Source organism: Aquila chrysaetos, chromosome 1 (assembly GCF_900496995.4).
Source record: "Aquila chrysaetos chrysaetos chromosome 1, bAquChr1.4, whole genome shotgun sequence".
In the NCBI taxonomy this organism is placed as follows: domain Eukaryota; kingdom Metazoa; phylum Chordata; class Aves; order Accipitriformes; family Accipitridae; genus Aquila; species Aquila chrysaetos.
The window spans coordinates 75795994-75940172 of record NC_044004.1 but is presented as its reverse complement, the minus strand read 5'-3'; the positions used below and the strand labels follow the sequence as shown (position 1 = coordinate 75940172).

Genomic DNA, 144179 nt, shown 5'->3' with positions numbered 1-144179 from the left:
TGCCAAAGAAGTTGAAGTGGTTGCTGAAAGAAGTAATAGTAAATCACTTTATCAGCTCAACAAGGTCCCAGCTAGTCAGTTTACGCTATCTGGAAAGGTTGTCAAGGATAAACAGAAAAAAACTTTAACACAGAGTAAAAACAAAAAGTGTCATTTTCCAAGGACTAACTCAACTAGCATCACAGGACACCAACAAAGAAATTACATTCCCAGAACTAAACATTAAACATGTCACATCACAAAGTGAGGACTGGAAGACCTACAAAGTGAGGATTGGAAGACCTACAAACAGTTAAAATTTGCAAAACTGAAGGCAGTGGGGGAATGATATGGGACCAAGAAATACCTTTAGTATAACAACACTTGAAATTGAGATACCAAAAAAAGTGTCTTACATGAGTGTGACTTAGTGTAACAGTGATTGAGGTGAGCAAAACTCTGGACATAAGTAAAGTCATTTCAAGCACTTAGCACTTTTTTTTCTTTTTCTTTTTTTTTTTTTTTTAATAGAGCTGAAGTAAAGCAAGAACAAGCTGCATTTCATGTGTTGGCCAGATTTTTACCCTAAGTATAATCATCAAAGAGAGCATCAAATACCATTTACCACTCAGCACAAACTTCATAGATTTCCCCAGCACATGGAGAGCTTCTATCACAAACCACTATAGAACATCTTGAATTGTTATTATATTCTAACAAAAATTATTGCTGACATTACAGTGGAGCTTGCATAGTTAAACGTAGGCTTGAAAGAATGGTTAATCGTAGAGACTGATATTAAATAATTATGTATTCTCTAAGCTATCTTGTTTGGTATTGCCATTAACTTCAGTATTAGAAAATATAGACATATGATATTCCACAGCAACAATAGATTTTGAAGATCTGGACTTTGTCGGTGACATAGCTTTAAGCACTAGCTCAACAAAAGGGAAAAGACAAAAGCAGTCTAACATTACCCCCCAAAAAAGAGTTTTCTATTATGAGAAAAAACAAAATCTAATGAAAACCAAGTAAACTGCAACTCAATACCTTCATTAGAAAGACAAAGCACAACAGGAAACCAGTCAATTTCCATACCCTGGCAGTGATGAAAAAATCTATAGGATTTTCAGAAAGAAATCATTAATAAATGGGCAAGGTGGCAGATGCATTTACCAATTTAAGCAAGATTTGATCACTAAAAATCCCTAACTTCAAGACCAATCTGTGAACTTGTAACGCACATTATTTCCATCATACCAGACGGATCTGAAAGTTAGACATCAACCAGAAGTACAGACATATACACCTTATCTTTAAACTTATTAATAAAGAAAATGGAAGTATTCAGGACATGTTAAAAGGTGATCAAAATGATCAAAATGACCTTTTCATAAAAATCCTGGGGAGAAATAGTGTATGGGAACTAGGCCTCTCTTTCCATTTTAAGACATAACGGTGAAGCCCTTTTACGCCCAAACAAAACTCTGATGTCACAGAAAGAATTCAGACTTTGAATAATCTAAAAAAGGTATAAAACAGGCATATTTGAAAAATATTTGCTTGGATTACATCCTATTTATAGTTCTTGCAACAGAATCACTTTCTGAGAATTCAGCATAAGAAAATGCAGAAGTACAACATACTATATCATAAGTTATAAAAGAACAGGAGTCCATCTGGCAACGATGTAACAGATCTTAAAAGACTATTTATAAATGGAACTTTAATTTAAAGTGTTTCTCAGATTTGATCCTTAAAAATTTTTCAGTTTATTTCATTTGGGCCATGTCAGCTTTGTAACATGTATGAAAATATGTAGAACTGCTTTAGGTTATTGCTCAGACGCACTGCCAAAGCCATGCATACTGTATTTGGGATTAAACTTTCCAATCGTAGTAGGAAGCTCAGCTAACAAAAAAATCTTCACTTACAATCCTTTTCTACAGACTCTTACTCACTAACAAGCAGTGCCAGTAAGAGACACTGGAACAATCCATGTGCCTGTGGAGGGGCAACTAGTGGCATCTTGGATACCCTAGGGCATCCAGGACTTTTGCCTGGCTAGGTCTGACACATGACAAATAGAAGAGCTGGAAGAGCTGCCCTTCTATAGCAGCAGCTGGAAACCAGATGGGATACCTCAAAGCACCTAAAATAACACTACATACCTACACTTGAGGTATCTGACTCGTACTCATTGTTTTGTTATTGTCTGTTTTATTAAAGTACCAAAAAAGGAATCTCAATCTGATTAGAATATCTACACAAAAATGAGGTACAAATTATAGGCATAATTTAGTAACATAGGAGTTTAGCCCATGCACACATATCAAACAAACAAACGGATGGAGGTAGATAGCATCATTTTCATGTCGTTGCTGTTAATCAGTGTATCTGACTAATATTAGTTTATCTGCATTCATGGCACATACCATTGTTTAGATAAAAATATTTCATTTGGAGGAATATGTTTTTGAATAATTTTATCCAGATGTTGGTCAGAAGCTTCCAAAATAAAAGAGTTTACAAGTGCCAGATCTTATGCCCCTTATTTATTATCACAGCTGGGAAGCAGGATGTTGTCACCCAAATATCCAGTGTAGGACCACCTGGTTTGACACAGGGAGATGTGGAAGTAACAAGTCCTGTTATTGAAGGAGTACACTAAAATGGGATTTAAAGTACAGTTCATCTTGTAGCCAAGAGAGTATTAGGCAAAGAATTAGTATGGGCAGAGAACGACAACAAAAGCAAACCATGAGGGCAAACAATCGCATCCCTTCCTATGACTCCAACCTCTGTTAATACTTAGGAGCAACACATTCATTCTTCAAGAACCTGCTATCCATCCTAAAAAGCCCAATCTGTATTTCAGTCAACAAACAACACAAAAGACTTCACAAAACTATCACGCAACATCTGATCGCCAGTTTTGAAGCAGACTAAACAAGATGCTAGGAGAAAGCAGTGTTAATCTCTTCCCATTTCCAGTATTCTCTAAGTCAAGTTGGCACTGTACTGCAATGACTCTCACTGACAGCTTTTTATCAGTAGGGTAACCTATATTTAGCCCATGGACTTTCCTGTAACAGTTTACGCTGTCAATCAGAAAATGCTCTTGATGAATCTAAGCAATGACAGGAGTTAAGGAACATGACCTTTTATAGCCCAAGCCTTTCCTTTTCTGCCAAACCTAATAGTTTTTTATAGAACAACTGCCTTTCCAGCTTTGTGCCATTTTGCCCCACAATTTCAAAAGGCTTAGTCATGTACTGTAAAATCCTCAATACAAATTTAATTAAACAAATAATTGTAACTAATTATTAAGAATATCATAATGAACATCTGAGCAGAATCAGGTACAATGCTTATTGTTCTTTACACATACGGTTGCTGGTCTGGGCACACATAAACAGTGTTTGAGCTGCTTTCCTACTTTCAGATCAGAAAAGACTCTCTTACCGTATTATATAAGGATAAAAAAACTCTCATACGTGAGGAATATGTGCAAAGGTAAGGCAGTCCCCTAAGGCAGTATATACTATCATATCACAATGCAGTGTTAATAACAGGTATTCTTTTTATCAGTTCCACTTACACCAGCTTTGAAAATATTATATAGCAAATGCATAATCTGATACACTATCCCAAATGAACAAATGGAAGAAATGTAATTCTTCTGTACCTCTTTAATCCTATGCCTCTGTAATTCTCTAACGATAGACACTCCCTAATTTTTTGAAGTCACGAAGACAAAGGCAGACTCCATTTCTGAAGTGAATTTGCCCCTGTTCTGTCAGGTGACCGGTGATGTTTTTTCAGAGCATTCAGTAATGTAAAATCTGGGAATATTCTCAGCATCACATGTGTATTTTACTTCATATACCCAAGTCAGTGATGAGGTCATCCCAGGAATCTTAATTGAAATATTAATTTCCAGCCCCCAAATGAAAACTCTGCATCAAAATCACCTCTAGTTAGGAAATAATGCAAGTACCCCATTTCTTTCATAGTTTCACCGTAGGAATCACTAATAAAAACAAACAAAAAAAGCATTTCCTCAAAGGCTGAAATTCAAAGAAAACAGCGTTCATGAATGGAAAAACATATATAGTCCCAAATAATGGCCAACTAAAACTATGCTATTATTGTTTTGCCTGTCCAAATCTTTGGATTTTATATTTTAATTTAGTCATTTGACTTCCTTTTTCTTATGGGTACTTATGTCACAGAGCCATATTTTATTCTTACTACAAGTTTAGCTAACTCAACTTCCAATGCAAATTATAATCTTCTGATACCTGATCAGAAAGCTAAATAACTTTTTCAGTCCTTTAAGGAATGAAATGTTCAAAGATAACATGGCTGAAGTCCACCCCATCACCATATTGTGTATATAAATCATTCTTAGCAAGTTAAGTACAATTTTTATATTAAAAATATAGTTCTTCTATACAATAGTCTTCCTCCATGAGATACAAAAATAGTGATGGAATAAAATCAAGAGAGAGTACCAGTCAACAAATGAGAAATAACTGGGATGTTTATGTAAGAAGCTTGTGGATGCCTGTTTTCTCACACTGCAACTCTTTCCCTTCTGGTCTCCTTAGGGCCCAGCTTGGTTCCAGTCTGCTGGTTTACAGTGCTCCTGCCTTCACCTTTTTCTCCAGTCCATACACTATGAACATTGCATTGAAGTGCATTTCTGCTTTCAGTAAAGGCAGTTTACAGAGCTCTAAATATTGATGAGCTAGGCCATATAAAATCAGCTGTACCTTCAAGTACTCTCCATGTCTATGCCTCTCTGCTAATAGCAAGTGAAGAAAAGACGGGGGAAGTAACTATGCAGTATGGGAACACATTAGTTGGGTGATGCTTCATATTGCATCCCAGACTATCTTCAGTGCAGTATTTGAGTCCAACTTTCTCTTCCTTAGGAGGACAGTAGCAAGATAAAATCACAAATAAGCACCGCGCAAAATTTCCTTCTTATTACTTCAGTCCACTTCTTTAGTTTTTATATCTTAAATATGATGATTTGGGAAAAAAAATAGTATGTCATGTATCATCTTAAAATCTTCAATAGAAATTGTGCCACCAACTAAGACCAGTGTATGTGAAGGATCAGGAAAGAAACCTGTGAACAGCACGGCAGAAAAATCCAAAATCTACACTGGAGATAATAATTTACTGCACTCTTGTGAGTGTCTCTGAAATTAGATCTCATGTGTTTGTGCTTGTCAGACAAGATTAAATCATAAAGTATACAGTTATAATAATTAGCTGCTGCTGATAATTCTATGAAGATGTGTGTCATTTGCTCCTACAAAACAAGTTTACTTCTGAATGTCTTTTGCAATTTGATTTAAGACACTGTGTTCTCATTTCTACCATTATAAGCATCTGTGAATACTGCTTTGGCAATGGTGAAATTACAGCCCTGGGGTAAATGGCGAGTTCTCATTAAAATATACAATGATCTCTTTAGTGTTAAATGAATCGCCCTATAGCCTCACATTCATTCTTCCTGCAACTTTCTGGATGTGTTGCTGGTTATTGCACGTGTATGTGGGAACTGCGTGGACTAGACATCAGTCCCACATAGGCTGAACTATACCACCATTCCAGTATCCTCTGTGTTCTGTGAAGAGGAACTAGGATCACTTAAAGCTTTTTACAGGAGACCAGTCCAGAAAATTGAATGCTGCATGATAGCAGACACACGAAGGAGACAGTCATACACATATGCATTACAGAAAAATCCTCAGAAATATTTGTGCTCCAAGATAATTTTTCTTACTCTTTTAATGACAAAAGACCATCTTCCCCTCTCAGTTACACACATGCAGTCCCAGTGAAGTCACTGGTGTTAAAAAGGAGGGCATTTGACCCACTCTATTGAAAGAAAGAATTAGTGTGATTGTTACAAGAGCAAATGGACTAGGCTAAGGTGCTGCTGGAAAATGGGAAAGAGAAGAGATTTTGGGCCTTGGAATCAGCAGAGGGTGAGGTAGTGACTGAGGTGAGCCAGCTGTGCTGTTACACTGAAAGAGCTGCAAATGGGCTTAAAAACAACAGGTGTGCTTTGTCACATTCAGAGGCACTCCAGACATACAGCTGAGGGTGAGTTTTAAGATGTATTATTAATACATGATACAAATATGTACACTAAGAAGGCAAATTCTAAGGAAACTTGTTAAATGTGCTTTTACAAATAATTATTTTTGTAACTTCATAATGCTTTTCCTTCAAAAAAGAAAAGTGAGGGTTGCTATTCTTACATTTAATGCATTTCAAACAAAAATGGCATTGTTACTAACTTTTCTTTTCTGTGTGCTGCAAGCATGATGCAAATTGGCCTGTGTTCAAAAGAGACTCACTTCTGCTTTGTTGCCATTTTTAAAAGGAATTTCTCTAACAATGCCATTCAAAGAAAATCGTTTTTTTCCCCCTGTTGTTGCAATTCAAATAGTTATAAAACCTGGTAAAGAGAATGCTTTGGAGTCTCTCATTTCATCTCAGTCTGAAACAAGATTGCTGATTTTTAAATAGTTGCTTTTCAGCTGCTTGTTCAGAATCCCTTATAGAATTGAATACGCCAGCTTGTCTATCACTAATCTGCTTGAGGCAGATTGCTGTGTTTTTAGAACAAACAAATATTAAAATACACATAGAATTCAGCTGAATGTTAAAAACAAGGCAGTGGAGTCTGTTCACAGCTCACTGCAATGTTTTCACAACAATCGAGACATTTTATTTCATGAAATTAATTTAAAGCTCTGTTTATCAGAGAATTTCTATTGTTGTTGCCTTCTAACCAGAAGATCTGATCAAACTATCCTTAACTGATGCAACGAGGCTGTTTTAAGTCATATTTTAGCACTATCTTCTCCAGATATAATCAATCTGATGTTTCTGGACTATGAAGGGAGGTCTAGTACCAGTCCACTGTATTTGCACGAAGGCGAATTTTGAAGGACTGTTTGACAGAGCAAAGCTGTGGCTCTAGTGATTATATCTTTTGTATACAAATCTATCTAGTGAAGAAGTGTGTATCTTTGAAATGTTAGGTAATTATTTTTTTTCTGCCCTGCATTTGAGCTCTTGCATACTAACCATTCTCAAGTTTTATTTTATTTTTGAAAAGTAGTAAAAATTCCTAAAAATACATATATTAATACTATAACAATTTTTCTGCTGAGATTTGATAGGGTACTTGGTGCAGCACTGACTGTAGAGAAATTTGGAGGTCACATTAAAATTAGTAACGTATGGTGCTCTCTTCACTAGTAATTATTCACAGCTCAGTGATTCTTCCTGTGAAATAGACTATTTATCAAAAAAAATTTTGGTCATCCTGAATTTGTCTATTGCCTATTTTTGCCAGAACACCTCACCTGGAAGCTTTTTAGGGGTAGGCAAACAAAATAAAGAAGATTTTGGTCATCCCTGAAACACAAGGGACCATGACAGTGTATTTTTACCCTATCTCCCTCTTGCCAGGCTTCCTTAGGGGATTTCACTTCCTAAGGGGATATTCTGACTGCTATTTTTTAAGATGTTCTAGACCTCCCTTGCCTCCTATTGAAATAGTTAACTGTACCAAATATATTTTAAAGAACCATCAGAACAGGAACTGGTTTGCTCATAAACTAAGAGTTCTAGTCACCAGAAAATTATCCCCTCTCAGTCGTTCTGACTCAGTGCACATTTAAGTATCTTACAGAAAATTACACAGTTTCTACAGCAGTACCTTTACAGAGGTACAAGACTGCCATGCTCCAGTGTAGTGTATCGGGCACCACCTTGGGAGACTGATGATTCAGTGTCAAATACAGATAGGGATAGAAATGTTTTCCATTTCTGTTTGTATACTCCATTTGCTTCATTTTTAAGCTCCCTAGCCACTGGAGTACTACTAAATACAACAAAATTCCTTGATCTGCAATACTTATGGGTATCAAGTGACATCTGAGTTGAAGCTTATGTGACTGGGTCTTGAACAAGCAGTGACAAGTGAAGAGAGATGCTCCAAGAAGTACATCAAAAGAGAGATTATTGTTAATGATAAATTTCAACAGAAAAACTGCTATTCCCATCCCTTTCACTTCAACCCTTGATATAAACTTACTGACATGTAACCAGGTCATAGTAAGCAAACTAATGTGTTGGTGCCTGTATCATTCCCCTGAAACAGGCAGCTCTCTATAAGAGTCAGCTGAACTGACTGATTACTTCTGGAGAACAGTAAATGATCTCCGCAATGTCAAATCAGGCCAAGCTAAATTGTAGGCCTTTCCTATTGGCAACATTTAGTAACAGCATTGTCGTTCTGGACTTGTTGCTGAAGAAATATTTGAATGAGGAAAAGATGAAAACCTCTGATTTCATTTTCTCCACAAGGGCACAGTACGCTGTTACTTAACTGGTGAAAGAACAAGCCCCAAGGCTTGCAACTCTGAAGGGGATAATGAGTTACAGCACTTGACATTTTAGAGGGAGTACAATTTTAGAGGTATAGTTAAAATATTTTTTTTTAAAAAAGCCTTGTTTAATATGATCAATTAATCTCTAAACCTGTAAGGTTCATCTCAAGATTGACAGAGTTTCTTCAAAGGAATTTCTTTTGTTGTCTTGAGACATGTTTGATAGATTTTTACGCACCATTGCATAATAAAACTAAGATGTGTGCTGAAAATATTTTCCAAAGAGCACAGCTGAAAAGCACTTATTTGAATGACCACTTTCCAGGCTTATTCTGAGAGAATGCTTTGTCTTCAGTCAGTTAACCAAAAACGTCCATTGTTGCCATCACCCATCAGGAATGTAGCTTGGTATTTAAAGCCCAGCAAGTTACAGTACTTTTATTTCTGGGTACTAACACAATCTAGTGGTGGTAGTATGGAGCTTTAAACAAGCATTTAAAATTTGCTTCTCAGGAGGTCCAGTTCAGCATAGTTAGATCACTGCTAGTCTAGATTTGTTTTCTGCATATCGTAACGAAGTATGCAGATATGTTTATGAAAAACAGGAAGTTAGTAGTTTGTGTCAAAAGGGGTTCCCAACCACTTTGAAGAACTTTAAAAGTACTAATGAAAGCCTAGTTTTATTTCAAAATTTTGTCCTTTATCAACAGGTCGTCTTGCCCTGTACCTTTTTTTAAAGGAACTGCATAACTAATGTAAGCAGTTATTTACATAAATATAAACAATCAGTACATTAGAGTATAGGATGTCGCAAATACTACACTTGGTATCTAGTTACACCTATCTTACTCCTCTGATGCAGCTCAGTAAGAACTACCTCGCAGGATCCAGAACAGGTTTTATTGAAGACTTGCTGTATCTGAGGAAGGACTTCAGAATTTGTTAGCCATACCATGTGTAAACACGATAGCCTGATAGGATTTGATTGAGAAAGCTGCTGCTTCTTTGCAACAATATCAAGCTTTAGTATGTTAATTCAAGGTTCTCAAATATCTAAGACAAGTTGTTTTTTCCTTAAACTTCCTTTTTGACCTTTTCACTGGCATATCCTTTCGCCTTACACTCTTTTCCAAATAATCTCAACTTTTTCTTGACTCACATCCAAAATATTCTTTTTGAACTCTCTCAGCAACAATCCCTCCTCTGCACAATTTTGTGTTATCTGCTCAGTTTTTCTTGTTTTCTTTGACATTCAGTAATCAGCAGGCCTGGCCTGCGATCAAATAAGTGTTAGAGCTGAGTACCCCTGAACACATGGAGTGGCTGCTGACATCATAGGGTCAACTGCAGGATAGATTTTCCTGGAGTCTTTGGTATAGGGTATCAAACAGGCTGTTAATTGCTGTTGTTCTGATAAGTTACGTCCATTTTTGTCCTAGTAAATTCTCATAAGGACCTGGAAAATTTTGTGGGCTGAAATTGAGAGAGCAAAAATATTTACCAATGGAAGAAGTCGCATTACTGAAGTTTTTAATTCACTGGTTCTTCGTATTGAAGATTTTAATTCTGGCCTCTTTGTAGCAGGCCAGATTGTGACTAGTTTTTATGCAGTGCGCAATACAGGGTCTTGACCCCTTATTCTCCACACCTGTGACCACCTGTATAGGCATACTATTCACCATATAAATCTCTTGTTCACATTTCCTCTTAAGACTATCTTGTCCCCGTCCAGTTTTAAACATTCAAGAATCAGAAAGTATGATCAGTTCTAATTAGGAACAACTTGTATCTTAAAGTTATTTAAGGTCTCATTACTCTCTCTATACAAATCCAATAGCTCTCCATGGTCAGTTTAGGAATGTCCAGAAAATCATCCAAGCCAAACAGTCTGAGACCCTAAAAATTTGTGAGCTAATGTTTTTTTCTCCTTTGTTTATCAGGAAATTAGGCTTATTTATATAATTTAAATTCAGGCATGATCAGCCTTTCTGTATACATAAAGAATTAGATCCAATATCCCAGTGGAGCCAAAAGAGATCACATAAGTATATTTTGGAAAATAAATACATGGCCATTATATTTCTCTAATAGTATAATTATGACAAGATTTTTCTTTTGCATACACAATAACCATACCTCTTGGAACTGCTTTCATGACAGTTCTATCATAAAAATAGTCTGACAAACTGAGAACTAAGGATATTGCCCTACAACAAACATTACCAGGAAAGATTTTTTTTTTTTTTTTTAAAGTATTAAAAATAGTATTTATAGTTTGGACAGATGTCTTTGCACCCATATTAGACACTGTAAACATCAAGGAAGGATAGGAATAGTTTAGGTTAATACAGGACACTATAAATCAGGGCAATGGGATTATTGTTCTTTGTTTTATGTAATAGCACCTAGCTGCCTTAAACTGTAGGAAGCTGAATTGCTACACACTATCCAAACACAACAGGTCCTTGCCCTACTAAATCAGATTGGATGTGAAAGAGGAGACATAACAAGTGAGAATAGCATGTGGAGGAGGCTGGCAAAGAAAGACACGGGAAATGTTACAATAAGGCATACTGCTGTGTTGGCTGTATAGATATAGACATGCTTCTAAATCACATACAAATTTAGTGAAATACTGTCGCTTTTGTTGATAAATCTGGATAGTAGCAACCCACACTGACTCCTTCATCTTTTGAAATCAAAGAAGAGAAATGGGGATGGGATAGAGGAAATATTTTCCAACTGTGAGTTCTATCAGGAGATTAAATGCTCAAGCAACAAAGCTAAGGATATTTTTATTCCTCTGGTCATTTAAAGTGAAAAGAAACACTGTAAAATATTTAGCAGTGGACAGTTGGGAAGAACACAGACCGAAATATTTAATAGGACGTGTTAATAGCCTGGTACTCTAAAGAGTCATCTTAATGTGCAAGAAAGGAGAGCTCCAATGAAAGATAAGATGAGAAATAGGAAGAGCAAATACTGAGTAGCAGAACAACAACAAGGAATGAACATGTGTCAGTAGTACGGTACAAGAAGGGAATAGAATGGAGGGAGACAAGTTGTTAAAAACTCTGCAAGGGAAGTGAGGGAAGAAAGAGAATCAACACCAAGCCTGGAAGAAGGGTCATAAGAGAGAAAAAAGGAAGGTAGCTTATTTTTTGTAGAAAGCAAGATGTGCAAGATTTGGAGAAGAGAGAATAATCTAGAATAGAGAGCTATAAAATTATGAGTTATGGCCTGGGATTTCATCTGAGGTTTTGTGACTTGAGTTTCACTGTTAATAAATTAACTTAATAGACCCACCCACTATTCTGATAGAAAAATGGCCCCTCAGCTTATACTGAACTGTTTATTCTATATTTAATACTCCCTGTAGGTGATGGAACACTCGAGACTGCTGACTGTCAACACAGCAATCTGACATTTAGTATTAATGAGTCAATAAATATGCCCTTTTTGTTTTGTATAAAGGCCCAAGATGTTCTTCTGTCTTTGATTTTTCCTATTAATTAAAAATACAGAGCCTTTCAAAGCATTCCCTGTCAAACAGAGATAATGGAGATTTCATTGGCCATTGCCTTGCACATGGTGATATATCCTATAAACAAAAGTGTCAGAATGTTTGCACAGGAGGAATCTGGCCAGCTGGAGGGCTTTACTGAATAATAAAATATAAAATTAAAGCATTTATAACTGTTGCATTTAATATAAAAATCTGCAAAAGGTAATGACTGGATGGGTAATTTAAAACAAAAGCACCAGCAGTCAGGGAAATATAACTAAAAGTTATCAGGGAGAATTCTTGTTCCAGATCTCTGGAGAGCATAGTTGGAATACAGTGTGTATTTTTTCAATACAAAGCAATTACGGGCATCTCCAAATAATAAAAATCCATAAAATGTTCTGGTGTTCTTATTCATTTTTTTAATTAGATAATGTTGAAAAGTTACAGGATCCCATTGCATGCTGACAGCTCTCTACATCTGATAGGAACACTGGGGAGATATAAATGCTTATGTAGCCAAATGCTGTATATGTTTTTAAATGTACCCATTATGTTTAGTACAGCATCATGAAAATGAATATATGAACTTGTAAAAATTGAGAACTGTATTAGTCCCTTAAAGAATCAAATTCAGTGCCTGTGGACATGCTGAAACAACACAAAGTGTAGCCAGCACAAGATGTGAAACATCACAAAAAAAAATTTGCCCCATAATAAGCCATCTAAATTGACAATAGCCTGCCCCCGCTTCAAAACAGAACTGTATCTGTCCCTCTCTGCCTTTCATGAGTTTTATTTCAGTGTTTTAATTTTTAGTGGCTTCAGTAGGAAGTGCCAAAATACTTTCAAAGATTAGACATTACTGCCTATCTCTGATCAGAAAGATATCTAGACCAGGAGAAAGCAGAACTTTCACAATTCCTTAGAAAAAATTAGGGGAAAGGTTGAACATCTTAAAATAGCTATAAATCCTCACTGCAGGGAGGAATTAAAACACGTGGCATAATGTAAGAGTTTGTCATTCTGTCTCATTGTTGTTTTCTAAAATTTTTTTTTAATATTTTGCTGGCTAACAGTATCTCACGTGTCTTTATTACAACATTTTGATTGTAATAGCTAAAGGAATATTTTATTACAGTCATGTGATATTGAGTGAGCTGAACATAAAGGATGTCTGGGAGCAGTGAGATACCATTCCTTAAATTTACCTGCTACATAAGATGCAATCAGTTCTTCATCTTTACAATTTGCACAAGTTGTTCTGCCTCATTCAGCTAGTACCTCATTAGTTGACAGGATTCGGATATAACTCTTCCCCCTGGAAAAAGAGAGATTTCAATAATTTAGTAGTATAAAATGTAATGCTTTGTATTGCTTTTGGTGGAGAAGATACAGAAATTTTTATATACACATCTGAGAACTTCTGCAGTTAATTATTTCATAAACACTTGACAGTACCCTTGTAACTTTCCAGCTAAAAAAAAAAAAAAGTATACATATTATTCTTTGATAGAAAAAATAGAAAATAAATATGAAAAGAATTTAAATTACCTACAATGGAAACACAGATGCCAATCCCACACATAAAATGCTCAAATTAATAGGAACTGGTAGTCCACTGATAACCCAAATATATTTAACACAATTAAAAATTCATAATCTATTTATGTTCTATATATTTTCCATATATGTTTCATAGTTTTAACAGCAATAGACTCATCAATTATAAAACATACTTCAGAATACTAATGAATTTATTATTCTTAATTATATGAGGACAGGAAGGTAAAAGTATTGTGCCATTTATCTTCTTAGGAGTTCTTAAAATGCCTTTTTATAAGAGTTAGAATGCTGGCCAGCAACTAAAGGGATAGCAAATTACAAAGGAAATCTTCAGAAGTGTTTCTTTTTTCCATTATATCTACAAAGTTGTAACTACATTTGCCCAAATGAAGTCTTCTATATGTGACTCGGCAAACATGAGCAAGATTGTCATTCCTACAAAGACCTACAAGCCAAATTATTATAGGTATCGAACACTTGAAGCTCCAATACACAGTTTTGCATGCTAATTGATCACTCCTCTCTGATTAGACTACCAGGTAAATCATGTTTTCTTCATCCTTTTAGCTCCTGAGGAGTTTTCTCACTGAGTTTAATGGAAACGATACACTTTCTTATTGTCCTCAAAAAGGAATATGCTCATATTAATGCATAGTTTGCTTTCCAGAGATTCCATTTTCTCCTCCAGTGTTCACTAGAAATCTTACAAATACCCAATTTCTTCCTGAACTAAAAAAAAAGTCATATATTTTGAGCATTAATAAAATAATAACAATAATTCAAATACACTATCTTTATTGCACTAAGTTTGTATTTTTATCTCATAAGAGATTGTTTTATTGTCTTTTGTGACACAGGGTGGAGTTTTACTGTTTGGAGGCCAAAATGGAGCCAGACCTCAGAAATGCATTCAGGAAGACTCATTTATTTCTTTGGCATCTCAAGAAGTCTCGAAGACAGCCAAAAAGTTCAATTTGGGGAAAAAAAAAAAATTTTAAATTAAAAGTTAATTAAAATCCAGTTGGATATTAGGAAAAACCTTCCAAAACTGCCAGCATCAGGAAAGTCTGGAGCAGTTTACTTAGAGATGTTGTGTTTATTTTACTAAGACCTCGTTAGACCAGCTGCTCCCTAATTAGGAGCCATGACCCAAGCTGGAGTCAGAGCTTTTCTCATCCAGTATGAACAAGCCCAATGGGCAGTCAGCTGCCGGAGGGGAAGTCAAGGGAAGGCAGAAGTCACACAAGGAAGACAATTTGCAAGCACAGAGGTCTGAGAACTGCTGTGTTAGACAAATACCTGCATTTCTAAGTATCTATCTGATTGCCGAGGTACACTCTAGTCTTCTTCAATGAAGTGAGTTAGATTAGATCTGCAATATCTCCAAACAGATACTCCTTGCAACAGATGTCTTTGAGGCCTCTGCTCACCCTACGTGTCTAGGATTTTAAAAGTTCATGTGCATCAGTTATATTAAAAAGATAACAAAAGACAAGAAAGATAACTCTGCTACCCTTTACAATGATGGTAGATTATGTTTTTACATAATATGCAGAAAGAATATCTCAGCTGTAAAGTCAGTAGAAAGTACACCATGCTCTTTTCTAGTTTTACTGAGGAAGAGAGCATTGTCCTCTTGTATCAGAGTAAAGAACCTTCTATTTTATCATTGCAGCATTTATGAGCTCTGAAAATACCATTTCACCATACTCAAAAAAGTATCTGTGGTTGTAACTCACTATAGCATGTCCAAAGGAAAATCTGAATCTCCCAAAATATAATTGCAAAGCTTCCTAGCTGCTTGTCCAGTTATGTAAGCTTGTGTTTCTATTCTGCAGGCTGCCCATAGCTATTTACTAGTAGACAAAAATATCTGGAGATCTGCAAAGTGACATGTATTATTACAGAATCATAGAACAAACCAGGTTGCAAAGGACTGCAGGAGGTCAGCTGGTATGACACCTTGGGCAAAGCAAGGCTAGCTGCTCAGTCATATCCAATCAAGTTTTTAATGTCTCTAGGAATGGAGAATCCACAGCCTCTTTATCTCTCTGTTCTATTGTCTCTAAAAAGTCCCTCTTCTGGAATAATGTATCATTAAAATAAGATGGACACCGAACAATTATTAGTACACACCATTGTGTTTTAACACTTTTTTTTTTCTCTTTTGCAGGGCTTGGATATTTGGTTCATCACAAAGGTTGAAGGCACCCAGCCTTGTCTTTTACAGTTGTTCACTCCTGTGGGTTTACCCAATATACCTTTTTTGAGTAGGATAATTAACAATCAAAGGCATCTCCACAGGGCTGCTCATAATGATAACACAGGAAAACCCTCATCTCTCAACATACGTAAGGCTCTCCTTTTGTATTGTTGGGTTTAAATAAACTTTAATTCCTCAAAGGTAAGGCAGTGAGTAAGCTGCAAATTTCAGATTAAGTGCTATTCAGATATCCAAGGGAATTTTTTTAAATACCTATTTTTTAAATGATGTGCCACTAAATGCCATCAACCACATCGTTATTATTTGTGAACCATATTGACCTTAATAAAGGCATATATCAGAGTAATATAAATTGCAAATTTTGTCCAACTTGGAAGTCAAGCCACAATTGCACTAGATTTCATAAATTCAAGGTTCCTGTCCTAAAAATTTGCTAAATGCCCTATTTCTGGGGTCCTGTTTTCCTAAAGAATTATGGCACACACTGAGCTATACTGAGTCAGCAGGAATACTCACAATGTACAAAGCTAATGATGTGTATTATCATTCACCCTAGCATCTGGACCCAATTGCATTGAATTTACTACATAATGAGGAATAAGAGGGAAAGAGAAGAATCACGCATGTTGTCAGAGTTTGTAAGTGTCCACTGTTCAATAGTTCAAAAAAATAAATGTTTTTGTCTGTGACTGCAAATAATAATCTCTCACTTTTTTCTAATATATCCATTTTTGTTTGTCTAATAGGTAGGTAGCATCAGAAATGCATCTCAAGGAAGGATTTCAGAGATGATAGTATTGCTGAACAGTGAAATAGTTACAATAAGAAACTCTATGTATCAGAGTTAGCTTTAAAAAAAAAGAAAGAAAAATTGAGGAAGAAATAAGGGTGAAAAGTAGATGCAGCTTGATTAACAGAGGGTTGGACAGTGAAATACAGAGACTCAGAATAGGAAAGGCACTGTCAATGTTTTTTCATCTTGGAGAGTTTCTCAGTGAAACACAAGACAGAAGGGTATTGAACTGATATTGAAGTTTCTGCAAAATAATGCTCACAGATTTCAGCCTGGGATTTCCCTGAGAGAAAATGTGCATGTGAAACAAGCAGGTGGTCTGAGCCTGTGAAGTAGGTCTGAAACATTAGTGATGTTTTAAAAGTTACTGCATATGTGTAAATCAATAGTAGAACGTAATAAAATGCATCCATGGCCTCATAGACAAAATGTTGGAGAAACAGAAAAGATCTTCAAAAGCTGGTCAGAATTTCCAGTGGGAAAAAGTGAACATACCCAGATATGGTAGCCATAACTAATGGTGAGAACATGAGAGTGGGAATCAGATCTCCTGAATGGTTTTTCCTGGTATTTATGAGCGTAAGCAAACATTTTATTTTCCTATAACCTCGTTTATAGATCTGAAAATTATGAGATGGACCATTTAATACAACTGAGGTGCTTAACTAAATGGAGCACTATTTCACTTGCTTTCTTCTGGCAAAATTATTGTTATTAGTGTCTTATGTACCACAAATGGCTTTTGATATTTTAGGCATATTCCATTACCAAGGTCTGTGCTTGTGCTCCCAACACTTCCGCTGAAATAATAAAATACTTGCCTTTGGCTTTGACAGAGGTACATACAAGTTTGGTGTGTTTTTTCTGACAACTATATAAACAAATATTAAATAATACGGGACTAGGCTACAGCATGTAACACAAGTATTACACAGGCATTTTCACTGCTAACAAGCACACTGCTCTTCCAGGATGCTTATCATTTTTCATTCTAACCATACTGGCATGAAGAGTCTTTGGAATAAGTGGATTTAGTTTAAAAAAACCTTCTTGTTTGTAATTCACTGGTAGGCAAAAGAGTAGTATCTTCATGTTGTTTTACTAAAGTAAAATAATCTAGAGGTGAGAAGGAGGGTTAGGATATTTTAGGAGGGTTAGGGTAATTTTACATAATTATGTAAGGGAGACACATGTTTTATGTTCTTCTAGAGGATACTGTCTTAGTGCTGCTACCAGGCAGATAATGATTTCTTTTGCTCGGAAAGCACTGGTCCATGCGACAGCAGTGAAAGTTGCTGTTTCAAATCTTGCTTAATGTCCCACAGTATAGAGAAGGGGTATCAGGAACTTGTTAATGTCATTAGGGGAAGTAGTGAAAAAATACACTTTAACATATGAAGTGTAAAATAATTCCAGGCAATTCTTGTTGAATAACAATATACAAAGTGATTTGCAGTCAGTTGTTACTTGGCCTCTTTCCTGGGCTAAGTACTCACGTAAAGGTCCCATGATGTCTGAGGAAGCAACTGGCTGGGACTGTTTTCAATGGTATCTACAGATTAAGCGGAATTTACTCCATTAAATCCTGTATTTGACAAAACACTTTAATATTGAGTGCAAAGCACAAACTGGAATTTTTTTATTTTATTTCAGATAAAAACAGAAGAGCTTCCAAATACAGAAATATTACTTAAAGTTTAGCTATACTAGAAGTTGTTGTTAGGTATAAGGACTTGTAAAATTAAAAGTCATTTATTACAGTTGATTAAATAAGTACTGGTTTTAATGTTTGCTCTAATGTATTTTCAAATTGCACAATATGAATTTTTTCATTAGTCCTTTGTAAAATGGTATTGTCTACATTTTCCAGCCTTTAATCAATAACACCCTGCTGTTACTGTTGGCCTCTTTTTTGTGGAGGAGATCAAACTGGGATTCTCTCCAGAAATATAATTCCTTAACCTTTACAGAATTCCTCAACTGGCTAGAGGGCAATTCTTTGTGTTCTCCCTTCACAGAGCTGAAAGAGCTGCCTCTTGCCCTGCAGAATGATGAAAGCGATCAGGGCACAACCACGCTCAAACAGATTCTGAAAAGTAACCTGTTAGTATTTTTATGTTCTCTGGGCGGGGGGCAAAAGAACATCCTGAACTTGCTCTCTCACTCCATTCCTCGATGCTGAGAATGAAATCAGAGAAATTCTTCTGTAAGCCCTATCTTCTAGTCAGATTCTGACCTACTCTTCAAAAACTTGCACACATTCCAACATTTCACTTATTATTGAACCAAAGAAATATAAATTACAATGTTTTATTTCTTTCTTCATGGCAGACCTCAAAGCTGAGAATCCAATTCTCCAAGTTTAAGAATGTCTTTTTAATTGCACTGACCAGCTGCTGTTTTTGTAGATCTTTAGCTATTCCTCTCTCTTCTGAACATTCATGTTCAGTGAGGTAGAGAAGAAAACTGGATATTTTAACAAATAAATATCCAAAGGTATGCACAGCACCACTGTGGTACTTGTCAATATTATAAAAGGTGCCAGAGCTAGTGAGATCAGTGAGCTTTATAGTGTTTGTATATTAAATGACTTTTTTTAGAAGTATTTTTAAAAACAATGTCCATATGTAATATAAGCAGAAATATTCTAAATGTTTCAAATAATACTTCAGAAAAAAATAGGTGTACTTTGTAGTTTACTATAAGATGGAAACTAGTGCATAATCTAAACAATATGATTACACCTTACTGTTCCAGCAGTCTCCAGTAAATTCATAGTATGACTTCATCGGCTACCAATCAGAAAACATAACCCTAAGCTACAGTATGACTTTTATTGCATACCTTGTCACTGATTTATTATAATCATGAAGGCCTGTTATGCATCTTGACATAACTGGGCATTAATAAAAACAAAGCTACATTAGTTCTGCCTTTATAGATGTTTCTGGAATGCATTGGTATTATTTTGGCATGCTGTTTTAAATTGAAGATATGTGCTCTGCTGTAATGCAGCTGCATTTTTCTTCATATAAACCACTTGTGAGAGAGCTCTAGCTAAACATAAGTTGAAGTGATTTGTGCAGCAGGTACCAGATATTACGAAGTTTTAAGTTAGTCTCTTTTATGTTCCAAATTAACAAAAGAAGATTTTTCTTTTTCATTGTATAGATCATGCCAGTCTCCTTCAACACACTGTAGAGCTTTCATATTGCTTTCCTGTTTGGCAATATGCTGATGTGATTTCTCTTCTTAAAAGCTTCATGATGAATCCCGGTTTTCTTCCTCAATAAACTACTGAATGTTATCAGGCAGTCGGACAGGTATTTTGTGCCCATTAAAGATGTACAAATAATTTGCAGATTCCAGCATTAAAGGCCCTGTCTTAACATTCTCCTGAGAAGGAAATGAGGCTTTATCTTCATCATCTGAAAATGTAATTACATCTGTATTAAGTAGGCTATGACTTTAATGTTCAACTCATTATACATTTTTTCCTAGTGAAGACAAAGCTGTTATAATCAGGTTAGACAGCAGCAAGAGTCAATATAAAATGCTTTACTCTAATTCATTTTGGCTTGGTTCTGGTTATGCATTGACTCTTCAACCTGGCTACAAATACTTGTTCGATGTTTTACTTCATCTGTGCCAATAACATGCTAGAAACTCCACAACAGTGTGGCTTGGAGAGAGTAATGGTACATCTCAACTTACCACAATAGACCTTGAATGACAGTTACACTGTCTTGTTTTCCAGTGGTACAGTAGCTATTAAAATTTACGTTGTTTGGAACCTGAAAGTTGCAGATTAAGGCATGGATCTTTGTGGCAAGTCCACTACCTAAAGAACCCAAAATAATTTTCTGATTAGCCACAGCTAGAAAAAAGACTGTGTCATTCACCACTACCTGAAATGGACAACAATTAAGCACTGATAAGCTGCACAAGTTCTTAACTACAATTGATTATGAAAAGAAAAATATTTAGCTGGTAAAGAAAACAAGCTTTAAAGATAAATATAATGACACAACACAAGGTATTTCTGGTGCAGAAGATGCAGATACTGTGTTTCAGTTCCTGAAGACGTCTCATTCAGTAACTTCCTCTCATCAGTGTTGGGCTTTAGCTCATCTGCCTGCATCTAAATTCCCTATCATAACAGCTGCTAGCAAAAAGCAGTCTCTAGAGCATCTGAAACTCTGAACAGAAACATTTTCAAATCCCATGGTGTAATTGTTCTGGTGAAAACTATAGCTAGTGGTAACTCCAGCAGTTTGTCATAATGAAAAAGAAAGCTATTCACAAAAGCCTGAACTGGTGAACACAAATCTGATGCAGCTCCACTGGGAAACACTATGGGAGTTCTGGTCTTCATTTTGTAGGCTTCCACTGCAGATTTTTCTGTAATTTCAAAACATTTCTGTGTGACCTCAAGCCTTACAAATTTTCTTGACAACTTGTGAAGCATGCAATAAGATGTCTGTTATTTTTGTAAGCCCTGGGGCTTATGACAGGTAGAGAAAGTCCATTTGATGTTCTCCCTTGCTAAAAGTTGTTCTTTATTCTTGTTGTTACGAGATAAATATACAATATCATACAACCTTGCCACCAGTGTTATCAGAAGTGGCTGTATTTCACTTTCTATTTATCTTTAATTTGGTCAGATTTTTTTAAGGTGAATTTGAAACACTAATCCAGTGATGAAAAAACTTCATTTCCCTTTCTTTTCCCCTACAAAACATACTTTTTTGAAGCATCATCTGTGTTGTAGCCATAGTACATAATTCAGATCTTCAAATAATTTATTTGCTATTTGTTAAAGTACAATTTTAGTCAACTTTACTTTATGTGCAAGTCAAATACTACATTCTACAGTATGGATTTTGCACAAAAGCTTTAAAATAGTAGTAGACAATGATACCCCTTTGGAAAAGAAGTGTTGTCTGCTTGCTTTCTTATTGCAGAGCATACTTCATAGGAGTCCTATCTACTATGTGTCTTCATTCTCTAATGGGAATATGTCTTTGTTAGGACTGGTTTAAAGTCATGGGATGCAACAGCTTCATTGGAGTTGGCTTTCTATTTCTCTGCTTCACTCCAGTGATATCCCTGATAATGACATCAATGTGTGTATGTATCCTAGTTCTGTATAAAGTATGCTTCATTTCCTCTGATTTTTCCAAAAGAAAACTCAGTGTTATAAAAATGAGTAACATCTTTTTCTTGATATGGAAATCTCTAAAATCCCTAAGAACAGTTCAGTTGTGACAGATGATCTTAAATAGCTACATGGGCTGGGTAATTTAGCAATATGCAAAATGACTAAGGAAAAATATCCAAACTTAATCATTTTTGATTAAACACAGAACTACATATAAGTAAAACAGCAATAAATGCCAGTATTTTGGACCCCAGCCTGTGACGGTGCATAGGTCTGTACAGATTTGCAAAACTGACAGGAATCAGAGAAGCAGGAGCAGGCTGCCTTTCCTTGCACCACTTTGCATCACTCCCCCTGACACTGTGGCAGCATTTGCACTTTTCAAAAAAAAATCCTCTTTGAAGTCTGCCATATACAGACACATACAGACATCTAAAACAGATAAAGGGATAAGGGAGGGTAAGCAACCTTTCCCCGCAAAGGAAGATATTCCTCTGTTGTATCCCATATGCACAGTTCTGTCTCAAGAACTCTTTGCATCCTCAGAATTTCTCCTGCACTATTATTTCCAGGAAGAAAGATCACTGACATGTATTATAGGACACAGAATTTTCTGAAGAGCCAGCATTTTTTGCAGGAAACTCAAAGAACCAGCTTGCAAATTCTACTCCTATCACTGAAAAATTACTTGTAAACTATTCCTAAAATCCCCGCTTTGTGTATACTCACTCTGTCTTTACTTTCCATGCAGTTTAGATCTCACTTAAAACAGACCCTAGTGAAACTATCAGTATTTTTGTTAAATTTTTAACAGAATCTGTACAATGCATGTGGGGGAAAAAAAAAATCTATTTCTCAGACCAGAGATAGGCTGGAATATATAACTCTAGCAGCTGCCAGTCCCAAGTTACACAATTCCATTTTCAGAAATGGCTGTACCTAATATTGTTTTACTTCCATTTTCAGAGAAATCCATGTACAACTTCATATTATATTGGTTTATATTGTGTGTGCTGCATGTGCTTGCTGACCAAAGCGATCATTGTACTTGTCATTTAAGTGCCAGAAGTTTTTTTTCAGTCTGCACATGGCCTCCACAGCTTTTTCCATTATGTTAGTAATCTTTTATTTGTTAATCACATTGAGAAGACTGCTGTTAACGCAAAGCACATCCAAAACTGTGGAGTTACCAGATGTATGTGCACAGAACTTTCAATGCCCTCTAGTGTTTCTTGCTTGCAAATTAAAACTTCTTATAGTCAGTGAAAATTTGTTAGCATGGTTGGTTAGTTGGATTTTTAAGTCCCTTTGTGGATACTGAAAACAAACGCATTGTAAATCTGGCTGTATCATGAAACATAGAAAAGTAAGTAAAACTGCTTCAACTGAGATAGGCTGTGGAATGTTTTCAGTGTTTGAAATTCAAGCAGTGCATAGCAGGCCTCTCAACTTCTCTTGCAAACTGGAAGACTCCGTTTATTGGTAAACCCATGCATTCAGGATGTGCCTGCGCAAGAGATGTGATGTATCTACAGTCACACAGCGAGAAAGAAGCCATGACACTACCTATAGCTGAGGAGTGAATCTTCCAGAAGTTTGGGGCACAAGATTAGATAGCTCTGTCCCTGCAGTGCCACAGTCTCCTTTCAGCTGTGCGATCCTATGCACTGGACCAAGATGACCAAGTGCATCTGCTATATGGAAGAAATTGAAGGAGTAGGAGACTATGTCAGATCAAAGTGCCTCGACAAGATGGAAGGCAAACAAATAGCTGAGATTTCAGAGACCAGAAGAAACAAAACTTGCATGATAGTTTGATTAGAATTGTGTTATCTCAGTAAGAGAGAGCCTCCTGTCCTAAACAGCTCCATGATCGTCCTGATTTTTACATGTGTGCACAGTGAGAAATAGCATGGATGCTGGAAGACAACAGGCAATCAAGCCAAGACATGACACAATTACAAAGTTCTCTCCCAAATGACAGAAGTCATAAAGACTACATTAACAGCAGGATTTCATCGTCTAGCTAGCAACTATCTAAGAAATAACAATTATTTTTAGAGCTGTGAATGCTTTGATTTCCTGATAGGTAGCACAGCAGCAGTAATGTATCATTACAGCACTGTGCCCAAGCTAACCAGCTTTGATCACACTTTTAGGGTCAAACAACTATCTCATACAGTATCGCTCTTATTGTGTAAGTTTTTGGCTTGGTAGTTGAGAGATCTCTACTCTCCTGCTGTGCGCACTCATGAAGATATGCCCTTAGTATCTCTTTACATTAGCTTCCTGGTCAGCAATTTCTGAACACAAAGGCACTTAGTTCTGCCTCATTAATCTGAAAAAATACCATTTTTAGTTGTTTTTAATACTTCAAACACATAAAATTAAAACAAAAAAATTCCAAAACAATGTTGTGACAAACTCACAAACTGTCCCCTAATCATTTGTGACAGTTTACCTAGTTATTGGCTTGTTTATTTTATGACTGTATTGGTGATTATTGTATGAATGTATTGGTTTTACAAAAATACTTTTCTTACCTCACAAAAAATTACATGCAAGTCATCTTTAAAAAGTAACATAATCAAAACAGTGACACACAAAGTGGTGTTCATGGGACAAAGTGGTCAGAATGTTACTATCAATCACTGAGGAGGAAAAAATGGTAAACTGCAGCACAGAGAAACAAAACATCAAGCACAAATAAACCTTCTTGTTCTTCTGCCAATATATAAAGTTTTATGGCAGTTTGCTATCCGATAGCTTCAGCATTCAATAGTTTCAGCAGGAACAAAATTAGGCTCCGCGTTTTTCCCCAGTGGTTTTATTTACTGTTTAAGGGCAAGGTAGGTTAGGAGAGACGCAGCTAAGCTTTGGGTGAAAGGGTTTCTTTTCAGTTTTAATGATGAGATGATGGTTTCCTTTTACTGTTTGTGCAGTCTTCAGAATCAGAAAGCCTTAAGAGTGACGGCGCAGCTGGAGACTGAAATCTAAGCTATATTCTTGGTAGCTTCAAGATGTAGCTGGAATTTAGGGTTCCTGCTGGGATGTCACAGACAAAGGATTTTTTATACATTTCATGGGCTTCAGTTGAGGACTATATAAATATCGAGCAGGAAATAGATTACTTAAAAATGAGACGCTATCTTTATTCTTTTATTTGCAGAAATAAATATATAATGCCTTGAAATTGAATTCTTAAGGATACATCCTCAGGCACTTAACTTCCTATTGCTTTTGACAGATTTTAGGCATCTCATGTCCTTTCAGGATGTAGGTCTTAACCTCAATTATGCTTTTAATTCTGAGCACCATGAGGAATCCCAGAAATAATTAGAAACAAAGATAAAGAGTAGTGAAGCCCACTTTTAGCTGTAGTTCTTCATCATCCTCAAATCTACACCAGGTGAAGAAAAGTCTAGAAATCAGATTTTAATCAATAACTTTTTACACGTGTCCAGAATGTTTAAGCTACAAGAAGAACTTTTTTAAAAGTCCCTAAAAAACTGGTAAATAATGGATAAAGATTTAGAAAAAAAAAAAGTGCCTATAAGAAAAAAGGGCCAGGATGCATTAATAATAGATAGTGATAATGTTATGTCCCTAATCGTTGACCTGAAATCGTGATTGTGAAAGGCGGTAGTTTATCTGCAAAGCAATAATCTCAAACAAGTGATTGGAATTGATCGTAAAAACTTTGCTCAGCACCAGGTGGTGCTATTCTGCTTTTTTTAAAAATCCTGTGAGCTACTAAAATATTTACATTGTAAAAACCTCTGATTAAACGACTGAGAAAAGTATCTATTTTCTCAAGCTATAAGTCAATTGTGACTGCTCTCGGTGTTATGCATTTCTGTATTTAAGAAGCAGAGGATTCTCAGCACACCTGATAGGAAAATTTAAAAAGTCTTTAGCTTTAAAAATAATCCTACTTACCTCACAATTAAACTACTCATATAAATTGTTTAATCCATAAAAATTCTACAAATGCTTTTTTGAGAGTCTCATACAAAAAAAGAAAATTCAGCTTAATCCAAAAGTGCTGGTTGTGAGATGATACATACCAAGTATACATATTTGCTTGTAAATTTTTAAATTACAGGCAGGTTGTCTAATCAATGTTCCATAATTTTCCTTTCCTTCAGAGTTAAAAAAGATTAATACACAATCTCAACATTGCTATTACATGAATATATGACAGAACGTTTTTTGCCATGGGTTGCTGTCAATGAGTGTGACATATACTGCATTACCAGCCCCAAATATTAATTAGCATAAGTCAACTCATTAACCATTAGATTTCTTTTTAAGTATGAGATCTGAAACTAATAAAAGTATGTTTTTGCCTTCTTACTTAGTACCAATAAACTTGAATTTTCACGTTCTACTTTGAAACCACTAGGATTAGGTATAGGAACAATTTTCTTCAAAATAAAATTAAATTTTCACATGTCTCTGGAAGCTGGACATGGAAAAAAGTGCTTATTTTTGTAAAAACAAAAAAAATCAAGAACAAACATTCAAGTGAAGGTTTTTTTGCAAACAAAAGCATAATGTAACAACATCATGCTTCTTGCCTGGGATGAGACAGGCAAACAGGCCTACTTCCTGCTTGAAGGAAGAAAAAAGATGGAAGGAGTGAGCTAGCTGAACACCAAAGTCTTTGCCTCCAGAAACTCAGACAAGTCCAGAAGGTGGGGATAAGAGGGAGAGAGAGCCTTAAAATCAATTCTAAAAAATAAATCTGGGGTCAAAGTTCAAGGATTTTTTTTTTATTAAGCATGTTTGCCAGATATTCTTACACTTTGCCCAGATGTTCATATAAAGAATAGGTTGCCCTTTTTTATGATTCTCATCTATTCTCAGAAGACCTGATGGTCACAAACCATATTTATAGACAAATTTACAAGAACTTTTATCAGCTTCAGTTTAACAAAATCTAATTATGTTTTATCTGTCTTTGCAATGTATCAATAACCTAATAATTTTTAGGATAGCTTTTTCAAATAGATTTAGACGCGTCATTCATACAAAAAACTGTCTCAGAGGAAGTAATAAGAATCCAGTAAATTATTTTAAAGGCCATAAAGTAGCCACATGTTGACACCCTATTCCCACTATTCTGCAAACTGAAAAGTCTTTGCAGAAGGGAACTGATAGATTGATATGAAAGGAGTGACATCATCTTACGCTGCTCTTCAGTTTATCACGTACTCCTGGGACTAATGGTTTACTCGTGGACAATTGATTCTTATTTCCAGGGGTTCTTGTATTGCTGACTTCACCAGTTTGTCAAAAGCACTGCCTTTGTGGCCGGTTTTGAAGACATCCCAGAATTACAGGAAATTTGTTCGACAAATAAACTGGATTTTCTCTCTTGCTGCTGGAAGGCTGAACTGAAGGCAGACATGGCAACTGCACACAGTGTTTACTACCCCTGCAGTCTGCAAAGGACAGATCATTAAACTCAGCATAGCAGAGCTAAACCTTCTGCTCTCTGCAGTGCAGTGCTGATATAATACAAGTGTATTAACAGGACAACAACTTGGGGAACCTGGCTTTCTCCATACAGACAGAAAAGAAGCAGCTATTCTTTAACTGATGCAATAACACCCAAAATCTCTGTGTGTGGTTTTGGTTTTTTTTTTTAATATGCGTCTAGCCTTAGTTAGAATAAATAACAAATCCAGAGGTGGATGTCCATATTTGATCCTGTCAGAAGTGAAAAGTATAGTATTGCCTCTGCCTCCTATAACCTTGATAGCTGGTTCTGGAAAGGAGGCAGAGCCTGGAAACATCTCCTTGGCAAAAATACCCTACCAACCCCACCCCTCAATCTTTCAAACACTGCAACAGACAGGCAGTAGCAGCCTGAGTATGCATCTTCTGGTGAGAGGCTATCCTGTTATCTGAGAACAAACATCCACTCCACAAAATTGCCATCACTATCCACTATTAATCAGCAGAAGATCAAGTAATACTAGAAATAAACCATTATAGGCTTGAAGAATGTTTCCACACAGAATGGCAGAATTTACGCATTTTCCTTCTTTATGGGTCATGATTCTGAAGAACTGTATTCAGTAATGCAAATCACTGCTTTTTACTAATCTTTGAAGTTATTCTTAAGTTTTTAAAACAGTAAAAGCATCTTTGTTAATGAACTCACTTACCAGAAAAGGCAATATAACACAACACAGAACAATCCAATGCTAACTGATCAGTTTCCTTTATGGGTTTTCATCCCTTGTACTAATGTAGAGCCCTTGCTTGCCTACTACATCCAAAGATAAACAATCTCCTATTTAAAAGTAAAAGGTAAACTACACATGACCCAGTCAAATGGAAAAAAAAATCCTTAGGCTGTCAAATCTCTGTGGTTTCAGATGAGTAGTAAATGTGGTCTCTGATTCATCATTCCTGGATCCCTTCAGTTACTGTAACTTAATGCAATAGATATGTGAACTTGACACTCAACTGCCACAGTTTATAGCTTGGCATAACAAAATAAATGGAGGTAGTTGGGGGCTTAAGTTAATATGCTGGACTATGAATTGCAGCTGGTAACATGCATTCTCAGTGCCTGCTCTGCTTCCTCTGTTACAGGGGTAGTTTCATAAACAAAGAGGTGAGGAAGGATAGAATAGCCAGGAAAGTAACCTTGTGCTCAGACAACAATTTGTCATAGCCCTTAGTTTGGGAACTGAGTACAATAAGGTACAGTCTCCCATATTGATAGGTATAATCAAGCAGAAAAAAATAGCTTTTTCTACAAATGTATCACCAGGACAAAAAAATGTTACAGGCAAAAATGATCTAAAAGGGACAAATCCTCCAAATCCTCCCTGCTCGGCACTCCTAATTTCCATTAAATTCTTACAGTCTTGTCACAGCTTTTGTCTTATCCAGATGGAGTCACAGTCAACCCACTTTCATTCAAGCCTTATACTTAACCCATCCAGGGTCAGCAGCCAACAATAGCCCACACACAGTTGGCTACTGCCAGGATACTGGACTAGGAAGTATGTGTTGCCTTAGGAGGAGGGGACTGATTAATAATTATCTAATATTTCCCCCTCCATATTCAGTGGAAGGAATGGAGACTCTTACGAAAGATTTCAGCTATCCCTGGCATGCTAACATCTCACGGCTAATGATATAAATGACCGGTCATACATATGAAGTAATGACAACCTGATTTCCATCTTGTGCAGCCAATGAAAAAGCAGGTTAGTCTTTGATCCCTAGGCATGCTAAAACTTACTAGCCAAACAAATGTCTTCAACTATAGCAAAAGCAGCTTTACCACCTCTTTTAGTCTTTTCCAAAAAAGCATTATGATTAAAAAACTTCTGACCCTGTCAGCATAGGAAATAGTTTCATAATCAAGAGCTTAACAACTGCTTCTTTAAGAAAAAAACACACTACAATCTCAGAAAGAGATCTCTGTCATAAGCATAGCATCATAATACTTTGCTATTTCTTTTTTTTTTTCTTTTACATCAGAAACACCAGAATTGTTCTTTAACAGAGCAGAAGGGCTTTCATAAGGCAGTTCGACTGGCAGTAAAAGTACCACAAACGGAAGGGGAGCCCAGGCATACTACAATTATTTTGTATGCAGGGTGCCTGTTAAAATTCTTTTTTGTTGTCATTGCTCTGTTTTTAACCTGGTTAAATTTCCTCCTTCCCCAATCCCTAATGGTTTTGTTTCTCTGCATTGCAGAACTTTTTAATCTTTCTCCAGTTGCATGTATTTCACTGGATTCAGGAAATATGTTGTAATGCCATGTTCCCTATATGTAGTTAGAGTTAAATACAAGAGCTGACAGACTTCAAATGTAACGGTGACCTTCCTTTTTCTGTGGCCTATTGTACCTATGCTAAAATCTTGCAGAAAATACAATGGAATGGCACTTTGTATTTTAATGAAGCTTCAATCTGTAAGACTCAACTAAAGTAATTCTTGTAAATGTCAAAGGCTGGGGGATTTGCAGAAGTTGTGTTAGAGGATTAATGCTAGCTCAGAACTCTCTCTTAACTTAGAATCTTATGTATGGCTAAGGTAACGTAAATATATTCAGGAAAAAAAATACATGGCTCTGAAAGTATCCACTGTATCACTTTTGAATATCAGCTCTGCTCTCATTTTCCAGTTGCATCATCCATACATATTGAGCCTAGGCACAGTAATTGTGGTAATAAAGGTTGTAATTCATATCTAGAAAAACATTCTCTTTAATTTAAAAATGAGTAATTTTGCCTGTTTATCAGCAGCATGGTGCTGTTGGATCTGCCATTTTGTAAGCTACACAAAACCTGTCACCTTTTTTCATTTTGGCACATTTTGAGGCTCTCTCTATTGACATTTACATGTTCTAGTTTTGCTGAGTTGTAAGCAATTCTAATAAAGATCTTCACAATTGATTTTAAGCCCATGTAAAAGTACAATATTAGTAGCAGATGATGTTATCATGAAGCTCAGCATTAAGTCAGTAGTTGTAAGAAACACAAAAAATGGTCTCCTGTGAGAAGGAACCCAGGGACAAAGAAAAGCTGACAAGCATCTTGGAAAGGCCTTCTGGCAATGCAGTGTGATTTTGATGGTAATGTTTGGGTTTTCTGTTGTTTTCTACAATCAAATGCCAGCCCTAGAAATGGGTTTTGTGTTGACCTAAGCGAATTGGGAAAACACACCCCTGTTGTGTACAAAATTAAACTTCTCTGGTCCCTCAGGGCATAAAAATAGTACTAAGAGTGAAAAAAATATAGCAAAGTAACTCTCTGCAGCTTTTTTGCTCTGCTGCTGTTACATAATGCTGTTCTGAAAACCACACTGTACAAGACTGATGGGAATCTAGTGGTCCAGATAAGCTGCTGAAGTCCCAGATCTACATGAAATTCTAGCCTAAAATTTATAGCCTCAGTATGCATGTGTAGGGACTTTTGCCTCTAATTTGCTTGAGGAAAATACACACAGTGCTAGCTCTGGCTCCTAATCATGCTGCTGTCAGATGCTGAGCTGCCGAAGGCTGATTACGTCAAAGAGGAATTACAAAATATTTTTGGATTAATCAATGCTACCTTAAGCATCATCAGCTAATCTTTGCCTTTTTGGTTTTTTTTTTTTTCAATTCGGCATGTAGCCAAGAGTGAACACACAGCTTAAAATGACCAGCACCATCTCTTCCCCACTTTCACAGGGCTCATTTACGATAGCAGACACACTACGAAGACACAAAAGTAGCTATATCTATGAACAGGAAGAAAAATTCTAACCTTGCCATCTGATCCATGCTTCCAGGAACGTTTGTATATGAAACATTCTAAGCTCCAGATCACACATTGCCCACTGCTGCAGTCACCAAGAAACATAGATTGTGCCTAAGCGTTTTTCTAGAGTGATGGGGACAGGACCACCATGCAATTTCTATCAGCTTTCTGAAATCAAGATGTGGGTATTGCAAGAAGTTCTTTGCTTAGTGCCTGCTGGGGAAGCATTACACTTATTTTGATACTGTACATCCCGAACTCTTCCAACCACTGCTACTTAGACCCCAAATCCTGGTATACCTTCAGCTTCCCTAGCACATTAGCCCGGGTGCTAAAGATCATGACAAAGGTTTTATGGTCATAATCCTAGATAGTACTGCTGCTGTTGGTCACCTCAGTAGATGATGGTGGCTCCCACATCTTTGACAGTAGTAGAATTCAGAGGAGATTGTCATTCTCTTAAGATTTCTAGCTGGTATCAAAGCAAGCAAGCAAGCAAAATTTTAAAAAGGAAAAAATGGTAGGACACCTAAATATTAGAGTCACATGACTTGGTGAGAATCCCAGCCACAGACTCACGGTGATTCTGCATTCACACTCTCCAAACTGAGCTGTTGCCATTGTCTATTCAAGCCAAAGTCTTCAAGAAAGCTGAAGCTTTTACACCATGTAGTGGCCAACATCCCATGGAGTTGGGTGATAAAATATTAAATGACTTCCAATTTGTTATCCATTCTGTATCATGATAATGGTCCTCCTCTTAATGGTCTTTCTGGGAAACAACTTCATTGTTGCGTTGCTGTACTCAGACACAAGGACTGAGAGAAACTAAAACTGATGCTTTTAGTAACTGACTGCAAGACTTCATTAGCTATTGATCTTAAATCACCTATAGAAGAAAATCTGGAGGAGATGGCCACATCTTGAAAAATTCTAAACATTAGAGAAAACTCATCTCTTTGTAAAAGCGAGCAGAGAAAATAAAGGGTAGCAAATCATGGGTAAGAAATAAAAATGGTGAAGGTTCGGGTCGCACCACTTTTACACATTTACATCCCTGTTCATTCAGTATACTGTGTCAGAATTCGCAGATGGGGAACCAGTAAGGAGTCCTGTAACTCAGTAGTCATCTGAAAGCGCTCGTAATTGCTATTTTGTGAAAGCGGGAAACAAAGACTGGATTAGTTTTTGTGGGATTGATAATTTTTCGTATTGGTACTTAAGGAAATAGAATCAACCGGGCAATTCCATTGTTTTAACCAACAGGAAAATACGTGGGGAAAAACTACTTTCTCACATAATGGGAGCTGTGGATGCAGCTCGGGGGGGGGGGGGGGGGAATCTACGGCTGCAGTTAGGAACGATTTTACTGCATTTATACGAAACTTGCGTTTTCAGGGTCTGCAAGTTCCCGAGAGAAACAATACCGTGCACCAGCGTAAGGCAGCCCCCCCTGGGCGGCCGGTAAGAGGCCTGGGACAGACCCCGCGGCGGCGGCGGGCGGCGGCAGACCACCATCTATCTCTTCGGGACCAGTGCGGCTCTCTCCCCGGCGCACGCCGCCGTTCTCCGCCGCCTGGGACGCGTTTCCCCCGTGCCCCGCGGCGCGGCGCCGGCGGGCTCTAGGACCGCGCGGGCGGCGCGGCGGAGGCGGGCGGGTTGAAGGGCTCCCACCTGCCCCGCGGCCGCCCGCAGTCCCCGGTGCCGCGGGGCAGGCGATGAAGGGGCCGCGGGCGCCCGCGATGTTCGGGGCGGGCAGGTACAGCATCCCGCGGCCCGTCACCAGGAACCTGGAGGACCTGGACTCGGTGCAGAGCGTCCTGCTGCACAGGTCAGTGCCGGGGACGGGGAGGCGGCTGCGCCGGAGGAGGTCGCCGCAGCCCGGCCGGGACCCGCCGGCCGGCAGCTGCCCGGGCGGGGGGCCGGCAACGCGGCCCGCGGGGCAGCGGCGAGCCCCCGGCTCTCCGGGGAGGCTCCCCCGCGGCAGCCCTTTGTTGTGGAGGCAGGAAGCGAGAGGGGCCGTTGTCCCTGCCTCCCCTCCCTCACCTTCCCCGGGCGCCGGTGGGGCGCGGGCAGGGGAGGTGCCGTGCCGTGCCCGCTGCCGCGGGCGGCGTGAGCCGGGACTGCCTCGGTGGTCGCGGGAAGGGCAAGGGGCGGCTGCCCGCGGGGCAGCCACTCGCCCTCGGGCTTCCCGCCTTCCCTGAGAAGCGGGGGACCTGCAGGTGAGGGGAGCTCCCCTCGTGCACCTTTGAAGGGCGGCCTGCAGGACGGCATGGCAGCCCAGGGGCTACGCCTGCGTTCCTTACACGTGTAAGGAGACGGGGGGGCAGAGGGAAACTCTCTTGCATCAATTCCGTAAGCGTTTTGAACCCTTCTTTAAGGGGAGGGGGGAAAAAAAAATCTTAACTCGCACACAAACCCAAGATGGGCACTGCTTCGGTGGATGTGCGGGAGGCACGCTGCGTGAGAAGCTGCTGCTTTTTCCCCTGCCTTCACCATCCCTAACGTGCAATTCTCCGCAGCATCCCCCCACAAAGAAATCTCGACAATAGGATCTTACCCAATAGGCCAATGCAGGACTTTCAAAGCCACCCTCAGTGCCATTTTCTTTGCGCTGGCTGAGAGCCCCTTAAACTTTACAAGGAAAACACCATCCCATTCAGCAGTATCCAAGAGAAGCTCATCTCCAGTTGTTCTCTAAAGTGCCCATTTCCTAACGTGTTTTCTCGGCTAGGTTGATTTATTTCCTACTGCAAAGAAAAGGTACGCTCTCTCAGTGCCAACTCCAAGCAGCTATTGCTATGGAAACTAACAACTAATTATTAACTCAGCTTCTCTCCAGCTCAAAGCATCAAACTGAATAGTTGATTAAAATCCATTCCTGTGAACACTGAGGACGAAAACATTGAATGCAGCAAGGAGGGGACGCCAGAATCAGCCTGTTCCTGCATTGCACTCTAAAGCTGCTTTATAAGAAATAAGTGTGCCCATATGCTACCAGGGGACCCTCTGGTATCTGAAACCCCGCGCATGCATTTGTCAGTGACTTAACAGAAAATGTTCCATTTTAAGTTGGATTAAAAACATGCTGCCCCATGGTATTGCTTATATTAGTATACTTTCGGTGTAATAAGGTGCTATTCATACTTGAAACATTTGCATGTTGACTGACTGCAAATAATGGTTTTCTTTCATGCTCAACATGCCTGCTATGCATAGCAGGTGATCCTAAAAAAGCCTGTAGATTTAAAGTGAAGTAAAAACAGTAGGAAAAATCTTATTTGAAATTACAGCTGCTTTTCATGCTAGAGGGAACTCTGTAAGACTGTTTTCCAAAAGAATGAGATGGGTTGAACTAGTCTTCCTGAATTCTTCATGGCTGTCTTCTGTTGTTTTTATGTTCTTCTTCTAAAATACTTTCTGTCATCCAGTTGCATAGAGGGAAGTTGATATAGAAAGCTTAAAGAGTCAGAACAGTCTATTTTATTTCTTGAACACTGGAGTGTTTTCTCACAAAATTTCTGTTCCTTTGGTCTATAAAGGTAGCCTTCATTCTCCATTTAGTATCTTTATATGTATACAGTCCAGTGTCACCATTCAATTCATGCCACTTTGCTATGGATGGTCTCTATGTAATAATGTCAGAAAAGCTGTGAACAGATTTTGTAATCGCAGTCTTACTCGTGTAGTTTTATGTAAACCTTGTAATCACAAAATCTTATTTATTAAGGAATGCCTGTGAAATGTGCCTTTTCTCTCTTAAGAAAGACTTTGGTGGGGTAGGGGAAAGCTGTATTGTCATTAATCTTTAAAACAGAGGAACTTACTTCTGTCCCATTTTTGCTGATGCTGTGCACTGGAGGACTAAAAAATCAATAGGAATCAATAGTTGAAAAGCCTGTAATGTCACTCTTTAGCAATCCAGATTTTCTGTTATTTTTTTTTCAGCTGTTTGGGTAAAGCAGGTGTTAGCAGTAAGAAACAGAACTGTTAAACAATGATGAAAATATTTTCCTCTTAGTTTTATCTGCTTGTAATGTGTCATGTTATACCTGTGATATATCACGTTATGTCTGTCCAGCTGTTGATAGAGCCTTCCTGGAAATATTATCTGATTTCAAAACCAGGAGAAAGGAAAAAATGAAACAATAAGAAGTCACTTAGGCCTTCTTATTTCTTTAACAATATTAAGAGCTGTAATTTGAAGTATGGAAGGGGAGGGGCAAAGCAAAGGGACACTTAAAATGCTGTTGATACACATAGTCCGTGTAAGAAAGACAGATTCAACTATAGCACAGGTACATCCAGTGAGATTTATCTTGCAGTATTTCTATGGGCTGTTCATACTGTGTACACTCAACAAAAGAGCCAGACAGCTGGCAGATCCAGTCGTTAGAGAATTCTCCCAGTTTGGAGCACTGTTCAGATAGCAGAGAGACAGTGCTGCAGTGTGTGCTCTTCTTTGCCCACGCTGGCATTTAGCAGGGGGAATGACCCTGAAGAAGAAAGTGAGAGTGCTGAAAAATCAGGGATCTGATACAATTACTGGATAGTGCCCTGGCACCTCATGGGCATAAACTGGGTAGTCCTAAGTATCAGGTAGCATTCCCTCATAGCAGAGGGAGCGTTAGTTCACCCCAGTATACCAGGGGTGTAACATTGTCCCAGTTTTCAGCCCTGTGTTGAGAAGAGCTCCATTATATCCACAATTCAGGCCCAACGTGCCTGCTGAATGTGAACCAGTGAAATCTATCTGGTATATCATCAGTGAATCACGGGTCCTGGTAAAATTGCTAAGATCAGGCCTGACTATACAAACCCAAACGCGACAAGTTAGAGTAGTCATAAACGCTAGTCCTAAATTTCCCTGTGCTCTTCTGTCTAGCTGCTAGGAAAGACTGTAACTCCAGCCTTGTTTCTTCATCATCAGGTTGAAAAAATCATCTGTCAGTATGTAACAGTGGAAAAAATGTTAGTAGTTTAAATTGGACAGTGGTTGGAGTAGGGGTTCGTAAGTATCCATGCAACAGTACCAAAAAATAGAGTTACGCCCTAGTTATGTTCCCCCTTTGTTAGAAAGGACTGGTATATATCTTTGGTGTGTCCTATACACTGTCGTCTTTTAACTATGATCTACTCCTGAATATACATGTGGATCTAGGTAGACTGTTATTTTTAAAGTACAATAGCTTTTGAAGCAGGTTAAGCCAAAAAAGTAACAAGGAACTCTTGTTCTGAAATGAATTTCCACACATGGATTTAGTTCCTTGCAGAAACAACTAATCAGAACAACCTTAAGGCAAAAGAGAGTGCTTTTTAATTATCCACTTTTAAATGCTCATTAACCAGTTGTCCAGTAAGGGTGAACAGTAGTATTGATGCCAATAATGCCCTGTGGCAAATTTTTGCCATCTGCTTGTTAATAACAGCAACCTAGCATAGAAAGCTTATGGGTTCCTTAGTGAGAAACATCAGCCCAACTACTTGGACTAAGTGTAAAGGATCTGCCAGAAGACAAATTATTTCAAGTCTTTTCCTAATATTTACGCACAAGAAATAAGAGGCTTTCCTCTCGAGAGGGATTGTGTGGGAAAATCTGTGTCTTCACTAAAATAAAATCCTGCTGTGTGAGATATATTATGTCTTGCAATCTTTAATTGTTCCCACAGCAGCAAAATTTCCACATTCATTTCAGAAAAATACTTAGGTGACTCCCAACTACCTCTCTCGGTGGACCAAAATCTTCCATCATCCTTTCCTTCATGATATGGTTATCCCTATAAAATAGTAAGTAGTGTAAGACCGCTGCCTCCTTTTTAGAGAGCCTGTATTTCTCACTTATTGAGCAAACAACTGGAAACAATTAACCAACTCTTGAACTCAGTGAAATTTGACATAACTAACACAGGACCATCTGGCATAGACTATCACTTCTCTACAGAAACACTGCAGTGTGCTGTTCAGTGTATTAAAAATGCTTGCAAATACAAGCAGAATTAGGGAGGGCAGGACAGTGTATCTCGCCTACCTTTGTTAAAATTCTAACTCCTGCTGTATTCCTCTTAGAAAATTGTAACTTGTTACGCTCTTTGGGAAATGCTGTTTATGCAGACTATTTTGTTTTCACAAAGTAAATTGTTTGGGAAGTGGGGTACTTTTAAAATATTTTTTTCCACCTGTTCTTCTGGAAGTGAAAGGAAGAATGAAAGTTGATGCATATCTTGCATTCTGACAATTGGAAACAACTAAATATCTGAATTTTTGTTTTGTTTTTTTTAAAAAGAATTGCCTAACATGCAGGGATTATATACTTTGCATGAAGTGGTTGTTGCCAGCTCAGATAGGAAAAAACCCCCTTGAATTATCTACAATATCCTGTCCTGAACTCAATGAAACCATATTAGAACAAACTTATTTTTTCTTTAAGTAGGGGATGTTTTTGTCTCCTCCTTTGGATAGGTTTGTTGTCTTAAAATCCACACAACAGCGATTTGTCTGTAAAATCAGGTCTTGTATAGGCACTTCAGAATGGCCACAAAATTTAGTATAGGTATCTCTAACTACTCCAGTTGAAGCCTTAATCACATGCATACAAGTCCAAAACATTCCTATCTGTTAATTCACTTGAAATCACACTTATTAACGAACACTTCCCTAAAACAGTTTCAAGCACAGGAATTTCATACCAGAATTCTGTGACTATAAAACCTCACTGCTGAAGCTGTGCAAATATCCCACTGAGCAGAGATTAAATCCAACGCATTAAAAATGTTCCAACAATTATTCTCCATCCCTTTCCTTATTCACCATGCGTGTCCTGATGTGTTTACTGACATAGCTACACAGCAAGTTGTCTGCAGGGTTGCCATGGGTCTTGTTTTTCATGGATGTGAATAATTTAAGTCCTGAAAACTGAGTAGGTTTTTTTCTCTCTCTCTTGACTGTGCATGATTTTGCATTTGTAGACTGCCTTGACTGCTTTAAGGTGCCAAATCACCGAGCTTGTTTGGGTCTGTCTCACATCCTTGCCTCTCCTCCCTAACCTAACTGCTCTCCTGATTAACCTAAAGAGAAGTTATCGTAGTTTCTCTCGACTCTTTAAATGATCATAACGGGGCATAACACAAAGCACGGAAGTATTCCAGTGCTAACCATTTGACTTGATGAAAATTACTATTTACCTCACGTTTCTTTCTCTGGATCAGTTTTTGATTATAAGCAATGCTTTGAGGCTCACCCCAGGGCTATGAGTTTCATTAGCAGTCTCTTTTATGGAACTGTTGCTGAGACCTTGGTATCAGACAACTAAATAAATAGCCTGTTCTCCATTATGCGTTCCCTATTGACGCACTGAAAGACTTTCGAGGGACTAGTGAGACTCAGCTGTTTGTTTTGAGGAATTAAACGGGGAGGTTGGGCACTTCGAAGCGTTTGTTTATTTACGACTCTTGCCAGCCAAAGGAGGCAGGCGAGCTGGCCTTTCTGTCAGAAGCCGCGCTAAAACTACGCTTTACCTCCTCCCGAGGCGGGCAGCGGTGCGTGCCGTAATTACTGCTTATGAAAGCCTGGTGCTCTGAGGCCCGTTGCCGGTTCCTCCCGGGGCCGGCCGGCGGTGCCGGGACTCTCCGTGGGCGCGGGCCTCACGGGCGGCGGTGCCGCCGCCGCGACCGTTAACGCTCCGCGCGCGGCAGCCCTGGGCAGGACGCGCCTTCAGGCTTCCCCCCTCGTCTCCATGGCGCCGGGCCGGGGCCGCCAATGGGAAGGGCAGGGCGCGGGTCACGTGCCCCCCTTTCCCCCAGGCCCCCCCCCCCTCCGGCGCGCTGGGGTGCGGGTGTCATGGCGTCCGGGGGGGACGGCGGGAGTGGGCGCGGAGCAGCTGAGGGGATGGAGCCGTCGAGGGGAGAAGGCGTTGAGCGTGCGGGTACCGCCGCCGGCGGCGGCAGCGAGAGCGGCTCGTCCGCCACTTCGCCGTCCGCGAGCTCCGAGTAAGGGCCGGGCGGGGACGGCGGCGTTCGGTGCCCTCCGCTGCCGCGGGGCCGGGCGGGGGGAGGCGGGCCGGGCCGGGGGTTTTCCCCGGGCGGGTCGTTTTTTAAGAGTGCGTTTCTCTGACGGAACCCTAAAAGTAACGTGGGGAGCGGCAGCGTTAGTTCAGCTAGCGGGCAGCCCCTCGGGCTGGTGCCTGTACCAAATGCTTGGGCGCTGGAGGTGCAGCCCTCCTGGTTTAGTGGCCTGGCTTTGGGGAAGTGGTGGGTGAGAAGACCGTTCTGTAATACCAATACATGTTTTAAAGTCGTGTGCGCAACCGCTGGCGTTTTCTTTTATTAGGGTTTTGGTTTTTAATTCTTATAAAAACTTACTCTCTGTCAGATCCCTGCATTAAAGCAACTCTGCTTGACAGTTCAAATGTGTATTTCGAGGTCTAATCAATGGCATTTTGTTCGGCCTGTTATTTTCATTCTGCAGTGCGGTGAGGAAGAAAAAGAAGATTTACGTGGGAGAGGTTTGATGTGTGTTTAAGTATACTTGGTTTTGTAGTTGTCCCATACTTCTGGCTCGCTGAGAAACAAAGCTGTTCGGTGCACACCTACCTTACTTTGTTTCTGTGTTTATATGCCAGAACTCAACTGTAACACTTTTCTGCCTGAGGCCATGCTTTTTTTTTCCTTTTGTGTGTATTTGGGTTTTTTTTTCCCAATTCTTTCATCTAAAATGCCTACTTACTGGCGTTCTTTACATGCGTTCAGAGGATAAAGCCGTGTGCCACAGTTTTCAACACAGAACACAATGTGTAATACTGTTGGATAAATTGAGATGCCTCTTTTCTATCACTGCATCAACAGAACTGTGAAGCTTTAATTTTGGGTCCAAATAGTTTCTCCTGTTGGACCTGTAACACTCCAGCCTTCTGAGTACAGAAACAAGAGGTGAAGATGTGACTTGTAGTGAAAAGGGAGGGAGAAACAGAGTGCAGTTTGGCAAAGTAACAGGTACAAAGATAGGCCTGTTAGCTATTTGAAGATAATGGCATTTGTTCCTCTACAGATTATCTGTATCTGGTTTTATAATTGGCCATATTTGATAAATTAAAGAAAGAAAAACCTTGGGAATGGTCTTCTGAATTAACAGTTACTGACTTCCAGAATAAGCTTCTGACAGTTGAAACCGTGCTGCTTGATAAAACAGCTAATGTGACAAAACCAAGACACACCAAGGAACGTTCATGTGAGGGCAGAAGTAAGGGTGATAGGAGTGCTCTTTTCTCAGACCCCTGTGATTTTGTCCAAGGCCCGTTTTCAGGCAGATGTGTGAAGTGAATATGCCATTGTGGAAGTAGTGTGGTTTTGTTTTGGTTTTTTTAATAGTGTTGTCTATTTTAACAGAGTTTAACATTTGCTGTCACTTTCACTGGTTGTGATGGATCAGAACCCCTCTAGGCAGCCACAGCTATTAAGAAGATGGCAGCTTTGCGTATATACCAAGTTGATGCCTCAGTCTGAAGCTGTACTTTGTTGTTGTGTAGGCAAAGGTTGGGAAAACTAAAGATGATCTTTACTGCTGCAAAGTATCATATGGGTGGAATTTAATCATACGGTGCAGTAAAATAGTTAACCCTTGCTTTGTTGTTTTCTTTAATTGCTTTAAAACAAGGCTCATAGATGTTAACTGTTTATTGTTTCTGAGTTTCCTTGGGTGAGAACTGTCACTTGCTTCGGAATCAGAACTTGGATCCTTTGCTTCTAGTATATGTTTCTTCCATACATGGACAATTTAAACTGGCACAGTTTTTCAGACATTTATCTCAAGGAAGAAATATCTGTGTGGGATCCGTGAAACTGTTCTTAGAGGAATCCGGGTCTTCCAGATTTTTAGATTCCTCGATTGAAGCTTCCAGGCCTACACAGAAGCTCAGGTTATTGTGTAAGTGCCTGTTTTGGCACAAGGGAAGAGATGGAAATGAGATTATTTTTTTTTTTCTTTTATCTTGGTTTAAATCAATTGTGAAATTAGGAAAAAAACTGTCATACTAGGTGCAGATTTCTTATTTCAGACTTTGCTTTTTTAGATGTCTGTATGGATCTGTATTCAGAAAGTGATAGTACCTTTACACTACTCTCACGAAAATGCCTTCAAGGAGAGCAGTTCATGCCCTTGTGACGCTTTTTCAGTCTTCTGTCTTTATCAGCTTATTTGCATAGAGGGACTTTGTCCTGTGTGCCCCTCCTTGAAGAGCCTTCTCTCTGGAGCACTTCTGTTTGAGTGGACCCAGTGTAAACACCACACCCCCACCCCCACCCCCCCTTTTTTTTCCCCCTTGGTCCATGTCGTAGCTTCTAATGAGAACAGGCAAGGAAGCTGGAGAACATGAGCGCGTGAACTGGCATCCAAGTTGAAGTTTTGACATCTACCCCAAAGAAGAAAGCTTTTCCAAAGAGCACAGTCCCTTTTAAAGAGGGAATAAAAAGGCTATCACAAATCACAGGAGTTTCTGCTAACCCAAATGTTATTTCTTTGTAAATTTCTAATGTCTCCTTTATCAATTTTGGTTTTTTCCCCATTTTGCTTACATGCACCAGACTGCAGGAGTACTTCTTAAAAAAAACAAACCAAGGAAAAACTCTGTCTTGTTATTTCTTACCTACCACCTTTTGAGAAATGTTAGGTTAGATAATTGTCTGGCCCTAACAACAGCCTTTAGGTGTTTTTATCATTCTTATACTTTTCTTGAGTAAGATACTCAAGATCTTGAGTAAGACGTGGTGGAAGAGGCAAACTCTGACTTACCCATGACCATCAGGAATAGCCAGATTATCACAGGTGGTGGCTCTTCTTTTAAAACTATCAATTTGGGCAAAATAATTAATAAGTACAGAGGAAGTGTATGATGTTTCTTCCCGTCTGCAACATCCATAGACTTCCCTAACTCATTGGGGTTCCAGGAGGAGAGTAATGCTGACGTTTTCTGTATTGTTAGTCCAGCCAGATCCTCTCTTTGAGCCCTTAAAGGTGCTGTGGTGCAGTGTCTTTGTACAATGTTCTCTGTTCAGCTAAACTTTGAAGCTGTATCATTTATCTGTGTATTCAAATAAATGCTCTATTGGAATTATATAATACTAGTTTTAAACAGAATTTGCATCCTTGAGTCAGTAAAATTAGCTAGTTCTAGTATAAAATGTATGAATGTATGTTAACTTCAAACAACTAATGATTTTAATTATGATGTAAGTCTCCATTCTAGTTTTTCCTTATTTCTTTTTTATCAGTGTGGACTCAGATTCATAGAAAGGGAGACCTGTCTGTCATCTAGTCAGGAAGAATGAACTGGTCTTGTCTGTTCCTGAAAATGTTCCATACAGAACATCCCAGATGTTCCTTACATTGCCTGCTAATGCTCTTTTTTTTTGGTTTTTTTTTTTTGTTTTTTTTTGGTTTTTTTTTTTTTTGGAGGGGGGCTGGTGATCAAACAGCTATCTTAATATTTAGCTTAAATACTTTGGTACGTTAAACCACTAAGTACTCCTGCTTTGACCATTATTGATCCTCATCCTTCTGTAGTAATACTCTGTGGTTCATCTTGGGGAGGGGAGTGGTGGACCATTTGGTCTGTTGCCTCTCAGCTATAATTTTTTGTTTGGTTTTTTTCTCAGCCAAAAGAGTATGATTTCCTTCAGTCTCTTTCCCTTTAAAACATGTTTATAAACTACTTACTATTTGTCTCTGTGCTCTGGGCTTGTTCCAGTTCTTACATCTTTCTTTAAATGTACTATCCAAAACTAGACATGGTTGACACATCGCCATTGCCAAATTAGGACAAAAAATTTTTTGTGTTGTGCAGATGGTACTCCTGTTAATACGTCCTGTAGTTGCTTTGCCTTTTCTTTGCAGCAGCTTCTTGCTAGTGACTTAGTGATCCACTCCAGCTGCTAGAACTTTTTCTATAGCAGTGCTGCCTCTTTACTTTGTTGTGTATTTTTGCCTGTGAGCTTGAGTATGCTATTTTGAACTTGCCTTAAAAAGTGTTACCTAGATTTCATCTTGGGGATTTTTTGGTGATGTTGAGCTGATTTTAAAATGTTAATCTTGTCTTTCCAAAGTACAAGACTTCTTGTAAATGCGTAAGGGAAGAAATAATGGGAGAGAACAAATAGGATGGCATTTTTTCTCTAAGAGAAAGCCCCATTATGCCCATGAATGTAATTGCTAATTAAAACTTGTATATGTAAGAAATGGTTTGGGGTTGGTTTTGTTTGTTTGTTTTCAGAAAAGGGAATATTGCTTTTTGCAGTGGCTGTTTTCCTGTAAGGCATTTGAAGAAACTCTTTTAACATTTGTGAGGGATGTCTTTCCTTGCCATATCCATCATTTGTCTGAGAGGAGCTCTTACCCTTGTGGCAAACTTAAAGCAGTTGAGATTCAGGAGGCAACTCCCCCCCCCCCATTGCACTCTTCCTATCCTCTCCCTACCTGAAGTAATCAGATGTCATTTGCATAGCAGTCTTCCTTATCAGAGCTGTCACTGATCTTTCTTCTTTCTTTCCCAGTGACCTTGAACCTGAATGGTTGGATGGTGTGCAGAAAAATGGGGAATTATTTTATTTAGAATTGAGTGAAAGTGAGGAAGAAACTCTGCTTCAGAACAGCTGTCCAGAAATGCCAGCAGTGAATCATGTCAGGTTTCGTGAAAATGAAGCTGAAGTTATTCAAGAGGGATCACGAAAAGAAAGAAAGTATGAACTGAAGAAATTGACGAAAATATTAAAAAAGAAGAATCTTTTACCAAAGCATTCTGATAAGAAAGGCAGTGGAAGCTGTAATGTGCACTCCACTGGTCCTACTTCCATATTGAAACACCAGTCTGCTCAGAAAATGGGTGTCACTGTGCAGCAAAAATACAAAGATGTATATGTTTATGTAAATCCCAGAAAACTGTACAGCGCTGAAGAAGATGAGCAGCACAGGCTGCTGGAGGCCTTAGTAGGGATTGTCCATCAGTCTTCATGGAGCAGAAGAGCGGAAAAACAAGGCAGGAAGGATAAAGTCATCAGAGGAATCAGTGAAGAGAAGCTTGTAGTACATGGCTTGGTGCCAGGTAGTTCAGCAATGAAAACAGGTCAAATCTTGATTGGTAAGTAATCGAATGAATAGTTAACTTCTGCACTCTTCCTTTAAAATGATGATACAAAAAAAAATTTTTTTTTTGAGGCAGCTGACTTTAATATTCCTGAGACATAAGCAATTACTTAAAACAACTGTTTTGTCAGTTCTTGAGGGATTATTTTAAATAAATTTCATTGTATCTGATGTTTTCTTACCTGTTCACTTTTACTGTATTAGTGGTTTTAAGAACATGTGACATAAACTAGAAGGTGTTAATACAGTAAGGAGATGACTATCCTTTAAGCTTACAGCGAATGAGCAGCTTGAACTTGGAGCAACAAATACCCCACCACCACCTGCTTTAATTTAATGCAGAATTTGTTCAGTAGGTAAGTGGGACTGGGGAAAAGCTGTAGTCTGCCAAATACTGTATTTTGTTTTCATTTTTTTCCACACCATTCCCCTTAGTTAAAAAGCTTTACTGTATATGAGGAAAAAAGCACTGAGTACGATATATGTTACAAACTTTCTGCACAGCCTAGTTTGGATATTCCTCTGTTTAGCAAGTATAACAGCTGCTTCTTCAGCAGTTGTGATCAGAACGCCTCCAAATACATAGTGGGACTCCAGTTTGAGGAGGCATTGAGCCAGTATAGCAGCTCTCCTTTGTGTTGGTTTGGCTCGTCAGACACTTCCATGAGCTGATGCAACTAAATAACTTGGCAGAAAACTAACCCAGAAGAAAAACTGCTTGTCTAGTTTTTGCTGGTATAGTTAAGTCAAACTTGGGTTACAGAAGGTCTGACAAGCACCCAAGCGTGAATAGTGGAGGGAATGAACTTCTGTGGCTGGTAGTGAAGGAGCAGAAATACTCCTGCTTCCAGCATCAAGAGGCCATTAAAAGGACTCAGCACTCACAAGACCCCAGCCTCAGAGACAGTAAATGTGAGACAGCTAGCCTACACCTGCAAAGGGTGGAAGGTTGTTTAATTACCCTTGAAGTTGGTCCCTCGTAGAGAGAGCGCAAAGATGTGATGTTGATTAGAAGATCGTGAAAATCTTAATACTGTAGTAGCACAAATCCCACAAAGTCAGTACGAGTGCTTTTGAAATTCCAATGTTGTGTGTGTAAAAAGGCAAATCGTGCTTTGACTAGCTGATTCTTCTAGCGCATATTTTTGGTAGGGATGCTAAAGAATACTCCAGAGGGAGAATTGGATAACTTTCAGATTTTACCAGAAAGAACTGATTAGTCAAGAAGTGGGAGATGCAGACTGAGGAGGAGGAGGGAGTGAGTTTCAGCTTGATCTGCTTAATGGTGTTTAATCTAATTAGTGTAAGCGTGGGTATTTATAGCCTGTAGGTTAATTTTGAGACACAAATTTGTACATAACGGCATGTTTGTAAGAGCAGGTGTGAAGTCAGAACAGTGTAGGCAAATACCAGATCCATGAGATAAAGCTAACCTTCTAAATGGAGATGGTACTTCATCTGCAGCGCTTAATGCTTCCTGGAGCTAGTGAGGACAAAAACTGTCTTTGTTTTGTTTTAAATAGAAGAACATGTAAATTAATCTAAAGAGTCTTGCAGTTTAATATGTCCTAGCCTATCATCAACCTATATTGCCTTGTTTTTGCACAGTGGAAACAAATACTTTTAAGCGTACTGTAGTCATTCAGCTCTTAACTGGGAAAATGAGCTGTATTCTGTGCCAACAGTATAAAATGTATAATTTTCATATAAAAATACTTTCAAATTATATATCTATAGTGAATGCTGAGTACTCTGGAATTTTTATGTGGTATCTAGAAATAGGGATGCTTTGCATAAATGAGATGCTCAGGTTTCAGTGCTGTATGCATAAAGACTATACAGTAAAAAAAAGTTTTGTTCCAGTCAAAAAACTGTATCTGGTTTACTGCTTCCGCATTGCACATCAGAGGATGGGATAGCTATGGTATGCACCCAAAGCCTGATTTGGAAGCAACTGAAGTTCAATAGGATCTGAAGTTGGACAGAAAGTTCAAGAAAAATACAGTAGAACTTTGCTTTTTTTGTTGTTTTTGTTGTTAAAAGTAAGTTTTAGGAATCCTGTTGTGAATTGTGGAAACAGTCAGTAAAGAATATTTCTGTGGTCAGTCTAAAATTGAAGTATTTGCACAAAAGTTCTTGAGCCATGAGGCAGCTTCTTGAGCCATCACAAATGAGGAATACCTGATCAGTAGAGCATGATGCCTGGTGGCTGGTTTGGTTATAACTTTGTTCATCCTCATTGACCTGCATATACATAGATATTAACCTGTTCTTGTTTTGCTTTTTAATATTTTAATAGCCTTCAATGGTGCAGACCATTTTTTGTAGTAGTCTTTTGTGAAGCAAATACTAAGTGTATTTTCCTTTTAAAATACGTGCTTCAAAATGACATACTGTGGTCTTCCTGGTTACCAGTTTGCAACACGCATTGCAGGCAAACAGTCTTGGCTCAGGGAGTTGTTACTGAATGTAACTTTTTGCCAGTTAACATAAACCTTCACATGACTGTTTCAAGTACTGAGAAGATGAAAACAAAAGAAAACAAGACCCCAAACAATTAAGAAAATGCCTTTTTCCCTGCCTTCTCCAGGCTCAGTTTCAGTCAAACATCTCTTCTCTCCCCTTTCCCAGTCTCGGGTAGCCTTGTTTTTACTGCATGTTAACACTGTGCATCCCAACTCCTTTGGTGAGATAACGGGTGGCACAAGAGGGATTGTGTGTGTGATGTTTTCCTTCTGCCACTCCTCGCTTCTTTCTTGTTTTCCTCTGCTGCAGCATGACTTCTCCACAGGCCGCAGCCCTTCAGGGATGGGTCCCCTCTGTGGGCTACGGCCCCTCCTCTAGTGACTGCTGCTCGCTTTTCAGTACATTTGGGCAGAGGTGCCGTGGCTCCCCTGGCTAGGTGATGTTTTGGTAGGCGGTGAGTTGCTTACACTAGCTTTGGAACTGGCTATGAGCAGCACAAGGCAGCTCGCGACCTCCTGCCACGTGAGTCACTCCTGCAGCACTCCCGCTACCAAAATCCTGCCAGTAATGCCCGATAAGAGTGTTGTAACTCTCCCATCTTATTTAAAATTTGAGCTCTAGATTATTTTTCCCAAGGCTTGGGTTTGTAATATGTTAAATAATAACCAAGTTAGTGATTACTTTGTATTTTCATTGGCAAATTAGTTAATTTTTCAGTGGTAAGTACGGTAGCCACTGACATGGCTACCAAGGTTGAATTGTAAGGGAGATTAAACTCTCTTCATTTTTTTCACTCTGAATAAACAGTTACAAAGTGGTTATTGCTTTAACATTTCTTAGTAGAAATAACTGATTTTTCCCCCCTAAATAATCACTTTCCTTAGGTGGCTTGTTCAGTTTATTCTGAAATGTATATCCCTTATAGCTTTGAACACTTAAAACATCTGTTTATTATTTGTGCACTACACTGTAATTTTTTTATTTAAGATTGCATATGGAAGTCGTAAGTCTTGTTGCTGTACTTTATTAACCAAGTAGAATGCAGGCGCTGACCATATGAAAGTAAATACAACAGTTTTGCAAGCTAAAAAACCCCTGCCGCTTTGTAACTCTGTAAAAAGATGCCACTCTATGCATGTGTTATCAGTTCATTTATTTATTTATTTATTTTAATATTTAGCAGTTCAGCATTCATCTTAAATTTTCAAAACAAAAAGGCCCTCATTGATTTTTAAATTCTTGCTGTCACTTTCATTTTGGTTAAGATGAAATACAGTTGCTTTTATCTCATGTTTTTTTAAGTGTCTTCTGTATTTTTGGCAAAACTTTTTCTTGCTTGAGTTCATTATTAACAATATGCAAAGCTTGGTCTGCTGTGTAAAATTTTCTAGTCTCATGTGTGAGCATATCTTCAAAGATGAAAAAGCTCCACTAAATATTCCTTCTTAGATCCAGGCAAATGACAGTTGTGATAGGAAATGCCATTATAATTTGATTTTATTTTTTTTCCTGCTCTTCAGATTGAAACCTATCCAATTCACAGCAGGGGATATTTCTTAAAAATGCTGATGATCATCATCTTTGCTGTAGTACAAATGGAAAAGTAATTCCAATGACACTGAAAATACAGGAAAGGTCTTTGCACTAGCAGAGCGTACTATTGTTACCCTCTTTGAAATTATCTTCTGTTCTTATTGTTCTCATCACCGAATATCTGAACAGTTTGCATGAATTCTCTCACCTGATCAGTAGGGACAGTTGTCAAAAAAGTGTGAAAACTACCCAGGGACGGGGATTAATCTTGGATGATAGTAAAGATGAGCTATAATTACCCCGTTTTGAACAAGTATGCAAAAGATGCAGGCTGCTGTTGCAAGCTTCAGTTGAAAGGTCCAGATCCCAGCCCCATTTAGTGACAAATGGTTTTCTATGGATTTCTAGTCCAGTAATTCTGTTGATGTTATGTGGGAGGGTTATTTGTTTGTTTTCCCCAAATAAAGAAATGTTTGAGTAATCTTTGCTCATTTTAATTTTAATAGTAAAAATGCAGATACTGCTGTTGGAGTTCTGAAGTTTTGGTAAACGAGGCCATCATTGCTAGAAAGTCAAGTATATCTGTTAGATTTCTATAGCATAGACTAGTGGTTTAAAATGGTAATCCATTTACAAAAATTAAGCAACTTGCAGTCATCTTCAGACAGTCAAAGTAAATGCTGTTTTTGTCATTTGCAGACCATGGAACTAAGAGTCCTGTCAGAAAAACGTCCTTGAAAGGACCAAAATACTGTGAGAGTTTGAGGTTTTCATGAGGAATTACCATATATGGTGTACTTGTCGAAAAAGCTCTCCAAAGTAGAGATGTTGGGCACGCAAGATAGAAATACAGAGCTTGTGTAAGCTTTGCTGTGTTCTCACTGTGGAGTTTGGGATGTCATTTACGTTCTTTTAATCTCCTCGTGAAGCATAACAGCATTGGTTTGGGTAAAAGCAGCCTGCTAACATACAAAGCAAGTAATTGATCTGGCTTTCTTCAGTAGAATGTGTTCCATACTTTGCCTTTTTTGGAAAGGAGTATGTGAACATTTATAAGTACTTCCACCAAGTCATCACCAAGAACAGAGGAAACTAAATATCAGGATTTCATGAAAAAAGTGTCCTCAGTCCTTTCGTATGTGAACAACATGGTTCTGATTTTAATTCAGCCAAAAATGTTCACTTCCCATCACAGCACGGAACTGGTATTCATTTATCAGTCAGGGTACCCTGGCTTAATGCAAAGAAGATCTACTTTTAGAAATGGTGCTTGCAGGTTTATCTTTAGGGAATGGATATTTCACAAAAGTAATAGTCCTGTGCCTCATGTGGCAAAGTGATAGGCAGTTCTGAAATAAACATTTTAGGGATGCCAGCAGTCCCAAAGACTTTGCTAAACTTTGTCTTTAAAAAAGCAGGAATAATTTCATCAGCTGTGTGCAAAATAGGTGTCTTGAGATCAATGTACACTGTTTTTAGCTACTGCTGGCTGGACGTGAGAAGTTTTTTTTAATGAGAAGATGGAAAGACAGAAAAAAGAAAATAGGAAAGAATTCCTGCCTTCTCTCTCTGTTCCGTCACTCTAGTGAAATTCAGTTTTGCTTGGCATTGTGTGGAGAACGTATATGGACATCTTATAGTTTCTTTGTGGACTGAGAATCTTTTTAAAAGTGATAGAATTCAAAAGCTTGATTATTCATTATTATGGGATTAAGAAAAAAGCTTACTTTATTCCTTAAAGAGAAGGACATGTATTTTTCTAAAGATAAATTTATTGACTCAAGGTCTGATATCCTGGAGCCACCTGAAGAAAATTTATTTCCTCTATTGCAGTTGTTCACTGTGTCTCTAAAAATGGAACTGAGCGAGACTTTGTTTTAATGTTCGTCATCTTTTAACATATATGCTGGTGACTTTCATGACAGACAATAGTGATCTTATTGCTGGCAGAAATGCAAGCCAATAAGAGCAGGTCACGTGCTATTCTATGTAGTATTATACAGTAAAATTTTTGTATACAAATGTTTTGTTGAAAAGTAAAAAAAAAAAGGGGGGGCAAAATTTCACATTATTTATATCAGAATTGAAAAGAAGATTTCACGCAAATGTCTGCTTCTTGTCTACATAAGTATATACATCTACTTCAGCAAAAAGGATAAAGTTCACTTTGATCTCTGTACTTAAAAAAAGTCAGTTGGAGGGGCTTTTTCACCCGCTTCATAGAGCACAAGAATGATTGAAAAATGTATTTGCAGTACCATCTGTAGAACTTTTTTCCTCTCCGCTAGTGAAATCTCTCTCCACATCTGAAATTCAGCAATGTTTCAGTCTGGGAAAATTTGACTTAATTCTGCAAACCATCAATTTAGATCAACTTAAACAATGGCAAACACTATTTACCCTTTCATTTCATTTAATCTAAATTGATTAAGCATTAAGTAAGTGAAATTAGATTAAACTTTATACATTCGCGCTATATTTCTGACGGTCTTATTGTCTGAAGAGCTAAGTCAGTCTCACTTCCTGTAAGTTTTTCACACTGCTAAAGGGGAGGAAACAATTGTCACAGAAAGTGTAGATGTGAAACTCTAACAAAGGAACACTTGCATGTATAAACTCTTTCGCTGGCATTAATTACCACACTGGATAGATCTTGTGGTCATGTTCTGCTTTAAGATATTCTGTGTTCATAATTTTACATACTTCCTATTGTGCCAGTGATGTCTTTCATTCTGTTACTTCATAGTCTCTATTCCCTGAATGCTGTTGTGTTTGGCAAAAAGAAAAGAAGGAAAAAAAATCGCAAACCCCGCCCCCCCCCCCCCCCCCCCCCCCCCCCCCCAATTTTGGACACTCCATACTGATAAATGCAGATTTTCTCAGTTGTACGTTGAGTCGCAGTTCTTTAATAGCGATACGGCATTTTCTGGCAAAATGAAGACAGTCTTACAGGATTGCTTTGGCTGTGTCTTCTGGAAAGCTGTTCCATTTATGGTACATGATTACATTTTTACAAATTGAATGGAATAAATATTTACTGCTTCAATGAAAGTTTTACATGTGTACATTAGGCATCAAATAAATAAAACACTTTGAATATATAACATGTAAATACTGATGGATCATCTCCTTTCAAAGTGTCTTTGTATAGTCCGCTTTGGGAGATGTGGTTCAAAAATACTCCCTTAAGTGCTGAGGTGTGTATGTCTTCACAAAATGCGTGCAGCTGGTTTGAATGGCTTTGTGAATTAGATGACTGGCTTTACAACAGAATTCGTAAAGTCTCTAGTAAAACAAATGGAACACAAACAACTTTTGTTTAAACAGTGTTCCAGATGAGTACAAGAGCAAATTTATGCTTTCTCTTGTATTTTTGAATGATGATCTTTAATACAGTGTTCTTCAACAAAGAACGTAGTAATTCTGTTTATAATTTCTTGTTATATTAGAGTAGCCTGAACACTCTGCTTTTGATTACTAATTTTCAAGTCCTGAAGCTCTGGCGTGGACTTACTGAGTTGCTTTTAAACGCTGTTTGACTTTCAACTTTCCTGTCTTTGAATTATTGTTGCACTGAAGATTTGATGGGCTAAAACTTCACTGTGCTGTGTATCAAGAAACACAGAGGTTAGGGAGAGAGCTACTATTACTTGAAATAGAAAAAACTATTTAATTCATTCCAAGGAATGATAACATTTTGTGTGTATAATAAAATTCACCTTTTCTTGGTTTTGCTGTAAGAAAGAGTAGGAATGAATTTTCTTTTAATGTAAAAGAACAATGAGCAGCAGTTGGTTGTTGCCTAGTGTATTAAAGAGGAATATTGCTTGCATTTTGGGGAGATTCAGTATTTCCTCACTGATGATTAGTTAAGGAGAATGTTCTTTCTCTCATTGGCCTTAATTGTATTTTGCACTGATTTTGAGCAATTGACCTAGTGCCTAGGAAGAACTCCAGTTGTATTTGATGGTATTTAATAATAAGGGAGAAGATAGAATTAATGATAAACTGTCAGAATTCTTCTAAACTTTCAGATTCTGTTGTCTTTACTAGATTCTCAGGAAATGGAGAGACCTCAGAGACGCAGATTCAACTTTTCCTTAGTATGCACATCATTATCATCACTGTGTTAGTTTGAGCTGAGCAAGTCTTCTCCCTAGAAACCTCAAAATATATACTGAAACTTACAGTTCAGTGCTTTATTTCTGCAGTTGAGCACATTTTTGTTGCCAAGTGAAGGCTTAAAATAAAGTTACACTAATGTGCACGTTTGCTACGAATCCATATACTTTTTCTAATCTCTTTACACTGCCTGAAAGAGTGATGAGCAGTGCTGCCACTACCTGGCTGAGGATTTCTCTATTGCAGGTGTAGTTGAACACTACTGTAATGCTGCCTCTGGCTTTTCACCTGTCCTGCTGCAGGAGATAAGGACAGGTGTCCTTTTGCTGCTTCTAGCCTATGTGTTCTGGAATTCATAGAGTTCCCTGAACCCTGCAAGTGTAGCAGCACTAGTTGTGAGGAACATGCTGGTTTATTTCACCTTTTTCAGTAAGGCTCACCTAAGTGCGATGAGATATAAATGTAGATACAAATAATAAAACAAACTGTGAACAGAGGAAATAATGAACTGTCCAGCTGCCTTTGGATTTACATTATATCCACGTACCTTCGCTATGCCAGTCCCAGAATGCCTCCCCTCACATCTTTCCCCACACATGGGGATATACCTCATACTGCTTTTATAATACCCTTCCCTCCCCTGCCCTCTTAACAGCTTTTTGGACAAGTCAGTGTTTGCTGTGTCTGATTCTGAACTGCCCTTGCACGAACTGGGCAGCCTGGAGCAGAAACAGGGCGGGTGATGAGCTCAGGGTGCAGCTTTACCTGGGGCAGGAGAGGGAAGGAAAAGGGGAGGGCTTCTCTGTCCAGCAGTCCATTAAGAGAACTCTAGCATGTAACATGACTTGTGCCTTCTCTTCCAGCTTTGGCTGAAATTTAGTAATGCAATCAAAACTATTCATAGGACTATTATAGAAGACTCATTTCCTTAGAAAACAAAGCTCAAGAGTACCTAGTTTGAAAGAAAATCAAGTACCTCAGTCAATCCTTTTTTTCAGTCATTCGTTAAGTGTTTCATATTACATGTTACGCTCTTTTAAATGCTAATATTAATGATCTTGGAGAGGATGTGGAGGTACTTTTTAAGTGAGTCTTTGTGCAGCTCAAGCAAAATTAGGCTTGATTTTCAATTTGCTCTTCCAGAGCAGCTCTTGGTATTTTTAGTTCACTCCTGTAAGGCTTAAGAATGACCTTGGAATCAAGTCACTTTCAATGTTAGTAAGAAGCTAATTTCTTTTCTTTATTTCCCTTTCTACAGACAGAAGATACAAGCTGGAAACTAATCAAGTTTTTCACCCAATAGGACAGAAAGCAGAGACAACTGAAAGTGACACCAAGGAAAATCAAGTAGAAAATAAGGCCTATTTTGTACTCTGAAGTTGAATATTTGGCTCTGGAAAGTAACTAATGAACCATCACGACCTATATCCTGGTGCCACTGGCAGTCACTTCATATAGTTCTTTTCATAAATTTATGTTGCCTCATCTTAGGTATTTTGCCCTAGATAGCCTTATTGGAAAGCTTGTTAGAAATTCTCTGTTTTGAGATTACAGAACCTTATGATTTCTACTCTAGCTACTTTCACACATAGCCTTTAGTCACCTCATCTTGAACCAACATAAACGGGTTCTCTGTTTCCCATGGTCATTGCAGTATTACTTCTGTGTATCTGATCTCATTTGATTTCATTTTTCTTAAGCACAGGTGAATAGAATTGTAAGGAGTACTCTGGATGGGATCCTGTCAGGTCCTATTAATACTCACCTACATTCAAAGGAAATGCCTTTCGTGATGCTTCTGGGTGTTGTGTTTGTCTTTTTCATGTTTTGTGTTGCTTGGCTACCTTCTTGAGAATAAATATGCTATTTAATTCCATTATACTTCTGTTATTCCAGTAATATTTATTGGTTTCTTCCTCTGTGATACAGTGTTTCTTTTATACTGAAAAGTGCTTCCAACTTTGGATGTTGGTATTAGAGAAACCATGAAGGACTATCCTTTTAGTGAGAGTTTTTCTGACTTAAATTTCATCTTAAATGTTGGACTGATGGTCTAAATTGCCAGCTGATGTAGTCAAATCTTTTGGGTTTTTTAGTCTCCTCCTACCATACCTGGAATATCTTTAATATATATCCTTTTCTTACTGCTGCTGCTTTTTTTTTTTTTTTTTTTTTTTTTTTTTTTTTTTTGCAAGTAGGTGAATGACTGATTCAAAGAAACTAACACAATAGTTTGATTAACTATTGAGTAGGTATTCTTTATTGGCAGCGCTGGATGCACGGGGGATCGCTCCACCTATCGTGCGCACTGTCAGGTCTAATTGTGCAGGTTAAGTACATGTTCTACATACATATTCACTAGATTTCTGAGAAATGTTATACATATTCATTAGTTTTCCAGGAAACTATTAGCATATGCAAATGTCCTTTACGCAGGCGCATTGAAGGTCTCTGGTGGTCTTCCATAGTCTTTCTCACTTGTCCGCTATTTGACCCTCCTGAGGTGATTCTGCGCAGTATGGTCCTTTACATGTTTTGATACATCAGTGCTTGTTAGTGCTCTTATTATCTAAGTTTTCATTAGTGGTATAGAACCATATGGCTAGTTTAAGCTAAATTATCTACAAGGACGAGAACAAAGGCAGGAGTTCTTATCTTTTCCGGCCCTATCTATTCAAGCAAGGCCTCTACTTGTGCCTTCTCAACAAGATCGTAAATTCATCAAACATTTAATTAAGTTTTGTGATCACTCATGGTTCCTTCTTGCTCATCATTCCCAAGTATCAGTCTCTGACAGGCTTAATCCTTGACAAACACCAGTCCTTGGTATGTAAAGTTACAGAGAGACAATCATTAAGCAATAACCAGTTCGTTCTCTATATCAGACCAAGCAAAAATTCTATTTTTACTTTTCAATTTCTATTCCTTTTGACAAGTCTAAGTAGTTTTATCTTTTGATGTTACTTTAGTTCTGTTTTCTAACTTCACAGGTGTTTTTTTTCACCGGTCTCTCTCATCCTTCTTACTCCATGCTTAAACATGCATCTTTTTGAGGGAGATGAGGCTATCAACTAATTATTACTGTGATACTTCTCTAGAGTATTTCCCCTCACTTCAGATAGAAATCCCAGCTTGATTTTTGTACTTTAAACTTTAATGTGGATTTTAAGTCTGTAAGCTCTAATACGGTTCTGTTTGCTTTCATAACTAGTGCCTTTAATTTTTCAAACCTTTTCCGTTTCCAGTTAAAGACTTTTTCTTTGGGATCCTGGGGTTTTTTTCTCCTTGTTTCCAGTAATGGGAAGAGAGTCAGATTTAGAAAACTCAAGATGTCATTGGGCAGGAAGAACTGGCAGATAAAAGCATGAAGAGGGCAGAATAAGAAGCCACAGCAGTGGACAAGGCATGGAAAAGAAGAGAAAGGACTAAATTGTGGTGTGGCTTGAGAGACAAAGGAGGTGTAGGCATGAAATGAAGAAGAGCGAATGGTTTTCTGCCAGTTTAGTGAACTGAGCTGAGTTACTACTACGCACGGTAATTGCCAGGACTGCTTGAAAGAGAGGGGCTCAGGGGTGGTGGGATTCTCCCATAGTTAGGCTCAGCCAACAGTTGAAACCTCTGGTGTAAGTGGTGGCCTAGAACTTGCAAGCTGCTACAGGAAGAGTGAGCTTTGGAGTGCTTTTGGAAACGGTAGTGTTTATGTCAGTGGAGGTAGCAGTGGAGAAGGATTGGCAAGTGGTGGTTTTGGAGGGGAAAAAAGTAATTCTTGGGCATAATTTGATTAGTGAAGTTGTTGGGTTTTCTGATCAAGTAACATGAGTGATGTCAGCCTGGATGGAGGGGAGAGGTTTTGACGGTTATTTCTGTAAAATGATGCAAGCAAGGCAGTAACGCCTTAAGAGCAATGAGGTAATAGACTTAATGTTTTTAAACATAGTAAATGTTGCATGTAGAAACTATCTACTTAAATGTAACAAAAAGATATTTATGACTGTTTGAATGCCATATTAATTTTCAAAACAAAACACTGTTTGGCTTTGTATTGTGGTGTAACACCATCTAATTTTCTCATGCTTTTGTCTGTTTTATCTCCAGGAGATGCTCTAGTTGCTGTAAATGATGTTGATGTGAATTCTGAAAACATAGAAAGGGTTTTGTCTTGCATTCCAGGTCCTATGCAGGTACGGTAGTGGAACACTTATTCTATATGTCCTCTGTAAAAATTAATATTGTTTCTAGCCTTTTTTCCTTAGGAAACAGAACTTAGACAGTCTTTTCCTTAGAATTTCCTCATTTACTTTTTGAACACATTGGTTGACTTCAGTCAAACTTAGAGTAGAAATTTCAGAGTTCAATTCTGGTAAGTTTTGTGTAAATAGGTAGGTGCAAGCAAGTGACTCAAGCCAGTGTCCCATTAAGGGACATAAGGCACAGTCCAGCTGTTACATATTCTGTTTGTCATCAGCCAGAGTCAGAAAGCACATGCAACATTGTGCAAGAGGTAGCACCATACTTTTAGGTTTAGACTAACCATAACACCTGATTTTTTTTTTCTCAGTGTGAGAATCAAGGTATTCTATGCTTGCAGAATTCTGAATATTCATGTTTCTCTATGAGAACCTAGTACATACATATGTGAAAAATCAAGTTTTATTACTTTTCCTGCTCAGAAAACAACTTCATTATTATGTTACCACTTGCGTCAAAATTAATTACTTCTAGTTGAATACAGGGAAGTAACTTCTTTGAGACCTGCATGAACTTTTAACCAGCGATAGTTGTAGTTACAGGCAAAGATGGCAAGTATGCTTACTTTGAGAGTTGTTATCTTGAATACTCTGATCTCAGGAAATTAAGGACAAGGTGTGTAATTTTGTGATGCCTTGCTCCTGCTGGGTAATAGGGCTGGGGATGTGCAATCTGGCAATAGCATGTATGAAGCAAGATACTGATGTCTGGCTTAAAAATAAATATGACAGCTGCAGAATAGTAATGGCTTTTTTGTCAATTACTGTTCTTAAAACGGTAATAATTGCTGTGGAAATACTTAAATAATTACCTCTTCATCAGTATAAGAGACTCACAAACCACAAGAGAATAAAAAGAAGCCTGAATTAACTAGTGCTATTAAAGATATTTAAGAGCATTTAAATGGAGAAACTGATACCGCTTTCGTATTTAAATAGAAAAATAAATTCTTGAGCATTTAAGAGCTTTTATATTAAATACTTTTAAGATCTTTCAAACCTGAACAGTGATGAAGATTGATAGAGGTCAGTAATAAAAATTGACAAAAAAAAAACCCCAAACCCAAAGAACTGACCTGATGAATAATGTTTCTTCCCCGCAAACCTACTGCATGTATGTTCTCTTCTAGCTGAATAATAATTTTGGAGCTATAATGAAGAACGAAATAACTAATAAAGAATTGGATAGCTATTTCAGAATTAAACCAGGAGGTTGTTAATTATCTCGGATGCTAGTAGCATAAAATTAAGTATTTTAAGTTATTCTGCTTAAATCCACTTCTCGGTGGAGAGGAAGATAACGTAAAAGTTGCAATTTACAGATATGAGAAGGAGCAGGTTAAAATTACAGTGTCTCTTACGGTATGCCTGTAATCTCTTGGTAGTTTTTATTCCGGTAGAATATATGAGGTGCTAATAATAGAAGTGTGTTACTGTCTAGAGATTAAAAAGGAGAGGAAATTTTAGGTTTTGTTAAACATGCTTCTGTTTGCAACTTATGTAGTGTAAGTGCCTGTAGAACTACATCTGCAACTGCAGTAAGATTGAGTACTAGTATGTCAGTTTAGGAAGCTTTCCAAGATATTTGACAGTATGAAGCTTGCCTAAGCTACCAGAGTTGTGGTCAGGTATTGGCAGAGCTCCATGGTAGAAAAACCTTGTCTTGCCTGTCTTTGACCAAATATGGAGTTGCTGTAACTGTTGTTAAATACAGAATGATTAAAAAAGCAGAGATTATGCAGTTTATTTAATTGTATCCTTGCTAGATTAGAGTATACATATTACTTGTTGCTAAAATGCAATGCAACCCTTTATATAGTAGTTACTTTTAATGCAACGTTAATGTTTACGTTGTCAGTAAATCTGTCAAGTAGACAGCAATTACTTGAAATGTGTAACTGTTTGTCATATTGGCTTTCCAAAACCTTTTATTAAAGTGCAATTATTCCTTTTTTACTGTGCAGTTTGAGTCAAGCCAGAAGAGTGATTGCTGAAATAGACCAGTGGAGAATTTAAATAGAGAGTTCTCGATTTTTTTGCAGTGTAGAACACTGTGCTCATGCTGCTGAAGAAACAGAGGGTTGTTGTTTCTGAGATTTAGTAATAAAGACAGCTCTTACACAAGCAAAATTGTTAATGTATTCTCATTCATTGTATGTTACAAAATATCAAAAAAGATGCAGTTTAAAGCCGTTTTACTGTAGTTTATAAACTATTTACATAAGAGAAGTCACTGCCCTTCTGGGTTCACTGTTAAAAATTACTGGAAGTAATTTCAAAAACTAACTACCTAGATTCTCTTAGTTGCAGCATGTGGCATAACATCTCTCATTATATTTCCAGATTTTTGTTTTCTATACCTCAGTTTAGGCAAACTAGCTTCTGGGCATGTAAGGGCTAGTTTAGTGTATTTATTGAGCAACAGAAGTCCAAATGCTACATCAGTCTTTGGGTATTTTTTGTTGTTTGTTGTTTTTGGTTTTTTTTTTTAATGACTCAACTGTTTCTGTTTGGGTGCTTGCATGTCACCTAATAAGATAAAGTCACGATTCTGATTAAAGCATTGGATATCTCGTTTAGAAGTTCTGTAGCAGTCACTGAATGTGACAGGCCAAAGCATACCCCTCAATCAATGCTTGAGATAGTATGATAAAGTTACATTCCACAGTCTATATAATTTTACATTTCTGTAATCAAAATAGCTGCCGTTTCCTAGGACCACAAGACAAAGACAGCATAGGAAGGGGAAGATAGGCTAAAAGAATGTACTTTTCCTTACCCTGATACTTGGAAGTTGCAGAACCACTTTACCCGAAACTTTCTAAAAAAGCCTGAGGCAGACGTTCAGAATCGGAAATTTCAGCCTGAAATTTTGAGTTACAGTTGTGCAAACCATAAGCACATGGAAAACAGAGACTTACAACAGGAAACGGCAGGCAGTCTTAAAAGGCAGGCAATGCCACCAGCTCTGTCTATAATAAAATCCATATTCTAAGACATACAGCTTTCTTGCAGATAAACAGAAACTGTGCCTTTCTGGGTCAGACCAATGGTATAACAGCTACATTTTCTGTTTCTTACACTGACAAATGTTTAAGTAAAGAGTATTAAGAAACAAATTAAATACAGAGTGACCGTCCCATCATACTTATCCAGCTTCCAGCAGTCAATACTTGGGGACTTGTTGGATCACTTACAGGTTTGTATCTTTTCCTTCTTTTAATCTAGTTCTTAAAATTTATTTGACCTCCACAGCATCCTGTAGCAGTGATTTACATAACTGGCTTGTGTTACACTCATTTTTGTTGGTTTTCAAACTGCAATCTAATTAAGTGCGGAATAGTTAATTAAGTGAGTAGTTAACTGTCCGTGTCTTATTCTTTGTATTATTCCATGACTTTGGAGAGCTCTGTCATTTTCCACTTTTGTCACATCTTTCCTAAGCGGGAAAATCCCCGTCTACGTACCTCATAGTTTGCTGTTACTGTCACCTTCATCACTGCCTTCTTGCAGTTTGATTAAATTCTTTTTGAGAACTGTTCGAAGTATTGCAAATGTGTACATGCTATATATTTATAGAGTGGAATACTAACGTTTTCTGTGCTTTTTCCATTCTTCATTTAATTTCCTTTTCTGTTTTTTGCTGTGCATTGAATGGATTTTCTTTAGGAGAAATGGAATCAAAGTTGTGAAAGATTTCATAGTCCGTATTTACGAAAGGGTAATTCAGTAGTCACATATTTAATCAGATCCTGTGCACTGCTCAGGACAAAGATTCATTTCTCCTCCACAAAAAAGAAAAATAGTTTTTAGTGTATGTAGTCTCTTGGTCATTTTCTATTACAGCATTTTCCAGCCTAGATGGTCTTTTTCACAGTAATTTTTTTTTTTTTTTTTTAAGGTAGGAAATAGATTAGAACTTGGACAAAAGTAGAGAGGAACAGAAAAATTCATGTTTCAAGCTGTTAGCTTGAATCAAGAAGATTTGTAAAGGAACTTGTAGTCAAAGTATGGAGAGAGATCTTTCTCAAAATACAATGACTTTACATCTGAGCTGTGTGGTATTACCCACAGCGATATGGGAGGCAGCTTGGATGCCTACAGGAGGAGGGAGAGTTAAAGTTCTGTTTGGCCCTGTTTGTTTTGAGCTCTTGCTTGGAGGGCCATGTGGTTGTGTCTTTAAGACAAGACAGACAGAGTTTGTTTTTTTTTAAATTGAGAGACTAAAAGATAGACTGCAGCAAGAATTCCATCTGTGTGTCATTAGGGTAGAGACTGTAGCCTAAGTGTCATGAATAAGTGTCCACAGACAAGATGTAGTAGAAGTTAAGAGAAGTAACTATTGAGCCTTGAGGAAATCTGCAAGAAGTTAAACAGGGTATGAGGAAAATCCTCTGAAATGCATGCAGATGGCGTGACGAAGAAAGAGAACTGAGTCACAGAACGCCAGAGGAGAAAACCTGAATCTATAAAACTGCGAACGATCAAGTTACTGGGTCTTAAAAAGCCACTGTTTCTTAGCTGGATGTTTCTGCTCCTCGAGTCCTGTTAATATGCAGTGTAATGAATCGAAACTGAAATGATGAGGAGAGAGCGAGGGATGAGTTACTGTCAAAAAAGAAAGTGGTAGCACATGGCAGGAGAGCAGGATTGAGTGCAGTGCTGTTCCAGAGAATGGGAGAAGAGAAAAAAGCTGATAGCAGCCAAAATAGGAGGGGAAAGGATTAATGAGAAGTGTTGGGAGGGAGTAGAGTGGAATGGGAAGGCGGCAGCCAGTGACATAAATGTTGGAGCTGGAAGAGCCGATGATGGCGCTTTTCTCTGATCTAGTTTGACAGGCAGTAGGTGTTTTAAAGCATCATTATTTCTTGCTGGCGCTCCTCTCTTTAAGTATGAGTGTACACATACACAATTACGAAAATGTAAATTATCTATATTTAAATGTATATATTAGCTCTGCTTGGGCTTTTCAAATTAATTGCAACTGGGAAAATATAAACCTTTTTTGTTGCCTCGATCATTAGCCTAAACTGTCACTAACTTTACAGAGAAGCAGGATTTGGTGTGATGTATAATGTTTAGAACTTCCCAATCAATAGGCATGTTAAGGATACTTTACGGCAGACAAACAATCTTGAGTAAAAACATATGAAAGAGGGAACTGAGAGCGTGCCTCTACTTAGTCCAAATAGATATATTTTCAGTCTCTTTGAACAATGATGAAAACTAAGGTATCGTCCAAGAAAAGAAATCAATTTATTCTCCTTGGAAATTACAATTTTATGCTCAGTCAAGAGCTAGGTATTTCTCACATATCCTTCTTTCATACTTAGGATGAAGTGTTCATTGGATTTTGTGTTGCTTGTGAGCCAGGAAATGCGCATTTATACTAAAATTCCTGGGGTTTACTTTATTTGGGAAATAAAGAACGGTAAACATCATGTAATTTTTTTGACAAAGTGAGCTTGATGATCTAAGCTTTAAGTTATTTTTTAAGAGAGAATGCTCTGTTTGTGCTTTGATTTTTTTTTTTCTTCCAAAGACACAGCGCAACAAGTGATGTAAACAATTTTTATGCTTCTTGCTGGTTGTGTACAATTGTTAAATGCAGCAACAAAACTCTTATTTGCTGATTTCACAGCTTAAAAAAAAGAAGAAGGTTAACATAGTGAAAATGTTGGCAGATTGAAAGAATTGCTGAGTATTACAAATTAACAGACTTTTGCAGTCTAATGTAAATTGATTTTCCTGTGCAAATGTACCTAGCAGTGCACTCAAAATAGCAAAGAAATGCTCATGGAAGAGCCTTGAGGATATATACTTAGGAAAGTGCTGACATTTTGAAATAAGTCAAATATTGTGTGTGTTTCAAGAGCATGGTAATAGGTTTTGTGTTCAAACCCAGAGCAGTAAGTATATTTTTCCATTCTCAAAACCATAAGAATTAAGTATGAAAACACACCAAACCACATGCTTATTCACATGGTTCACAGAGCATGTAATAGCTGGCTTTGTCCTTAATAATAGATGGTTATGTAATGCTGAATATATAATTGGTTTTCTTGAAACAACAGGAATTTTTGAATGCTTACGTCTTTGTCAGTAAAGCTAAGAAAACTTAATCTCTTCAAGGACTCAAACTGCATCTATTTCATCTGATACTAGATTGTAAGTACAGCCTCATTTTCACAATAATTAATTATCTTAATAGGTTAAACTTACATTTGAAACATCAATATTTGAGCCTGAAGGAACTTCTCAGCAAGAGTATAAACGGGCACAGTCAAGTATGAACAATCTGGTTCGGCTCTTGTGGGGAGAAGATAGTACAGACCTTCAACAGGCTATACAAGATGTGCCTCATATTGTGATGTTCCTCACACTGAAACTGGACTCTGAAACGTCGAAGGATGAGGTATGTGGCTAAGTAAAACTGAAGATGAAAGGTAACAACTGACAACAGCAACTGCTATGCCTTTTGATGTAAAAAAAAAAAAAAAGGATTAAAAAACCTTGCTAATAATTTTGACTAGTCTGTAAAACGTCCAGTTTGACAGAAATAAGGCCTGAAATTCCAGGGAAAAGAAGTTATCATCACTGCTGACAAACTCTAATTGGACTTTAAATGACTTCAGCTCTGCTGAATGTCTTTACGTAAAGAGTAGGCTAGAGGTGTTAACAGACAAAGCAGAGATAAATTCAGAAGTTCGTTATTGTCTCTCAGATGCTCTCTGTGATGTTTTCAATATGCCTCTCACACTTGAACTATGAAATCTGCCTAGTCAAAAAAGTTGTCTCCAGCAGGAGCTGTTGGCAGTCCACATACATAATCTGTCTAGCTCCTCCTGTTTTGAAATGCTAATGTGCCTTTTCTTACAGGACTCTTGCATGTCTGCTGTTTGCAATCAACTTTGTTGGTTCTTGTTTGGGCAGCATTTTTGAGCTACTGAAGTACTTTCCTTTGTCCTGTGAAGCTTCTTTTCACATCTCTTTCCTTTTTGTGTTCTTCAGAAAAATTTTGCCAGTGTACGTATAACCCGTTATAAGTTTGTGTCGATGTTGTTCATGATGTAGCCATAGCTACAAATACTCCACCCAGAACGCTGGGACACAGAACAGTGTGGAGAGCCGAGCTTGGCCTCTTGCCTGATCTGAAAATGACAAATGGACAAAGTGGACTTTTTAGGAACAGACATTGGAAACAGACTCTTCTACCCTTCTGCAAATTTTCCTTAGATTTAGCATAGTGCCCCAGTGATCTTATATTATCTGTGATGTGGAGACATCAAATGAAGCACAAGTTTTGCCAGTCCCCAGGGACTGCATGGCAGGAGAGTGATGGAGTGGGGAGCAGAAGAAAGACATTTTGCTCTCTGTCCCCTGAAATTAACCCTTGGATCCAGTCAGTGCTACATCCCTTCTCTGAGATGTCTTTATTTTTTTGATACTGTTTTTCAACTGATAGAAGTCTGTATTGCTCTGTTGGTGATGTGTAATAGAGAAAAAGTATTACAACTACACATAATGGAGTTTAATTTTATTTTCTAGAGGCAGGGCTGGGGAGGAGAACCCTAGAAAATTACATTATAGAATAATATCGTGTAAAAAATGTTGCGAAATTTGCAGAGGCAAGTGTGGAAAGGTGGGAAATGACAGATTTATGGCTACTTGTGCAACCTTAATTCAGCCCTTTTGTACGTACGCAGCATGATATTTGTCTTCAGTATTACGTTTGTTCTGAAAGATGCCTGTCTTGTGCAGAGGACAAGATGGACAGATGAGTGTGTATAATTAAGGCCTATTAGGCAACCATAAATACAGTACTTCGTAACTCTGGAGTATTCAACTTTGCAATATAAATCACACTCTTAACGTAATATTTTTAAGGTAATGTATGCTTCATTGCATATTACAGCAAGATACTAACACTGTAAGCTTTGGTTCGCAGTTCTTTCCAATCCCGTTTACGAGACTACATTTTTTTTATGGGAGGTACGTTCAGCAGAAATTAGTTTATACAAGTGTATCTTATAATTTTTTTTTTTTTTAATAGCGTTGCAACTAGGCAAGGTAATTTTGTGCTCTTTTTCCCACCTGGAGACTGCTTCCATTAAAACATACGATACTGCAGTATTTTTTCTGCTTTGGTATTTTCCAATAATAAAAATGAAAAGAGCTCATTTAACTGTGAATTAAATAAACTTAAGATGCTTTATCAAAGTTCACTTGCATATTGCAAATAGTTCTTTTTTGCTTCAATTCTAAGTTTGTGGTCCAAGACTGCTATTTTATGTGGATAGAACAGCTATGGACAATTGCTGTAGACTTAGAGACTAGTGTTTTCCTGGTCACATAACTTTTATGAAATATTTAAAAAAAAAAAAAAACCAAACCAAAAAAAAAAACTATTTCAGGGCCTCTGGCTCCTCTGTTGGTAGGTGAATAGATATACAAACGCCTAATTGCAAGTCCTGCGCTTCAGAGTAAATGGAATACTGCTTTCTTGCCCCATTTTTTCTTTACACTCTCCCAAGAAACAGGATTAACTCTGAATATAGAGTAGAAGTAAAAGAGGGATTGTAATGCACTTGTTCGCCCTTCGTACCATGGAAGAATTGTTTCCTGAGAAGTCTTGGCAGTTATGCAGCCCCAAATAGTCTCTAATGTTGAGAGATGCTTTGCTGGGGTAATCAAGCTCTTTCTAACGCTTCCTAACAAAAGAATGCTGCCTTCTTCAGGGCATTTGTCTTTAATTTCATTTGGTGAGCAGTAAGCGACATTTATCCTGTAGATGTACAGTTCCAGATTTAGTTTACAGTAATATTTCAGATTAGCAGTGAAGTTATTGTACACCTATGCCATATTGCACATAAAAATATAATGATCCTTTACTAAGCTGCTTTACCCATATCCAAAGGAGGCATGGTATGCAGATCACATCCATGTAAACAACGGCAACTAGAGCTAGTAAGTAATTCTTCCACTTGTGAGCTTTTGGCACCCAAAAATAGAATTAATGAGCTCTAAGACTTGTAAGCTCGATCTACTCAACTATAAAGGAAAGTAGTATTAGAAATCATTGAGGATGTGTGCATGCCTGTGGGGAGTGTCCCATATGATAATGGTTTCAGTGAGTAAGGTTGATCTTGTCTTTTTTATGTTTCAGTTCAAGGTAGGTATAACAATTATACGTTATTTGTACCAGCATGCAACTATAATATCTTTATGTGTTTGAACTGATTTTGGCAATACCATGTCTTAAAAGGAATAATGTTCACGGTCCTCTTGCATGATAGTGTTACTGGAAGCATGTGTTTAGCATACTTACAAAGTAGGTATTACTGAGTAGCTGTTACGATAGCTTGGTTCATACAGACACTGACTTGTACTTCCTGTAGCATTTCTCCCTGTTTTTATAATTTCTGAACTAATCTTTAAGAATTCATAGTTGTCTTTCATCTACTGTTTCTTTTTGAATCTTATGTAAGATGCAACTAAAAGCCTCCATTGTCAGTGCACTGTGTTTGAAGATTATAGTTTTTAGCTGGTCAGCACCATTTTGACACAAATTCTTTTAGCCATTTTTTAGGTTGTCAAGACTGCACTAATAATTTTTTTTTTTAAATGTTATTTAGGCTCTGTTTGAGAAATTAGTAGAATAAATAAGGGAAGCTGTTGGGTAAGCCATTAGTTTAGATAGACTGTCCAGGTTTGGGTTTGGGTTTTTTGGGTTGAGGGAGGGTTTACAGTTTTTAAGAAATGAGTTACTTCTCATTTATTAATTCCATTGTCATTGGCCTGTGAATTTTCACCTTGCTTTGAAGACAACTATCTTGTATGGTGGTATGTGCTGAACCTTGCTAACTCATTAATATATATATATATGATAGAGCTATGACCTTTTGTTACAGTTGTCTTTTCTTTCCCTGGGAGAGTGTACAGATAATTCTCAAATGAATTTTGTGTAAAGGCCCCAGTTCATAGTGAGGAGAAAAAAAGGCTCTTTCTAGCCCTTTGTAGTGCTGTAATTAGAAAATGCCAAGGTTTTTTTCCAGCTGAGGAGTTGATTCAAGAAAAAAAAAATCCTTGTCACTAATGAGTATTTGAAAATAGGGCTAATTAAATTGGGTAAGAATGAAGAGTTTGCCAGGTCCGTCTTTACATTCTTTTAATCTTGATGAAGGAAAATATTCTAACGGGTATTGGCACTGCCTGGATGTGCTTAGTGACATAAATAGGAAAGTTAATAATTTCTGTGTTTCTTTTGTTTGTGCAGAAAGATAATTTACTATACTCTTTGCATTGGATATGCTTAATATTACATACATTATTTCTGGCCCATCATGGTTTGGCAGAAAGCAATAAATGGGAATCAGATGTTTGCTTACTACTATATTTTTATGGCTGCTGAAATAATTAATAGAAAATTTTTTAAAACGCTTACGTAAAAAAATGTATTTTAAAGAACTGGTTAGAAAAAGAAAAATTGTCACAAAACAATTCTCCATATAATAATTCTAAATAAGTCCTACTTTTTCTATTTTATAGAAAAGTTAAAACTGTCAGAAACATTCATGTGCATTTTAGAACTTTCCAGTATGCTTGTGCAGACCACTGCTTGTTTTGATACCATGTGAAAGTATATGATAAAAGCTTTCATGTTTAAAAAAAAATTGATGCCAGGAAAAAAATTTATCCTGTTTTCTGTGGGGGTTTTTTTGTGATTTTGTTTTTGTTTTTGCTCTGCTTAACTAACAGCTAACTTTCTTCACAGCAAGAAATTCTTTATCAGTACCCCATATCAGAAGCATCCCAAAAACTGAAAAGTGTGAGAGGAATATTTCTCACACTATCTGACATACTGGAAAGTGTTACTGGTACCCAGATTATCAGGTAAAAGTATTTGAAATGTAATGTATTACTACTTGTATTATTTTATACACATGTGTACAGAAAAACACACATGGGTCATGCATCAAGTTCTAGACAAAACAAGAGTGACTCTACCTATTAGGCAGCAATGTTTTAAATAGAACAGCATGCCTGAGGTTGGACTGCTCAGCCGGGATGTACATTGATTTGGGGGAATTTCTTTGTCATGGGTGGCAATGACTAGGATTTTTAGTTCAATGAAATTGTTTTTAGATCTCTTAAAGCATCCTTATCTAAACTGGGATTGTGTGGCACTATACTATGGCAGACTGGAAATTCTACAACAGCTTCAATCAAAATTTAAAAAAATTTTTAAAAGATAAAATGTAATTCAGTTAAATTCATGAGTGCCTGCTACTTTTAAATTAATTTTATTTCACATTCAACTTGCAGCACCTGAAAGATTTTTGTATCCACAGATCAGGACTCTAGTAAAAAGTCTAATAAAAGTGACTCCTGAGTTTCTGGAGTGGTGTAGGGGTGGTGGAGATATGTCAAGAGATTGTTGAATATTTAAAGGTAGATGATTTTCTGATGGAATAACTAAAAGTGAGATAGCAGGTATCGCTTTTCAGTTTCACACTTCTTCCCACTGATAATCAGTATAGGAGTTTACATCTCCTGGGGATCTTGGGCAAGGTTCTCTTCTGCATATCAGTGCCTTGTGTGTCAGACACAAGATGTGGGTGGGTATGAAAAAGCCAAATTTATGTGGGATTTCAGGGCCAAGGATACAGAGCGCAAGCAGTAGTGCAGCAGTGAACAGCATTGGCAATAATAAGGAATTCCTCAAAGCCAAAAAGCCTGTTTAATGTTTTTAAGTTGGGTTTTCCACTGATAAATTTTTCCTTAAAAGGAGTTTCTTGAAGTGCTTTTGTATATTTTTGCTTACCAGAAAATTAACACTGGTAAGTTTACTTTTCCTTACATTTGGGGTTTTTTTTGTTTTTTTTTTTTTTTTTTTAATCAGACTTGTTGGTATCCTGCTATTTTGAGTAAGGAGTTTTAATACTGTGCTTTAACCATGCTTACAACTTTCTAGTTAATAAGTTACTAAAAGTCATGTTACTGATCTAGTGATCAATAGGGATGTGGACTGACTCCTTTAGCAGCAGGTATCAAACACAGGCTTTTGATCTTTTGCATATACCAGTATTTTAATGCAATGCCACATTAATTAGCACTGAAGTATATTAACACCTGTTAAATGCTTATGCATTATTAATGGAAATTCTCCTGTATAGAAGCATTTTTTGACATTTTCAAACACATCCAAAAGAGAAATCAATCCGCTGTTTGATGATCTATACCAATGGTATCATCAGAATAACAACACAGAAATCCATGATAATGTAGATTCACCTTTCCTGTTAAGGTTCTCAATTTCCCATTTTTGAGTTCTAAAAATACAAAAGCAATTCTGCTAGTCTCTGTGGACTGTCTCATGTCTTGAAAAAATATAATAGATAATCCCCAGCTCTGCTATGAAGCTTCTTCTGTCAGAAGAGTAAATTATGATTATTGTGTCTGCACATGTATTGTGGATCTTTTGGGATGGGGATGTTTATTTCTTTGTAGGTAATTGCATTATAAATATATAACTTTTTTTGTTTGGAAAGCACTTTTGGTTACATGAAGGATAAAACCTGCAAAAATACTAAGGTACTTCTTAACTAATGAAATGACACTATTGTTTTATTCAGTACCGTCAATTTTACAGTATGAATGAATCACTGAAGCAAGTGAATCCTGGAGCCATAGCCTAAAAATTAACTTCTTTAATCTTTAAAGTTTAAACTAAAGTTACCTTTTTTTCCACTTTGCAGCAGTGTTATCTTGTTACGTAAAATTTCTAACGTGATAGTAAGAAAGGTGGGGTTTTGCTATGAATTCAGTGTTTGAGATACTTACAGACCTTGGTTTTAGCAGCAACCAGTACATATAATCTGATAACCTGGTGCGTAACGTAGGGTTAACTGCAAATTAGAACATTGGGTCTAATTCTGTTTCATATTCTAATCCACTGTATGGCTCAGATGAGTTCTCTGTGTTTTTCTGGGATTGCTGAGCTATGTAGAGCAATTTTCTATACAAGGAGATAGCATGAGAGTTCAAGCTTATATTTATCACTCAGGTAATATGTTCAAATACCTCCTGGGCTTGTTTTCAGAACATGTGCGGAGTCTTTTTAAATGATTTTGTGAGTGAGTATGTTGAGAACCTTCATTAGTACCTCCGGTTACCTCAATGTGATCTGAAATGGCATTCATTTTCTAAGTTGATTGTGATAAAAGCTAGGCAGGAAGACCTTTAAAGAGTATCTGAATCACTCAGAAGATGACTGTGGCGCTTCAGTAGCGGTTGTTCATCCTTTATATTTGTGTACTTGAAAACGTTGTTACTACTGGTGTGATCTGTTTGGAAGGGAAATCGGAGAGTCTTTGAGTTCTGTAATAATTAATATCATTACCTAGCCCAGTTGCATGCATGTGATTATACATGATCATAAGATTTTGCATCTAAAATACATATAAATCATTCTGGCTTGTAATGGTGGTCTTTTATGACTTCATAGTGTTAACAAAAGTACTTCTGGTTTAATTTTTCTAGTTCCTCCCTTTTCTTATGCGGAAAACTGGTTCAAGTTGTTTACTGGAAGGAATCTGACAAGTTGCTTGTAATTGGCCTTCCTGAAGAAAAGTGAGTTTCAAATAAAACGCTTTGTTTTCCTTTTAATTTTATTTTCTTTCCTGTTATGTGTCCTCAAATTGTACTCTTCTATCAAAAAAGCGAGAAAGAGAGGGCTTACAATGTAGTCTTTAACTAGTTTCTGTGGTTCCACTTCTTTGATGGACTTTGTTCGCATCTTTTATATATCCATTGGTACAGTTTCTTTTTCATTTCCGCTAAAGGGAATAAGGTCTCTTTAGATCTCAGAAATATGTGTAAGCTAGAAAACAGTAATTTTTAGTGTTTGGTAAAGTCAAGTCCTGATTAGAGACTACTGAATAACAGCAGTAATATTACATATTTATCTCTTCTAGGAAGACTTCTCCCCCCCCCCCCCCCCCTCCCCCCCCCCCCCCAGCTTTACTACTGTGTGTGTCATCACGGGCAAGTCGCTCCAAGTAAATCTCTCATACAGTCCGATGAAGAATTTTTTGTTTGCACTATATCGCTAGTTAAGAATAGAGCTCTTCAGAAGATGCCTATGCTTATTCATAGTGAAGATGTTATAAATATAGCTGTACGTTTGAATTTTTATTTTTCAGTGTGCCGCTTCCTCAGCTGAGGAACATGATTGAAGATGTTGTCAGGACCTTGAAATTTATGTACAGTTCTTTAGATAGGTGAGTTCTTTCAAAAGTATTTTCTTTTCAGTCGCTAATTTTTCATTGATTGTCATTGAAAAAGACAGCTAGTAGCATTAATTTTAACGTTTACATGGAATTTCTTTGCATATTCTTTTACACTTGCACAAAAAAACAGAATTCTGTTCTTGTCTTTTTCAGTCTTAACACTAGTAAGACTCTTTTAAAACAGTCTTTGTTACTTCAGAAAGTTTTGTCCTTGATTAGGTTAAATTATTCACATAATCTAAGTCACTGTGGATGTCAACAGCAATCTGCAAATGTTATGCTTTGTGTTAAAGCACTGTCTGTAAAACGTACTTATGAATCAGTGTTATATTTTTAATAAAGTAAACACTCCAGACTTCTCAACTTTATTTGGCAGAGTGACTGTCTTCCTCTGCATTTGGAAATCACCCAGAAAATTTTCTCTCTGACTGTAACCTAAATAAAATTGCCAAGGTAGGCTATTCATATGCTTGCATTCAATTCAGGGTTAAAATGTGTGTGCTATAGAGAAAGAAAAAGAATAATCTTAATTTCCAGAAGGATGAAGCTGATCATTGTCTCATCTTAAGTTGCTCTAAGACATCTACTATAATACTATACTGCTTTATTTTTCACTTTGTTTGTAGGTACTGCCTGGATATTAGCCTAGTGGGTTTTTTCATGTTTAAAGTGAATGTTACAAAAAAAAGAAATCCAAATGTAGTATCATGCTGTAAAGAGACTTCTATAGCACAGAGGGTTATATAAACAAGCTACAAGTTTCTCAGTGTTATTCTAACTTGGAGTTCATGTTTGTTCAGTGCTTTTTGCCAGGTGGAAAATGTTTCTCGTCTGGATCATTTTTTCAACCTGTTCTTCCAACGTGCACTTCAGCCTGCAAGACTCAAGTCAAATGCCAGTCCCAGTGCTCAACACTATGATACCTGCAGTGCATTATTCTTAGACAATCTCCCAGGCTTGCGCTGGCTGACATTGCCTCAGGAAATCAAGGTAATGTCATTTTCAGATCTCTCTAGAAAAACTTGTATATGAGAGGCCAGAAAATTGATGCAGGTATCTTCTGTGGTTATTGTGTAATTTACGCAAGTGCTTTGCCCATCCCAGACCACCTGTTTTCCCACAGGGTCCGTTATTGAAGTTTGGAACTGCACAATCATTTCCACAGGAAACAGATCACTATTATGAGTGTAGTTAGGTGACTTCAGAGTTATCTAAGAACAGAACATGATGACAAAGGAATTAAACTTTATTTAAAATACATATGTATACACACACACAAACACATCTCTAACAACTAGCAAATGCAGTAGGGAAAGCAGCCCCTGGTATGTAGCTTTGTGTTTGATTTTGACCATTTCAGTATTTTTCCAGGTAGAAAATATTACTCCAGAAGCCCATGCATAACTTGTAATTTAGTAGAGTTATAAAGGGCTGTTGCAGAATCAAAATAAATATCCATACATCATTTGTTTGACGCCATACAGGTACAGCTTTTCTGCACCATTTCACTGTCTGGTTACCTCCCAATTTGAAATTGAGTTGTGCTTTAAGCAGAAGTAAGAGAAAAGCTAGATCACAGTAAATGGCATTATAGCTTTCAGTCTTAAACCTCATTTTTGTAACTTGAAGAAGTTAAAATAGGGATCATTGGGATAATTATTAGTAAAGTAATATTTTTTTAAATAGAAAAAAATAGATTTTATATATGTGATGCATAATCCCAAGATGCAAAGTCTTCTCTGAAGTGGTTTTTCATATGTACTATAGAACTGATGTTATTAGACCAAAATGCATAAAGGTGATATTTCTCCAATTTGAAACAATTGTAAAAATTTTTGTACAAGAGAAAACAATTCCAAGGAGTTTTCAGCAGCGGAGTTGTAAGACCAAAACTTATTTCATTTATTTCCAAAATTTATGGTATTATTTGGAATTTCATATTCATTTGAATTACACAAAACGAAAATTGAATTCAGACTGAATTATGCAAAACAAAGTCTGCAACAGGGGTTGCAACTAGAAAAACTTTGTCTTACTGGGTGGCAGATTCTATAACGCAGTTCCAGCATAGTTTGGTTCTGCATAGATAAGCAAGTCCTAGCCCTGTTCTACAGTAGTTGGTGGACAAGCTTATTATAATAGGTTTTATCAATGTATTAAGTTCTGCAAAGTGAACAGGATACAATCCTCAGAGAATGTAGGGGAAAACTTTTATGAAATTACATTTAGGACAAAAGCTGATAAGTGTGTCTTATGTACAGAAAGTTCCTCTGAAATGTTTTTTTCTTGTATGATTTTTTTTTTCTGTTTTGTATCCAGATCCTCTTTCAGTCTGTCTTTTTTTTTTTTTTTTTTTTTTTAAGCCCCCATGGGTATTTTTTGTTAATCATGGTGTCAAATATATTCTTTAATAACACAACTGTGTATGCATTAATTTAGAAACAAACCAGAAGACTTCCCTTACTCCTTCAAAGGGCTTGTAGCTTCCAATTTTTTTCTGGTTTTATGTTACAGTTTGTTATAAAGTGATTTAGCATCACTGCCTAAGGGTTATGTGTTCCATGTAAAGCATTGCTAGAACATGTTTTGATTTGACAGTAGGTTAAGGTGTAGATAACTGAGTCTCACTAGGGCAGTTTGCTGCTTTATTTTCAATTATACTGGAAGTACAGAAATCAATGTGTACTTTCAAGGCATGGTGATCACTAAATGATTGCTTTTAATTTTCTCATCAGAGAGATCTTCTGGGATTTTTGTGTGGCACAGAGTAGATGAAAGCTCTCCTTCCCACCCTCCCTGCCTCCTATTTTCTCAGTTTTCCTAAATGAAAAGCTCTATTTTTGGAAGACAGTACAGTCCACTTGCATAAATAAAGCATCCACGAGAAATTAGTTTGTAGAGCACTAAAGCAAAAATTTAAGCAGGGCTTGAAGATACTAGAAGTACCCTGGCTCTCTCCTGGCTCTTCTTCTTCCTTCCAATTTCTGTAATCTCATCAGTATTAATAGTTGTTATTCCCTTGTAGGTTCTGTTAATGTTTCTTATCTTAATTCTATAGAGGTGTTTTTTTCCTAATTAGGTTTTTAGCCTCATAGCAAAATAAGGTTAAAAATGAGGCAAAATGAGGCTTCTTCACTTCCTTGAATTTGTAGCAGCTTGGGGTAGCATCTATCTTGCCTTCTTTTAGAGCTGTGATATAAATGACTACAGTTGAGGTGCTAATCCTGAACTCTTCCTGTTATTTAATGGGGAAAATCTGGTACTTCAGTAGTTCAGCTGCTTGACTTCAGGTGTTTACTTCAGTATTAGATGAATCATGCCTTAGGACTTCTGTGGCTTCATTTGCATTAACTGTGAAGAGAACCTGAAGTGAATGGACTAGCTCAAATAGAGAATATCTACACTGTAGATATTTAATGAAATGCAGTCTCATTCAAGGAACTAAACATATGACTAAGTAGCTAAATTACTATTTAAATCTGCTGGCCTTTAATGAACATATTGTAAAATTGGACCTCTCTTTCTATTTAGAGCAATCATTTGACATATAATATAAACACTCAAATATCTGTGATTCCATTTGAGAAGGTAATTTTCCATACAGTGCATATATGTAAATTGCAATTTGGTAATATTTTATATATTGTTCTTCATTCAAGAAGTGTTAGATATTAGGCATTGTAGTAAGGCACAGTGGACTCCTTAGATAATCGGTCATTTCACTTCAGGGCCTAAAGCGGGTGAAAGAAAAATTCACTGCATTTTCATTTTCCATACTCTTGAACATTAATGAATCTAGGATTCATTTTTGCCTTTGTGATTTTTAAATATTTTCAAGTCCACAATTAGGAAGATATTTTCCATATCATGTGAAGGATTGTTTGCATACCATACTTGAGTCAGTATGTGAATGGCAGTTTTTACAAAATTTCATAGGAAAAACAATAATTCATTAAGATGGAATAATGTTTAGAATATGTTAGTCTTGTCACGGTAGAGTTTGTTTTTTAACGAGTGTTTGCTGTGATTTAATGCAAATGAAACAGCTGGGAAGTTTTAAACTGAGAGTTTTCTTTCATGGATAGACCCAAAATATTTGTAAGGTTGTAGATAAAATAGTGAAGGTTAGTTCTAATTATTAGACAATGATTCTAATCTGAGCTGACCATAAATGCCATTTTCCAAACTTATTTCATCAGCAACAACAAAAGAAATGAAAATTGTACTCACTGAAAGTAAAGAGGCTGTACAGTGGAAAATTGAAAGTGCTTCTCAGGATGGGTCTGCAAAAGGACCAAGTCTGGGTGTTCAAAATGACCTTACTTCTGCAGTTGCATATTCTTTAATTTATGAGGTCTGTCCTGGTTTCAGCTGAGATAGAGTTAATTGTCTTCCTAGTAGCTGGTATGTTTTGAGTTCCGTATGTGAAGAATGTTGATAACACTGATGTTTTCAGTTGTTGCTAGTAGTGTTTAGAGTAATGTCAAGGATTTTTCAGCTTCTCATGCCCAGCTGGAGGGGCACAGGAAGTTGGCACAGGACAGAGCCAGGGCACCTGACCCAAACTGGCCAATGGGGTATTCCATACCATGTGACATCACATCTAGTGTATAAACTGGGGGGCGGGGGATTGCCGCTCCGGGACTAGCTGGGTGTCGGTTGGCGGGTGGTGAGCAATTGCACTGCGCATCATTTGTACATTCCAATCCTTTCATTATTGCTGTTGTCATTTTATTAGTGTTATCATTATCATTATTAGTTTCTTCTTTTCTGTTCTATTAAACCGTTCTTATCTCAACCCACGAGTTTTACTTCTTTTCCCTATTTTCTCCCCCATCCCACTGGGTGGGGGGGGAGTGAGTGAGCGGCTGCAAGATGCTTAGTTGCTGGCTGGGGTTAAACCACGACAGGTCTTTATTTGAAGATAATATTAACTAGGACTTGCCTGGTTTTCTGATTTTTGTGTTTAATAAGAGCTCATGTACAATCTTCAAAAAGCGTGTTTGGAGGGGAAGGGATGAAGTGGTAAGTCTTTCAACTTTACTATTGACAAGGTTTGCAGAATTATTTCAGGTTTGCCACTACGCAGTAATAGAAGTTGCCATGGACATTGCAAGCTATGCATCGGTCAGTGCTATTGGTTACCGAAGAGACTTTTGTTGGCTGGTGTGGCCTTCTCTCTCTTTTATCCATAATATGAATTGTCTTCCCCTCTATCTTTAGCAGACTGATAATGATTTAGTTCTCTCCACCTTGCCCTGTAGTACATGTCTAGATGCATTTTTGCTAAATGTGCTTGAGGCCGCTGTGTTTGCGACAATTTTAGTCAGACTTCTGCTTTTATAGTACGTATGTATGAACACCCTGTTATGTATGTTTTAGATACAGAAGTACATATTCATGGAGTGTCTCCGAAAAGTTTCTTTCACATCATGACTCCAGAGCTAAATCTACTATCCAGGTGAAAAATGTAGAGATGCGCACATAGTCCTGTAACATGTCCATCCACTCGCTTGTAAAATCCATGCTCCATAACTGAAGGGAATCAAATGTTTATGCAACACGTAGTTGTAGAATATGGTCAGTCAGCAACCTAATATATGTTTAAAATGCAATTTAGTGCACCTCTAACTGTTGTCACGCATTTTTTTCCTATCCAGGAAATGAAGACTTTCTTTTCTTGTGCTATTTGGTGGTCAATTTTTTTTATCCTCCATGCATTTTTTCTTTTTTTTTTTCTCTCAAGTTTCTGTAGAGAGACTCTATATTACGCTTTGTTCCCTAGTTCAGCTTGCAAGTTCTTTCTTTCTTGTGAAATTGTAGGTTTTAAAGGGATTTAGATAACAACATGGTTGATATTTATGATACAGACATCATTGTCCAAAATTGTCCGAGATCATCCACATTTTCCAGAAAAATTTTGTTGTTGTAGAAGATGAAATTTCCAGTTAAGTTTTGGTGAAGGTGTTTATATTCTACAAGGAATATAAAACTAAAAATGTCAGTTCTTTGTTGGGCAGAAAGCCATTTCAATTTTAACTGGGGAAAAGCTGAGAGGCTGGTTAGTTGTCGACTGCCAACAGCCTCACCGACATTTCTCTGGAAAAGTGGCTGTATTTCAATTAGAGGCAGCCTGTTAATACAGCCCAAGAAGTTTGTAATGATGGGGTTTAGGTTCTTTTCATTAAGTAGCACGTTTATGTCGTGAACTTCAGTGGCTAGTATCATGTTCTTTAAAGAAAAGTATTTTTAGTAAAACTTACATTAACCAACAGCTCCTGTAGTTAGAGAAACAAGCAAGCTTAAAGCGGTTTCAGTAGAACAAAGATAATGTGTGAGAAAGTTTTGGCAATTTCCATAGAGACAAAAACTAAATCCATTGTGAAAAAGATTTTTCTAATAACTCAGCTGGATACAATAGCTTGCCAGATTTCAGAGTTGTCTCTAGCCTTCAAGGGCTAGTCTCTAGACCTCATGTTTTAAAGCATGCTGAAAGTAAGAGTGACATCTCCTTCATACCGAACAGTGGGTTCAGCAGGCACACAAGCAGAGAAATTTTACAGTTTCAAAGAAGAGGGAAAAACACAGCAATTAAGAAGGATTTTTCTTTAATCCGATGAGTTGGGGTGTTCTTGATATTTGATGTTACTACTGAAAAGTATGTGCAAATTTTTATCCATTCACTTTGTACTTGTGAATCCTAATCTTCTGAGACCAGCAAAAGGGAGCGAACTGTGCTATTATTGTAAGTTAATGTGTTGGAAATCTCTGTTAAAATGCACTGTTTAAATATTTCAGATGGAAATTGACACAGCACTGAGTGATTTGGAAGCAGCTGACTTTGCAGAGCTGGTAAACATTTTATTTTTGTTGTTTGCATTGCACAGTATCTCTTTGCCCTGGTGTCATATTCAGTAGTTTAAAAAAGCACTAATTCCAAACTCATCCACTTTTTTTAATCAAGTGGGAGTCAAAGCAAAGGTATACTCAATTATTCTTGTTTTAAGATAGCTCAATTTTGCCCGTTCTGTTTATCCTGAATTTCTCTCCATGGTTAACATTATAACCGTATTACAATCCTATAGGATTAGTCACTGAAAACCCATGATTTACTATAATTTAAGTCCCTGGCATGTCTACAAGGACACTCTTAATTTCAAAGAGCTGATTCTTGTTACATTTCTGTTTTTGTATAGATAACTTTCTCCTTCCCAAGCAATTGTGAATAAACCTCGAAACTTCTTTGGAGCACCGAGAACTTAATTTTCCAGTTTACAGAAAGCAATTACAAGTTAAGCATACTTTTAATACTGTTAAAAGAGAAGACAGCAATTTACTTAAGCACCACTTGCTGTGCATGCTTTTTACTGTGCTGTATAGGACAGTGAGGTGTAAACATATTGAAATTTCAGTTTTACTTCCTAATGAAAGAGCTTTCTCAAACTCGTGTTCCAGAAAAGTTATTTTAAAATTATATTCTTTATAGGTATATTATAATTGAGCATAAAGATAACTTCTTTGATCACATATTTAGCATAATAATTTGGGACATACATAATCTCAAAAGATACTTAATGATTCTTAAAACCTAAAATACAAGGTAGGCAGACATGCAGTCCATCTTGCGAAAGAATACAAAAAAAGAATCGCTGTACTAAACAACCTGGATGATTATTTACAGAAAGCAATGTTTATAAGTTGTAGATTATTGCACCAACATTGATTGCACCCACTTAATTTAAAATACACTATATCCACCTAAAGATAGTGTTACTGATCTGAGAGCACTGGGCATCTAGATTAAAAGATCAAGGAATGGGTGTATTTTGGGTAATATGTCAAATACTGGGAAAAAATGCTTTGACTTGGAAGTTTTACTCTAGGAGGGCCTCTGGTGTCAATAGTTATGCTTCATCCACTTTGCTGTTAAGAACTCTGAGGATTAGCATATCCTAACAAAAAGTTTATGGACAAATAAGAACTAAGTAGGAAATCTGTTATTTTGAGCTGAAAACTGTTAGAGAAAATCAGTGACATGAAAATCAATAATGGAGGCTAAAAACTTGGTATTTTACTTAACTGTTCAGTATTAACTGCCATACTGGTAATAAGAAGTGGTCAAAAATGAAAGTATTGAAGAAGATACTGGTTACAATTGACTGGAATTAGTTCATTTGCATTTTGGTAAATAAAATAAAAATTCTGAATTAAAAATTATACCATGCTTTTTTCCCCACAGTCTGAAGATTATTACGACATGAGAAGATTATATATGATTATGGGCTCTTGTCTCTTCTACAAGGTAGTATTAGTGATTAAGGCCTAAAGATTAGGAAAATGCATCTGGAAATCTAACCTAGTCATGGAGTAACTCTTTTCAGAAACTCACAAATATTAAAAAAATGTATGATTGCTTTAAATGTGTATTTCTAGTAACAGACCTAAAACTCAAACACCATAACAGAAAAAATAGATGTCAGGAAGTGGTGTGTACTACATGATCAGTAAGGACAAAATACTTGTTTGAAATTGTCTTATGGGAATTTTGTGCTGCATGATCCAAGGATTGGAGAGAGACAGTAATAAGAAAGTAATAAGAGTCAATTCAAGTGAGACTGTATGATATTCTAATAGGAATTTCTTTGTTCATTGCCATTTTTTAATAAAGATAACAGGTGATCTATCTTTAATCTGTCTTTAAAGCAAAGACTTGAGAAATTGGATTGACAGCTTTTTTCACTTTGGCCTCATTTGTAAATTTATGTATCTTTATGAAATGTAGACAGTGTATTCAACAGTATAAAGAGAAAGATAACAGCCTTTGTTTTAAGGAAACTTATATTTTAAGGATTTTATCATGCAATTGTTCTTTTTGTCTGCCTGGACTTCAGTAAGGCCTTTGACACTGTCTTTCATGGCATACTCCTTGAGAAGCTGGCGTCTCATGGCTTAGACAAGTGTACTCTTCGCTGGGTAAAAAACTGGCTGGATGGACGAGCCCAGAGGGTTGTGGTGAATGGAGTTAAATCCAGTTGGCGGTGGGTCACAAGTGGTGTTCCCCAGGGCTCAGTACTGGGGCCAGTTCTGTTTAATATCTTTATCAATGATCTGGATGAGGGGATTGAGCGCACCCTCGGCAGGTTTGCAGATGACACCTAGTTGGGAGGGAGGGTTGATCTGCTCGAGGGTAGGAAGGCTCTGCAGAGGGATCTGGGCAGGCTGGATCGATGGGCCGAGGCCAAGTGTGTGAGGTTCAACAAGGCCGAGTGCCGGGTCCTGCACGTGAGTCACAGCAACCCCATGCAGCGCTACGGGCTTGGGGAAGAGTGGCTGGAAAGCTGCCCGGCAGAGAAAGACCTGGGGGTGCTGGTCGACAGCCGGCTGAATATGAGCCAGCAGTGTGCCCAGGTGGCCAAGAAGGCCAACGGCATCCTGGCTTGCATCAGCAATAGTGTGGCCAGCAGGAGCAGGGAAGTGATCGTTCCCCTGTACTCGGCACTGGTGAGGCCGCGCCTCGAGTACTGTGTTCAGTTTTGGGCCCCTCGCTACAGGGAAAACATTGAGTTGCTGGAGCATGTCCAGAGAAGGGCAACCAAGCTGGTGAGGGGCCTGGAGCACAAGTCTCATGAGGAGCGGCTGAGGGAGCTGGGGCTGTACAGTCTGGAGAAGAGGAGGCTGAGGGGAGACCTTATCACTCTCTACAACTACCTGAAAGGGGGTTGTAGTGAGGTGGGTGCCAGTCTCATCTGTCAGGTGGCTGGAGACAGGAGGAGAGAAAATGGCCTCAAGTTGCGGCAGGGGAGGTTTAGGTTGGATATTAGAAAAATTTATTTACTGAAAGGGTTGTCAGGTATTGGAACAGGCTGCCCAAGGAAGTGGTGGAGTCACCATCCCTGGAGGTGTTCAAAAAGCGCGTAGACAAGGCACTTCAGAACATGGTTTAGTGGGCATGGTTGATGGTTGGACTCGATGATCTTGAAGGTCTTTTCCAACCTAAATGATTCTATGATTTATGCTGGTAGTGTTACGAGACCAAACTATTAGCACAAATGGAACTGCAGAGTATCTACCATGACAGCATTTTAACTGTTATGCCCTTAGTGCTAGAAACACTGTTGTACTATGTATCTTTTCCAGAAATTTTATTAATTCCAGTGAAAGCTCAGTATTTTTTGAGAGAGAATTAAATGAGAATTAAAGCGCCTTAACTCTGTAGCTGTTTTGCAAGCTGTTAAAGCCATGCATTTCCCAGTTCAACTTTGATAACTTGCATATATCCTGATGTTTTTTATTTGTTTATATTTCAGTATTTTGATTCTTCAGACGTGATGCAAAAGCTCAGTGTTATCTGGTGTACAACTGTATACCAAAAAGACAGTCTGTGGCCAGAAAGCTTACGATCTCAATGCATGTGGAGCATGGATATCTCTATATGAAAAGTACTCTTAAGTGATAAGTGGTGGTGTTGTATTTCTTACTGAATACGCTTCCTTTTCTGTGTTTAATTAAGGGTTACTTGATTGGTAATCACTTGCCAAAGGAAGATCTTATTGATATAGGTTTATATTGTCGGCACTATTGTCTGTTACCCTTGGCAGCAGAGCAGAAGATTGGTCAGTTAGTGATATGGCGGGAAGTATTTCCACATCATCATATCCAGCCATGTGAAGTTTCAAGTTTTACAGGATACAGGGAACCTGAAGCAAGATACTTTTTACTGATAGTCGGCTTGGTAAGTTAACATTTGCAGTATGCCTGTTTTCTGATGCTCTGTTTTGCTGTTTTGTGTTGTCTACTGTTCAGTAAGGTTACACTTTCCATGCATGTTATAGTAATTTTACAAAATATTTGTATTATAGCTGTTTCATGGGATAGAATTTCTCTGAGAGTAGCATTATTTATACATTTGTAAAGCTTGCAAGTTTAAGTATAAATTCTTGCTGGTTTTATGCCTTTTCACTTTGATTGAAAATGTTTTTACTTTCAAGATCTTGTATTTTGAGACAACTCATTTCAGAAATGTGTTTGTGGTTTTTTTTAAATGTGGACTTTTTTTAAAGCAAACAACTAACGAGTTTGAAAATGATAGCTTTTACGTTTGCATCATTAACTTAAATAACATGATAACAGAAAGAACTCCTTGAACATGATTTGATTAGAAAAAAATAAGTAACTCCTCTGGAGATGAGGAAGGAGTGTTATAGATAGTGCTGTATTTTGCCCAAGTATCATATGAGACATAAATATAATACAGCACATACTGTATATTAAACCAAAGGCTAATGTTGCTTCCTCCATGTTTACAGAGACACTTTATGCTGTGTGTCCTGCTAGAGGCAGGAGGCTGTGCATCAAAAGCGATTGGGAATCCAGGACCAGACTGTATATATGTAGATCAAGTCAAAGCCACTATACTTCAACTGGAAGGAATAGATGCCGGCATAGAGGAAAGGCTAGATTCTCCTTCCATTCCACCTTTATCTTGTGCTGACTGGTTCCTTCCTGCAACACGTGACAAACTGGAGAGCTTGACCACCTCACCCATCCTAAGCAAACTACAAAATACTTCCAAATCAGTAACTACTCCAGCAAGCAAAAGGACCCTATTTGGTGACTCTTCCTTAACGACGCGTAAGCCAAGCCCTACGAGAAACAGTGGAGGACCTGACCATGGTAATGAAGGTCCTGCAGAAGATGAAAGCAGTAATCCACAATCTGGAGTGGATCAGGTCTGAGAACAAAGACAAAGAGAATTTATAAGGTTCTGGTGGGCTTGGAGGCGGGGTGGCAATTCTTTTAAAAACTCACTCAAGTAATTTTTTTTTTTTTTTTTTTTTTGAAGTATACTGTAAAAGAATAAGAGCCCCTGAATTAAGTAGAAAATACTTTGTTGCCTTGGGAAGCTTTGGGTCAGCCTCAGAGCCATCGCATTTTTTTGTTTTATCATTGCTTGTAAATATTTGGCTTTTTCACATGACTAAAATGGGCACAGCTGCATTGGAATCAGCAGAAATAATTGGAGAATATCCCCAAAATAATAATGGTGTAAATATAAGTTATCAGAACAAATTGCTGTACAGTTGTACAACTGCTTCTAGCCCATTTTAGTCTAAAATAGGCTATAAAATACATTTATATAAGTTGATGCAACTGTTTGGGCTTTTTGAAAAAAATGCTACGTTATTTTCTTCTAAGGGGGTGATTTGTTGGTTTGATTCTGTTCTTTTGTTAGCTGTGTTTTCTCTGTTAGTTTGTCTGTCTGCTTGTTTTTCAGGCCACTAGAAAAAAACACACCCTACCAAATCCATTTCATTTAGGAAACCTCAAAAAGAACCTTTCAGAGAAAGATACAGAACTTCTTAATGCTATCAAGTAAGAAATTTTTTTTTATCAAATATTTCATTTTTAAGGCCATACTTGGATCTTTTTTTGAATATGCACAGATCACGGAAGTTCCTGCATATTTTTATTCTAACCAAAACTTTGCTGTGCAAGGATTCTCAAAAGCGAAGTTCTTAAATGGAGAGCTTAATTAGAAAAGTTGACTGTTTCTCAAGAATATGTCATTAGAATGTATGCACATTCCCCACATATATGTGACCTTGGAAGTTCAAATAAAAGAGTTTTTGGCCCACAAATATACCTTGTGCCTCCCTGGTACCTCTAGGAAGGTGTACAAAGGACAAAGAAGCCGTGTTCTTCCCAGTTCCCACCTGTTGCTTGTGACGGCACAGTCACTGTGATGTTTTGTTTGAGCTCTAAAAAAAGCTTTCCTCCCGCAGTGCACTGTGCCCCCCCCCAAGCTTTTATTTCTCCTTTCCTTTTTTTTTGGTGAGAATTTTTGAGAACACAAGTGCAATACCTAACTTGTACCATAGTTTTTTGGTTTGTGTTTGGGTTTTTTTTTTAATTGAGTATTGACAGTCCAAATTAGCAGGATTTCCTTGGTGTAGAAATAGGCACTTTTGGAATGTCTGTATCCATTTTTGTACTCTGTTGTAGAGACCAGAAAAACAAATCTGTCTTAAGAAACAAAAGTATATGTTGTTTAACTGAAATTTCTTTCAAAATTATTTTAATATTAAATGAATTATCCTATTTTTTTAAGGTTGACATCTGGTCCTGAGAATACCCTCTTCCACTATCTATCTTTGGAAACGATGCAAGGAATCTTTATTACTCCAACTCACAAAGAAGTAGCACGGCTTGGTGGCTCCATCCATCCTCAATTAATTGAGAATTTCTATCGTTGCTGTCTTTCAATTCGTTCCGTTTTTCAGCAGTCCATGAGGAAAGAAGTATGGAAGCTCTGTCTTCTGTTTTTCTATTTACATTCTCAACTCAGTATTTCAAGATTGTTTTCACTCCACTATTTAAATAGTTCACTAGCAGGTGTATTTGCACATGTGTGGTTGTTTTTAAAGCTCTTTATATTTTCACTGTTATGGGCAGGTTCTTTCTCTGACCATCCAACCAAGTATGCATGCAATTATGTCTCGGTCTCCCACCAAAAATGCCCTCAAAATAAATACTCTGTGTCTCCAGTATAGTATTTTCTTACTCTTGTTTCGTATTAGGACTCTTCTTTGTAACTTAGCAAAAAGTTTCATGCGCTGGGTTCAAGAACTGTAAGTAGCAAAAGAGAGGGTTTCAGACTGGTCGCAAAATAGGGGTTTTCAGATTGGCAGCAAAAGGAAATTTAGGCCCTCTGTTTTTCATGGAAAATGTTTCACGTGAGCAGTAACAGTGTGGTCTCCCCTCACTGTGCTGTCAGCGTGTCTGAACAGGGACCTGAAGAGGGACTCTGGGTTGTTCATTCTTAGTGTCTTTCGTCTCTTTGCTACCCAAGATTGCTTATAGATTTGCCATCCACTGATGTCTGTAATCGTTTGTTCATATGGATATTGGTCTACAAGAAGACTGGCTATAATGATGTATTGCTTTTAATTGTGCTGCCAGGTCTCTTGGATTTTAGTTTAGGTAGGGTGCCAGGATAAGAAAGGCTTTTTCCCTTTACAATGATACCAGTTCAAGCCTTGCTCTAGGCTTGGGCTGAAGCCTGATCATCCCAGCTACCAGAGCTTTATGTGGGTACTTGGTATTTAGATTAGACTTAAAAATGGACAGGTCCGATGTCAGCAACTGTACTGCCTTGTGTTTGATTAAAAATTTCTGTTTACTCCAGATGATCCATCTGGAGTAAGATGGTAGTAGTAATGCAGAAATCTAAACAATAGGTATAAGAACCAATTTATGAGGTACTCCATTCAGATCAGACACTCTGTGTTCAGTGCACACTTTTTTGCTAAAAGTCTGGTTGGTTAATTGCAGAGTTGATTTTTATTGACATGAACCAAATCAGGATAACATGTCATCTCTACTAATTTGTGACCTGTTTAGTCCTTTTGGAAAAGAGAAATAATTAACTATAAACCTAAGTGGAATACTGTCTATCAGTTGAATTTTTTAAATCCTAAAGTGACAATCCGAGTGAATTAAATGAGAAATAGGAAATAACAGTAGAAATTGAATGAATGCAGTTTGCAAACAGCAGTATGATTTTTCTTAACGTTTTATTGAAGTTACCAAAAAAGCCAGTTCTGGTTAGACCGATGTGCCTTGTAAATCATGTAGGAATTTTTAAGTGTTAGAAGAGTAGGTTAATTTAGTGCATTGTTCTGTCAACTTCATATGACACTGGGGTTTGGCTGAGTAGGACTTTGGCAATGAGCCGTGTATTTTGGGCACTTCTGCTGGGAGATCTAGAAGCCCAAAAGCAAGCAGAGAGAATACACAAATATTTCTTATCATCAAATTGCCTTTGGTTACAACTGTTAAATAGACAGTTTATAGTTCAAACAAAAAAAAAAAAAATAAAGAAACCATTCAACCATTAGGTGTAGCTCATAAAAAGTGGAAAAACTCACGGTTGAAAGTCAAAACTTCTGTTTTGGCCACAGCTACCTTGGCACATGCTTTCCTGGCTTCTTCAGATGTGAGTACAGTAGGCAGCAGCTGGGTTCATTCTGCTCTGACAACCAGAAATAATTGATGAACATGTGCTGCAGAACAAAGTTTCTGTTTTAGAGAAATTTGGGGTAGTTTTTGCATGTTGGCTCCAACAATTAATGCTGAAATTGGCAGGTTGCCTTATGGCATGAGGAAAATGTAAAAGGATGAATAGAAGTTTTCCTTGCTCATAATGCACAACAAAAAAGTCAAATGTAGAAATGTGCTATTATACTGCTTATTATTTGGTATCAGCTAAATATTGTTATAGTTTAGGATTTAGAGAATTGCACCAGTAATGCAAAATTACAGTAAACCGATCAATAATTTATGTTGTCTCACTTTTTGAGAACTGAAAAGTCACAATTTAACTTCTAAATGTGTACAGAAATTTTTAATACATTTTAAATTGAGCAGAAATAAGCTCTCTAGTCTTAAACCCTAAAATACACGTCAGTGTATGTAATAAGCAGCCCTGACCTCATTTGCTTCATCACCATCATCTTAGTATTTTCTTACTTTTAAATCAGAAGGAAAGACGTTTTAATGCATATGAAAGTATAGACCCTCATAGTTCTATCAAATATCCCCTCTTAATACATATTTTTTTCTTGAGTATTTTCAGTATGAATAGCATAGTGTAAGATGTGCTAAAATATAAACAAATGTCAGCTTGGAAATTGCATTATAATTACCCCATTTTTTGGTGGAGAAGATTATTAGACTGAGTACTAACATATTCCTTAAGTCTTTTTCAGTAGCAGTATTAGCAAGAACAGGGTTTGAAACAATTTTATGTACTAAGGAAAGATACAGGAGGGGTTAAGTTATCTGTTGTGAAATGGCTTCCACTCTATGAACTAGGAGTAATATAGAATATGCTTCATGAATTTAATCCAAAGCATGTTTAGGGAAATTTAAAAGACATCTTCTCAGGCAAATATTAGCCATTTGGGTTCTCAAATGCTAAGGTGCATTTCACTTTTTCTTCCACCATTTTTGAGAAATGAAGGTAGTTGTGATGTTTTGCCCATCTTTTTTCTTCTAGATCTTCAGCCCCCACATCTTCAATACTGTAGGCAGATCAAAAGATGTGGCTTCTGCTTCTGCATGTGGCAGAGAGAAGTTCCTTGAGACTTTTTTTCAAGAAAAGCTTTTCTTTCACCTTTGAAGCAACCGATGGGAACAGAAGTTTCATTGGCAGATCCAGAGATGCCCTCCCTGGCTTAGGAACTCTCTTAAGACAGATTTGTTTCAAAGGGATTTCCACTCCTGTTTCCATAATCTCATCTCACTTCTCATGCTTCAAAAAGAAAAAAAAGATTAAAAGCTTGTTTTTTCATTATTACGTAGACATTTACAAAAGAGTAATAAACTTCCTTTGACTTCAGTGGGAGAAGAGTTAAACTAGTGACAAACCCTTTCAAAACTCCTCCTGTGTTTATCTCCATGTCTATTCTGATCTTTTTCCCCTCGTATTTCTGGTGAAAAATACCATGGCTTTATTGGACTCACAGGACTGTTGAGTACCAAGACAGAGCAAAGAGAGAAAAATAGGTTTTGTGCATGCAGTTTGATCCTCTACCAAACAGGTACCAGGAGTTCAGTTGGAAACAACTGGAACTTTTGCAAGGTTTATTCAAAACCTCTGTGCAAAACATAGCCCTAAAAACTCAATGAAACATGAAAATGTATAGGTAATAAAGATGTCTTATGCACTCATACTGAGTAAGAGCAAGAAAGTGCTCTGAGCAAAGTGTTTCAACTGTTTATTTACAAAAGGAAATTCCTGCCTGGCCAAGTTTATTCAATAGACTTTTACTATCACAGTTCTTAATTAGGGAGGCACACAGAGAAAGAAAGATGAGAGGTTTAGCTGTTGTAACACACTTTTTAAAAGAAGCTGTACTATTTCAGATGTCTTATTAGAGAAATAGTGTTCAGCTAGAAGGAAAAAAAAAAAAAATCAAAAAATTTTGATGCCAAAGTAACAAAACTGTGGAGAAAAGAATCATGTAAGCAAGTTAGATCTTCCAAGTCTGGCTTTGTGAAAGCAATATCATTCATAAGATATTTCTGAAGAAATTGCATAGTTATGTTTGCTAGTGTTTATGTAAGAATATTTCATTCTATACTAACATTTCACCAATTGTTTTACAGAAAAAGAAAAAAGCAGCCAGTGGGATTTCAGAATTTAGTAAGGCAGCTGAGGACCTAGATCTGGTAAAAGAACATGGAGTTTTGTTTGAGTGCTCTCCTGATAACTGGACTGATCAGAAGAAACCACCACCAACAATGAATTACTGGGTTGTGGGGTGAGTTTAAACACATAAGTATTTCTCCTAAAGTCTTCCATTTTGAATATATCGCTGTGTTCTTTAAGAATAAATTTAACTGTAGCGCATCACAGAAATACTTGAGCTGACTGACTGAGGTAGCTTTGATTTGGGATCTGGGAAGTTGCATTGGTGTGATGTTCCACCTGCTGTAAAATCCAGGTGTGTTAACTCAGGTGAGCACCATGCCAGCATGTTAACACCGCAGAGCTGGCATCCTTTGCAGTGCTGCACTGTGCTACGCAGACATGCTAACGTGCTGTAATCATACTCTTTAATACGCTGCGCTTCCTTTGTGCTCCTTGCACTCCTTCCGACCTCTCCATTCCCTGCTTTGCAAGTCCATCCCACCTGTCTTGTCTCCGTGCGTAATGCTGATTCAGTGGTACAAAGAAGTAACGTGAACAATTGTACTTGTCGGTTGATGGGGTTTTTTTTCATCGGGAAGATCAAATCAACCTACCAGTCTATTTGAGATATTTTGGAAAGGGAGTTTTCTTCCCTCAATTTGCTTTCAAAGTTCTGCCATTATCATTGTAAATGAATTGTGGTTTGTGTTGTTATTTAAACTTAATTTTAAATCATTTTTTTAATGATGCATATAGTTATTACTACATTGCTAAGCCTTATTTGCATGGCAGAACAGCATACTGCCCTAGGCATTAAATATTAAAAATAATGGATTTTCTGAAGTAATGAAAATCAGGTGCAATGACAAAGTAGTATGTATCACTTCTTCACAATTCAGAATGTATCAGGTGTCGTAATTGTTTAAGTCCAGGTCAGTAAGCCCTGTTCAGTGGCCACTTCTCATACGTTATTCTTTCCTCCATCTGCTGTGTTTTGTGCTGTCTACATTTTAGCTGCAGTAGGCAGACAGTCATATTAAGGGTGGTCATTCTCAACAGGATGTTTCCTTCTCCTCTACATTCATCTTCTGTATTTGGTATTCCGACTAGATAAATAGAAACTAAAATGCAAATGCCCAGTTAAATGGAAGCTATATGAAAAACAAATTCAGTATAGTCATGGAGTGAAAGGAAGATAAATGATTATGCTTGATTAATTCATTAAGTTAGAATTTTCGACTAGTTCAACTATTGCGCAAATAGGAAAGAAAATGGCAAAATACATTTCTGAATATGGCATAAGAACTTTTTTCCGATAGAATGAGAGGAAACATCATCTACAGGTAATTATATGGCCAGGAATAATGTAGAAATCCTCTAACAGAGCTTTTGTTCAACCTGTTTGCCTTCAAGTTAGATGTTTAAAAAGAAAAACAATTGTTTCCCACCATGAATGTACATAACTGCAGTTTGTGTGCTATCCTTGGGTCTGGAAAAATTAAGATCTTTAAATTAAACATTTAAAAGTGTTTGCACTGATGTTGCTATCTTTTAAAAAATAATTCTTCATTCTGCATTATCAAACAACGTGTTAAATCAAGGGTAGTCCATTAGTATTTGCAGAGCTATATGCTATGCTATAATGCTACACACAGTTATGCACAAGTATTAACAGCTTTCCTATTTTAGCTCTTTCCCTAAAAGAGCTTATTAGCTTAACATGTGGGAATGTACCTACCTAGATGTATTAAGTTTAAAAAAATCAGTAAATATGTGAATACTGGGGCTTGCTCCCAGGTACCTTGATTGCAGCTTGTAGCCTGGAAACTTGGATGACTGCAGACACACCAGTACCATACAAATAGACCCTGAAAACCTGAAGATTTTTTTTCCATACGTAGTGTTGAGAAAACTGAGCAGAGAATAACTTGATTTAAAAATCTAATGTATTGAAAATAGTAAGATAATGCAGGAGAGCCACAGACATTTGCTAGCTGTCTTACACAGCAGTTGTTCTTAACATCTTACTGAAACCTCAGAGTACAACCAGAATATATCAAACAGAGAAAAAGCTAACACCTATGATGATTTTTTCTTTTTTTTTTTTTTCCTTCCTTTCCTTTTTTCCAGGAGACTCATTCTACATCCAAAACCTCAGGAGTGTTATGTCTGTTTTCATGACTCAGTCACAGAAGCTGCTGTTGAACTGGCCTTTAAACTGTCCTTCGGATTAACTACATAGATGAGTCTCCTGAACATTCAGCCATCCTGTGGGGTGTTGTCATCTCTTTGAAGTACTTCAATATAAAGAGAAATTAACTCAATTGTGGTGCCCACCCATGGCGTATCTTTCAAATGCTTTTTAAAAAAAAACCAAAAAAAACCTACCTTCTGGTAATGACACAGGTAAAACTTCAGTGATGATTCCAATGATTTCATCAATTGAATACTTAAAAAGATTTCAGAGAACCAAAATTCTTATTTTTATATACTGTCAAATTATTTATCCCAATCATAACTTTTATTATATGAAAACATCACATAATTTGTACATTCACTGCTGTTCAGTGTGTATAATATGCAATGTGAAATGATAAGCTGATATCCTCAAAGCACTCTCTGAATATCTGGCAACTGGTGATGGAGTTAAAAAAAAAAAAAGGTTTCCAATTAATTAAAATTTTGCACCTTCAAGGGCATGAAAAATACTGAATGTTTTCAGTAGTACTTTGTTAATCAAAAAAAAAAAAAAAAAGAAATCTTTTAGCCAATTCATGGCACTTAGCCACACAAAACTAATGGCTTATCATTTTTGCCAGTGCGGTCTCCTGCACACTTGAGCACTATAGTGTGGTTGATGTTTTACTTGACTTCATTGACTTCATGAGGTTCAACTATAAATAATACTTATATTTGTTCAAACACAATTTTGAAAGCCCAAAAGAAGATGGAGGGCAGCGGGGTGATGGTTTTAAGACCTATGCCTGTACTCAGCCAATTTTATATTATATTCATAATTTCATAATAAAAAAATTATATTTGGCAAAGACCAGTAAAGTGTTACTCTACGTTTTTTTCCTTAAGATATTTTCTCTTTTGTTTATTTAAACAGTATTTATTTGGCTAGGTCTTCTACAATTTACAGCTGGCTATTACAAAAAATGTTATGTTACCTCCATATAAGGCAAGAGAAGGCAGTGTGTTTGCAAAATCAGAATTCTTCTGGAAGAAATCAGCTTTCCTACAAATTGTTAAAATTTTTGTAATTTACAGACCAGCTGCTTCTAAAGCTTTTTTTTACTGAAGTTTAGTTTAAAATGTAAGATTTCGGGGGCAGTCTTTGTACCCTCAGCCAGCTTATTTAGATATGGTCATCTGCATAGCATTTCATCATGTTCCATATCAACAGTGCATTTTTTTTTCCCTTTCTGCTGTTTCTACTTGCTTTTAATGAGTGCTTTTCATAAAATGCATTACTAAAGTTGCATTTTAAACAATGGGATCAAAAAGTTTAAGTATTCAGGAAAGTAAATTCAGTTCCGTAGGCTCTCATGATCAAATCTTTAGATCTTGTTTTCACTAGTAAATTGCATGGTTTAGAGTAGTTCTAAAATAGTCAATCAAATGCTTTTCACTGCCCACTCTCACAGAGGGATTCACAGCTTGTCTTGAATCGCTCAACAGTTGTTTTAATTCCAAGCAGTAGAAGTCTTAGGCCTGAAGTGTAAGCATATGATTGCAGGTTTGTTAATTGTCTGTCTCTAGAATTTATGGTTCCTAGAAGATGAGACAGAGTATTTCAGTTTGAGATTAAAACTGATTTAGATTTGTTCCCCATCTGTAAATCAAGTGATGTGAGATTTACTCTGTTTGAGATATAAAAAGTTGTAATAGTATGGATAACATCTGAACAGCACCTTTTAAAAGTCTAAAATATGTGGGCTTTGAATATTAGATTTCATTGTAGATGGAAGAAGTAACATAGCAAAGCAAGGAGTCTTTGATGCAGTGCTTTTAGCAGGTTTAACAGCTTTTACAGAACCTGTATGTGTGTTTCTGCACATAAGTGTGTATCTGTATGGAAAAGGATAATTTTGCTGATGTTTGTCTCTTGTTTCGGTCTTCTAAAGGTTGGGTTTGAATGCTGAAAAAGACAGTTGAATGCTTTAAAAAGAGGACAGCTAACTTTTATCTAGATCCTTGTGTTTAGTCAGACCTAAGTTACTCTGCTGCCAGTGTAGTGTGTTAAACTGTTGACTCAGCTGGGACAAACACAATTGAATCAATGCAGAAGAAACAGCGTGAATATGCAGATGTGCATGGAGAAAAGAAGAACCGAAGGAAGGTGGGACTCCTTTGGTACCAATCAGGTATTTAGATTGGCTTGCTCCTTCACAAGAAACTGTACCTGAAACAGAATTATGGGCATCCGAGTATGGTACAACTTTTATACTCAAACCAGTGTAGTTCAGCAACAAAACATGGCAAAATTTGCATTAATCATGTTGATACTAGACTTAAGGAGATTTTTATTGGTTACTTGGTTAGTCAACTGAGCAGAGACTGTATTTTGCAGATTTGTAAAGAGTATGTTTAAAAAGAACCCCAAAGGATGATAAGATTTCATTTCCTACAGAACACAGATTTTTATCAGGTATCTTTGATACAAATCTTGTAGCTTTGTAACTTTGAGGAAGATTATAGCCGTGAATCAGTGTATAGAATTAATGTCAAGAGGAATAGATACGGGGAAGCTACTAAAGGAGTTAAGATGGTAGTAGTAAGGCTCAAGAGAAATAATTTTTTTTGCCTTTAAATTATTGCTTAAAAAACTATTAGCAAAGCAATGTGGTATACAACAAATCAATGGAGTACCAGGGTTAAAATTACTCATGTCAAGAGAATGCAAGAAACAAAAGTTATCATTTTAAAACATCAACAAAAACCATGGTGTTTCATGCCTTCATTAGTCATAAAGTCAGGAGATGCAGGGGAGGTAAAGCAATTAAAAAAAAAAAAATGCTATCAGCAATCTAGAAGGAATTGGTACATCTGAGCTGCAATGGAATGGGTATAATTAACATGTCTGAAGTTCATTTACTTGTCATATATCATGTTTATTAACTCATAATTCAATATGATCAACAACTACCCTTTGTTACCTGGTTTTCCAGTCTCTAGTTGCTGATCTGGGGAGAGGGGCCAGTTCCCACAGCTGACAGAAGCTTCTGGAAAGTTCCTGAGGTCTCTGGAAAGCTTGCTGCCTGCAGCCTGGGGAGGGTGGCACTGCCTGGGACGGAGGGATCCATGTAGTAGAAGCAAATGGCGCGGTTTCTGGGCCCGGAACGGTGGCGGGACAGAGGCGGCTCAGCTCCTGGGTACCCCGAGACCATCAACTTTTAACTTTTGAGGAAAAAGAAGCCAGTTAGGTGCCCGCCAGCCGCGTGCTTTTCGGGAAGAAGAGGAAATGGCGGGGGGGGGCGGCCGGGGCCACGGCGGCCCCGCAGGGCGAGGACCCCTACGACCCCCCTCTCCTTCGGGAGGGACCTGCTGGCCAGCGGCGCGGTGGCCGCCGTCCCCAAGATGGCGGTGGCGCCTGTCGAGCAGGTGGAGCTGCTGCTGCGGCTGCAGGCCTTGTCCAAGCAGATCTGGGCAGACCAGCGGTGCAAGGGCACGGTGGACTGCTTCGTGCGCATCCCCGGGGAGCAAGGTAGGGACGCCCGGCCACCGCCGCCTCTTCCCCCAGGCCGCTCCCCAGTCCCCGCGCCTTGCCCTCTTTCTCCCAAACCGTGTGAAAAAATCTTTTAAAAATGCCTTTGAAGCGACAGCGATGGAGCATCCGTCGTGGGCCGTGGGCACTCAAAGGAGTACAGATACTGGCGGAGGAGGTGGTGAGGAGGGGGTTACTGCTGGGTACGTCCCCGCAGGATTTTTTTGTTTTATTTGGTAGTGGTAAAGTCATGCTCGTTGGTATTTGTGAACAGCGTAAAATACCCTTAAAGTTTTCCTTGTGATACTTCTACAAAAGCAGTGTTTATTTGGCATCCTCAGTGTGTAGGAAAGCATGATCAAAATAAGAAATAAAACCCCAGTTTTGAGTTTTCTTTGTCCTTAAGGAGTCTTTGCCTTCATTCCTGGTAACACAAGAAAATTAGTAAGTCTGAATGAGGAGCATGGCTACACATTACAGAGATCACTTTGTTGTCAATGCTTAGTAAAGTCGATAACATGGCCACGCAGCCCAATGTCTGTGAACATCCTCACATACTTTTTTTTTTCTTCACAATCCACATAAGATTTGCTCCTGCGCTACCTCCTCAGTTCCATTTAGCTTCTTATGCATTTACCTTAGTGTCCAAATGGATCCTTTCTTTAATTTAGAAGAAGAATATAATTACAAAAGCGCTACCAAGTTTCTGATGCCTGTATAAACCGTTTGTCATTGCTGTAATATGGAGTGCGAGCACCCCCTATGGAAGCGAAAATGCATAGGCAGGCTACTTCAGGAAAACCGTTTCTATACAGTTCTGTGAAATACTGTTCTATTCTGCAGTTTCCAGACTGCAGTTTACATAGGTATCCCTAGTCTTAGAAATGTATAAAGTAAGGAAGCTGACAATCTTACCTATTTCTCAGCGTTACTTCATGTACAGTTTTACATTTTCTTGTGCTAACACCAAATGCATACATCTGTTGGTAAGTGTCAGAATAAATCCAGATTTCCAGTACCAAAAGTATGAAAAATAAAGGACCTGAAAAGGAACATTTGTGGCCTTTGTTACAGCTCGTACTAAAGTAGAAACAAAAGAAGGAATACTGTATAATATACTTGGTGTAGCATAAACTTTGGAAATGTTATTTTAAAGATCTGTTTGGAAATGTTATTTTAAAGATCCGTTTCTTTTTCTGTAGGGTTTTTCAGCTTTTGGCATGGCAATTTGGCAAATGTTATACGGTATTTCCCAACACAGGCTCTAAACTTTGCTTTTCAGGACAAATACAAGCAGATTTTTACATCCAAAGTGGATGAAGAAAAACAGGTAAATGATCTCTTGCATGTTAGTTCTGTTTAATAAGCAAACTAGATCTGGTCGAGAGCTGTGCAATTCTTTCTCTCAGCATGGTTGGTAATTAGTGGTGGTATATTGATAAGGTTTTGTAATGAGCTTATTTTATAACAGGAGGAAGAGCGAGCACGGCTTAGTGTGTAGCTTATTGTTGAAGGTAATGAAATCTGGGGTTTGATCTTTAATGATTAATGACTTTGTGAGGTGCATGTAAATAACTGATTGTAACTGCAGTCAAAATTTTTTTTGTTCAGGACGTAATTATTTTGGAGTTAATTGATGCAAGTATTAGGATGGATATTAAAAATCTTAGACTCGGACACGTACATTTCTGGGCTTTGTCTAAAACCGCAAATTACATTCTCACAGTTCAGATTGCATTAACATGTTCTCTAGTCTCAAAACCCTTTATGTTTGTAATTTCACTTACGTGAAATTACAGCTGCTTTTATTCTAATATATGAAGTTCTTGGGTAGTGTCCCTCAAGCAGGAGTCTCTCATTTTAATTTTTTTCACATTATTTTCTTGATAATTATTAGCACGTAAGTGTCAGAAAAAACTTACAGATAGTAAAGCGCGTGTTACTGCTATGGGTAAGTAATGCTTCACACTGAAAACTGATTTCTTTCTACAAGTAAGGCTAGAAACATACTTATCAATAGTTAATGCATTTTAAGAACTTAGTTTTGTACAATGCACCAGAAAAGTAACAGTTTTAGGGTATAGCTCCAAAAGGCAATTAAACTTTTGGGCTATGCTGCCTTCCCTTGCAATTCTGTGTACTTGGGGAAAGTCCCTTAACTTGGATGGATTGAAAGACATAGAGGTCTACACCCATGGAATTAATTACAAGAAATCTTGGTCTTGGAATGTGAAACGTTGATATTGGCATTTGACAAACTACATAAAATTCATTCATATCAGCAGAATGGAAAATAAGTTCTTCATATCTAATTTGTTTCATGTGAAAATAGCTGGAAAATCTGTTTTATTTGTGTCTGTCTTAGGTTATCTGTTTTAGGATTTCTTTGGTTAGGTTTTGATAATTTAAACAAAAATCCAGTGTTCTGTGCTTTCTCTTGCTGACAGTTTTTTACTGCAGTGCCAGAAACTTTTCTTGCCACAGGCTTTTCTGGTGGTGCTGACCAGGAGGAATGCTGTCAGTCATTAAAGTTTGATTAATCTCCTTGTATTGCATGCAAATTCTTAAGCAGTCCTTTTTCAATTACAGTCGCTTTGTATGTAAAGAGTTTAAGGTTGCTGTTTTCTTTCCTTTCTTACAGTGGAAAAAGTAAAACATGCACGATGTAAATAACGGTGTTTATAGTTCTTGAAATCTCCTTTCCATCTCCTAGAAGTGTTTCCAGATGGCTTACATGTGTATGAGCTTGTGACTCAAATTTTAGAAACATTCCATGAATAGCAATCAAGATTAATTTCTTTAGAAGTATAGTGTTTAGCAGAGTAGCATGTCCATTGTTGGAGCTCAGGGTGTTTGGATGCTTTCTTATATGTTTTGTGCAGGATAAAAAATGGGAAAGACAATATGGTTCCATGCATTAGTTTTTGCTTAGCTGGGTTATCTTTAAAAAAAAAAAAAGACGACTAAAACCTTTAGATTGTGGGAAGTAAAGTGCAAAGGAACTTCTGTTAAAGAAGACAGGCTGTATCTGTGCGTCAGACACTTGCTATTGAATGTAATACTGTCACAGTCAAGCATCTTCAGATTGCAGCTGCCTCCTCTCAGGCTTGCTACTACAAGTAGCAACAGTTTATGCAGCAACATGAGCTAAGGCAGGTTGCAAAGCCTTCTGTACAACTAATAGAATATTAGGGCAGTTAAGCTATGCTGGACTCCATACTACTACAGCTCTACTGTTGCTGTTACTGAAGCAGCAAACAGGAAGTCATTTTGGGTACATCTACATGGTCTGCATTTACTACACAAGATGTACCTGTGATGCCGTTTAAGTCAACAGAGCTATGTCAGATATCGCCACCTAAAAATGTTACGCAAAATATTTCTTCTACTGTGATTAGCTTTTTCTTGTTTGGTAAATAGTATGGGCCACAGTGAAAGTAAGTACTTTGATTTTTATGTTTCCCCATTCCCCATCATGGAGAGTCGATGCATAATTGTTGTATCAAGTTGATACACAGGCCGGTTGTTACGAAGGACTGGTATAGATGAGAAAGATGTTATCTGCTATCTGGGTCACAGGAGCACCATATAATTCAGAAGCTGAAAAAGAAAATAGCTTATAAATATTTTTTAATAAATGTAAGAATAGTCAGGGAGTCTTTACAAGTTGAAATTTTGAAATACCCCAATATAGGTCTTACTCTAAGACTGCCATGTTTCTTTATTATTTTGTAAATAATGCATGTTTTAGATAGCTCTTACTCTGCATGCTTTAAAGTTTTGTTTAGTATCTACAACAAAGGTCAGTGTATACAGCAATTTTTGTGTTTCAGTTCTGGAAATGGTTTTTGGCAAAGCTGGCTTCTGGCGGAGCAGCAGGAGCAACATCCATGTGTGTGGCATACCCGTTAAGACTTCACGCGAACTAATTTAGCTGCTGGTATTGGGAAAGGTAGTGAAATCTTTTAAATGGCAGTTCCAGTTTTATCTGATGTGCCTCAGGTTGTTTATATTTACTTCATTTTAGAGGTAGACCAATATTCAACAGTATTAGAATTCTTTCTATTACTTAAAAATTTACCCTTGCACAATTACAAACTTAAAAGTATTCAGAAATGTAAGATCTTTATTGAAAAGGAGAGGATGAAGGTGAGTGAAAGAGGATTCTTTGGAAATAGTGCCGTAGCATATCTCTCAAAGTTTTGCATTATTTTTAGATTCTGTATGGAAAAGTTTAACTGAATTTTGCCAACTGTTGATGCCACAAGCTAGGGGAGTTTAATTTTTGCTGACCTATGGTTTTATTGGGTGTCATTTAAAGACCTAATGACCATCATTGTTCTATATCAAGAGTATCAACTGAAGATTTTCAGCAAAGGTTTTGGGTAGTATATGTATCTAGATGTATGTTTCATTCATTCAAATAGATAAAATTGATTTCCTGAAAACAGTATGTGGAAGGCTTTGTAGCAGAAAGAAAGAAATCTCTGCTTTCTGTATTGTTGTTGGCTTTCCTGATTTGCCTATCATGGGACAAGTTAACTCTAGTTGCTGTCTGTGCTGTGCAGGGCTGTCCCAGGAATTGGCTGCTTGACTCTACCTATTGCTTTCTGTGCCCAGTACTTGGGCCGAATTTATATTTTCATGATACCTTCAGTATAAGAAGGTGTACAGTTGGAAGTTCTTCTTTCAAAGATCGGTTTATTGCTTGCTGTGTTTTCACCCATAGAGAATCCTAAGAGCTTAGGTGTAGTTACCTGTGGAATGCAGAAACAGATGAAGAATCTACAGATATAAAAAATATATTTCTTTAACTTTGTCACAGTTTGTGGCTAGTGTTCCACTATAGGGAAAAGCTGAAATGAGTAACACTTCTAATAAATTTGAGTATGAATGTGGGGGGAGGAAGTGAAAGCATGGTATTATGTAGAAAAAATTCTTTTCAGAGAGAGAGTAAGAGAATTCATACATAAGCATTCTGCTGAATGAGGACAATATTGGAATGGTAGTTATTTGACCGGAAAGTGTTTCAGCAACTGGATACCGCTATCTGTTTGAATAAACTGTCTTCATCCATCCATGTGTCTCGATTTCTTCTTTATGCTTCGTTCGTAAGTGGAGGAAACAATGATCTACTATGTTTTTCATATAATTTTGATAAAGTTAAGTGTTTCAGGCATGCAGAGTAGTTTGTACTAAAGAGAAGGGGTTCTGTAAAGCATAACAATGTGCATAAATTTCTTTTATATTAGGTGCTGCTGAGCGACAGTTCCAGGGACTTGGTGACTGTATTATTAAAATTGCAAAGGCAGATAGACTTACTGGCCTGTACCAGGGTTTTGGCGTTTCCATAAAGGGAGTCATTGTATACCGAGCCTCCCATTTTGGGTGTTATGACACCATTAAGGTAGCTTTTACAAACAAAAATGCATGCATTTTAAATCTTTATTGTATTTTAAATATTTATTATGAACTAATGAGGGTGCTAGTTACAGCTTTTGTCTTTACAATTACTCTGCTCAATAGAGTATATTACTGAAGAGCCAAGTCATTTCACAGTAGGATTAACAACAGAAATTATCAAAATTATACTTGATATCTGCTGGATTTGACATATGTATTACAGAATTTGTACAGGTTTCCATTTTTGTTTTATTTTGCAGGGATTATTGCCAAATCCAAAGCAAACTCCATTCATTGTTTCCTTTTTTGTTGCTCAAGTTGTGATTACTTGCTCAGGAATGCTGTCTTACCCTTTTGACACTGTCAGGAGGCACATGATGATGCATGCAGGTACCGTCTAACTTGCAGTTCTTTTGTGAACATTACTTACTAGATTTTTGAAGTTTAATGTACTAATTGAAGCGCTGTATAGCCTTACAGCAGGCAAGACTATTCAGGGAAAAAAGTGGAAACATCTTCAGAAAGACAAGAAGAAAAATTCCATAATGGTATTGTGGGAGTCTGGTAAAACAGTTCACAGCTTTGTGAGAGCTTTTAGTAGAAAGACAGCATCTGTTTTCTTTTTCCTACTCAGAAGCCAGATATTTGGAGTGAGACAGGTTTGTGGGTAGAATAATATCCTTTATTAGCCCAGCTAATGCAGTTAGAAAAATAATCTTTGTGGCACACAGCTGTTCTTCAGGTGTGAGGTGGAATCAGTAATCTTCAAAGCTCAGTACAAGCTGAGAATTACTTCTCAGCATGTGATGGGTATGATAGTATATTATTAGCAATTAATGTTGGATCTTGTTGCTAGCTATTAGGTAATTTTACTAGGTGGTTCAGTAGCATTTGAAGTACATTTAATATGATTAATTCTTGCTGTCAAGATCATCCTCAAACACAAAATCAAACCCCACAAAAACGCTCTTGAAAAATCAGGACCTTGTTCCCTGCATCCTTGAGGAGGTTTTGCCATCTGATAATAGAAAGGAGTTGTTAGTTCCAAAGAAGTGTCTCCATTTTGTTTCAAGAGTATCTTCTTGTCTCCCAGGATTCCAGAAAGTCAAAAGAAAATCAGAATAAATGCTGGCATAGAACTTGCTTAGGTGTGTTCAAAAAATCCTAGGGGATACTTAGATTCTTATGTAATGCCTGCATACCTCTGGTAATCTGTCCTAAATATCAGAAACTTTGAAGCTTACAGTGGGCAAACACCATTAGCACCACTGACTTCTTTTCAGACTAAATATGATTTCACTGTCTTCGGATTCTGCTTTATCTGCTTAATCAGCAGTAAGCCTACAGTTAATGCTGTCCTTATTCGTAAGTGCTGTGCCTCTTGAGGCCTTATCAAAGAATCGCCTGTATTTCTGGTAATTAACTTACCATGAGGATAGAGAATAGCATCAAGATTATTAAAAACATACATTATAATCATATGAAATAAGATAATGGGTCTACTAGCACAAAAGATGAGAATGAGAGGAGGTATATATGTTGTGGATGTATAAATATATTTAATGCGGTGTCCTTGTTTCATTTATGTAGTTCCGAAGCTTCAGGTACAAATAAAGCTGATTAGTACGATTTTTATCAATTTCTTACCGTGACACTTATTCTGATCCAAGAGGAAGTCCTGAATTAAATGTAGCCCCTTTTATTTCTTCAGTTAAAAGTATATTTGTCAGATGGGATAATGGTCTGAAATAATGAGCACAGTACAGTTACTGCTTTCAGTAAAGTTGACTTCTGTCAGCTAAGCAGTAATAACCATTACCAAATATCCTTTCATTTGCATATATTCATGTTGATGCAAACCAAAATATTTTAAATGCTTTCTAGCAACGTTACTATGCTTTTTTTATATTGATTTATGTGAATATTTATCATAGATGTATTTCCTGCATTTATTATGTTCAGGAAAAATCTATAGTGATCTCATACACTGATTCCTAACAGAAGATGTAACAAAATGTAACACTGTCTTCATCAGAAAATTCAAAGGTCACTTTATTAGCTGCAGTGTATATCACAAAGGCCTAAAGTAGGCAAGATTATCTTTCTGCCATTATAGACTCTAGAACCTTAACCTTGATATTGCAGGTGGACTGAAGATGTAGATAATTTAAGGGAAATCTTCACCATTAAGTAAAAAAACCTAGTGTCATCTTTCCACTAGAATTTCACATAAAGATACAGATTTTGGATTAATCTCTCAAAAGAAAAGTGTACTTGTTTTTTGCTAGTGAAGACAAAAACGAGTGCCAGTTCCTAATCCAGTCCTCAAATCCTGAAGAGACTGCAGTTCCAAAACAGGAATTGTCTGACAGTTCACCAAGCACATACACAAAAAACCGCTTTGTCAGATCTGTGGTGTTACTCAGAGTATCTGAGAAATTTGCTGCCATCATTATGCTGAGTTCCACAGTGGGCAAGAGCATTTCCCAGGTGCTCTGCTCTGCAGAGAACAGCTATGACAACATTCTTCTGGGCTGTCTCGACTCCGCTGTTGAAATTTTCAAACATTAAAGGAGTTGGCGTGATTTTCAGTCATACTACCCTTGGAAAAAGCTGAAGGGAGGGTTCAGTACTTTACGCTCTGACTTGTCCAGAAATGGTCATACGTGTGTACATGAACATTTGCTGCTTGTCATCCTTTATTTCCTTCACCTGTAAGCACTTGAAGCAAGTTTTAGTGAACATGGTGCTGAGGTCTCTAACAAATCCTCCTTTTTGCTTTGTTTTTGTTTGTTGAGCAGATTTATGCTCAGAAACAAGGTGGGCTAGATGAAAACTGGACAGCGCTCTTCCTTAGCCTTCCTATGTTTTTCCATTGTTGTGCCTGTCAAGACCTTAACATTTTGTAGAGGACTCTATTGATTACTAACGAATTGAAATCTACTTGGTATAAAAATATTTCAGTGGTACTAAAGAAGGAAGAAAATGAGCTGCGGAAGTTTTAATAGCATTGAAACAATTCAGAGCACCCTTAGGACTGGAGTGACCTCATTTAATTCCTAAGCCTTCTACTTGCCCAGTAAAGCTTAAAAGAAGCATCAGAAGAAGGATCACAACCTTTCTAAATTTAGCTATTGGAACCAGCTAACAGAGCATTACATCACATAAACATTAGTTAAAAAAATCACTCCTTTGCAGAAAGTGAAACATTAGGAAAAAGTTCTTTAGTGTTCTTTACTAAAGACAGACAAATTTTCCTGGGCATCTAAGTTTCTTTCTCAGCGCAGTGCAGTAATGATTTGTCCTTACTATTTGTGTGCAGAGCAGGGAGACTGAACATCAAGCTAAAGGAACCATTGACTGCTTTATGAAAGTATACAATTGAGAGGGGCTTAGTGCTTTCTTCTGCGAAGCATTCTCCAACATCCTTCGTGGAACAGGAGGTGCCTTAGAGCTAGTTTTTTACGACAAAATTAAGGACTTTTTAATCTTGATGTTTCAGAGAGTTCAGGATCTGATTAAAATAGTGAGTGAACATCTATTGTTTGTACAGTGTTCATGACAGAATTCTCATTGTTTGCATAGCATATTTTTAGTTTAAATGTTATACAAACAATACTTTTAAGAAATTATTTGTTGGATGTTTTTGTGACTAAGCATGTACTAAATTAAATAAGTTGTTATGAGGGAACTAAAGAGCACTGTCTTCATTCAAGAAACGAATCCAAGAAAATACTTGCCTCTTGTTTAAAATTCTAAATGTTTCAATTTTATTCATACTAAATGTTACACATCTTGAATTTTAAATTAGGGCAGGTACATGAGTACGTTTGGGTAGCAGCAGTTTCCCTAGGCTGTCAGCAGAGCCCATTGTAAGTATGTGTACACATTATCAGCAGCACACTACTGCTTCTCCATGAACCACAGTAAAAAGAAAACCGTTTCTAGCCTGTTGGATGTGTTTTCATGGTATTTTAAAGCACAAGTCAAGACAGCAAAGGAGTTTACTTTAAAAAAAAAAAAAAATTAATAGGCATTAAGAAATATAGCAACTCACTTTTCTCTCTGTCCCATCCCTCAAACAACACTGAGAAGACTGTAGGCTGGCTGGCAGCATTTCAAGACAAAACATAGCCCAAAAATATGGAGACCCAAGCACCTAGAGACTTAGAACACTCAATATGTTATTTCCTGAGGAAATTTAAAATGGCTGAAGTATTGTGGCTGAGAGGTATCCTGTCAGTATTGAGGATAAATCTTTCAGGGTACAGACATGAGGAGATTCTTATTTCTGAGGTAATAATTTTCAATAGGGAAAGGAAAAAGCAGCCAAACCTTGTGGAACATTGATAACTTAGGGACCAAAGAAAGCATTTAGGAGGCCTTTATTTCAGTTGTTTGGTTTTAAAGCAATTAAGGCTAGCAGAGTTCCTAATGTTTCTACACAACCATTAAGTTTCACACAAACCCCTTAGCTCCTTGAGTTAGTACAAATATTTTTTTGGCTTCTAAAAAGTCAGATGTGATCCACAGGCCAAGAATTGGAAAGACTTGGACAACACCAGTTCCCAGATTGCTACGGTGACGGTAGACAACTGGGGGGGATATGCTCAGGCAAGTTTGTGGCTAATCTGATCTGACTGAATTTTGTTCACACTCGCAGACCGGGCAATCAGTATGACGCCGAAGCACACGAACAAGACTTATGAAATGCTTTAAGAGTTTGGCTTAATGCTGCTTACGATCTCATCTCCCAACTCCTAACAGTCTTAACTCTTGACAAAGCAAATAAAAAGTCCATTGGCGCTTTCTTGTCGCTATCATGAATGTTTACACACGTCTGCGTTCCTGACTGCAGCTTGAAACCAGCTGGCTTGGTTGCCAGAAACAACGCTGCAGTGGCAGCACGAAGCTGCGTACAGGCCGATTTATCCTGCTGAGATGCGAGACATGCCAGCACTTCTGCAGTGATGGCTTGTCCCCCTGCTGCAAGGTTGCACAATTTCTTCTGGGCCTGGCTTAGTAATGTTGCATAGCTACGCAGGAGTATTTGCATATAATCTCTTGGCCCAAGGCTTCTTTTCAGTCAGGAGTTAGCCTCAGGTGGTGCTGCAGAAGCGGGATGCTGCAATACCTTGAATCACCGAGAACTGGTTTTGTAACAGGGAGTGAAGCAGCAGAGCAGAAACCTGAGCTGGGATTTGTCTCCCTGGCTACTGCAGGTGGGACTGGACCCGCTTTGCCTTTCTGATCCTAATACTGGCACGGAAAATGAGGTGGTTAATTGCTTGTACTGATAAATAGTAGCTGTGTTGCAAATAACTCTATAGACAGCGGCTTCTCTTGCTTGTGGAGGTTTTAGAGGGAAACGGCATCTGTCGTCTTCACTAGAAAATTCTAGTTGTGAAGTAGACCATTGAAACAATAACACATGGGGAAGATAATCAAAACTCGACAGGGATGTGAATCTAGTTTAGTGGTTTAGCACTTATTTTTAGTCTCTCCAGTAGAACAAGACTGAGCAGCGCCGTGTCACGAGCTGTGTCAGAAAGATGTCGTAGTGCTGCGTGAAACCGAGATGTCATTTTTAGAAGCAAATAAATACTTAACGGCGCTTTTCCAGCCGGTTGGTATGTTTTGTGGAGTTCCAGTCCTCCATACTTAAAATGACACCCATAAAAAAAAAAAAAAATATGGAGTAACTGCAGTAGGGATACTCGGGTTGCCGGACGTCTTTCTTCTAGGAAAGAAAACCGACAGAAGGTGAGGGCACTTCTGGGCATACATAGGTGCAAACTGGGGAGCAGCTCTTCCGTACTGGAGAAAGGTGGGACCCGAGGGGCGGCAATCCCCACCTCTCTGGGACAGAACGCCCGGTTTTCCCTCACTTTCGGGGCTGATACAGGCCTAGCCCCCCCCACAGCCTCGGGACTGCGGGGGTTCTCCACGCCGCCCCTCTCCTCGCCCGGCTCCAGAGGGCCGGCAGCTCCGGGGCCCGCGGGGGAAGGAAGGGCTGTTACCGCCCCGTTAAATTATATCGTGTCGCAACCAGCTTTCACATTAAAATGGTGGGCGAGAGGTGGCCGGACCTCCCGGCCGCCGTTTCTGCCCGCCGGCTCCTTTAAGGGGGTCGGGGGCGTGGCCCGCCGCAGTTCTGACGTCGGGGCGCGGGGTGTCGCTCTAGATAACGCCTTCTCCCTCCCTTTCCAGATCTTTCTCGAACGCGAGCCGCCCGCAGCCGGCGGCGCCCGAGCCCTTCCGGAAAGTGCCGAAGTCGTAGCCGGCGCCTGGCGGCTTCCCCGCCGGCCGGCGCAGCGCGCCTGCGCAGAGGAGAGTAACCGCCGGTTGGTGGCCGGTGCTCCGCAGTGGGGGAGAGGCGGGCGAGGAGCCGGCTCCCAGCAGCCCAGACGGTCGCCGCTGCCGCTGTAGTCGCAGGCCGGCGGGGGAAGCGGGAAGCACCGGGCGCAGCCATGTCCGTCGTTGGCATCGACCTCGGCTTCCTCAACTGCTACATCGGCGTGGCGCGCAGCGGCGGCATCGAGACCATCGCCAACGAGTACAGCGACCGCTGCACCCCGTGAGTACCGCCGCTACCCCCCCCCCCCCCCCCGCCTTCCCCGGCACTTTTTCCCCTCCTCGCCGTACCGGCGAGCCCGGCCATCCTCTGCTCTTTCTTTTCACCGCCTCCCCCCCCCGCCGGCGTGCCGGTTTCCCTGAGGCGGCCGAGCGCTGAGGGGGGGGGGGGAGAGTGGCGTGTGTCCCCGTAGGGCCTTGTTCTTTCCGCGGCCCGTGGGCGCTCCTGGCGCGGCTCTGACGCCCCGGCCCGGCGCCGGTTGCATCTCCGGTTCCCTCGGCGAGAGAGGAGCCGGGTTCCGCCGGCCGGCGCCGAGGCCTGGCGATCGTTCAGGAGCCGTACGCGGCCGCTTTTGCCGGGCTAGTGCCCTTTTCTGGGTACCACGGGAAATGTTTTAAGCAGGCGCGGACATGGCGTGTGTTGGGGCAGGAGGCTAGCCGAGAAACACTTCCCCCCCCCCTCCCCCGCCCCGGCTTTTGACTCTCCCGTGTCCTTGAAATACCGCGCAGTGCTGGATGTGCCACACGGTTCTTGAGGCACAATGGGGGTGGTTTGGGTTTTTTTGTTTTTGTTTTTTTTTTCCTGTCCTTCTAACACTTTGGTTTCGTGTGATAAAGATCTCGGTTAAGTGCATGTGTTTCCCCAACTCTGGAACGATTGCCAGGGCTTGGAGCGTTTTCATTAACAATTTTATGATGGAGTGGTGGTGAGACAGGGGAGGAGGAGGTGGTTGATTCACCGGGGAAGCAGGGAAGTGGTGCGATGAGTTCCCTCTTCTTAGACCTGTTCTTACTTGTACTCCGCTGCATCTGCTGGCCGTGGAATACCGAGGTCTTGCAAGAAGGGGGGGGGGGGGGGGGGGGCTGGTAGTGGGCAACGTCCGTGATGATGGGATACGCAAGAGTAGGTGGAGATCTTTCTCTTGTGTTTCTATGGGATACGTCTAGGATTTTTAGAGCTCCATCTGTGCGTAATTTTCAAGGAGGATTCAGGAATTCGTATAATACATATAAAAATCGGGGTTTGGATGGTGCTTACTTTTATTGAAGGAATTTGTAGCCAGCAGCAGAAAGCTGTTTCTGCAACATGAGGCCGTAGTAACTTTAGCATTGCTGTCTTTTTGATCTCAGAGAAACGCAGGATTTGTTTTGCTTTCTAAAAAGTTTTTTTTAAAAGTACAAGAGTGCTAAAATGCATGCTGTCTGTATTAATGGGGATATGCTTTAAAGTTCTTTTTGCTGCTTGGAAAAATACACTTCTTGCATTAACTCTCAAGAAGGCATTATCCTTGTGCACGTTTTATGAGAACTGAAATTCTGGGGCCTTTCGAATTCTGTGCAAGGAACCCCTTGAAACTGTTGCCCACAGAATCCTCAGGGAGCTGCAGTTTCCTTCCCCTTTATGATTGAAGAGCACTTCCAATTCTTAGCTGTTCTTGGAGTGTGTTCTTTGCAGGTAGGCTTCACATAGGTTTCCCTGTGTTTGGTATTTTTCATGTTAATGTCCGAGTGACTGTACTTCCAAGACATTTGTGAAGTGATTATGAAAGGGGTTTAAAGCACAGTTGGCAAGATAGCATCTGGAGTGCACAGATACTTGAAGGCATTAGTTATCTCGCTTAAAGTGACATTTTTCCTGGTTTTTTTCTTCTCTTTCTCTAAAATGTAATATAGGAGAGCATGAGGAATTTCCTTTCTAATGCTATTGTCTTGAGGCAAACCAAAAAAAGTAAATAGAAACCTAACAGGCTTATTAGTTAGGGAAGTTTTTCATAGTAACTAAACCTTACTTCAAACAGGACTTGCATGATGTAGGTAGATCTAACTCCTAAATCATCAGAACTTTTCTGCCTATTGCACATAGCAACACCGTAAATGAACTCTTTTATTTATATGTTTCTATAGAGGTGCTTATGTCATGTAGATGCTTGAAGTTACCTAATAGTTAACATTGATTGGATATGTCCCAAATACTTGGGACCTACTCCCTGAAGTACAAAGTGTTGATGTTTGTTTTGTCTGTGTGGTGTGGTATAAAAGTATCTGAACTAGCTCTGGACAAGCTGGTACACTTTAGGCCCAGTGTGGTGGTATTAAGCCATGTAAAGATACTGGGTTAGGTCCTAAAGATAGGACAGTCCTGACTGTGCTCTACAGGGCTAATTGCTCTTTCTGGGCAAGGCTAATTGCTCTTTATGGGCAAGGCTAATTAGTGCAACCAGCTTCCAGTTTTGGAGCTGGTTCAGATATCTGTGCAATACTGCTGTGAACAGTACAGTGTTAGTGTAAGCATACTTCAGTGCTACATACAAAAGCAGCGTAGGCTCACAGAAGATACGTATTATCACAATTTAATACAGCACTCGAGTCATAAATCCAGTGTCCCAGTTGTTAAAACATTCAGGTGATCCTTTATTAATATTGTTTGCCTAAAACCTGCATCCTGTGATCTAAGGCATGGGATTGTTAGCGTTTGTAAAATGTGTATCATCTTGAAAGCTTTAACACAAGTATTTTAGAAAGAAAGGGAAAAGATTCTGCTATTAAGCCATCCATTTCAGTAGAACTTGTACTTTTTAAGGCTTTTGGCCTTAGTGTCTCTTTGGATGTTAACTGGCACTCGGCTTTTCCTGAACTGGGAACTCCAGCAAGTCTATTGTATGTGTTTGTAGTGCACTGGGCATGTTAAACTCATGGCAAGTGGCCCTTTTAGGTGCTGTGCCTGACCACTGTGTGGTTTTGTAGAAAAACAGTTGATTGTTCATAGCTCGTAATTTTTATGAACTTTTTTTTCCAGACCATGTATAATTAGCGTAATCACAAACTGTAACTAAAATTATGAGGTAGCATCTTCTTCAAAACAATGCATGGAGAGGATTGAAATGTCCTCCTGGTGACGAGAGTTGCTACCTTTAGAAATGTCTCTGTACTGTACAAAAGCTTATTTGAAAGCAGCTGAGGGTAGGGGTGGGGGAGACAGTTGTATCCTTAGGGTGGATGTGTTTCCTAAAGGGCTGTCTTGGATACAACTGAAGTGCTTGGAGCCAAAGCGAGCATGTTTTATTCTTTGACATCTCTGCTTCCTAGCCAAGCGAGGGAGAAACCGCTTGTGCTGGAACCGAGTCATTGAAGTAAAGCATGGCAAGAACTCCAGTGGGCTAAGTAGCTTCTGACTTGATGCTTTATGCTGTGCATGGGGGTATTTGTAATTAATGCTGTCTGTCAGCAGAGTCAAATTCCTACAGTGAAAAGGTGTGATATAATAGCATTAGCATGTTGTTATCCATAAAATAAATGTCTTGTAAACAATTTGCACCCTAAATTGCTCTTTTATTTGCCTTTTCTTCATTATTACAAAGTATAATTTGGAACTGTAGTGTTAAGCGACATTAAAAATTCTAAAAGCTGTTTGTGATAGCTGAACTACGTATTTGAAAATGTAGGGCAATGCATTGTCTGTTTGCAGCAGTTAAATCTAGAGAAGGTTTTGCATGTTCGGTGTGGCCTTATAGCAGAAGAGGTTGCTAGATGATACTACCAAATAACATACAGTGCTCTCGTAGCAATGATGGAGAGGAGGCAGGAACCAATCTACTATAGTGACCTTTATGCATTCGTTAAACAGTTAAATTTGAACCGTATGAAATCTGGGTTGTATCTGTTATTTATTACTGAATGGTTTTAGCCAGATCAGTTCCCTTTTGGGGAAAGAGTTCTATTTCAAATTTGTAAAGCGAAGGTGTGGTGACAGTAACTTCCAAAAAAAAAAAAAAAAGTTTCCAAAGGCAGTAGTGAGGTGGCCGGATGGTGCCTGGGGACCTGGGGGAGCCTTTTCTAGAGCCAGAGGTGAGGCTGAGAGGGGTGCTCAGTGATAACCTGAGAAGCAGCAAGCTGGAAGGGGCCATGGACTACCCTAGAGCTTCCCAAGCCCTTGGTGGCTGGAAGCTGTTCCCAGACATCTCCCCTTTCGCCTGTTTGCAGTATGTACCTGGTAGTCCTCAGTCATGGCAAGTGCTCAACAGTTTGTAGAACTGGGCTGTTCAGCTACTTGAGGCTTAGATGGGATTTTTTATTGTTGTCTTATGATTATTGTTGCTAATGGCTCTTACAGTATGAATGGGTTACTATCAGACTTCAGGGTTATTCAGTCAAGAAAACCTGACTGGTAAAGTTCAAAGTTTTCAAATCAAATGTCACAGGCTTCTTTGGTTATAAGCTGTGACCCAAAAGTAACTATTAATTCTTTACCTTCATGATAAGATCTGTTGAACACGTAAGCTTTTAAAGAATTACTTAAATGCAATTATAATGGCAACAATTGCGGTTGCATGCAGTTTCTAAACTAATTTGCAAAGAGCAAAATAACTAGAATTGCACTGCAAGTTCTGGTTCTTCACGCAGTAATGCTGTTAAACACTGCATCCATGTTCTGCTACTTTAATTTTTGTAGGTGTTTTAAAGTACCAGAGCAATATTTTATGATGTTTTCTTTTAAAGCTGAATTTCTTTTTTTCTTTTTTTTTTTTTTTCCTTCTGTTTTTACTTAGAGCATGTATATCTTTAGGATCCAAGACCCGGGCCATTGGGAATGCAGCAAAGAGCCAGGTAAATGGATCAAAAACTATTGTATTACTTTCCTGACTTGTCTGCCGTTGAACTGTGGGAAGAAAAGTAATGAATCAATGTGATATTTTTCTGTTTTAGAGAAAATTTTCTACAGTAAGTTTACATTTCATAGTAATAGTTACTGCTTCAACAGTATATTCCCTGTAGTAAAATTGAAACAGTATTTCTGCATTGTTTTGTCATTCAGAGTAAAAAATTGGAAGAAACAGAAAACCTTGTTTCTTCCCCAGTAAAAGATCTTTTTTTTTTTTTTTTTCTTGCTTACTCATGACAGCAAGAATAGAGTTAGTAATTAAATCACCATTGGGGATGGGAAGGAATACTGTGCTTATGTTTAAGAAAAGTTGAAACTGAAGTTGGAACAATGGAAGTTTGGTATGGATACTGGTTGTTGCTTATAATATTAAATGGATGCGTCTTAGTAATTTACTGTTTCAATCTGGAACTTTGAACGGAAGTAAAATTTCTCTAATTCTCTGTAAATTCACCTGCAACCTAGAAAAACCTTCTTTTGGAAGGACAATAGGTAAAAAATCATAATAGCTAGTGTGAATCTACAAATTCAAAATAGACAGGGTCTTACCCTTTTTCTTTGCATCCATGCATCGTGTTAGCATGCTGAGGACTTCCTTCCCCTTAGTGTAGAGTGTAGGTAACTGGAAATTTGCCTAACGAATATAAACGTAATAGAGCCCACTGGTAGCACCATGAGCAGTCAGTATATGCAGAAGCTGTATCACTTTCATTCTGAGAAACTTTACACTTCTTATCTGAGCTCAACCCCTGAACTCTGCTGGTGAGAAGGTATCCTGTCAGTATTCTTCCCAGCTATGAAGTTTGCTATTTAGACTAGTAAACTAGACTAGTTTATCTTGGAAAAATCTTACCCTGGAGTAATGTCTTTCAATAGCTTAAATATTGTGTTTGTTGGGATTTGTTTGTTCTGGTCCTTTCTTTACTTAAAAGTCTGTCCTTAATGTAATTAGGTTGAAACACTGATGAGATAATAGGTGTGGAGAGTCTTTATGTCCAGGTGGGATTGGAATTAGAGGAGAACTTTAAAGGCATTAAAATGAATTAGTTTGTTGAAGCTTCATTTAAGGTTAATGTAGGTAATAACTTCATTTGTTCCTGCAGACAGCCCTTGCAACAATATGTAATGTGATCTCAAATATTGCATACTGTATCAGAAAGCTCCTCCAAAATAAAAAGTACAGTGAAAATTGATGGCAGCAAGCTAATGGATATTAAAGAGGGAAGTAAATTTGAATTTTTTTAATGGAGACTATAGATTAAAAAAATAGATATTTCTTTCTCTCCCCCCTGCCCTTTGCTTTCCAGTAAATGTGTGGGGCTTGACACAGGTCTTGGGTATGTGCATTAAGCTCAACATAACAAGAGTTCCTTTCTGGATGGTCTTGTATAGTCTGCATGTCATGGGTAATTAAAAATAAAATATCTTTTCCACAGATTGTCACAAATGTAAAAAATACATTACATGGTTTCAAAAAACTGCATGGAAGAGCATTTGAAGATCCTTACATACAAGCTGAAAGGGCCAAACTTCCCTATGAACTTCAGAAGATGCCGAATGGCTCCGTAGGTGTAAAGGTGGGTTAGAGCTTTGTGCAGAATATCTTTAGTTGTGGAGATGAGTATTTTCGAACTTTATCGCTTAACTTCCTACTGGCTTATATTTTCCCTAAGAAAACTCTAAATATATTCTTACTCATTTTGAAAAGAAATGTCAGGTGATAGCCGGTATAATAACACATTTTATTTTTCACAGAGCCTGCCTTAGCATAGTTTTGCTGTGTTTCTTGTTTCTCCTTGTAATTCATTGACTTCTTGAAATGTTCAGGAAGATCTAGAGTACTTGGTCTGTATTACATACTCATGTCTTCTAGTAATAAAGTAGTGTAAAAAAGGTATGGTGTTGTCTTCCATACAGGTATGCTGTAAAAGGTTAATAGTTCTCACCCCAAAAAAGGTTAAGTTTGTTTCGTTCACCTTCGATAAAATTGACTGTAATAAATCTGCTGTTAACAAGAGATCAAGAACATTTTATTCCCTGCAGTAACATCTGCTCAAGTACTGTACTTTTTCCAAGATGTCCACTGAGGTTTCTCATCAATTGTATTAGCTTTCTATAGTCTTACCAGTAGCTTTTCACCTTACCTTACTAGATTTACCTTCAAATGCATAGAATTACAGCGTGTGATTATTAGTCTCATCTGAGTTTAGGTCTCACAGACATGCAGAGTAAGTTTGGGAAAACAAGATAATGTTCGGATTACATCTTCAGAGCAAGTTACATCTAATTTGTTTCCAAACTGAATGGCTGGAAACTGCTCTTCTCAAAGTTCAGGCTTTCTGGCTTCCGTCTCTGAATCTGTCTATCTCATAGCATTTTAATTTGGATCAGGAGTGCGCTTCTGAAGCAAATCTCCCAGTCATCCTCACTTAGTGCACTTTGGGTTGCTTTCTGGCAGGGCTTTATACCACACAAAGTGAGTTTCTTTTGTTCTGTGTACCTGCTCGTATCATACTAATTGCCAGTGTAAATATAGCTGCTGCTTGTCTTTCTGAGTTTCCCTGCACAGGAGTGTTAGGGATTGCTAGAGAGATGGCAGCCTGTCGGGAATTCAGGATGTAGAACCTTACATGAAGGCGGAAGATTCAGATGTGTTTCCTGAGCAGGGCAGGGCTGTTAGAATTGCCTCGTTTGCCCCTTCCCTGCCTCGTGTGCTTGAGTGACCCTTGCAGGAAGCGGATGTTCTTTGGGTTTGCTCCAAAACTCTTATTTTTAACTCGTGTTAGGACAAGTGTGATTCTATGTGTATTATGCATTTTCTGTTTGTTTTTTTTTTAATTGAAAAAAAAACATACAACAAAAATACTGTAGCATTGTGAATAGCCCCTTGAGATAACTCAGCAAGTTGCCCAATTTTCAGCTAAACTGAACTGTTATGATTTGTTGTAGGTAGCACAAATTCATAGCATCAGTTGATAAGGAGAGTTATTTGTGTCCAGAGTCTGTTGTTAAACTTGGGTCTCAATGCTCAAAATTACAAAAAATGTCCAAGTAACACATCTTATGGAAAAGTTGAGATGATTTATTACAAAATTGCAATTCTCTGTTTCAGGTGAGATACCTAGATGAAGAGAGACTGTTTGCAATTGAACAGATTACAGGAATGTTATTGGCCAAACTTAAAGAGACTTCAGAAAGTGCTTTGAAGAAACCAGTGGCAGACTGCGTGATTTCAGTAAGTTATGATACATTTATTGCAATTCTTTCTATAGATAACTTTATGTAAGCCAGTACCATTTATGCCATGGTGCAATGGTAAGAGATACAAGTAGTGGATAGAAATTGCATCCCCCCAAAATGGGCCTTTATTGTAGGTTTTTCCAAATGAGAATATGTTTGTAATCCTGTGTGAGGAGATGGAAAATTTGTTAAAACAAGAGTGTGTTTTCAGAAAGACCATACTTCTTAAGCTGATCCAGTCTGGCTAACTCCAAGTGCTACGTATAGATTACTGTAGTTCCTGTTATAAATGGGAACTGTCCTATGTGTAAGCATATCTTCCTCAGTTCCAAAGAACTTTCCCAAATTAGTGTTGAATTTCTTCGTTATTACATAGTTGAACACTGTTGGGTTGTAGTGTAGTTGAGAGTTGCCTGAACTTTATGGCTCTGAGGGTCATACTGGCAATTTGAGAACCCCAAACTACCTGCAATTTGTTTGAAAAGGTCTTTTTATTTGGCTGTTTTACTTGTGTTGTTTTGTTGGTGGTTTTAGCTAGTGTTCTCACCCATGGCAGGGGAGGGGGGGTGGGGGGGGTAGCTTGAAGACAAGGTTTTGTTCCTGATATGAAGTCCTAAATCTCTGCTTTTCACATTGTCTTTGTGTACTGCTTCACTTCTGCTCTTGATCTGGTAAGAAGTCTGGGCATGAAGTATTAGGGTTATCCCCTCTCTGTCAGCTTTCCAGTTTCCATGTCTCTGTATACTTCAGCTGTTTGAAATCTGCTTTGATCTTTTTCCTTGCTTCCTTATGGTATACAAAGACACTTAGAGAGAATACCTCCCACACAAGCAAGGATCCTTGGTAATACACCACAATGGTAGCTAACAAAATACGTTATGAATGTAGTTCTATGTCTTAAGCTTGACTGAAGTTGAAGGTACACCAACTGATGGCAGCCAGTTTCTAAATGGGCCCTGATTGTGCTTTGGCTATTTCTGGTGGAACCAAATATTGTAGTACACTGTAAGCTGGCACTGCGGTAGAGGTGGTAACTGAGAAATGGATACAGGTTCAGTTGTAACACAAAGTTTAGTTCAGCGCTGTTTAGTTCCAGCACCACTGTAGTGCTTCTGCAGTAAATTATTTTGGGGCTATGTATGGATACTTATTGTGCTGACTTTTGTGCTGCACAAATGTTTTCAGAAACTGGTAATGATTTTTAAGATCAAAGACTCATGAGAAGAATCTAAGAAAACTTTTTCAGGTTTTTTTGGTGCTTAAATCTACTTTGTTTAAAACAAGCCTGGATGTCACTCCACTTTTGTCATATTTTGAAATTTTAAGGAAAATATGCACCAAGATGAATTACCTAGCTGTTTTATTCAGACTGCCTTATTAATCCAAGGTTAGTTTATAACAGTTCCTTGTGGTATTGAAATTTATAGGGTTGCTTAATGGGTAAGTCTGACTTTTTTGAATTTAGAAGTCCATATTTCATAATATCCGATGTAATTATTTTTTGGAAACAGGTACCCAGTTTCTTCACTGATGCTGAGAGAAGGTCTGTAATGGCAGCTGCGCAGATTGCAGGATTAAACTGTCTGAAGCTGATGAATGAAACTACAGCAGGTAAAGGGCAGCAACTCTTTTTCTTTTTTTTTTTTTTTTTTTTTTTTTACCCATTCACGCTATTGAATCTGTGAGGTGATGACATAGCTTTTTCCTAAGGTCCTAATTGTGTAATAAGACTATCTGGGCTAGTACTGCCCAATCCAGCGTGGGAACTGGAAACACAGCAACTATTTTGGTGGGGTGGTGTTCAGCACTTAAGAGACAGAATGAGAGTTGCTAACTTGAATACAGTGCCATTTGAAAATAGCTACTCTGCTTCTGAAATAAAGCTGGTATCTGTGGTTACCTCTCTGCTGTACCATGGAGCTACAGCAGCTGTATTTGGAAGGCCTGAGCTAGCGTCATAATCTGTTTAATGATCCAGTTGGGGTGTGCACCTGACCCAAATTCTCAATTGTTGTATTAAATAATAGCATAGTACAGTATTATCAGATGTAATCAGCATCTGTGTGAAAGCTTGCAGTAAATACATTATTTAATATAGGTGTGTAGTGGGGTCTTTCTTTCCATCTTACTGGAAGATGGGTGTGCTGGACTAAAAATAAATCTCATGGAAGTATTAGAGAAATACTTTTTAATCATAAGCTAATATATATATTTGAAGTGAAATACATTGAAGGGAAATTTCAAAGTGTGTAATCCAAAGATTTTTTCATTTTTAACTACTTAATAGGTATGCTTTAAAAGCTGCTTCTACACAAACTGCATTTTGTGGAGCTTTTTCTGAAAGCAGACTTGCTGATAATACTTAAACAACTGTATGAGTTTTCAAAATAGCCAAATCAAGTCAAGCATAAGTCTGTGCGATAGTGACAGTTTAAACTTGTGGCAATCCTGTCAGCTGTAGCATTGGCACAACTGTTGTTTCTACGAAGTAATTTGTTTACTGCCCTACTCTGGTTTTGGTGAATTCTAGGGTAGAGTATGTTACACTTCATGGGAACTAAAGTTGGAGCTGTTTAAACCAGTAACTTCTTTATTTTTTCTTGATTTAAATTCTCTTTGCTTTTAGGAAGTCTTAACCAACTTTCCAAATGAGTGCTGGTATTGAAATCTTAGATTTTTATAAACTAGTCTGCTAAAACATTTTTTCTCTCTTGACCACGCTTGAATTTTGCAAAGCTGAGCTAAAAAATGTTGAAAGTAAGACATTTCAAAGCAGAGGTGTAGGCATGAGACTTAATCTGTGCAATTTCACAAATTACAATGTTAATTTGGTTACAAGCAGAACTGAAATACAAGGTGATGCTTTAAACCTTCACTTGACATCTGTTTCCTCCTTTGTCAGTGAAAAATGTGTTTTCAACATGTTTACTTTCTTTGTGATGGAGCTGCTTTATCCATGAACAGTAATTATTAAGCAGAAGCAAAAATAATTCATCTGATGAATCCTGGATCTAAAAATGTAAATTTATATCGCACCTATGCTACTGACTTTAAGTTAGTGCTTTGAAGGTGCACAGCACGCAGCTGTTGGAAAGAATACAGAAAGTTTGTTGGAAAGGTTATACAGAATACTTAAACGTCATTTACATGAATGAGCATGAGGTAACGTACTAGTAAAACTACGAACAAACAATAAGAAATTAAAATAAAGAATGTGGCAACTCATAATGGTCTAAAACTTGTGACCCTTTTGACCCTTATGTTCTATTTGAGCAGAGTAATGGAGCTGTTTAGAAAGAGTAAACGTAAGCAGTGTCTGTCTTTCAGTAGTGCTTTTAATGAATGCTTTACAGTTGTATACAGCTTTCCTTTAACTTCTGTGGGTTGGTTTTTTTCAGTTGCACTAGCCTATGGAATATACAAGCAAGATCTGCCAGCCTTGGAAGAGAAGCCAAGAAACGTGGTCTTTGTAGATATGGGGCATTCTGCATATCAGGTTTCAATCTGTGCTTTTAACAAGGGAAAACTGAAGGTAATCTTTCAAGTCGTACGGTAAAATCCCATGTTCTTGAAGTATTTAATTGAACAATACTCAAAGTACTGTTCTGTGGAAAGATTATTTCTTTTTAAAACTATATAAATGTCTATAGCAAATATTTTTGAAATGCCAAATACAAAAACTTTCTGCTATTTTTTGGCTATTTCAGCAAATCAAATTTTATAAAATGCAGAAATTAAGTATCCCAAAGTGTGTTTTGGAAAGTGCTTGACAATTAAGCATACTGCACAGTTTTTGTGCCATGTTATAGCACTGAAATATTTGCATATTCTGATAGTCTCATAAGCATTGTAGTTGTGCAGCTGACTTATTTATGGGAAATTGTTGAACTCACTGAATTGCTCTATGATGGATTTTTCTTTTTCCTGCCATCCGTGACAGTTCAAAATCTAAATTCAATAGGATGTGAAGTAAAACTGAACAGTCTTTACTTCCTCGTTTGGAGGTTTTTGTCAGTGAGCTACTGATGGCTGAATGTTTTTGTCTTTTATAGCAAAATGTAGTCATCTGAAGTCATGTGGAAGATAATAGCCAGTTTTTCTGTTTTGAGTAAATGACACAAAACTAGTAATAGCATGACAAAATAGCTATCCTAGTCTGCCTTTTCTTTAGTGAGCTAGTAAGCAGAGTAGGGGCTGCAGCATGGTACATGTGGTAGTATTTCATTTGGGGAGGGCAGAAACTAAATAATTGAGGAGTGATCTTTTTAAGTTGTTCTATCTGGCAATTGCATAGAAGATGGTGAGAAAACCACAAAGAATTTTCCCATATCAAACCTGTTTTTAAAGGTGTTAACTTACAAAACTAGTGTCTGTATGAAAGCTATCCCTATATCTAAACAAACATTGTCTAATAACTTTTAGTCGTTGTTCTGTCATTTCTGTGCAGGTCTTGGCTACTACCTTTGACCCTTTCATAGGTGGTAGGAATTTTGATGAGGCGTTGGTAGACTACTTCTCTGAAGAATTTAGGACAAAATACAAACTGAATGTAAAAGAGAATCCCCGAGCGCTGTTACGATTGTATCAGGAATGTGAAAAACTGAAGAAGCTTATGAGCGCAAATGCTTCTGACCTTCCACTCAATATTGAGTGCTTCATGAATGACCTTGATGTCTCCAGTAAGATGAACAGGTACTGTGCGCTGTTTTTACTGCAGTGCAGTGCAGTGTGGTCTCTAAGCTGTCTTGTAACATGAAACACTTTCCCTGTTCCTGCAGAGCTCAGTTTGAGCAATTGTGTGCTGCCCTTCTGTCTAGAGTGGAACCTCCTCTAAGAGCAGCCATGGATCAAGCTAGTAAGTAGGAGTTCATTTAGATGCTACTTTTGGTTCAAGAAAGTAACTAGTAATCCAGTTACCCTAGATCTCTTTAATGATATCTTTTTAATATATTTTTGTATTTATTAGAATTGCAAAGCTAAGTACTGAAAAGTTAAATGTAAGTTCCATTCATATGCTTGCCATGTATGCATGATGCCATTCCTGCCTCATTTAGTGCACATATCACTCTGCAACCTTGGTTTATTGACCCTCATTCACCCTGTGTAATGGAAAAGGCTGGTGCTCTGAAAGATTATTTTATTTAAAACCAGAAAACCACCAAACCAAAACTATGATGGGAAAAACTGTTATTCTTTACTGTAACTGTCTGGCCAGCCTGTTCCATATGTGATACATACATGTCCTCACTGACCTGAGAATTTGGCAGTATATTCTTGAAATAAATTATCTGAAGCATGTGCAAATAACAATAATTTTTTTTTTCCACCCCCTGCTAATGTAGTGTAAACGAGAGAATTAGACTTTCACAGGAAAAGGTTTTACCCCTAATTCCAGCATCTTCAACTAAAAGAAAGGGAAGAATTCTGCGTATCTTGTGACTTGGCTTAATAGCTAATATAGGAAGTAAGAACCTGCATAACTGCTGAGTAGAGCTGTTCAAGGACTGACAGTTGCTTGAGATCACTTTATACACTATCTTGAATTCAGAATTAAAAAGTTACCCTGCAAGCAGTGTAATATTTATTATATATTTTTAGTTTTCTATTATTTATTTTTAGTTTGCTTTTCTTTATTGGCAACCAAAATTAAATCAGACACAAAATGAGGTATATTTGGGTTTCATTTTGTTGTTCTTGTTTGGGAGGTGTGAGGTATTGTCCAGTAGTGCAGGGCTGCCAAGAAAAACCCCATTTCGCACTCGTGTGTTTATGTACATCAGAAAGGGGATGCAAATCGGCAATGCATTTTAAAGAACAGCTGTCCTCATTGATGCTTGGCTTCTGCGTTTTCCAGGTTTGTGCAACTAGAAAACTTTGTAGTCTGCAGGAGGGACAGAGTTTGTATAGGACACATCGTGACAAATCTGGTTTTGAAGATTTTTTTTTTCGGCTGTTGAATATATTCAGTGCTTGTCACAGTGTCTAGATAACAAGAGAACTCTTGTCCTTTTTTTTTCAGTTGTCCAAAGACAGCTTTTTTGTTATCTTGATAACTTAAGGCCATGCACTCTCTTTTCTAGAACTTCAGCGTGAAGATATCTACAGTATAGAAATAGTAGGTGGGGCTACTAGAATTCCAGCAGTGAAGGAACAGATCTCTAACTTTTTCTGTAAAGAGATAAGCACCACGCTAAATGCTGATGAAGCTGTTGCAAGAGGCTGTGCCTTGCAGGTATAGTTAATGAAATTAAACTTCAGTATTGCTTCTTTAACATCATGTACTAATGAAATAAAACTAACCAAAAGCGAAAGGTACTATAGCTGAAACAAGATGTAGTCTTACTTGTTCTTTCAATGATTGGTAACAGTGACCGTGTCAGAAATGATTGTGTTCCATTTGTTAATTTGCTGCTGTGTCGTGTTAGGATGGTCTTGTTAGAGACCTGTTAAATTTGATAACCCAAATTGCACTGTTCCACTTCTGTGTAGTCATTTGGAAGCTTTGCTGGCTATCTTGACTGACAATCACTGGGGAGGTAGTATCTGTTACTACTACTTTAGTTCAGTCTTTCAGTTCAGTTAACTTTCTACAAAGCATAGGAAGTTTCTGTTAAAAATTCTGTGATGAGCAGGACCTCCATGTGACCTATATGAATTGTAGCCTTTTTGCATTTAGGTGTTAATTATTTTACTTGCTGTTTATTTGACTGCATGGATATAATAAAATTTTGGTCTTTGTTTTCTAGTGTGCAATTCTTTCCCCAGCTTTTAAAGTGCGTGAATTTTCCATCACAGATGTTGTTCCTTATTCTGTAACATTAAGGTGGAAATCATCTTACGAAGAAGGAACAGGGTAAGTTGTACAGTGCCTACTAAAAAGTGTGTGTTTGTGTATAGAAAGAAAGATGTTGAGCTATGGGGAAGACCAGGCCTTGGACTTCGAAGTTGTTGTCCACTTGAACAGTTGTAATTTTCTTTTTTTGCATTACACCTCTTGATTTCTGTTTACTGCTTAAGAATTGGAATACATTTCATTAAAAAATGTTGGTGTGAAGCTGCTTAATTTTTAAGAAGTGTGACATAGAATGCATAGTCCAGTTTTGAGACCTACAGGCCTTCAACCTGCAACTCTTGTCATAAACTGACTTAAACTAAATTATTTAGCTGCTTGGTTAGCAGGGCGGCTGATCATTAACATACCTTGATTTTGATTATCCATTATGTTATGCTCAGTGTTTTAACCTTACTTAATATTTTACCGCTTCAGGGAGTGTGAAGTCTTCAGTAAGAACCATGCTGCTCCATTCTCAAAAGTAATCACTTTTCACAAGAAAGAGCCTTTTGACCTGGAAGCTTACTATACCCATCCACATGAAGTGCCTTATCCAGATTCCAGAATAGGTACGGCCATGTGAATAAAAATCCCATACCGAACCCCTTGATAATGGGAAAAGTGGTTCTCCTTTTTTTAAGATACGTTACTTCCATATTTCCTAGGTTATAGAAAAGCCTATGTTTTTTAGAAAGCCTTGGCACAGTCTTCTTGGTTTAGATGCAGTGAGCAAATGGTATCGACATCTTCTTTTGTCAGTTGCTAAAAAAATGTACTTTCTTCATTCTGTCTGTGTTTAGTGTTTCTGAATGCTTTAAAAAAAGTAGGTACAAAGAGTTTAGTGCTCTTATTGTCTGGTTCTTTCAACCTCTATAAAATGGATAAGGATCTTATGTGCCCGCCAGCCTGGATTTTTTCAAAGAAATTGGATCAAAGGAGCTGTTAGCACTAGACAGTTATCTGTCATGTCTCTTTCTGTTAATCTGAGAACAAACAAGATAGGCATTTCCTTAACTTAAGCATCTGTAGTAGAGTCTAAAGTATTAGATCGCATGGATAAGTTTCCTGGTCTACTTTACTTGTAGTTATTAGTAGACTCTGCAGGGTCTTTAATTTACCATTTTATTTACTGATGTATGAATCTGGTAGAAACTTGGTGCTGCCTATTTAGCTGTCTGTGCAAGCCTGTCATCTTTAGGAAGGAACATTCTCCTCTACATGTGCGCAGTCTGCATCATTTACAGTCAAATTTCCAGCAAGTTGCAAAATAAAAGTATTGACCTCACTGCTTCCAGAAGCCTTGATAAGCACTGTTCGTTCTCCAAAACGTGTAGTGCATCCATGTTACCAAATTCAAATAGAATCTTTTATCTCTGTTAACATTTTATTTTTCAAATGCCAAGTTTGGGTTATGTGAATGAAAGAAACTGTTCGAGATGTATCAGAGTAATTTTTCTAGTGTGATGGTTAAAGAAGGCAACAGAGAAGTAGAACACCTCATAAAGCATTATCCTGAGTTTTTTTATGAAATACAGGATAAAGCAAAAACATCTTATTAATTATCAGTTAACTGATAATGATCGGGCAACCAGGTTTTAGTTCATCTAGCTGTGGCTTAACATTGTGGAATTGACAACTAAGTAGGAAGTTTCTAATTAGTTTGTTTGTTACATGAGGTTGCCATCTAAATTAACACCCTTCAAGGAATGTATTTTATTTCTTTTTTTCCTCTTCCACTATTTTTTGGAACAAAAATTAAAACCATCTTTGTTTCTTCAAGGGCGTTTCACTATTCAAAACGTTGGTCCCCAACACGATGGCGACAATTCCAAAGTGAAGGTTAAGGTGCGCGTCAATATTCATGGCCTTTTCAGCGTGGCTAATGCTTCTATAATAGAGAAGCAGAACATAGAGGGAGATCACAATGACACACCTATGGACACTGAATCATCAAGTAAGAACCAAGGCAGAGATGATGAGCTGGTATGTAAAGTTGTAAATATCTACCTTCCTTGTAACTCTGACTAGAGAGCCAATAATTAGGGATTAAATCATAGTGTATAGCTTTTGACAATTGCTACTTCTCCACCCTTAAATTATTTCTTCAGTTATGTAACACATTTCTTCATTATTAAAAGTACTGGTGACATGGCACTAAGAAAGCAAAAAAGTGTAAAACCAGATTCTAAAGAAAAAAGTAATTTTTTCTTTTGTTCTTTACCGTCTCTCTACTAGTCTTAGCATTATCTGGTGTTGCTATCAAATGGCAGCATATTTAATGAGACTGTTGACAAATGAATTGTTAAAGGTTTGTTTTTCCTCAAGTACTACATTTTCATTGAGTGAAAATATATGGTATTTCTTTATATACGGAAAACTTGTTCTTCATAAACATTCTTTCACTAAGGGTATTTCTTTAGGTACTTCAGTACTGGCAGTTCTTGCAGACTGGCCTGTAAGCCTATAGGGGAAAATTACTGGAAATAAATGTGCAACAGCTTTGTTGTTAATACTGAGAAATTAACAAAATTACGTTCTCTCATTCTACTGCAAGGAAGATCAACTTCCTTGATAGTGCAGTGCATACTGGAAGTAGATCACTGAGAGGAGTGAGGTGCAGCAATTGCATTTGACACTGTAGAGTCGAGGACTGGGTGCCAGCAAGCGCTTTGCAGCTGGGAACGGCACACCAACGGTGGCCTCAGCAGCCTTTCTTTTTTTGCTTGTGCCCTTCTATAGCTTGGGATTTTGGTTATGTCACAGCTCACGGGGGAGAGAGATGATAGCGTAGAGAAAAAGAGGATAAAGCAGTGGGCAAGCTGCTGCTTCCACTCCTCCTGTCTTTCTGAGATTGCAAAGTGGTCAGCAGAGTGACAGTCTCGCAGGCTGTCAGGCTTACTGAGGGAGTAAGGTTGGACAGAAAGCAAACACTCAGCAGCTTTATTTGGAGGAAGGGGTGAATGCATTTCCTGTCATTATCTTTTAAAATTTGTCTTTAGCAGCTTTTTCCACTTTAGTTGAATATACTATAGCAATTGGAGCAAGTGGTTACACAGTTAGCATTACATAATTCATAAAAGCAACTCCTCAAATATTACACTGCTTGCCAGGAATTTGAGCATATTTGAAATGCCAAACATGATGCAGTTCCTTGTGGACAAGTGCTCTGCATCTGATGTTTGTATACAAGTGAAAAAGGTCAGAAGTGACATAGTCGCATTTAGTGTAATAGGCGTGCTGCATGTGGAGGTTACCAAGATGAGTACACTGTGTTCAGTACAAGAGTAACCACTTCCATCCTCGGGCTTTCAAGTTGTAGTACTTCTGTTCATCTAACACATCTTCTGTTTTACAATGGTGCTTGTCAGCAATTACCTTTCATTATTGAGGATGATACCCTCGACTCTGAGGAGGAGGTTTGTGGTGTATATATGTATTATTTTCCCCCCCTCTAGCTTTTCTGTGTAGGCAAAACAGTTCCTTCCAGTTGTTGCCTTTTCTGTGTGAACAGTAAGAACAGTAAATGAGGAGGGTTTGGTGGGTTGTTTGTTTTCTACTCTGAAGTGACCAAGCTTAAATTTGGTAAAAGTAGCCTTCTTGTTTTCTACTTTTATCTTTAAAAACTTGCTGAATCAATTAACATAGCTCAACTGCAACATACACACCTGTGCTAGAGTTTGAAATCCTTAAATAACTTTCTTGTATTTCGCAGAACTAACAGTAAATTATTTTACATGCATATGTAGTTTGTGACTCCAGGAATTTTAATTCCTTGTAATGGAAGTAATCTTAGACCTTTCAGACTTCAGCTACAGGTTGTTAGTTATTGATGCTCTGGATGTCCAAGTACTGGAGTCATCCTGAAAACTTCAGACTTAACCATTACTATGTTATTAAAAGTTTTTTGCAATGATGACAGGGAATTGTATTACTTAAACTAAATCAAGTGATCAGCACTAGTAATTAGTGATATCTTTAAGATCCTTAAATTTAGAATAAGGCATAGGTGAACTACAGATAAATTTAAGTGAAACTTTCTTAATTGGGGTGGCAGGGAGGGAAGACAGTTGGTCATGTGCTCCAGGAGGCTACTACAGAAACTAATTTTCATGGTCCTGTGAGACAGATGCAGGTAACAATTACAATGACTAGATTACTTCTGCTTTGGATTACAAACTTCAATGTTTAGGTGAAAAATGGTATGAGGTCGAAGTTCTGGCTGTTCCATAGAGAACCTATTGTTATTGCCTGTGTTGGTGGTGTGTTTCTAGAATGTTCTTTGCATATGTTTTATATGTATTTATTTCTAATTTAAAAGGAAGGGAGTATTCACAAGGCTTAGTGTAATTCTGTAACGGGGACAGATGGCAACATCATAATTATTTCAAGGGGAACAGGTGGAATAGAATTCTCATTTAATTTGAGAAAGATACGAATACAAGTACTGTACCAAAATGCCTGTTTAAATATGGTGAATCAAAAATTCTTAAGATTGATTCTTAAGTCCATATATTGTCTGTGATTTACTGTAATTGACGACAGTCTTAAATCGTGCAGCGAACTTTTGCATTCAGTTATGTAACTCCTTTTTCTAGGATAAAATGCAGGTTGATCAAGATGAAGGTATTCAGAAAAGTCAAGCTGAACAACAGAACCAAGGAGATGAGGAAACTGAAAATGCAGGAACTGAAACAAAAGTTTGTATTCAGTATTGATAAGGAAATGTAATGTTGCTTCCCTTAGTCCTTTTTTGCCCAGTAATCTCAAAGTCATTAATCTTACCAGTTGCAAAACACGGGACTGTATTTAGAGGAGTACAGCTACGCTGAAATGGTTAAGTTAGGAATCCTACCTTGGCACTTTCGTTTTCAACATAGTATATGATTAAGACTTTGAAATAAGTCTCTGTTACTTAACTGAGTTTTATAGTGAAGATGGAATCTAGGGAAACTTAAGTAGCATTATAAAGAACAATATGCGGTGCCTTTAGCTTTTGAACAAGTTTTCGCAACAGTTCTTCACGTTATGTTTAAAGAAATTAAATTCCACCAGTTTGGTTTGAAACTAAGCTAGTGGTGATGCTGAATAGCAGATGAATAATTAGGTGCTTCATTTACATAAGATTAATTTGTATCTGACTTACTAGTTTCATTTGTCTCTCTTTTTTGAGCATAAATGGAATAGCATTTCTATTCTTGCAGTGTCTTAATAGTGTAAATCTTTTTATAGGCTGCTTCTGGCGACAAGCAAGATCATCCTGCCCAGCCAAAGGCTAAAGCAAAAGTTAAGAGTATTGACCTACCTATACAGGCAAGCCTCTACAGACAACTGGGACAAGATCTTATCAATTGCTATATAGAAAATGAGGTAAGCAGCATAAAAACATGACCACTCAAATTAATGTCACTGTAAATAATTATGTAGAAAGTATTTGCAAGCGTAAACTTAGTATCAAATTTAGAGTTCTTCAGGGGTTTGTCCTTAATTGTAAGGGGTTTTGTTTTGGTTGGGATTTTTGGTGAAATTAATCAGTTTCATTAGACTTAACTACCCAGATGTCTGAGTTTGACCTATTAGCCTGTCATTACCCAAAGTATCGATTCCGTTCTTAGGCAGCAAATGCTAGGGATTGCCAGTAAAGGCTGCGCAGTCTGTTACAGGAATGCTAATTGTTACTGTCTGACCTGATACTGGTCAGGAGTAGCATTTGCACGAGTTTTGGTGCTTTACGGAAGCTGTGTCCTTGGTTATATCATTTTTTTGCCCTTCAAGTCCTCCGCCAGCAGGAAATTATTACAACATGTAGAAAACTTCCCTTTCAGAGGATCCTTTCTGAACTTTCTAGGTATCATGTCTGTGAAGACCCCACCAGCATAAGCTCTTCTGTGAAAGATGGTCAGTCTGAAAAATAAAATATGAAATACTTTTTGTAGGGCAGAACAATTCCTGGTGACTTCCAAACCAGAGTCAAGACTTGTCTTCACTTCTAGTCCTGTCTGTGGCGGTCAGATCATAATTGATGTCTGATCCATTTATGTTGAAGCATTTGCCAAAGAGCTTCCAAATAGGAACTCATTTTTCCCTCATTCCAGTTTGCCCGCAGTGAAGATGACTTACACAAAGGTGAAAATTTTAGTAGTAATTATGAATTAGCAGGCTTCTGCTAAGTTCTGCGGTACAGTTTCAAGTGAGTAATCATGAAGCTTGACACTGGAAATACTTTTAGTTTTAAATAAGCTTTTTTCCACCCTAGGGGAAGATGATGATGCAAGACAAGCTTGAGAAAGAAAGAAATGATGCTAAGAATGCTGTTGAAGAATATGTGTATGACTTCAGAGACAAACTGTGTGGAGTCTTTGAGAAATTCATCACTGAAGAAGTAAGACTCGCCTATGTGTTTCCACTATTGGAAAAAATTCCTTTGTATTTGTAAGTTTGGAGTGTGGGTTATGTGGAGGCTGCAGGTGTCTCTTGGAATCAGCCTGTGGATGGGAATCGGGGAGTCTCGGTGCGATATCGCTGCCAGTGCACTGTTGTGGTAGCGATTGGTGCCTGTTGTTCTTCCAGCCATCAGCAACCCCCAAACAGAAGGGTCCTCTGAGAGACTGGGCAAGGTGGACAGCTGTTCAATCTCCTCCGTCTGCAAGGCAGCTATAACCAGAGGCCCACTGGTACCCTTTTGGGTCCTTGAAATACCCTCTCCTGAGATAATCTATCTCAAGGATGCATGGAGCCTCTGGGCCAGTCACAATGGGGTGTTTTTGCCACTCATTCCCAGTTAGGCTTATTTCAGCCTCCAATACAGTCAGCTGTGGATGTAGGATTAACTTCACAGAAGTGAAGTTCAAATTACACTTACACCTGGCATTTGACATGCAAGCATGTAGAGAGTTTTGTACTGTCTGAGAAGTTTCTCAGGGGCAAGGAGAGATTCTGGATGCAGGCAGAAAAGAAAAATCCTGTGATGTGGGGGTAGGAAAGCAGGACAGAGCACCATGAGCTCCTAAATGGCATGAGTGGGTAGGAATAAAATGAAAATGAGCAGAAATGGAATGTCTGTAGCTCTGTGTTTCATTGTCTAATTTTATTAACTTAGAAACAAGATTCTTTCCTCACTTGAAGTATTTTGAACTCAGCATGCTGTTGAAGTCCAAGTGAAGGTGATGAAGAAAGCTGTACGCTGGGCTTTTGCAAAAGCAGTATTGAAAGAACACTTGTAATATAATAATTTCTCTGTAACAGACACCTAAAAAGTGGCTGGTACACACGCAACCAGTTGTTGAAACAACAAATGTCCAGCAGCAGTTTTAAGGTCTGCTCTCTGGATTGTACCTGGTCATCAACCCAGCAACGCAGTAGATGCCCTTCCAGTATAAACTCAAGGGCGTGAGGCTGCCTTTCCCATACCAATTTCAAAACTCTCTCTTACATAAGTTAAGGGGATAGATAAAATCTTTTTTTCTAAACAATTAAACATAAAATTTTTGTTTATAGCCAGTAGAGTCCAATTAAAACAATTTTAACTTCAGCTATATATATAGTTGTCCAAATTTGTCTGGTCTTCGTCTTTCTATCAGAGAACCCGAGAAGCAGAACTTCCCATGTAAAGATAACATGCACGAATGTTAAGAGATGCATATGCTTTCTTATAAAATCAGTCCTGAAACTTTGTAACTCCCATAAACTTCACCTGTAAATCAGATTAGTAGGGTTGTCCTGCCTCTCTTACCATTATGTAAAATCTTGGCTTTGAAGTCTGTTAATTACTGTTTTCTTTCACTATCACTTTGAATATTTTAAACTAATGAAACAGTCTTTTCTGAGTAGGGGGGGGTTCTTTGTGTGCTGGGGGGAAAAGTCTCATCTGTCATGTTCCCTTCTGAACTAGAGTGTTCTTCACTTGCTTCGTAGGATTCAAACAAGCTGACCTTGATGTTGGAGGACACAGAAAACTGGCTTTATGAAGATGGAGAGGACCAACCAAAACAAGTATATATGGATAAGCTTCAGGAATTAAGAGTAAGGTTTTAAGTTACTTTCTAGGAAAATTGTGTGTGTGTGGGGGGGGGGGGTGGGGGCATTTATATAAATATATATGGTTAAGTAAGCAATGCTCTTTTAATGAGGATTGTGTGTGTGCATACCCATATGTGAGTTTTGTAAATCCATGAACTTTAAAGTATGGATGTTCAGGTTGTATCTGGATGTAGTTTAGTTATGAAACGAACATAATATTTAGAACTAGAAATACAGTTTGGTTAATGTCAGTTGTGCTCCTCATTTGAAAAGAGTCAAATTGAAGCAGACTGTCACTAGTGGCAGTAGAATTAATTGCTCTGGGAATTTTCTGTCAGCCTCTCCAAAAGGGGCTTTTGAGTAGTTTGACTGCTCTCCCAGGTATTCAGAATTACATTCCAGGATAGGTGCTCTGGTTTTCCTGTTTTCAGTGGTCTTCTATAGCTGTATCATAAAACTGAATTTTTGGTCTAACATCTAATGATAAAGGTTGAAGAGTGCTTTAACAGTACCTTCCACTGTATCATTTGGTTAGTAATGACCAAAAAAACCTAAAATACTTGAGATTTTAATAATCTCATGGGAAAATGTGAATTCTGATGAATGACTAACTGCTCTGTAGTACGTAAGTTTAAGTATGTCTCTAGCTCTTGGGCTCCAACTGTTTTCTCTCAAGTCAGATTTCCTTTGGGGGAGGGATAACTGATGGAAACAGCAGCGTAGATCCCGGCAACTGCCTTCTTGCCTGGATACCAGTATTCAAGAGAAGGAAAAAACAGACAATGGATAAAACTAGAAGTTTTTAGATGAACTGCTTTTAACTTAAACCATCCATGTAAATCCTGTCTTTTTTTCTCTTTCAAATGCATTGTTCCAAATGCTCTCATTGCTGAAAAGAACTGCAAAATACTAAGCCTAATAAGGACAGGCACTACTCCTGTGTTCAAACTTCTGGACTTTTTTTTGTTGCGCTAAAGTAAAATGCAAAGATTAAGCTCTTGAATGGTTGAGAAAAGTTGTTAAAGGCAACTTTCCTTCCAATACCACGTTTTATTCTTAGACCAGACTAAAGTAAACTTGTGTTTTGTCAAGATCTTTGTGCTTATGTTTCCAGAAATTTGGACAGCCTATTCAGGAGAGATACATGGAGCATGAAGAGAGACCAAAAGTTTTAAATGAACTGGGAAAGAAGATTCAGCTCCTTATGAAAGCAGTAGAAGCATACAAGAATAAGGTAGAAGCAAATTAATCAGGGAATGAACTATAAGGGGTGTCTGAGTTTGGCTGTAGAGTTTTTTTGTGTTTAAAAAGAAATCCTATAGGATTACCTGTTAAGCTGCTTTAAAATGGCTGTTGTGCTTCTGTTCCTGAGAACTTCTAACACTGTTCTGGATTGCTAGCAAAAATGGTTTCTTCATGAGAATACAAATTAAACATAGTCACATTTTTTATGGTGACTTGTACCACTTGAAATGGGTATCCCAAGTGATGGCTGTTACCATTGTTTCTATAACTTACAAGACTATCTGCTGGGGTTAGTTAATCAAACTACAGTAAATCTCAGGTGCTTTTTTTTCTGTGCAACTTCATTACTATCCTGCACTTCAGCAGTGTGAACTTTAAGTCCAGAATTTCAAATGTCTAAAAATAATGTCTCGTCTGTCTTGTTCTACAGTCATTCTTCGTACTAAATGCTTGTTAAAAACCGTTTCTAGGGGGTTACAGCAGTGTTGGCCTATTTATTATGTGTCCATGAAATTGTTTATTGGGTGAGAGGCATATATTAATCGATGATATAAATATCTCTTTCCTAAGGATGAAAAATATGATCACCTAGATCCTGCTGAGATGGAAAAAGTTGAAAAATACATTACTGAGGCTATGAATTGGTTGAACAGCAAAATGAATGCCCAGAACAAACTAAGTCTAACTCAGGATCCAGTTGTCAAAGTGGCAGAAATACTGACGAAATCGAAGGTAAAAAAAACAAACAAACAAAAAAAACCATTGTACATGTTGCTTTCTAACAAGTTTTTCTTTAGCAAGATTTTGGCTTCTGTGTTGAGCTAGAATGTTACACCTGCAGAGATTTTAAAGCTATGGAAAGATCCATACAGAGGGAGCAGTTGGGTTTTATCGATGTTCAATTCTGGCTCTTGATTTACAGCAGTACCTCTGAATAACCCTTTTTAAAGTATCCTGAGTTACAGCACCAGGCTTGCTAGAAAATGGATTACCATATAGGCTTTTAACAGAGCAGAAGCTTTTTAGCTAGTGAAAGGCTTTATTTTAAGTTTCTAGACTTGATAGAATTGAAAAGTCTCGTCCTTGAAAATTAAATTCCAGGTCACTATGAAACTGAAACAAGTTTGAGACATTCTAGATTAATGCAATTACTGTGCCACCAAATGAACTTGCTCTCTCACTTTTGTTACAACTAGGAATTGGATAGCTTCTGTAATCCCATTATATACAAGCCCAAACCGAAGATAGAACCTCCCAATGATGGGCAGTCAAAAGCTAATGGTGAACACAATGGACCAGTGAACGGACAGAGCGGTACTGAAACAAAACCTGAACCAGCGAAGGACAATTCTCAGCAGACCAAACCACCTGGAGAAATGGAAGTGGACTAAATCTTGCATTTCTTTTACTGAATTAAAATAGTGCAAGTAACCACAGGGTCCATTCTTTTTGTGTGGTACACACCTCAGATGTTCAGTTATTCTTAGCCAACCTTCTGTCATTTGTTGCTGCGTAGTTTTGAAAGTGTTTTATATTAAGTACACCTCTGATGTTCGTTTCCACTCATGCTGCTTATGTGGAGCTTTAGCCAAATGTAGATTGTATAAGTCAGTTTAAGCTTTCCCAATATATTTTATATCAAACATACAGAATTGATATATAAATGGCAACAATCTACCTTATTTAAAGCTTTTATTGTGGATAAACCTCAGCTCCTTTATTCAGGAAAGGATACTGTATTGCACTACTGATGCTCAAGTGTAGATCTAATTGCATCTTTATTTTGGAAAAATATTGGAATTGAAGTGGCAAAACTTGTCACTTGAAGCACTGACCTTTTCTAGTTATTGTATTGTTATAATTTAAATATTAAAATAGAGGTTAGTTGGCATACTAGTCCATCTTGTTGATGTACCATGAGAATTGTATGGTCTTTTTCATATAAACTGAATAATACAAGCTTAAACATTTTTTTAGATTCCCATACCACTAACTAAAATCTTAGTTACAAAATGCTAGCATAATGGCTCTGCCATGTGCTGAAATTAAGTGAATGGTCTCAGTGCACATTGCTGTACATAATGTACTGTGCTTATCATAGGATGATGATAATAGTATGAAGGGGTAGAATATACAAGGACTGTCGCATAGCTTTCCCTTGAAAATGTCTTATTGCACACGTTACTATTTCCATTTCTTTTGTTTTGAATGAACTCTACATCTTGATCACATCTTGTGCTGGGAAGGAGAAATAACAGAAATTGGGCTGTGCAAGCTGGGTATTAGCACCCTGATTTTGAGGTTGCTTCAATGCTGTTTGTTGCAAGCTTAGAGAGTTTATTTAAGCCTTGGTACTCGGCACGTAAAGCTTTGGTCAAGGATCTAAACAAAAGAGCTTACAAACTGGATATTGTTACCCCAAAGATGGAATCTACTTGATGAACTTGCATAGCTTACCAGTTATCTTTGGTCATTTACTTGATCTAATGAAAGTGTCTACAATGTATTACACAGTTGAGTCACTATTTTCTTTGATACATCTTAGACATGTCTTAGACATTGTCAAGGTCCAGTGTATGTTCGTATATTCTGAATGCTTGTCAGTCACCGAGGTACTGTAGCGCTTGCTAGAGCAAGTCACTTTTCTTTTGACTTTAAACAGCTCTTCTCTTACCAGACTAGGAATGGGCTACTCTGACTCTGAAGAGCGGTGTCTTAGTCAAGTCAGCGTAAGAGACTGAGATTAGTCACAGCATACACTTCAATGACTTGGACTCCATTGCTGAAGTGCACTGAGGTGTTTGGGTGTTAATGAGGCATTCCTGCAGCAGTTCTCCTGTACAAGATTGTCGCTGTTGTAAACAAGTGAAGGGTCTTGCTCTTGGTTCTGGCCTTGGCAGCCATTTTATCTCCAGCTGTGCCCTTCATGTTCTACCACTGTTCATGCTACAAAGAAAGAGAGGAGTCTGTGACCCAAGCTAGCGTTGGTAGAGGTGAACTATACTGTCAGATACCTTCACAGAAAAAGGAAGCATCATTTACAGCTGTACATAAACCTGCTAAACTAGCTCAAGTGCTAGAATTGTATCTTCATGACTGACGTCAAGTGACTGAGATGCATGTACTTCGCTCTACTACTCCTCCTCTACACAATTAACTGGGGATGGTCTGGCACTTGAGTTTTTGTATTTAAAGCCCTTGAACAAAAACTGAGTGACCTTGAAGAGAGCTGCAGCTACTCTGCAACCTCAGTCTTGAATTCTGCCGCTGTAGTCACACATCTTTGGCACTGAGGGGGTGACTGTACTTCAGTGTCAGTTGTCCTAAGTACGTCAGTACACGACTGACCTAGCTTTGGTCCCATAGGCTTTAACATGAATATCTTAATGCCTTTACCACAGCAGTGTAATGAGTAGCATTCTTAAGTATTGGCTTCCTAAAACCCATCTACACATTAATTTGTCTAGTAGACTTTCTGATACCTGGCAGAAGAGCTCAAACAGTGGACGTCTCCAGTGTAAGCTCTCCAACAGCTAAAAAAAAGGTCATGTGTAAGAACAGAACGTCTTCTGCTCATGGTCATCAGATGCTTAATAGTACATTACAAATGTTTGAGGCAATTCTTGTGTATAAAGGCTGGAATAATCTTACAGCAAGCTTAAAAGCAGATATGGCTAAGACAAGCAATTGTAGTAAGGTTTTCTTACTAGAACAGGTTTTTTTGCTGTGCATCTGCTCTGTCTCTAGATCCCTGGTGAAGAAGAATGCTACCCACAGACTGCTGATAGCAACTGGTTGCTGATGTATGTGTTAAGAATCCCATTTGGAAGGGCAAAATTGTTCTATCTGCAGTGAGCTTCACGTAAACATGTGAACATAGGACTTGTTCATACGTAATCTGTTTTCAGGAACAAAGAGAAAAGTTTACCAGGATGCAGATTTAAGGTTCTCAAGTACTTAGATAAGCAGATAAGTTATGAACGACTTGAAGATGAGGTTTTGTGCATTGGACTCAACAAGCAAGTTAGCCTGTGGCTACCCTGACAGCACCAGAATGAGTATCTTGCAACATAAAATTAACAAGTTTTGTAGTATGCTACTCTGCATCTCGTATATTTTAAAAGCAGGTATTTGTTGCTAATGTCTTATTTGAGACCTTCTATTGAGGGTAAGATACATTTCTGATGTTTGAAAATGTTCCTCCATCCCACAAAAAGAAAAAACAGGAAGCAACACTATCTTTGTAAAGGCAGTAGAGTTTTGTTTTAAAAAAAAAAATAAAAAAATTAATCACAGTCTACAGCTTCATGTAAAAGTTTAATTTCAAAAGAGCATAAATACTTTGCTTTATTTTACCAGCAACATCTTTCTTCTTTCCTTTAAAGAGGACTGATTCTCTCCTGCCTGGAGCATTAATGGGCTTGCCTCAGAAATGGCTTTAAAATTAATTTGCTTTATGAAACTAAGTTGCTACTAGCTGTTCTACAACTGATGCATGGTTTCCTTTCCACATTGTTTTTTTTTTTTTTCGGTAAACTTCAGGATTTTCTTTGAACTTCATTCATATGTAAGATAAACAGATTTTAAACAATCCCTTTAAGTTAAACTTTTATACTCTTCTTCCTTTAAACTGGCAAGGGTGCTACTGGATAAAACAACCCAGTACAGCTGCCTGCCTCGTTTGGTCTGAATTTGAATGTGTGTCTGAATTTGAATGAAGAATCCTCTCCCTTGTTTGCTTCTGGCAGTGTCCTTCTTTCACTGTTTAAATACTGCCTTTGGGGCATGCTTGCAAAACTTCCAGTAGGCAGTTGGATCCCGAATCCTCCAGGCCCTTTGGGTGAAGCACCCAACCTGTGTTGCCACTCGGCTTCACAAGGCAGCGTGGCAGAGGGAGAGGGGGAAGGTGCCCTTGTCTCTGGGTCGGGTATGGATGGCAGCACTGGAGGGGAACCGCAGTTCCTGCGGTGCTACTTCTGAAGTGTACAGGCCTGCGACTGCAGCGTTCTGTATGTGTGCCTTGTGGGCAGCCAGAGGGTACCACTGCTGTGGTGTGCGGTGTGAAGCTGTGGTTCTTCCACTTGAAAGTGTTAATCTAAAGCATCCAGTTGTGTCTGTTGATAAGATTTCTTTGTATCTTCAGCATTTAGTATTTTTTTGAAACATCTTGGTGTGCTGAACTCTAACCTCTGCTACTACAGATTCTTCCTGTTACTAACTGTTCTCAAATACTCCATATTTGAGTCATTTTTTTCACTGTAAGGATTATGTTTAAGTGTAACTTCAGGAGACAAGCAAGGAGCTAGCAGGAGACTTTTCTTCCCAAGTATTTTTTTACGCTAGTATGAGAACTTTACAGCCTTAACAAACCTTGGAATCTTTACACTTCTCAGTGCTCTGGTTATCCATGCCTTTCAGTTAACTGACACTAGCTTTCAACAACATGAAACCATTTTACAAATACGCTGCATTGGCTGGTTCACAGCACCTAGCCAGCTGCTGTAGGAAAAGAAGCTAAATTCAATTGCCATTGATCAGTGTTGTCAGGACTCCCATTCCTCAAAAGAGGGCTTTCATTTTTGTGTGACCACGCTGCAATGCTCTAATATGCTGACTTCTGTGAGCGCTTCTAAACTGAAGCCCAGATGCCAAAACTTTAGTTGTGGGTCAGTATAGTGCCCACACACTCTAGGGATGCTTACATTAGCTATCACTAGTTTTAACTGGATGGATGAATACTATGTTGCCTCTTTAATTTTGTTATGCTAAGTCTTGTAGCCTCTCAGGCACCAGAAGACACAAGCTCTCTGTCAGAAGAGGTAGTAAAAAAACCATTTTGCTTAACAAAAGGCAGGTAATGCCTTGTAAATTTTAATTTCAACTCCCAAGATGACTCTTGGAGTATAAATACAAACTCTTTGTAGCTAGAGAAAGTGTGTGGTGGCTGACTTTTAGCCAAATTCTTAATTCTCCACAGTTGAAATTTGAAGACTTCAGCCACTTATTACACAGGTAAATAAAAGTGAAAACAACTAAATGTGACTGTTAGTACCGCAGAATACTAAACTGGGAATGTGCTCATGTGACTTACCTGATACAAATATTAAACCCTGTTTTCCATCTTTCCTGGTCAGAAGGAAATACATCAAGTAATGAAAAGCGGCAATCACTGCAATATGATATATGAAGAATCATTTTAAACAAAAATGCAATTAAGAGCTATACCCACCGGCCACCTCTATGAAGTGCTGAAATGGTTTAATTAAACTTATAAAAAAAGGTGGTAGTCCCTGAATGTTGCATAGTTGGAAAAGTTTGTTTACATAGTCTAAACGTAACGCCACAGGATTGGGGGGGAGGGAAGAGATGGGAGTGTTAGAATTTAAAGCAGTGTTTTAAGTATGCAAAATGTTTACTATGTATGTAAATGGGATTCTTATTAGTGACAGATCATGTGCAAATTGACAATACTGCAATTTATTTTTGAATGGCAATATAGATTGTCAAGGTTGTGTATAATTATAATAAATATATAAACTGCTACTTGAACCATAAATGACCACTCAAGACCTCATTTTTACATCAATGTTCTTAAAAGAAGGTTTGTCTGATGTCATGGATTGATACAAGGTATGTTTGTCCAGAAGACCACAGGTAAGAAATAGGCATTTTTGCTGGCTCACCCTGTCCTGCTTGCTTAGTCAGGTGTGGTTTCTCTCATGCTTCTCTGTCCCAGTCAGCTGCAGACTTCTACTGACAAATTCTACAGATAAATTGCCTACGAACGCAGTGACTCTTTGCTCCACCTGCTGCAGCCCCAACACAGTACTGCTGTGCCTCTGGGCAACTCCTGTCACTTTCACATCTGCAGTCACGCTTCTGCGTTTGGATGAGCACAAACTACCACATTTCAAGCAGTTCATCTCTCTCAAATGATAAATTGCAACACACAAACAAGTTCAAAGTGGTTTTCCTGTGTCTTGAACCGCTTGGGGAAGTTGATGGCTTTGGGTGTTGTTGGTTCTCAGAGAAGATCCTGCAGCGCAGCAGTCCATGGACTTACTCCACGAGTTCTTTACTGTCTTAGCGGTGCCATGGGAATCCCTCCATCCTCCACCAGTATGCAATGACTGTAGAATATCTGCATAACCTATAAGAATGTATCAAAACATGACTCAACGTGTTTATATCCATCTTCCTCAACACCCTTGAAATGCTTCGCAAAGTCTGCATTTCTTCCAGGCTTTGCATACTTAGATCTCAATAAATAAAGTCTGCTAAACTACTTCAACAATATAATTAATTTCACAGGCAAGGGTTTGGGATTTAGGGGTGGCAAAAGGTCCTTCCTTTAAAAAAAAAAAACAAACCTCCATTATCTGTTAGACTTAATTAAAAGCTCCCCAAAACATCACAAAACAGATGTGAGAGTTCTGAAGATCCTTGTTTCTCTCTCATATTTTTGCTGCAGCACTGAACTTCGATAACTCTTCAGCAGAAAAATATTCTCAGCTGAGACATCATAAACAGCAAAGGTAAGAAACCCTGCCTGCCCTACTGCACAGCCCTGAAACTGCCTTTCACATTTCTCCATTGCTCCTGTTGGTACTAGCAGGCAATAGGAGCACCCAGAATCGCATCACTGGTGGTTTTGTCTCGCAAGGCTGCTTTTTTACGAGCATCTTTTGAATCCAGCTGGGAAATAAGAAAAACACACCACCTGACCAAAAGGATTTTTAAAAGTACTGAATTATCAAAGCGGGTTCCTATCTAACTTTACAACTATGCGTCCTGTCTATTCCCGCATCTTGCCTGAGCGCTCACCAAACAACAATTTCTTTGCCTTACTCTATGTGTTACAATAACAACATCAAAACCAGAAGTTTAAAGAAGAGGATTTTAACTAATAAACCACACCAGCCTGATGATTTTCAGGACAATAGTCTAACCCCTCAGCAGTTTCATGTCTCCCTTTAGAAGAGTTAATTATGAGCAATTAACTAGCCAAAGTAAAGACAAAACTCCCTCAGCTATCAGAGAAGTCAGATTTTACAAAATTAGGCCTGTAAATATTCTGGTGCTTCCCACAGCATGTGTATCAGTAGAAGGACACCCAGTAAGAAACACTGCAGTGGAAGTTGATCTACAAGGGCCAGCAGTTGCCAGAGTTTGGCCTGTGCAAACATTTCTCCCTCCTCCCCAGAGCCTCACATGCTGAGGGGGACAAAGTAGGACAATGAGCTTTCTCCAAAAATCACCTGCAAAAATAAAAAAGTCAGGGGCACTGGTCTCAGTTTTAACAGAACTATTTGATGCTTCTGAGTCAGCAGCTATAAACACCAGTTTCTAAAGAAGGTGGTGGCAGGGATTTTTGTTTGCTTGTTTTCTTTTAACTTGCCTTGAAGACTTCCATCTTCAATTTAATCTTGAAATAAACCCAAGACCTGCAGAAGGATATCCACTTGTGGTTGCTCTTCCCTCCCCGCTCTCCTTGCTTCCATATCCTTCCAAACCACAACAGGTTCTGCAAGAACCTGTAATTAACCTTTTCCTTCTAAACTGGAGGGCCACTACAGGAGAATTCAGTGTTGAGCGCTGAGCTGAAGGGCTGACTGAAACAGATCCCCTTTGCTTACCTACACCTTCAGCCAGCTGCATTCATCTGCTTTGACTGCTGCAAAGTATGAAACCGCAGGCGTTGTCGACAGCGCTACTTGCAATGAAGCTCCTTAAATTAAAAGTGGTAGCCCATAGTCTTAGAAAACATGTTAAAACTTCTGAAAAATGAACAATAGTCCCTCAACTGGGTGATTTTCCAGATGAATTGCATAACAATTTAAAGTTTCTCAGTGGCTGCAAAGACTAACAGTCCTGCAAATGCTGAGTACGCCCTGAAATGGGAACATCCTTATGTTAGGATGTTGATATGTTGCATGTACTATGTCCATTTTAGGGGAGGCTCCAGAAATAATGCTGGACATTTTACAAGCATTGCATAGATGAAGGTAAATAAATGTGCATTACTACTTTGCTGCCAAAGCAGAGTAAAGTTAAGTAAGTGACTCATTCAAGTCACACAACACCTATGACAAGGGCGAAACACCTTACATTCCCAGGACCACAGCCATCCTTAACACCAGGAAGGCAAGGCACCTGCATAAAAATCCTAGGCCAGAGCTTTGAGTTCCTCCCATAGAGCATGGCAGCAGCCAGCACAAGAGCTACTCTTGGAAACTAAAATGACAAAGCAAAATGGGAAACATTTGTCTTGACAATACTACAGGAAGACGTGGCCTAAGAAGTTTCTTTTCTCAACCAAAAATAACCTTTCCCCCTTTACTTACTCTTTCCACGTATTTCAAATGCTTCAGGACTTCATTGCAATAAGTATTCCCCACCTACTCCATCATCTACCTGCACTGCATTGTCTACAATACCACGGCAGGTCAAAATATCCTTATGAAATTTTATATGGCAATTCTAGCATAGAAAGTGGAGATGGACACTTGACCTGGGAGGCAAAGGTCATCCTATTTATGACTGCTTTTCTAGATCTGTGCTTTGAAGTCACTGAACAAATAATAACCACACAACCTCCACCTTGCAAGTCCTTACTAAGTAAGGATTACCAACCTGCTCACCAGATATTTCAGAAAAGTCAGTGGCATTACCTTTGCTGCTTTTGAGTGTTAATTTACATGCAATAAACAACCCAGCTTCTCTATTGCTTGCATGATCTATACTCATCTAACCCAATCCATGATAAAAATAGCCTCCTGCCTGTATTAGAGACTAATGCTCTTGGAAAGCTCAGGCAGATGACCCCTCAAACAGCATGAGGGAGTAGAAAACCAGTAGTACCATGCATCCACCCTACACCTATTGAATTTCTGTTTGAAGTCTGCAGTATTCTGTTAGAAGATCTGGCTATTTTAATACTCAGAAAACAAAATCGAAACAAAAATGAAAAAGAAGCACACTCCCACCTGTGCAACAGTTATCCACAGGGACCAAAAAGCTATCTCTATGGCCACCCACAGCACTCAGTAAACTGTATGAGTAGATACATCCATACAGCAGCAACAGCCAGTTTCACAGACACCTGGTGGTATTAACTCTGAACTGTCCATTTTCCTTAATATGTCCATGAACTATATTCCCCTTTTGCACATTTTTTTCTTTTCTTCCCCTCTCCTAGTAATTTATTTTATAAACTGCATCTAAGTTCTTCAGTTCAAATCAACAACTCTCCCTGACTGTTGCTTTTTCAAAAGCACTTCCCTGTAACATCAAGCAGTTCACAAATACCTGATAAAACTTACCAGGCTGACATCTCTGGGCCTTAACGTTACAGTGGAGGAAGTATTCAGTGTCAAACAGAAGAAAGCAGAGCACCCAAGAGAGAACACTGGTTTCTCACTGCTTCCTCTCCAGCTCCCATAAGCCTGCTCCCTCTCCACGAAGCACTCCAGCTCCTGTCCAGGCAACTCACCACATCCAGGCACATACGTAGTTACTCCTTTGCTTACTGTTAGGAAAAAAAAAAATGTTTTCCTCTAGAGAACTGTTTCCATAAAGAAACAGGGGGTTTTCTCCCAAGTGACAAGGGATAGGACAAGAGGAAACGGCCTCAAGTTGTGCCAGGGGAGGTTTAGATTGGATATTAGGGAAAAATATCTTCACCGAAAGGGTTGTCAAGGACTGGAACAGGCTGCCCAGGGAAGGGGTTGAGTCACCATCCCTGGAGGTATTTAAAAGACGTGTAGATGTGGCGCTTAGGGACATGGTTTAGTGGTGGACTTGGCAGTGCTAGGTTTACAGTTGGACTACTCGATGATCTTAAAGGTCTTTTCCAGCCTAAATACTTCTATGATTCTGTGATTCTAAAACTAGGTCTTTTCTCTAAGGGAAGCATGAGAAAGATGAGAAAAGTAATGCAACACAGATTTAGTTAGGGAGTAATCAAAACTGCTCACCCCAGTAAAGTGTACTCAATGACTATCCCTCTGTAAGTGAACAGAAAACGCAGTGTGTTACCCACGTACTCACAGAATGTAAGGTGCTCTGCTACCCACTCCTTCAACTCCAGTACCTTGCCTCACTTCCATTTCCTCATACACGAGAGAAGCTCTTCTCTCTCCAGCATTTTCATAATTCTACTTTTGAGCAGCACCGCTGACCCAAATAACCTTCAGCTCCCCAGAAAAGAGCCAGAGGCAAGAGGATATTATACTTACTTGACAGTCAAACATAGGTTTTGCGAAAAAATAAAAATAAAAATCCCCAACCTCAAAGGTTAGAGTAGGAAAATACAAAGTCCCAGCATTTACAAGCAGATAAATAAATACCTAGAGACAAAAGTGCAGTACACTTTCCTCTCTTTCGAATATAAAACCAAAAAGGAAAGTAAATGCAAAGTTTGATTTGTCTCAAACATTTCAGTAAGTCAACAGGTAAAATTTAATAAAACAATTCCGTTTCTACTTTTACTCTCCAGAATAGGATCACATGTTAAAATCAAGTAGAAGCTACAACTGAAGAGAGTCATAAGACTTCTGAGCACACTCTGTAGAGGTAGCCAAAACTATTGCAACCACCAGAGAAAAGGCTTTCAGAACAAGTTTATAGATACTGCAGTGATACCTACATACAGGCAGAATTAGGTAGGAGCGAAAAGGACTTTTCATAGCTCAGTATATTTTGCAAACAACTTTTTAATACACTGATTTAAATAAGAAAACATAGAAACACATTTTTCCTAACTTTTTACTTATCTAAATCTTGTAGAGCTATCTCAGAGGGAGCTAACCTCTACTCCTTCTTGGGATTTACTGTCACCCCTTCCTAAATACCTCTCGGCTTTCTCCCAGGACGCAATGGCTTTACAAATGTGTAAATAAAGCCTTAATGTGAGCTCCTTATTATCCTCACAAATGAAAAAAAAACCATACAAACATGCAGATTGACTCCCAAATCAATGAGGTTCTATGTAGCCAACAATTGCAAAAGAGTAACTTTGTAGTTACAAGGCATATAAATTGAAATGGAGGTCACTGACCAATTCTGCGAAGATTTACACAGATCCTTACGTGAGTATGGTGTGATTAATCTGACTGATGTCAACAGTGCTGCCTGCAATACACAGACTGGAGCACAGGTGTGACTCTTCGCCAGATCTGAGCCTAGGACTCCAATGAAGAGGTCTCATGCAACTTACTGCCATCGCTTTCCAGAACAGAACTGTATTTTAGGGCTTTGTATGCTAACATACAAAACTTCAGTCCAAACACAGCTTTTGGTCTTCAGTTCTGAGCCCTTTCTTAAGCATCTACACTCTGTGCTCTCTTTTCAGATGTCAGGAACAAACAGGTGTATGTGAAAATATGGATTCTGTCATTTCTTATGACTCTCTCAGGTAAGAGTTTGTCAAGTCCCAGCACACACTTCCAAAAGGGGCAGATGTTAGTCACTCATCAGTTTAGCCATAGGCACAAGAACTGCACCCATTAATATTTCTCTTCTGCAGGCAGTCAGAGAAATATAATTTCCTTCTCGAATATGGTAGTCTTTGAACTCTTTGCACATTTTAAAAGAGGAGTCGTCACAATTAAAATACGTTAGAAGCAAAACACAGAACATTTAACCTGGGAAGCTCAGTCCCTCAAAAACCTTCAAGTGACACTGCACAGGAAATATAGGCCCCACCTTGTAATTTTTTCTCTTCCAGGCAGGCTGTTCTATCCACACAGGTGTTTTTTAAAGGACAGAGAATTTTATTGGATGGGCTTTACCACCGAAAAAGCAAGCTTAAGTTGGCCATAAGGTAAAAGAAAAACCCCAAATAAAAAAAATACTTGTCAACTAAGAACTCCAAGCTTGTGTACTGGAGCTTGTTTTCCATTCACGCAACGGAAGCGCAGACTTCCTACTCTGCAAATCCAGTCAGTGGGATGCTCTCCATTGCAGTTCCCAGAGGAAGGCACCCTCCACCCACCCCTCAGCCACTCCGCAGGAGGGGGTAGTGACTGCACTTACCGAAGAGCAAAACCTTCTCAGCGTGCGCTCCAGGATGGCCTACTGGACAGAGCCAGAGACACAGGCGGAGGCTCACCTGGTCTTCTCCACCTGGTCTGACTTCAGGCTTGAGCTAGTGATGGAGCTGCTCGAGATCTACTGGCCTGAGACAGTGCCGCGTACTCGCACAAGAACAACTGAGGGCTGGGAATCTGAGAGCAAAACCGTTACATTCTAAATTGGGCAGAACTGGTGGCTTTAGAAATCGTGGTTTTCAATTTAGGAATCTAGAAGTCCACATTAAGACTTCAGATGTTCAAGGCGGATTTATTTGACCTGGTCTATCATGGGAAAGTTTCATTTTCTTCCATATTACAGAAAGTATGAAATACACATTTATAAAGATAATTTGGCAGGTAGAAATGTAAAATGTATCTAAATTCACTAAGTTGCCAAGACTATGGAAATTTAAAAAATTATTTTCCTACAACTCTAAATGACAGAAATACAGTATTTGCATTTGTCTTTGCTCGCGAGGAAATAAATAACCACAGTCCAATTTGCTAAATTACTGTGACAGTGCTTTTCAAGACAAACTAACTGACCTCAGACAACAGAAGCTGATTTTTCAAGGAACTTCTTGCTACACCATCTCGGTGATAAAACAAGCCATCAGAGAAGTATTTTGTCTTGCTTTCTTTTAGTATCATGCCAGAAAAAACACCACAATGATAGGGCACTGAGAAATGTCATTTGTCTTAATACACTAAACTGCTGATCTAAATCCTTTGTAAACAACTGGACAAATGCATAAATTACATCTTTATCCTCAGGTGACATTTTGTTTTCATGGACAATGTCAATAAACTGATTTTCAAAGCCAAAGGGGCAGACACATGCCCTGATGGTGAAGTATGAACTAACAAAAAGGAAAAAAATATATTATTAGGATTTCAGTCAGGCATACTACAATGTAACTGATATTTTCTTGAGGAAGCTTTCAAATCTCATAATGCATCTTTTATTATGCTCTTCATATCCACCTGAATGACCTTAGCAGATATCGCTAGCCAAGGGATTCAGCTTTTTTGCAAATCCAGCTGCTTGCTCGGTAACTAAGTGCTAGTTACAACTAAAAATCTACAAAAATAGCTTCAAAGGGAGTCAATCAAAATTTCTGACATAATAGCCTAGGAAAATACTGAATAGATCTTTATTGAATTGGTTATTAGCTCTAGATATCCAAATAGCAGTGTTCCTGCACAGAAAAATCTGTCCCCTAATTTTAAGTTTGTATCACTTTACAAGGCAGAACATCACTCAGAAGGGGACACAATACATACAGGTGCTAACCCATACGTACCTGCACAGATTTGAAACTTCTTCATCTGTGTTGTGACGATGTTATTTTTACTTTGGTGTGAGGAATTCTTTTCACTGATGTAAGCGAGGTTTGTGAAGATTGTGTGATTAATTTAATGATAATTCTAGTCCAAGCTAGGTCTTCTTAAGAAACAGTTCAAATACTGAGACCACCCTTTCTCACAGAATTTATTCTGACTTGCAAAA

The 144179-nt window shown here is 38.1% G+C and overlaps 3 protein-coding genes across 5 annotated transcripts; all 3 read left to right on the top strand.

Annotated features, from left to right (window-relative positions):
- Positions 1–32593: 32593 nt before the first annotated feature.
- Positions 32594–90969, top strand: INTU (inturned planar cell polarity protein). 2 transcript variants are annotated; one of them, XM_030028977.2, is made up of 16 exons: positions 32594–32767; positions 43476–44059; positions 56281–56366; positions 62644–62847; positions 67207–67325; positions 69975–70064; positions 70637–70714; positions 71524–71713; positions 77522–77575; positions 78963–79025; positions 81234–81455; positions 82030–82452; positions 82998–83095; positions 83832–84021; positions 87893–88047; positions 90048–90969. In XM_030028977.2, the coding sequence occupies exons 1-16, from the start codon at positions 32655–32657 to the stop codon at positions 90157–90159; spliced, it is 2781 nt and encodes a 926-aa protein (XP_029884837.1). In that variant the 5' UTR covers positions 32594–32654; the 3' UTR covers positions 90160–90969. The 2 variants fall into 2 exon arrangements, with proteins under 2 accessions (XP_029884837.1, XP_029884827.1); XM_030028967.2 differs by lacking the exon at positions 32594–32767 and adding an exon at positions 38755–38921.
- A 1233-nt stretch (positions 90970–92202) lies between these two features.
- SLC25A31 (solute carrier family 25 member 31) lies at positions 92203–102890 on the top strand. The gene is given in 8 exon segments (XM_030020746.2): positions 92203–92276; positions 93329–93627; positions 94830–94957; positions 97461–97538; positions 97540–97579; positions 98880–99034; positions 99291–99425; positions 102362–102890. Coding segments are annotated over 8 exon segments (1140 nt in total). The 3' UTR covers positions 102593–102890.
- Positions 102891–105242: 2352 nt separating this feature from the next.
- On the top strand, positions 105243–136152 carry HSPA4L (heat shock protein family A (Hsp70) member 4 like). Of its 2 annotated transcripts, XM_030028991.2 has the most exons (20): positions 105243–105607; positions 110151–110208; positions 111700–111840; positions 113376–113498; positions 115015–115114; positions 116902–117035; positions 117951–118195; positions 118282–118358; positions 119584–119735; positions 120250–120356; positions 120771–120904; positions 122116–122318; positions 123704–123751; positions 124931–125032; positions 125565–125702; positions 126589–126714; positions 128247–128354; positions 129466–129585; positions 130167–130328; positions 130793–136152. In XM_030028991.2, exons 1-20 carry the CDS (start codon positions 105501–105503, stop codon positions 130985–130987), a joined length of 2580 nt encoding a protein of 859 aa, XP_029884851.1. In that variant the 5' UTR covers positions 105243–105500; the 3' UTR covers positions 130988–136152. The 2 variants fall into 2 exon arrangements, with proteins under 2 accessions (XP_029884851.1, XP_029884860.1); XM_030029000.2 differs by lacking the exon at positions 123704–123751.
- Positions 136153–144179: the final 8027 nt, after the last annotated feature.

Excerpts from the sequence above, each read along its gene's own strand:
- INTU (XM_030028967.2), top strand. The coding sequence starts at position 38,773 with ATGGCGTCCGGGGGGGACGGCGGGAGTGGGCGCGGAGCAGCTGAGGGG. Across the intron at positions 38,922-43,475 it reads TCGCCGTCCGCGAGCTCCGA|TGACCTTGAACCTGAATGGT; the intron begins GTAAGGGCCGGG and ends TTTCTTTCCCAG. Across the intron at positions 70,065-70,636 it reads ATTGGCCTTCCTGAAGAAAA|TGTGCCGCTTCCTCAGCTGA; the intron begins GTGAGTTTCAAA and ends TTTATTTTTCAG.
- HSPA4L (XM_030028991.2), top strand. The coding sequence starts at position 105,501 with ATGTCCGTCGTTGGCATCGACCTCGGCTTCCTCAACTGCTACATCGGC. Across the intron at positions 122,319-123,703 it reads AAGGCAGAGATGATGAGCTG|CAATTACCTTTCATTATTGA; the intron begins GTATGTAAAGTT and ends GGTGCTTGTCAG. Across the intron at positions 125,703-126,588 it reads ATTGCTATATAGAAAATGAG|GGGAAGATGATGATGCAAGA; the intron begins GTAAGCAGCATA and ends TTTCCACCCTAG.